This window comes from Salvia splendens, chromosome 10 (assembly GCF_004379255.2).
Source record: "Salvia splendens isolate huo1 chromosome 10, SspV2, whole genome shotgun sequence".
Taxonomy (NCBI): domain Eukaryota; kingdom Viridiplantae; phylum Streptophyta; class Magnoliopsida; order Lamiales; family Lamiaceae; genus Salvia; species Salvia splendens.
Window position 1 is genome coordinate 13,983,670 of NC_056041.1, and position 117,289 is coordinate 14,100,958.

The 117,289-nt window shown below is 38.1% G+C and overlaps 9 protein-coding genes and 1 pseudogene across 12 annotated transcripts; 8 read left to right on the forward strand and 2 right to left on the reverse strand.

The window, feature by feature from the left end:
• The first annotated feature begins 3,694 nt into the window (after positions 1–3,694).
• On the forward strand, positions 3,695–7,029 carry LOC121753364 (annotated as a pseudogene).
• Positions 7,030–8,071: 1,042 nt separating this feature from the next.
• On the forward strand, positions 8,072–11,049 carry LOC121752254. Of its 2 annotated transcripts, XM_042147229.1 has the most exons (3): positions 8,072–9,218; positions 9,499–9,547; positions 10,533–11,049. In XM_042147229.1, the coding sequence occupies exons 2-3, from the start codon at positions 9,514–9,516 to the stop codon at positions 10,907–10,909; spliced, it is 411 nt and encodes a 136-aa protein (XP_042003163.1). In that variant the 5' UTR covers positions 8,072–9,218; positions 9,499–9,513; the 3' UTR covers positions 10,910–11,049. The 2 variants fall into 2 exon arrangements, 1 of the variants encoding a protein (XP_042003163.1); XR_006040290.1 differs by lacking the exon at positions 9,499–9,547.
• A 3,897-nt stretch (positions 11,050–14,946) lies between these two features.
• LOC121753283 lies at positions 14,947–15,709 on the forward strand. Its single transcript, XM_042148528.1, has one exon. The coding sequence runs from the start codon at positions 15,119–15,121 to the stop codon at positions 15,521–15,523; it is 405 nt and encodes a 134-aa protein (XP_042004462.1). The 5' UTR covers positions 14,947–15,118; the 3' UTR covers positions 15,524–15,709.
• On the forward strand, positions 15,405–18,239 carry LOC121753282. Of its 3 annotated transcripts, none has more exons than XM_042148526.1 (4): positions 15,405–15,513; positions 16,780–16,833; positions 16,937–17,289; positions 17,374–18,239. In XM_042148526.1, the coding sequence occupies exons 2-4, from the start codon at positions 16,785–16,787 to the stop codon at positions 17,473–17,475; spliced, it is 504 nt and encodes a 167-aa protein (XP_042004460.1). In that variant the 5' UTR covers positions 15,405–15,513; positions 16,780–16,784; the 3' UTR covers positions 17,476–18,239. The 3 variants fall into 3 exon arrangements, with proteins under 3 accessions (XP_042004460.1, XP_042004459.1, XP_042004461.1); XM_042148525.1 differs by lacking the exon at positions 15,405–15,513 and adding an exon at positions 15,855–16,598; XM_042148527.1 differs by lacking the exon at positions 15,405–15,513 and adding an exon at positions 15,855–16,523.
• Positions 18,240–22,085: 3,846 nt separating this feature from the next.
• LOC121752410 (triosephosphate isomerase, chloroplastic) lies at positions 22,086–25,473 on the reverse strand. Its single transcript, XM_042147472.1, has 9 exons — positions 25,200–25,473; positions 24,650–24,676; positions 23,946–24,015; positions 23,718–23,841; positions 23,291–23,375; positions 23,039–23,171; positions 22,753–22,926; positions 22,441–22,523; positions 22,086–22,358 (listed from the first exon to the last, which is right to left on the reverse strand). The coding sequence occupies exons 1-9, from the start codon at positions 25,401–25,403 to the stop codon at positions 22,302–22,304; spliced, it is 957 nt and encodes a 318-aa protein (XP_042003406.1). The 5' UTR covers positions 25,404–25,473; the 3' UTR covers positions 22,086–22,301.
• A 7,431-nt stretch (positions 25,474–32,904) lies between these two features.
• On the forward strand, positions 32,905–37,671 carry LOC121750318 (protein XAP5 CIRCADIAN TIMEKEEPER-like). The gene is made up of 12 exons (XM_042144835.1): positions 32,905–33,231; positions 33,510–33,575; positions 34,654–34,718; positions 34,795–34,907; positions 35,025–35,100; positions 35,234–35,310; positions 35,404–35,465; positions 35,566–35,697; positions 35,898–35,951; positions 36,517–36,582; positions 36,859–36,933; positions 37,306–37,671. Exons 1-12 carry the CDS (start codon positions 33,061–33,063, stop codon positions 37,354–37,356), a joined length of 1,008 nt encoding a protein of 335 aa, XP_042000769.1. The 5' UTR covers positions 32,905–33,060; the 3' UTR covers positions 37,357–37,671.
• A 5,654-nt stretch (positions 37,672–43,325) lies between these two features.
• LOC121753016 (translocon-associated protein subunit alpha-like) lies at positions 43,326–46,416 on the forward strand. The gene is made up of 8 exons (XM_042148146.1): positions 43,326–43,450; positions 44,207–44,368; positions 44,518–44,568; positions 44,789–44,877; positions 45,473–45,550; positions 45,648–45,851; positions 45,948–46,019; positions 46,122–46,416. The coding sequence occupies exons 1-8, from the start codon at positions 43,390–43,392 to the stop codon at positions 46,161–46,163; spliced, it is 759 nt and encodes a 252-aa protein (XP_042004080.1). The 5' UTR covers positions 43,326–43,389; the 3' UTR covers positions 46,164–46,416.
• Positions 46,417–64,152: 17,736 nt separating this feature from the next.
• LOC121751063 (proline-rich protein 4-like) lies at positions 64,153–65,794 on the forward strand. The gene is made up of 2 exons (XM_042145777.1): positions 64,153–64,426; positions 64,725–65,794. Exons 1-2 carry the CDS (start codon positions 64,264–64,266, stop codon positions 65,549–65,551), a joined length of 990 nt encoding a protein of 329 aa, XP_042001711.1. The 5' UTR covers positions 64,153–64,263; the 3' UTR covers positions 65,552–65,794.
• A 1,337-nt stretch (positions 65,795–67,131) lies between these two features.
• LOC121751064 (V-type proton ATPase 16 kDa proteolipid subunit) lies at positions 67,132–69,334 on the forward strand. The gene is made up of 3 exons (XM_042145778.1): positions 67,132–67,333; positions 67,523–67,808; positions 68,945–69,334. The coding sequence occupies exons 1-3, from the start codon at positions 67,255–67,257 to the stop codon at positions 69,075–69,077; spliced, it is 498 nt and encodes a 165-aa protein (XP_042001712.1). The 5' UTR covers positions 67,132–67,254; the 3' UTR covers positions 69,078–69,334.
• A 102-nt stretch (positions 69,335–69,436) lies between these two features.
• On the reverse strand, positions 69,437–73,892 carry LOC121751062. Its single transcript, XM_042145776.1, has 11 exons — positions 73,625–73,892; positions 72,671–72,868; positions 72,488–72,572; positions 72,307–72,382; positions 71,626–71,802; positions 71,409–71,508; positions 71,135–71,244; positions 70,838–70,927; positions 70,657–70,737; positions 69,763–70,512; positions 69,437–69,641 (listed from the first exon to the last, which is right to left on the reverse strand). The coding sequence occupies exons 1-11, from the start codon at positions 73,851–73,853 to the stop codon at positions 69,549–69,551; spliced, it is 1,989 nt and encodes a 662-aa protein (XP_042001710.1). The 5' UTR covers positions 73,854–73,892; the 3' UTR covers positions 69,437–69,548.
• Between the last annotated feature and the right edge of the window lie 43,397 nt (positions 73,893–117,289).

A 117,289-nucleotide genomic window follows, 5' to 3' on the forward strand; every position in this document is an offset into this window, starting at 1 on the left:
CTTCCTTCTTCTCATCTTTCATCTTTTTCATCCATTTACATTCATCTCAAAATTCTAATCTACAGAAATTCAAATTCTCCATTCATTCAAAAAATATAAAATTGAAATTCATTTTCAAATACCTAACATAATCAAGAATCCAACAAAATCTAAGAATCCCAAAATTGAAAAACCCAACAAAAATGGGAGAACCTCAAATCTGTTAGCTAAACAAAATCAAGAACCCAACAAAATCGGACAAAATCGAACCCACCGACGGCCCCGAATACTTCCTTTCCGCCACCGCTATTTTCCCCTCATCACACCCTTCCTTCTCCCCCCACAGTGAGGTACGCCACCTCCCCTCCCATCCTCTTCCCTCAGTTTCAATTTAATCTCAATTTATCGATCGATAATTCCCACCAGAAAAATCTTATCCTTCCAATTTCCCCTTCAATTTCAAATACCCCTTCGCTCGGTTTCACAAAATTGAAAAAATTGGGGCTAGGGGTTTCGAAAAATGAATTCCCAAATAAAGAGTGGGTTTTTCTACAACTTGAAGCAGAAGGAAGAAGCAATTCAAGCAATTGAAGAGGATGGCAAAAATGAAAGAAATTTGTTTGACCTGTTGTCGCCGGAGTCGCGGCCGCCGGGGGCGAAGAAGCTGGAGTGGAACATGTTCGGGGGTGGTGACGATGGGTTTAGGATGTTTATAAAAATAATTGGGAATTAATTAAGGAGTACAAAATCAGAATGAAAAGTTTAATATTGTCAAAATCGGGATTAAACCAGTTGACCGTTAGTTTTTAACGAAAATGTTGATGGAGGACCAAAATGATCAAATTTCAATATGTGCAGGACCAACAAATCCAGACTTTATTAAATTATGTTTATTTTCCAAATTATTAGTCTAATAAAATTTAATATAGTTAAATTAAAAAATATCATTAAAAAAAGTAAACAAATTATTTTTTTTTTGGAGAGGGCCACATTTCGTGGCCCTTGTTTTTATGGGGTTTTACCATTACGAAGAGCCATAAGAGAGCCACATTTGGTGGCCGGGCCAACTTTTAGTGGCCTTCAAGGCCACAATTGTGGACAGTGTTACTACTACTAATTCCTCTGTTTTAAGTTTTAAGTTTTAACACTCACAATTCACAACAACATTCATTATCGATTGTATAAAGTCTTCCTTTTATATTGAAACTAGTATCACGCCCGTGCGATGCACGGGTCATTTTAATTTCTTCATATTTATTTCATTATGCGAAATAAAATTTGTGAAATGATAAACAAAAGAATATTCGACATCCTCTTACTTTGGATTATACTTTTTCAATCACGTTAACCCCATATGGCCACAAGAGTGCGTTTAAATGCTAACTTTTCTTTAAAATGTCAATACGATCACATTAAAATTTCAGCACATATTTGTGTTGACATTTTAATAAATTGTCTTGACATTTAAATATTAGACTTAAAATTAAAAAGCATTTTAATTCTGTGAAAATATGAATTAACCGTTGAGTTATAACTGCAGGAGCAAGTTTACGTTGCAATAATTTAAGATTGCACTGGTGAGACACTTCTTAGTCGATCTTCATTTCATTGCAATATAGAAACCCTATACACTAAAAACCCAAACCTTGAAACCTAAATCCTAAACCATTAACTTTAAAATATACTCATCATGACCAACAAATGAGTCAAATATCAATAAAATTCTCCATCCGCCCTAGTTTAGCGTCCATATTCATTGTTCTCCAACAACGCTTTATAGAATATTTAGAAATTTTGGTGCATAGCGGAGGTGGCTCGGAGAATGAAGAATGAGTATATACATGCCCGTTTATATATGATGAATGAATTTAATTAAAAGACTCTTTGTTTCAAATTCTCAACTCTTTATTTTCATATTTATTGTTATAATTGAAAACGGCTGAATTGAATAAATGATTTTAAATTAATAGAGAAGTGTAACTGCTCTCATTTTTTATTTCATATTTTTAGACTTTGAACATTTTATAATCTTGTACACTAAATTCTTCAATATTCATCCCATTCAATTAAAATTGTGAAATCGTCGATTGAAATGTATAAATAATCATATTGAACACTCAATTATTAAATATTCATCACATTCAATTAAAGATGTGAAACCGGCGGTTGAAATGTATAAATCCATAAACAAAATTCAGTTTTAATTTAATGATAGTAATTTTTAAGCTTAACGAATATTTAACTTGATTTATAAAACTAATTAACTACTCCATGTAACGATAATGTGATAATACACTAAATAAAACTTCATATAAAAATTATATAGTCATAACAGTAAATATAATAAAAATATTTGCAAATACATTTACTTAAATTCTAAATACTCTACAAATATAGTAAATCTATTGAATAAAACTAAAATACTATTTTACGAAAATTTCATATCATATTGCGACTTAAATCATATGGAAAAAACAACTCAATTTACTATGATACAAAGAACACATGATTAGGTAGAGAATAACTATAGACCTATCATCAACACATCAACCAAAAAATTAATTTCAGAAACACAAAATGAGTCACTACAAATTAACAAATTTATAGCAAATGAACCGACATTGTACACCTATATAATTTGTACCATAAATTATAAACCTACTAAAACATACCATAATTAAATCAATACATTTATTTAGTGTTAATACAAATACACTAAATAATCAACCATCCATCCTGCCCCAAAATAAACCCTAAAGAAGAATCCATCGCCTCCATCATACTTCACACCACCAACATCACTTCATTGACAGAAAATTCACCGACGACGAATAAGAAACAGAAATACAAAACTTCACACCACCAACATCACTTTTCTTCTCTTTTGATTTCTACGTATCATCATTGTACACAAATTCAACCAAAAATATTAAAAGGATTCTCTATTACCTGCTACCCTACAGCCTCGATGTCATAGTTTTGCAGAATCGACGGTATTCCTCGTCTATAAATTCTGCATATATGTATATACAACATTTACATAGAAATGGCAAGAATAATGTATCATGGATTAAAAAGTCACAGATTTGATAGCAGAAAAAATATTGATTTGAAATATATCATGGATACTTCCCCTTTTATAACCTTCAAACATCTTTTAGTAATGGATTTATACTAAATGCAAAATGAAGATGATTAAATAATTTCCTCACACCATATATTATGGTCTACAATCGGCCAACAACCGGCCAACAACCGGCAGACATGATTTTTTCAATCATGGATTTGAATTAGGTGCAAAACGGTTGTAATTTAATTATTTTTCAAGACCAAATATTAAGGTAATTTAATGGAGAACCGTTTCCATAATCATTAAGAAAAGAGACTATTGAGTGCACGACCTCCTCCATTTTTTTTGTTCTGTAGAGCGGTTACATCATTTAAAGATAATAAATTCAAGGAAAAAATGTTATGGAACCCAAAACTTATAAATATTAAAATACAGAATCTAAACAAATTAACGGCTGTTACTATGAATAAATATTTAAATTCATAACAACATCTATATAATAGTTTTTATTCTTAAATGTCTAGATTATAGTATTTAAATTATATATTTAAGCTTGAAGATAATTCCATAAATACCCCCAAAACTCCCCCTTTATATATGTATAGATGCGAAAGTAGTATATTAATTTGTCAAAATTAATGAACAAAAAGAGAAATAAACCCAAGGGCTTAAAAAAAGCTTGCATGAAATAATTGGGCTCGTGAAGACTGTGCGCCGAAGCTTCGATCATCCTCTCTAGTCTTCAAGATTTTCAGCACTCCTACAATCTCTTGTTGCCCTTTTCTTCTCTCCCTCCATTCCTGTTTCTACACATCACTACAATCTTACCTCAAGAACCCCAATTTCAAGCAAATTCGACGCAATGGGATGGTACAGAAGATCGACAAGATTCATTTCCGATGCTTTTCGTCGCCACAATTCCAATCCCTTCGCACCCAGAATCCCCCCTCCACGAATCCACTTCTCTCTCTTCCAGATCCGCGCCAAGAATTTTGAGTTTGAGGCACTCACTTGCACAGAACCAACGGAAAAGCCCTTTGCTTGATGGGGCAAAGAGGTTCTACCTTGTGGACCGAAACAAAGTCCACCATTTCAAACCCAGGGGATACAAACGGTGGAGTCAGAATCCGAGAATTCTATTCTCGATGGTTTTGGTAGGTTCTGGTGTTGTAATCACTGTCTATTTTGGGAATTAGGAGACCGTGCCCTACACGAAGAGAACCCATTTCGTGCTTCTCTGGAGTTCTCTTGAGAAACAATTAGGCGAGTCCAATTTCAAGACTATTAAATCAGAATACAAGGGGAAAATCGTGCCCCCTCTTCACCCCGAGAGTATTAGGCTTCAAAAGATAGCTCAGGACATAGTCGAGGCTGTGCAGAAGGGGCTGAGGAAGGAGCAGGTCTGGACTGACATTGCTACTCGTCTGAAAGCCTGGAGCCTCCTCAGAATGCTCGCAAACCGGAGGAGGCAGTGGGAGAATTTGAGGAGAAGTGGATTGCTGAGGATAAGTGGCGTAAGGAGAATGAGATTCTTGATGATGGATGGGTTCAGCAAAGTAGGAAAAAGGGTCAAGAAGTTGGGCCAAAGTCTCAAACATAACATTTGGAGGGATTCGAATGGGAGGTTATCCTTGTTAATGATCCTACTGTGGATGCTTTTTTGTTTGCCTGGTGGGAAGATTGTTGTCTTCACTGGTTTGCTCAATCATTTTCGAGCGGATGCTGAAATCGCAACTATCATTGGGCATGAGGTGGGGTGGGGCTTCGAATTTATGCATTCTGTGGCTTGGTTCTTTGTTTACTTGGTTTATTGAAGATGTTTGTTTACCCAAGGGGTTGGACTTTGTGCATTATGTTGCTTGGTTCTTTGTTTACTCGGTTTATTGAATATGGTTGTTTGTGTTGTTTGCTCAACAGGTTGCTCACGTTGTTGCGAGGCATGCTGCGGAGAATATCTCAAAAAACGTGTGGCTCACAATCCTGCAGTTGATTCTTTACCAGTTTTTCATGCCTGATGTTGTCAACACAATGTCGAATCTCTTCCTAAGGCTTCCTTTTTCCAGGAGGTATTGTGTGTTACTTAGTCATTGCAATGATCAATTTGTGTGTGTTTGATGCTCATGTTCTTGTTTACTCTATTGATTCATTAGCTATGTAGTCTATCTGCCAAATTGTGTTTTTATACAACATTGCCCATCTGTGTTGTGTGAGTTTTATATAAGAAGTATGCTCGATTCTGCAATCCGTTAGGCCTATAGCCGGCCTCATGTGTAGTAATAGGCTTCTTTACGTGTGGTGCCACCGTGCTAAATTGTTGTGGAGCTATTGGGTATTGGAATGGAGGAATCAGTTGCGCTGTTGGTTATAGAGCTCTCTTCAGCTCTTCATCAACCTATTTTTCATTGATTCGTTCTCAACTCAGTTTATTGATTAATGAATGTAGAAAATAAAATTGGGATCAAACCTCTTGCTCTGATTCTTTAGGTTGTGCTTTTTGCCACCTGCGATAATTACCAACAATCGTAGTAGAAGCTCTGTATAACTAGGACCACCATGTTCACTGGGTCGATTGGACAAATAATAATCACAGTTATAATAGTCACGGCCAAAATCACAATCCCTCACTGTTAGGTTGCTTATGTCAATTGACTTAGCAGCAGAAAAACAGAGCAGCTGAGCCTGATTACAGAACCTGTAGATGCTTCAACATAAACCTTGGAAGCTAGTTTAGCAAGCATTAGATAGAAAAATAGAGCAGCTGAGCCTGATTACAGAACCTGTAGCTGCTTCAACATAAACCTTGGAAGCTAGTTTAGCAAGCATTAGATCGAAAACAGAGTAGCTAAAGTGGTCGAGAACTCATAGCTGACAAGCTTTCTTTGGTGGCGCCATTTCTTCCTATCTACAGCAAAACTCTTTTCACCTAATGATCTTTCACTATACTACTATTGTACTCTCCCTGCATGAAACGCAGAAGATGGAAACTCACATATCATTAGAACTCTAAAAATTGATTCATTTGTGCATTTGCCATTAATGGAGCTGTTTGCAGACAAGAGATAGATTCATGTAGGAACATTTTGATTCCCTTTTCGACTTGGGTATAATGTCGGCTGCTTGAGATTTAAATTGTGCAGTGAAAAATGCATCATCGATGGTTCAGTAGTGATGTTGTAACATTAGTTTCATTCATTCTGCTAACATCTTTTACCTTTCAATTTCAAGTTTTGAGAACTAACCAAATATCTGTGTGTTACTGCTAGATTTATATGAAATTGTCCGAGAATGGATCACTTTGCTCGTTGCTAGAAATATCATGTTTGATTGATAATCTGTTTTCCTTGTACCTGCGCATGATTGCATTTTTCATTCTGCAAATCTTGTCATTGCTTAATTTTCCTTTGAAAATTTTTATGTATCTTGGAATATTTGGTTATGATCTGACAGGATGGAGTTGGAAGCAGATTACATCGGAGTGCTTCTGCAGGGTACGATCCTCGAGTAGCTCCCCAGGTGTACGACAAGTTGGAACAAGTGGGAGGTTCTTCAAAGCTGCAAGATTATCTTGCTACTCATCCTTCCGGGAAGAAGAGAGCTAAACTACTTTCCGAGGCCAAAGTCATGGAGTAAGCCCTTTCAATCTACAGAGAGGTGCAGGCTGGCCGGGGTGTCGAGGGTTTCCTCTAACTTCGATTCTACGTTTAACCATAGTTAGTTTTGAAAAGTTTTTCGAAAAATGTCCTCAGCTTCCATTCACTTCCAAATACCCTGGCTTTGGGATAATTTATCAACTAGCCAGAACTTGAAATTCATTTTAGTAGTATTATGTAGATAAAGCAGCAGCAGCATCTTTGGGACAATATAGGGGATTTTGAATCTTTTTCTTTAATTTATCCCTCCATAAGCTTTTAATTATGAATGAATAAGCTGTAAATTAAGTTGCCTCTCTCTATTTGAAGTACACAGCTTCTTTCAAAGCACCTACTTGTTATTAATTTTCTTTTTAGTTCATCGGTCAATATTTGTCACACATTTTTTGCTATTTTTGGTAATGAACTAAACACTACACTAACTTATTTCCTTCATATTTTATTACTTCATCCGTCCCAAGTTACTTGAGTCGTATTCCTTTTTGAATTGTCCCAAGTACTTAGTCATTTATCTTTTTAACTAAAAACAATACATCTAATCGCACATACTTTATTAATTCTTTTACTTTACTTTCTCTCATCTATCTTACTTTATTCTCTTTTAATATTTTATTTTTAACTCATTAAACAGAACTTTTTAAAATTTCATGCCGAAAAGAAATGTTGGGACAGAGGAGTATAAAAGTAGGATTCATATTTTTTTTCAATTCATTTTTTAACTCATTAAACAGAACTTTCTTTAATTTCTACTCCTTTTCTCGCATCTATGTATTCAATAAGCTGTCTTCTGTCTATATTACTTGGTCGGTTGATCCTGATTATAGATTTACAACTGACCTTGTAAAATGCTCCCATAGTCATATCGAGAGAAGAAGTTCCTCCCATAAGTTGCCCAATGCTCAGAAACAACATCCGACTTTCTAAAGCAATTATTGACAACCAAGCTAAAACACCCCTGTCAAAAAGCAATAGTAGTATTTTTTTATTGTTCTGTTTGTATTAAACTGTTTTAATCAACATCTTTTATGACTTTATTTTATAGGAGTATTTAGCTAATTGAGACATATTTTTAGTTATTAATTAAAATGTTATTATATATTTGTTTTAAAGTTTAGTAATGATATTGCTTTTAATTTTTTGTTAATTTTATTGCGAATTTGTATTAGTACGTGAAAATTGTGTGGTGATACTAGTTTAATAAATTTGAAAAATTAAATTTTGTTATTTTAATTTCTAGATACTACAAATTTTGAAAGATAAGGAAAATAAGAAATATAGATAGTATATAATATGAGTAATAATTCGGCCCAACACAAGAGGCCCAATTGTTATTAGGGTTAGCTTTATAAATAATGTCATCTGTCAACTTCACGACATCATTCATTCACAGATAAAATTTTTCTTGTATCTTTTTCCTCTGTACCGCTTAAATTTCCTCCATTCTCTCTCTTTTATCCTTTTCCTCTGTACCGCTTAAATTTCCTCCATCTCTCTATTCGTCTTCTGTTTCCTATATCGATTTTTCATCGATTATGAAACTCTAGATCGATTTTTCAGCGTTTGAACCAATTCTTTTTTTATGATGATTGGTTTCAGTTTCCTATATCGATTTTTCATCGATTATGAAACTCTAGATCGATTTTTCAGCGTTTGAACCAATTCTTTTTTTATGATGATTGGTTTCAGTTTCTATTTTCATCGATTATGAAACTCTAGATCATCGATTATGAAACTCTAGATCGATTTTTCAGCGTTTGAACCAATTCATTCTTTTTTGATGATGATTGATTTCAATTTCTATTTACCGAAAGAACAACCTTTTGATCTAATTGATTTGTATTTTCTTCCATTTTTTAAAAATTAGGTTAAAGATCTGTTTTTTAATCTAAAATTGATCTGGAGAACAAATTTTTAGTTAACGATATTTTGTATAGATCTAAATTGTAATTCATGTTGATTTGATTGATATATATCGATCGATCTAATTGATATCTTTTTTCATTTTTGTTTCTCTCCTTTTTAATGATGTTGATCTAATTTATTTAGATCAATTTTTGATCTAATTGATTTGTATTTTCTTACATTTTTTAAAGATTTGATTTTTTGATCTAATTGATCTGGTACAGAACAAATTTTTTTTTTTCAATTTCTTTAAATTTTGTTACAGATATGAATTTAAATTGTAATGGGTGTTCAGGCAGATGTTTTGTATTTAATTGATCTTTTTTTTTCATTTTTCTCTCTTTTTTTAATCATGTCTTTTTCAGAAACTCCCCCATCAGCTCAGAGGCGATCACGGCTCGGTCGTAGATCGCGACAGCGCCGTTGAGGCAGCGGGGGAACATTATGCGGTTGAGATTGGTGCGGCAGCGGTGGAGGTTTTGAGTTATCGAAGCTGCAATTCGTAGATCTGACCCGTAGATCTGTGCGGTTCGGCGGCGGTGGAGGTTTTGTTTCATCGAAGCATGAAACTCGCCCGTTGAGCCCGTAGATCTCGTAGTTAAGATCTGGAACCGTAGGTAATTTTATTGATTAGATTTATCGTTCCCATTTTATTTTGGTTTTAAGTTTGTCACATTTTATTTAGGGTTTTATTTAATTTTCAAATTTCTTTTAGTATTTTTTGCAAAATTAAACCAAGTCCAATTCAGGAACTCTTTTAATACTCTTTTAATTGTATATGAGATTTTGCAAGCCCATTGCTTCTTTTAATTAAATTTTGCAAGCCCAGCCAGCCCAGTCTTTGTTTTTTGTCTATAAATATGTGATATGTGACTGAGGGATTTTGATTGATTGCAGTTTTTTATCTTCAGAATGAAGTTTTTCGCAGCCTTTTTCAATCTGAAAGGTTTTTTTTATTTTCATTCCCATTCTGTATATATGATATGTTTAGATAGATTTTTTTGCTTATGCTATAGATTTTTGTGCCTCTGCTGCATGATCTGATCGCAATAGATGTATATGTTTAGAGATCTCAATTTGTGTTTTAGATAGATTTTTGTTATGTTTTTTCAGCTTATGTTACTTAGATATATAGTTGTATGTTTCAATATATGTTTAGAGATCTCAATTTATGTTTAGATAGATTTTTGTATGTTTTTTCTGTATCTGCTTAATTTACTTAGATATATGATTCCCATTTTTTGCCCATATATCTCTCAGAGACCATTTTGTGCCCATCTATCTCTCAGAGAGAAATCTGATGATGTGTTATCTCTGACCTGATCTTGCTAAATCTGATAATGTGTTCTCTCTGTTCTGATCTTGCTTAGATATATAGAAGTGTTCTCTCTGATCCGATCTTACTTTCTCTGATCTTATCTTGCTTTCTCAGATGTGTTCTCTCGGATCTGATCTGATCTGGTCTCTGATGTGTTCTGATCTTTGTGTTCTCTCTGATCTGATCTTGCTTAGATATATAGTTCCCATTTTGTGCCCATATATCTCTCAGAGACCATTTTGTGCCCATCTATCTCTCAGAGAGAAATCTGATGATGTGTTATCTCTGACCTGATCTTGCTAAATCTGATAATGTGTTCTCTCTGTTCTGATCTTGCTTAGATATATAGAAGTGTTCTCTCTGATCTGATCTTGCTTTCTCTGATCTGATCTTGCTTTCTCAGATGTGTTCTCTCGGATCTGATCTGATCTGGTCTCTGATGTGCTCTGATCTTTGTGTTCTCTCTGATCTGATCTTGCTTAGATATATAGTTCCCATTTTGTGCCCATATATCTCTCAGATATGTTCTCTTTGATCTGATCGCTGTCTGTGTGATGTGTTCTCTATGATCTGATCTTGTCTCGGATGTCTTCTCTCTGATCTGATCTTGTAGGTTTAGGGAATGCAGGATTGGCGGCTGGCTTTGGAAGTGGCTTGAGGCCTGGCACGTTTGCCAAACACAAGAACTCCAATGCAAAGCCGGAGAAGCAGAAATCCTTGTCGAGAAGAGGGTGCCGTTGCGTTTGCAACTGCCCCGAATGCAGAGAGATTACTCAATCTGTCAATGCCATGAGTGAACACTGGAAGACTGTTCACGGCTATAATGGCGACAGCTTTTGCTATGTTTGCGGTAATGCCAATGTCAATGGCCTTGCATGCCGGTCCTATGAGATCTGCCAGGCACCATATGTCAAAACCGCTGCTCAGCGCAAGGCTTTGTTTGCGAATAATGCACGCAAGATGAAACAAAAGTGGTGGAAGAAAGACTGAAGAGGATGGAGAGTGAAGAAGCCTTTTTGAGTTACTGTTCTAATCTTGTGAATACTAATCCTGTTTAGTTTCTATCAATGACTTTTGTATCACTTCAATGTGACAGTTACTATGCCAATCTTATGAATATTTTTGAGTTACTGTTCTGTTTTCTGACTTAGTTACCATTCTAATCTTATGAATTTTTTTGAGTTACTTTCAGTTATTCTTATCCTTTATATTTTTATTGAAAAAAATGTAAGAGTTTTTTTTATTAAATGTTGGTGGAGCTTTTAATAATTTTTCAATTTAGAAATCGATAGTCAATCAGTATCAGCCACACCAATATAATCTAAAATATTCCTTGGGATTTCACATGATTTTTTTTCACAAATCTTTGCTAAGTGCGATGAACTTCTTTCAATAAATCCAATCTAAAAAGATTATTTATTTTTCACCTACTTATGTTAAATGTTTGATATAAATATCTCAACCAGTGAGTGTCGAATTAGTGGACGCTTTCCTGCACGATATTAGTAGTTGTGTATATTATGCAGGTAATATTCAACTTTAATAAATGGACCATTTCCTAAGAACTATCTTTAAAAACATGCTACGTGAACGCGCCTACAAATAATAAATTTAAATAATTAATCGTTTTTAGTCATAATTTGAGAAGCTGTAAATTTAAATAAATAAAACCTAATATACGTAAATTTTGTCATTTTTATTTTTTAGGATTTTAATTGTGTTTTTTTTTCTTTTCATGTAATAGTTTAAGTTGTAATGTTGTTTTAATTTTAATGAATTGTGTTTTTAAATTGAATTGGGTTGGAAATAAAAATAAAAAATGAATAGTAATTTAAGGGACGGAATAAGGGACGAAGCGTTGCAAGTTTCATTCCTTAGTTAAGGGATGAAGATAAAAAGGACAATGAAACCCTCAAATAGTAGTTAAGGGATGATATAGAGACAACATAGAGTATGAATTTAGAGGGAATGAATTTACAGTGACAGGTGGAAGGGGTGCTCAGGGTGTCCACAATGGTGGCCCTTGAAGGCCATCAAATGTGGCCCGACCACCATTCGTGGCTCTCATGTGGCCCTCCGCAATGGTAAAGTAACAAAATTAACAATGGCTAATAATGGCTCAGGGTGTCCACAATGGTGGCCCTTGAAGGCCACCAAATGTGGCCCGGCCACCATTCGTGGCTCTCATGTGGCCCTTCACAATGGTAAAGTAACAAAATTAACAATGGTAAAGTAACAAAATTAACAAAATTAACAATGGCTCTCTATAAAAAAAAATTAATTTATTTTCTTTTTTTATTGTTATTTTTTATTTAAATATGTTAAATTTTAGTAGACTAATAATTTGGCAAATAAACATAATTTAATAAAGTTACGAATTAGAATCAAATTTTCGTCGTACTATTGATAGCGGAAAATTCTACAACGAAAATTTTTAAAAAACACAACATATAAAGATAAAAAAACGCCACCGCTTCCTACTCGGTGGCGTCATCGGAATCCGGCACATCTTCTTCCCCACCTTCTCGCCCGCTGCCACCCCCCCACTGCCGCTAGCTTCGCCTGTCTGCGACCCATCGGTCCACCCCAACTTCGATCTCAATCTAAGAATGAGGTCGTAGTACATCTTCTTGGTGATAGGGTCCGTCGACTTCTCGTACGAGGCCAAGTTATCCGCAAGTTGCTTCATCATCTGCACCCCCAGTGTTTGAGTCAACGCCGCGGTCGGTGTAGGGCGCGGTGCCGCCGACATTGTCGAGGGTGCCCTCGGCCCCGATTTTTGTCCGCTTCCCAGTGGGACCAGTCTCATCATCGCAGATCGCCTTGAATTGAGGGGAGTCTCGGAGAAGCATGTATTCATTCCAGTAGGTGAACTTGAGCCAACCTTTAGTATTGAACAACTGATGCGATAATGCTCGTACGTCGGCTTCGCTGCGGCCACTTTCGGCATTCTTGAGTTGGTTCTCGTAAATGCTCCTGAACCTCTTCACAGCTCTACTGATCCAGCCGAACTTCTTCCGGATCTAGCCTTCATCACGCTCGGCACTGCCTTCTGGTTTGAAGCCGTTGTACACCGTCAGGACGCGCCTCCAGAAGCAAATGTCGGTCTGATCCGTGCCGATGACCGGATTCGTCGTGACCGCCTCCCAGGCCCGCGCAACAGCAATGGATTCGTCGTCGTTGTACTGGATCCCCCCGCCGATCACCACCGCTCCGCCCGCCGCCTCGTCCTTGGCCGCCGCCGGTTTCCGGCTCTCCGCTTCCGCCTTGCCCCCCACGTTGGGCCCCTGCTCTCTTCCGCCTCGCCCCCCAACACTGCCAGTTCGGCCACCCCCGGTGGGGGCTTCCATCTCCACACTACCGGATGTCGGGGTTTCCGATGTACCCATCAACTGTTCCCATGTGAATCTATTAGATTCAGACAGAGGAGACTGAGAGTATTGGAATTGGGAGGATTGGAAGTACTGGGACGGGTTGTTGATCGCATCCATATTCGGTCGGTAGTCACCGAACCCCGATAGTTGGCGAACTATGTTCCTCTACTGGGATGACTGGCCCTGGAATTGGGGCGATTGCGGACTCCACATCTGATTGGGGAAGTTGCCGTATCCCGAGTCTCTGTACCCCGGGGAATTACCATCTCCACCTTGCATTTTTTGTAGGGATTGAAAGTGTAATGAAGGGATTGGAAGTATAGAAAGAATGAAAAAAATGGAAATGGAAGTTCATATTCATAAAAAAATTTCAAAATTAAAAAAAATAAAATTAAATTCCCGCCGCTAAGCCGTGATTTGCGGCTCGCTGCAGTGGAGGGCCGCGGCTCGCCCCCGGCTCTCGGCCCTGCGCTCCACCTCTCGGCTCTCTGCAATGGGGGGCCGCGCACCGAGCCACGGGCCGCGGCTTCCCCATTGTGATCACTCTCAAGCGCAGCAGATCAATTCTCAATATAGCAAATCATTATTTTTCAAAGCATATATATTTGTTCTTTAACTAAAGGAGCCTATGATAGCTTGATAAGTGGGAGGGATAGTGGGCATAAAAATGATTTCGAGCATGGTTAATGATATTAATTAATGGTGTACGATCCTGACCTGACCTGACCTGACCCCAACTTAGACTATAAATTTAGTTTGGAAAGACATTTGTCACGGGTTCATAAATTCTAAGTTATCCATATAACTTAAAATGGGCGTTGGATTAAAATAGTGTGTTGATGGTCTCGACGAATATTGATATTGTTGTCTTATATTCTGCCCCACCAGGCCCGTCCCTTGGCCCGTGCGGCCTGTGCGACCGCATAGGGCCCCCAATTTTCAGGGCCTCTGAAATATTTCAGCATATATACATGTATTCCTATTTTTTCAGCCCAACAAAACTATTTCTCTTGTATAGCAACGCCTAGGCCTTTTTCTAGCACCGTGACTCCAATTCTGATCGGTTTCTTTTCCCGATCGTAGACCTGGGAGCCGCCTGTTCGTGTTCGGTGTTCCTCATCGACAATGCATTGTCTTTTTTTCTATAGTGGTAGGCCTCATTTTAGATTTTTGCACAGGGCCTCTGATTTTGTCGGGACGGCGCTGTGCCCCACCACCCAATAATATTAATTCATTCCTGTTTACATATACACTCAAATCCGTATTCCAGAAAACTGCATTCTCAATTTTAGATGAGTTGAATTTCAAATATAAAATTATACGTATTTCAAACTTATCTCCAACTTTTCTGATGTAAACTTACCTCTAATTTTTCTGATGTTTATAATTTCAAGTACTATAAAATTCAATGTGAATTTAAAATAAGACTTAGTAAAGTTAATTATTCTATACTACCATTGTCAATTTTGAACAGAAACAAGTTTACGTTATATAGGACGTTATTCAGATTCAAATCCATTTTAATAAATTCCATATATGTTTTGACAAGCTCTAGATTTAAACCAAAAAATTAGATTCCAATAGAGAAATGAAACATACTGCTAACTAGTATTCTAAATTAAGAGAAAACCGCGAAACACGTTAAATTCAGTACTCCGCGCCACACCGAAGCAGAACCATTGGTTTCAATCAGTGTCTACAATAAATCAATTAGGCCATCATTCTCAACTGCCTCAGTCAATCACTCCAACAAACACCCAAAAATAAAAATAAAAATAAAAACCAAATCCTCACTCAAAAAAACCTAAAATCAGCGACTCAATTGATGGCGTATGGAAGATACCAATCGCCAAGTTCATCAATTCTGGATGCGTTCTCGCTGAATCCGGTGCCGTACCCGGTGCTGCTGATTCTGGCGGTGGTGTCGCTCTTCCTCGGCTTCCAATGGTACGTGTCCTACGAGGACGTGGTGGAGGCGACGGAGGAGAGCATGGGGTGGGTGCTGATGGCGGCGCCGCTGCTGCTGCTGCTCGCCGTGCGGTGGATGTCGGACCGGGAGTACCCCGGGGGTCTTATATTCGGATCCACGCCGTTTGATCGGCGGAGGAGGGAGTATTACCTGTCGGCGGCGGGGGAGGGGGCGTCGCCGTGGGGAGTGCTGGCGGTGATCGTGCTGGTGCTGGTGCTGGTGCAGTTTCAGTCTACTTTTCTCGACAGCTGGTTTGGATGAGATTATTTTTAAAACAAGTTTCTCCGATTGCTCTTTTTGTGTGTGTGTGTGTTTGTATATAGTGATTAGTGAATAGTGAGTGTGTTTTCATTTTCGTTGCTGTGTTTTTTGCTTTTAAGTTAATTAGTACTGTAGTTTTACCTATATTTACGAGGATACAATTTAGAGTAGTAGCTCCTTAAATAACTCTCGTTTCTATAGAAATTAAGACAAGTAAGAAAATACAAGTACTAGTATTTTTTTGAATTTATAAATGTCGTAATCAATTGATATAGAGAATGTTAGTATGTCTTGAATCTCTTTACTAATTGGGATATGATTATGTTTTCGAATTTAGGTTGGATCTCATGCGTGCCTATTTATATCGGAGTAGAGCACATAATCCTGTGATCTTAGATCCAATCTAAAATCTGTAGCCATAATCTGAAAACACTCTGAATAAAATTTGTTTTCCGTTCCTACCCATGGATGTAGCCAATTGGCGAACCACGTAAATTTGTGTCATCTTTACGTTCTTTTCGTTTGTCGATTACACAATTGTCCTATTTGTCACAACAGAGAAAACTAAAAGTACGAGAGCATACCTGAGAAACTAGAAACTTAGGAGGTGTTCAGTTTCACATAATTGGAGTGCTTCTGATTAGAAACTGGTCCAGAAATGGGGATAGGGTGGCCCACCACAAAAGAAATAAATATGGTGTTCGCTTATTTTGAATTGGACGAGTTTTGGTGTAGTCTAGAAGTGGTGTTTTAAGCGTATAGACAAAAATACCCCTCATCACTAAAATAAATTCTAGTTTAAACCCTTCTCCAAAATCATGGCGCCTCAAATGAAAAAAAGACGCGGTTTCATTCCTGTTGAAATATTTTTGGGATTCAAACACTTTCCATCTCCTATATAAATTAGGATCAGCCAAAGCCATACACTATGTACAAAGTGTGAGCTCTTCATTCAATCTGCAGGTAATCGTCCAACTCGGACGACTGAATCGGCAAAGCGGTTAGTTCGACAGTGCCCTAAGCATTCTGTACTCCCTTTACTGATCCGAGCAAGATTGGTCTGGTGGTGTTGTTGGTCTGTGACGCTTTAATGCCTGTGATTATCTTGATTTGTTAGGATTGCGTTAATGTGTTATGTAATTAATGGGCTTTTCTGTGTTATCTTATCCCTCATAAAAGGTCCTGCCTGATTTTTATACTCTGTCGAAAATGGTGCCTAATCCAAATCGTGATATATTTTTGTAATGTGGTTGTAGTTGTGATGTCGTCGAAACGTACTACAACTGATACGAATGGGGGTTCAACTGGGGGTAAGTCGTCATCCCCATATGCTTTTGTTTTAGTTAGTTGGTTAAGATACAAAACAAGGAGGTCTTCTAACTTTTTCTCCTTGTGTATGTTCGCAACTTGTAGGTGGAAATGGCCCTGTTCGAAACAAGTTCCGCAAAGGAGACCGTACCCGGCGCATGTGGGTAGTAAGAGAGGAAGAAATATTGGTTTCATCCTTGCTAGAGTTGGTGGCGCGTGGCTGGAAATCAGATAATGGCTTCCGTGCCGGGTACTTGCAGAAGATTGAGGATGACATTCGTAAAGAATTTCCGAATACCGACATTAAGGGAACCCCTCACATTGTTTCCAAAATTGGCGCATGGAAAAAGAACTACAACAGCCTTCGAGGCATACTAAGCCGCAGTGGCGTAGGTTTCAATCTCAACAACAACTATAAGATAGATATTGATGACGATCAATGGGCTCAAGTTGTGGCGGTAGTGTTTTACCCTCACGAAGTCTATCATACTTTATTATGTGTTTTGGAATCAATAAGAAACTGATTTTGTTTAATGTTGCAGGCCGGCAAAGATTATGCGAAACAAATCGTGGCCATTTTGGGAAGATTGGAAAATCATTTTCGGCAAAGACCGGGCTTGCGGTGGAGGTACGGAGAACATTGACGTTGCAGCTAAATTACAGAAAACACAAATGACAACTGACAGCCAAATTAACGAGAATTCTTACCACCCCACCTTTGAGGATTTCCTTGGTAATGAGTTGCCTTCAAATCTGTCTCCTTTGGCCGAAAAACAGAACAGCAGCGAAGCGCAGTCCACGCAGCAACATCATTTCTCAGAGGCAAAAACAAGCAGGCAGAAAAGAAAGCTCTCAACTTCTGATGACGCGCTCATGGAGTTCCTAGGAAATTTGCATGCTCAGACCAATGCGCGCTTGGACAAAATCTCTTCTAGGATCGGTTATGAGTTCGACGTTGCGCAGGCTCGCGAAGAGGTCTTTGAAAAATTGGGATGCGTTGACGGTCTCACTCTTGAGCAGCGTTATGATTTGTGTGACATTCTCAGTGACAAGCCTCAACGAATGGAGGTTTTCAAGGGAATGCCTGTGAATGCTAAGTTGGGATATGTGTTGCGCCTCCTAGCTAAAAATCGTGCTGCTGTCTGAGTTGGTGTCTGCTAAGTCAGGGTTCTCTATCTTTTGGTTGTACATAATCTAGAAGCATATAACTACTACTATGTTGCTGCTTTCCTACTGGTTTTTAGGTATATGTGGCTGTTAGGATTTGTTGTTGGTGTTGGAATCAAATTAATGATTCACACAAATCATACATGTTGAATACGATTGATAAACATAAAACGGAAGTGTACATGGATTCGGATTCATGATGTTGATTCTAAAGTATGGAAATTAGCCTTCCAAGTGACAACGCTCTCTCACAGATTCTCTGTAATCTGCAAGTCTTGATATGACGTCTGATTAACAGGAATGGGAATCTGTTAACCTATTTATAGGTTGCACTTGGGGACCATAACCATGTATTTAGAGAATAAGTCCCTAACTTTATTATAACTTTAGTTTCACCCATAACAAAATTAAAGTTATCCAAAGTAGTATCTGCACAATAGTCCTCATACTTTTATAGATAATCGTTTGACCCTATAAATTAAATAACCTTAGTAGATCACGTAATCGAGTCAATCATAAATAGTCATAAATATTATACAATCTTTAGACTATTATGTTGGACCATATTAAAATGTTCCAACAATCTCCCACTTGGGCCAACATAAAAGTCACCAAATGATTGTTCATTACTAAAGTTGCGCGCTTACTATTTATATTAATCATCTTTACCGATCCGGTCTACTAAACATGTTAATATGGAACCAAAGAAGTTTAAGTCACAACACGTATACATGACTAAACTCATCAGTGATCACAAATATCAACACATCTAGCAACACAAATCAAAATATGAGTGTGCAGCATGAAAATTACATGCTATGTGATCTTTTGCATGTCTATTTTCAACTGGTCCTATGAAACTATAGTGAGATCAGAAAATACCAAAGCATAATTCAAAGTAACTAAAACCAAAGTAACTGAAGTGTGCACTTAATATAATTTAAATTCAATATTATTACATATATGAACATAAACTCCCACTAAACCAAAGTATCACAAGGTCGAACACCCATGTGAAATACATGCTCATGAAAGACCGAAGGCGGTAAACCTTTAGTAAAAGGATCCGCAAGCACGGAAGTCGAACCTAAGTGTTCAATTTGCAATTGTCTACTCCGAATTCTATCCTTAACAGCAAGGAACTTGATGTCAATGTGTTTAGACTTCGACGAGCTCCTGTTGTTGTTGGAGTACATGATTGCGGACTTATTGTCACAATATAACTTGAGTGGTCTTTCAATACTATCCACAATTTGCAGTCCTTGAATAAAGTTTCGCAGCCATACTCCATGTTGTGATGCCTCAAACAAGCTATGAATTCTGCTTCCATTGTAGAGGTGGCTATCAATGTTTGTTTAACACTTTTCCAGGATATAGCCCCTCCGGCTAGCATGAAAACATAACCTGACGTGGATCTACGACTGTCTTGGCATCCCGCGAAATCCGAATCAGAATACCCAATGATCTCAAGCTGATCCGATTTCCTATAAGTGAGCATATAATCCTTTGTTCTTTGCAGATACCGCAAAACACGTTTGACTGCTTTCCAATGATCCATACCGGGATTACTCAAATATCTGCCTAGCATGCCTACTATGAACGCAATATCCGGACGCGTGCATACTTGTGCATACATAAGACTTCCCACAGCCGATGCATAGGGAAGTAATTCCATTTCCTTTCTTGCAAGCTCATTTTCGGGGCATTGATTTAAACTGAATTTATCACCTTTAGCCACAAGGGTATCTCCTGGTCTACAATCTTTCATGCCAAATCTTGCCAACACTTTATCGATGTAGCTCTTTTGTGATAATCCAAGTACACCTAGGGAACGATCCCGATGTATTTGGATTCCTAATACAAAAGAAGCATCACCAGGATCTTTCATTTCAAATTTTCTTGAAAGAAATTTCTTGGTGTCACGTAATAAATCTACATCGTTGCAAGCAAGTAGAATGTCGTCGACATATAGAACCAGGAAAATGAATTTGCTCCCACTGAACTTATAGTATATGCATTCATCAACAGGATTCGTCTCAAAACCAAATGAGATGACAACTTGATGAAATTTAACATACCATTGACGAGACGCTTGTTTTAGACCATAGATGGATTTCTTAAGTTTGCATACCATCTTCTTTGGGTCGCCCGACACAAAGTTTTCTGGTTGCACCATATAAATCGTTTCTGTAATGTCGCCATTAAGAAACGCTGTCTTTACATCCATCTGATGTAGCTCCAAATCTACACGAGCGGCCACAAAGGCACCCACCCAACAGTTGTACTCGAGACCGTTGCCGACTACCGGCTTTGGATTTGGAACGAGTACTTCGGGGTCCCTGGCTCGAACAACGACGTAAATGTGCTCCACCAGTCCGATCTCTTTACCGAAGTTTTGGATGGTAAAGCGTCGGCCATCAACTTCGTCGCCAACAACCGGCTGTATAAAATGGGGTACTATCTCGCCGACGGCATCTACCCGAAGTGGCCGACCTTCGTGAAGACGTGCAGCAGGCCTGCGAACCCAAAGCAGGCTCTTTTTGCGCAGAAGCAGGAGGCTGCGCGCAAGGATGTGGAGAGGGCGTTCGGGGTTCTCCAAGCGCGCTTCAACATCATCAAAGCCCCGGCTCGTTCGTGGTTCATGGAGAGCATGGTCGACATCATGTATACGTGCATAATCTTGCACAACATGATTGTCCAAGACGAAGGACCCGATGCGGGAAATTGGTTCGACCTCGAATCCCCCGGAAGCTCAACCGCAAGTAGTCCGCCGCGAAGTGGAGCGCATCCGTCTATACAAGAAGGGTTGGCTATTCGGGCAAGGACACGTGACTCTAGCGCCCACACCCAACTCCAAGAGGATCTAATTGAGCACATTTGGGAAAACTTTGGCGGAGAAGATTAAATTATGTCATTTTTATTTTTTTAGAATTTTAATTATGTCTTTTTTTTTAAAGTTTAAGTTGTAATGTTGTTTTAATTTTAATGAATTGTGTTTGTTTAAATTTAATTGGGTTGTAAAAAAAATTAAAAAATGAAATTGAATGAATAGTAATTAAGGGACGGAATAAGGGACGGAGCGTTGCAGGTTTTGTCCCTTAGTTAAGGGATGGAGGAAAAATGGACAGTGGGGCCCTCAAATAGTGGTCAAATAGTAGTTAAGGGACGGTTTAAGGGACGGTATAGAGACAGCGTAGTGGATGGTCTTACATAACAAGACAGATGGCCTTCCATAACGATTTGTGGTTTTATGTGACGTTAAATTTCACGATCATTTCGAAAAAATGGTTTTATGTGATTTTATATTTTGGGCTTATTTAAAAAAAAATCATGCATTACCAACTTTAAATTTCATGTTCATTTACCATCTCGCTCTCATAAAGATTTGTGGTTTTTATGCGACTTTATATATCAAATACTATTAAAAATGAACCACTCACCCCTTATAAGGAAAATACCTTATAAGGAAGAGTGTTATCTATACTTATATAGATGAACTAGGATCGCCACAAAGTCGACGTAGGATAAGAATTAAAAGTTTTAACATGAGCATTACCAAGTCTCTCTCTCTCAGAGTTGTTATAACTAATTCTAGCAAGTCTCTCTCTCTCTCAAAGTTGTTATAACTAATTCTATAATAACGAAGGTGGCCGACATCGCATTTCTTTGTTACTATTCACTTTTCAATTTCACAATGCTTTTATGGTCGTAAGCAAAACGCAATAAAAAAAATCAATATCAAATTTTATGATTTAATAATGTTTTCCACAAAAATTTAGTCTAGTCATGTTCGTAAAAAGAAAATTAAAAAAATTGCATATCCAATTAATAATTATTATATCCACCAAGCCATCGGTTTACAAGATAAAACGTATAGTGTGTGTAACTAGCATTCAATAATCTATCCTACATAACAAGAGAGTTGGGCTTCCATACTAGAAATATTGGGCCAAATTAGCATGCACAAGCTGCATGACGCCCATCTGAATATTGGGCTTTCCATACTATAAATATTGGGCCAAATATATTCCATTCTCATCCGAATATACATAATTATATTAATGCATAATGAAATTTCTAAAAGAACTTATCCCAAAATTTGAGGAATAACGCCCCCCCTTTTATTTCAGATATATAATTAAAGTTATGAGGTAATGTTACAAACCAAACATGGCAAAATGATGATCCTAGTACGGAAGACAATAGTTTATCAAAGTTTCGGGAGGACAAGGGAAGATATCTACCGCGCAAGATACTTGTGTTACAGTTGATTCTCTCACTCATTTTTCCTTTTGATGCGAAACTAGGCAGCTACCTTCTTGGCAGTGACAGAGTTGATGATAGTAGCAAACTCAGGACCCTACAACACAATGACAAATGTGAAACATAAATTAATGCTCTTAGTTTCGCCTACAAGGGAGGGAAGGAGGGAGGCTGGTTACCTTTAGAGATGCACCACCAACGAGGAATCCATCAATGTCTTCTTTCTTGGCAAGATCGGCTGAGTTGCCTCCGTTGACAGAACCTGTGGAAGATTTACGATTCTTAGGGAATTCGAGCAATTAGGCAAAGGGTAGTGATTTGACCTAGCATGCTAAATTTATGCACTTATACTTCAATCTAGTAGCTGGTTTCAAGAAATACAAGTGATCATGACTTGTGTGTAAGATAAATCACATATTTGAACTTATATGAAAATAATAATTGGGTATCAAATTTCCAAAGTGACAAACTTTGAACTAATAGGAACATACCACCGTAGATAATGCGTGTTTTAGTAGCAACTTCTGCTGATACATTCTTACTTAGCCAATCCCTAACAGCAGCATGCACTTCCTGGGCCTGCTCGGGTGAGGCCACTTTACCAGTTCCAATTGCCCATACAGGCTCATAGGCAATGACGATATTGTCCCAACTTGAGACAGCATCTGCACACATGGTGAGTTGATAATCAGTATGTTCCATAATTGAGTTCAAACAACTTTCTTCCTTTTTTTTTGTGTGTGGCGTGTAGTGGTGGGGGAGGGAGCCTAAACTTGCCAGCATAAGCCTTTAATTGCTGAAAGCAAACATCAAATGTTTTTCCAGCTTCCCTTTCTTCCAACAACTCCCCAATGCAAGCTATTACTCCTACACCTTGGCTCAAGGCATAAGCAGCCTTCTTTCCTATGAACTACAGAAACATAGTCCTTTATCAGGCTTTCAAACATTTAAGTAAACAGGGTAAGAGTTACAGCAGCACATTACAGCCTTCTTGTCTAAACAATCTTAGCTATGTTCAATTGCTCTTACTTGATCATCTTCTCCTATTACATGCCTCCGCTCAGAATGCCCAAGAACGACCCACTTGCATCCGATGTCTTTCAGTTGCTCCACACTGCAATGATAGAAAAAGCTCACTTGTTATGACATGTTACAATAGTACTACCACATTATTACTGTACAAGAACCAACCAATATATACTGTTAAAGTGTTTCAGTAAGAGCATCAGACAATATACAACCAAGAGAATTGTTGCATTTCTGAATGTAAAAGATAGCTATGTATAAATCAAATGAAAAATAAATCCATGACAGACGAACATTTTAAATATCGCAGAGTTCAAAGAGGGTAATCAATCTGAGGACCACATGAGCAAACATCCAATTATTTTTCATGTCACGAGCACAAAAATTCCTGGTTATTTCAGAGTAGCATTTGCAAGTTGCAACCACACACCTGATTTCTCCAGTGAAAGCACCACCTTTACCAATCCAACAATTCTGGGCTGCTATATCAATCCGATCAGTCAACAAATTCTTGACTTGATCAATGTAGATGAAAGGAGGCGATACAACAACATCTGCATATTATTCAATGTAAAAAATATATAAGGAAGGCTTACAATACAAGAGTACTTATTCAAATGAAAGGAAATCAGGTACTCATACTTTTAGAATAACTTACCAACATCAGATTCAAGGGTTGCACTGTTCAAGTCTGACACGAGCTTGCTGATGGACTCTTTAGTCCCATTCTGAGTATATTGTTTGAGATGCAAGGTAAAATCAGAAAACAAGATGCTACAAAGAATTGGGAAGAAAGCCATATGATTACTTGAGATTAAGATGGATTACTTGTATGGAACACAGCCCAGTGAAACTTACTACAATTCAGTTCTTAAACTCAGGACAAGGCTAACGAAAAATATGGCTTATATAAGATGAGGAAAAACCTATTACTCCTACTAAAAAAATAAAACAACATTGTGCCAACAATGAGCATATGCATATCATCATCATACTATTCCCAATTCAAGATTTTTAATAAAATCGCTACTCTGAGACCTTCCAGTGTGATCACCATCTTCCATAAAGATCTAGTCCCAATTGATTTCAGCATATGGCTAAGATTTATACTCAATTCACTAGTATATTTTACTAGTAAATAAGAAAAATCCAATGCATGGACTTTATCAAGGATTTAAATTTCACATGAGTTGTTTTCAAGAGCAAATTTTAGTTCAAACTGGCATAACTTACATTGTCAAGAAAAGAATTATGTAGACGTCATCTCACAAGAAAGAGAATATATGTGAGCTGTTTCTATTTCTAACAGCCAACAGTTAAGGAATAGCACAAAAGAAGAAATTGGGCGAAAAGAATACTTACACATTTCCAATTCCCACCAACGAAGAACTGCAAGGAAAATGTAAAAACAATCACTCTCTGAACAAAGAAAGCTCATTGAACCTTTACCTAAACATAAATGACATTTCGGAGATGACAACAACATCTAACGACATATTAGCAATAATCAGATAGCACATAATACACAGATGGCCAAAACTTTTATACATAAGAAAATTAAAAACAATCAAAACTTTTTTTTTAATCTAAAAGTACAATAACTTAAATTTTATTTTAACATTTAAATTTCTCCAAAATTAAAGCCTATTATCCAAAATCACAGTTACTGAAATTCATTCTGGAGACCAATTTGCCATATCAAACTAGCTATTCAACAAAGCTCAAGTTCTCAATCCACAATAATCGCATAGACACTCACAAATATAGAAACGCATACAAATAGCTAGTAACAGAGACTCAAAACTCTTTAAAATGTAACTCTCCTCCAAAAACCTCTAACAAAATGCAATTGATTGAGTACTTTCCAGATCTGCAATAACCGCATCGAGAAAAAAACAAAAATGCAAGTCACCTTTCCGGATCCTGCCATCGCAACGACGCCGCGGCAAGCTTTGCCGGAGGAGGCGAGGCGGATGTGCGAGTCGACATTCTGGAAAAACGATTGATTGGAGCTGGCGGTGGAGGCGTCGAGCTTGAGGAAGGATTTTCGGAGGCCGGAGAATTGAGTGAGCTGGCTGGTGACGGCGCCGGCAAGAGAGGTGGAGACAACCGCCATTTTTTGGGTGCTTGTACGTGGACTGTGGCTGTGTGAACTCGAGATTATCTCTCTCTATCTCTATATATCTGGATACCGTAATTTGCCAACATGTGGCGTCGCGTTATGTGGTAAATCGCCTTCACCTACCACGGCATCCCACGCGATGAGGTGGAGCGTGGCATACACATGCCCTAATGTTTGGTGAATGCCCTAGCTAAGGCCCATTGGGCCCATAGATATATATTAGTACTTGTAGATATCATTAGCATCAAATTCGGTGTGCTATATCGATTTTTTTTTTCGATTTTATGATGTTGAAATTCAGGATTTTAAGATAAATGAAAATGTTAATATTATGTTGAAATCCAGGCCTTAGCTTGAATTATGAGCAAAGATGTTTAAATAATTGGAACTTTGTATGAAGTTTTTTCTACTTCCACATCACAAGAGACGACGCCGTCCCAAATAAAAACTTGATTTTTTTAAAACTCTATGGGTGAGTTTGGATTAATGGTTTGCCCTGCCTAGGTTAGGACCGAAATTCTAGATTTTTTTGAGTCAAAATCTTTAGTTATCCGCCACTTCAATAAATTCTAGAACTGAAATTAAACCGGTAAAATTAGTATATCAGTTCTGGTTCAGCCTATGAAAAACGATTACAATTCCAAAATCGATGATCCAGAACTTTTGATTTGGGGGTGTGATAAATTTTTACATGAAATAATACCGTTACTCATAAATCATCTTTTATATTATTTTGGGAAAGTATTATTGAAAATATTTCCAATGGTTACGGTTCTAGACACCAATTTGTTCTAGACTGTGATAATCAAATGAGAAAATAGACACTTGGTTTGTCAAAATTGTTTTTACAGCTATGGAGTATGGACCTTCATGTCAATTTATTTTGCAAATTTGAAGTTTATATATGTGGGTGCAGGTTTATAAACTTCAAATTGCTTCCAATTCTTTGCAGGGCTTGATTATCAACTTTGAGCACCAGCATTGTGGTAAACATGCGTTTGTCATGGACAAGCGACAAAAATGTGTCACGATCCAAATACAATGAGAGGTTTGATGCATCATGGCGATTGCGGAAGGAGAGTATGAGATGAGCATTTGTTGTAGAACTACAAAAATCATTTCAAATCAAACATTACATGCACTTTTATTGAAAAAAAACAAAAACAAAAACAAAAACAAAAGAAGACAAGACAAACATCTCTCCATCCATCTTCACCACCATCTTGACATTAAGCTTCAACAAGTAACACCACAATTCTTTTTTTTACAACCAATTACATTACCCTTTCTAGTTTCTTGTCACAAACAAAGTAGTACAACATTGCGCATGATTCACGCATCGTACCAACTACTCCCTCCGTCCCTGAAAATTTGTCACCTATTTCCTTTTTCGTCCGTCCCTAAAAATTTGTCACCTTTCACTTTTACCATTTTTGGTAGTGGACCTTACATTCCACTAACTCATTCACCCTCACATTTTATTATAAAACTAATATATAAAAATAGAACCCACATGCCACCAACTTTTTCAACTCACTTTCTATTACATTTATTAAAACCCGTGCCAGGTCAAATGGTGACGAATTTTGAGGGACTGAGGGAGTACTATTTTCGGACACGTCATTCCATGACACTATCATTTTTCGTATTTATATCCGACCCACCTTCAACCATTTCCTCTTTAACGTGGGCAGTTAATTGATGTGGTCGACATATCAAACTCCCACCTTCAAGCATAGAATAGGGGAGAAGAACAATATTTAGGGAAAATTGTTAAAGTATCCGTAGAATCGATATATTATTTCTGAATGAATTTACATTATACACATAGCGTCAATATATAGGGCTAAGGACTTATCTATATGGTAAACCTAATTAACATAATTACATTGATTCCAAATCTCCTATACTTGGTAAAGATTGATTCTCGTATATCTTTTCCCTGATTTGGTGCAATCTTCTCCAACACTCCCCCTCAAGTTAAGCGACAGGGTTACCGATGCTCAACTTGCACAATACTTCCCGAAATAGTTTCGAGTTCACTGCCTTTGTAAGGATGTCCGCCAACTGATCTTCGGACTTGACAAATGGCATCTCCACTATCTTTGCTTCAATGTTCTCCTTTATGAAGTGTCTGTCAACTTCAACATGTTTGGTTCGATCATGCTGAACCGGGTTCTCAGAAATGCTGATGGCTGCCTTGTTATCGCAAAACAATTTGCAGGTCTTCGATGAGTCTAGGCCCAATTCTTTCATAATCCTCCTTAGCCATAGTAGTTCGGTTAATCCACTTTTGATTCCGCGAAACTCTGCCTCCGCGCTAGAGAGTGCTACCACCTTCTGTTTCTTACTTCTCCATGTCACAAGATTACCTCCAATAAAGGTGAAGTATCCTGCGGTTGACTTCCTATCATTCGGATTTCCTGCCCAATCCGCATCAGTAAATCCATGTATCTCCAAGTTCCCGTGTTTTTCAAACAGAAGTCCATGATCTGCCGTCCCCTTTAAGTATCGGACGATTCTTAATGCTGCATCCCAGTGCTCTTCTTGTGGTGCGTGCATAAACTGACTTACAACTCCCACAGCATAAGCAATATCTGGCCTAGTGTGTGATAGATAAATCAATTTTCCAACCAACCTCTGATATCTCCCCCTGTCGGCAAGTCTTGCGTTTTCCTTCATTTGTAACCCATGATTTTGGACCATTGGAGTGTCCGCGGGTTTACAGTCCACCATTCCCACTTCTGCCAATAGGTCGAGGACGTACTTTCTCTGATTTATGAAGATCCCCTTCTTCGATCTTAGCACTTCTATCCCCAGGAAGTATTTAAGGAGTCCTAGATCCTTCATCTCGAATTCATTGAACAAGTTCTTCCTTAGCTCGATCATTTCTTCTGTATCATCTCCAGTGATAATCATGTCATCTACATATATGATTAGACACGTAATTTTACCTCCTTTCTTCTTAATGAACAATGTGTGATCGGAATTACTCTGCTTATATCCATACTTCTTCATCACCTCCGTGAATCTCCCGAACCATGCCCTTGGAGACTGTTTGAGCCCGTATAATGTCTTTTTCAGTTGGCTCACCTCTCCATCTTGGAACTCACTAGCAAAGCCTGGTGGGGGTTCCATGAAGACTGGTTTTGGTAGCTCCCCGTGCAAGAAGGCATTAGTCACATCGAACTGGTGAAGTGGCCAATCCTTGTTGGCGGCGATTGAGAACAAGACCCTCACAGTATTAATTTTCGCCACAGGTGAAAATGTTTCATCATAATCGATTCCATAGGTTTGAGTGTACCCTTTAGCCACAAGTCTGGCCTTGTACCTTTCCACCTTGCCATCTGGTCTATGTTTTATAGTGAACACCCATCTGTACCCGACTGTCCTTACTCCTTCAGGCAACTTGCCTTTCACCCATGTATTGTTCCTTATTAGTGCCCTCATTTCAGTAAGCATAGCATCCCTCCAATGTTTATGTTTCATTGCTTCCTCTGCCGATTGTGGAATTTCCTCTTCCTCATACAGTGCGGTTTCGAAAGCCCGTGCCATTTTAGCCAAATTCCCTTGCACAAAATTTGCTACTCCATAACGGCTCTTCTTCCCAATCTTCTCAGGGGAGTATCTCTTTGGTGGTATTCCTCTTGTAGTCCGATGAGGGAGAACGTACCCTCCAGTATCACTGTCAATCGTATTATCTTCTTCGGGGAAATCTGGACTCAAGGGGTTAGGAGAAACTGTATTCTCACTAGGATCGGGTTCAGGAATTACCTCGGATATCATCGAAGGAGGATCCGGGGACGGCGGATGAGATGACTCTTGTGGTGAGACTTGCTCGGCGGCAATAACGACTGGTTCTGTTGGATCCTCAATCGAAGAGTTTGGAAGTGGCACAACCCAACTTAGATAGTCTGGTGAACTACCTGGATCACTCTCCCCCTGACTACTAAGGTGGGAGGGTCAAAACATCGGTATCCCTTCTGGTTTATCCCATACCCGACAAAGGCACATTTTGTTGCACAAGGTGATAGTTTGGTTCTCTCGTGTTTCGGGATATGGACATAAACGGTGCACCCAAAGACTTTAGGTGAAAGGTTCAGGTGTTGGGGAATTTTGGTCATTTTGGAGAGGGTATCGAGCGGGGTTTTTTTGTTGAGGATTTTGGTAGGGAGACGGTTCATGAGATAGACAGAGGTGGCTATAGCTTCAGGCCAGAAATATTTGAGTACCTTGGATTCGATCATGAGAGCCGGGGTGATTTCAAGGATAACTCTGTTCTTTCTCTCGGCTACCCCATTTTGTTCGGGTGTGTAGGCACAGGATGTTTGATGGATCATTCCCTTATCCTTACAAAATTGGGCCATAGAATTGTTAACAAACTCCCTCCCATTATCGGACCTAAGGGTTTTGATAGTGGTGTGAAACTGGGTTTGGATCATTTTATAGAATAAGACAAATTTTTCCACAACTTCAGATTTATGTTTCAAAAAGTATATCCAAGTCATTCTAGTGCAATCATCCACGAATAGCACAAAATATCGAAAACTGCCCCCACCAACAATTGGTGCAGGGCCCCACACATCAACATGTATTAAGGAAAAAATAGAATTCATACGGGTGTTGGTAAGCTTAAAAGACTGTCTATGACTCTTGGCCAAAACACATGTTTCACATGAAAAATCGGTAGGAATAGAAATGTTTGGAAAAAGAAGTTTAAAGTAACCAGGAGAGGGGTGCCCTAGTCTTCGGTGCCACAGCCAAATTTCTTGTTTCGTGGTTCCGTGAGCCAGCATCGCATTGCCATGTTGAGCTATCTCATCCACGTAGTAAAGTCCTTGTTTCTCAGTGCCACGCCCAAGAATCCTCCTTGTCTGAATATCCTGTAATATACAGAAAGTGGGGTGCATCAGAAGTGTACAATTCAAGTCTCTAGTCACATGACTTATGGACATCAATCTCTGAGATAGCGTAGGAACATGTAGACAATTTGACAAACATAGAGTAGGAGATATATTGATAGTTCCCGACCCAACAACAGTAATCAACTCCCCATTTGCAGTTCTAATAAATGTATCAGCAATTTCACCATAGCTACTAAAATCATTTCTATCCGGGGTCATAGTATCTGTGGCTCCACAGTCAAAAATCCAACCCTTATTGCTCGATCTATCATTATTATAAACATGAAATGCAGCGGAAATAGTTTCTAACGGTGCAAAGGGGTTGTTTGACATAAAACTGCAAATATTTGGGCTTTTTCGAGAATTTTCCATATTCTGGGGCCGTGTTTGATAACCCATAGGATCTGGGGGTCTAAATGAAATATCATGGGGTCCAATTTGTAATAAACATTTCTTCTTGGGGTCAAAAGTAGAGTAGGGAAAAATACAAGGGTTTGGTTTTAAACCAAACCCTTTACCTTCATAGACGGCGCCGCTCGTCTTCCTCAGCTCCTCCGCCCTCTCGGCGCAATTGCCGACTCTACGAGCGCCGTCGCCGCCGGTCGAAGCTCCTGCCGACGATTTCCCTTGGCCAGTCGCCGTTTCCCTATTTCCGGCACCAATTCGAGCGGGATGCCCCTTCTCATCTACGCTGACCGCGAGCTTTGCTTGAGCTCTCTCATTCTGTTTCTCCTCCCACCACTTCGGATATCCGATTAGAAGGAAGCATTCCCCCCGGGAGTGTCTCGGTTTCCCGCAATGAGAACAGATTAGCCGGGATTTGTCTGGCCTGCTTCCCGGTCGGTGAGTGGTCGTGGTGGGTCGTGGTGGTTCGCGCGAGTTGGGGCGTTGGCTCTGGGCAGCGAGGCCGTGCCCAATTCCTCCTCCTGTCGACGAATCGGATGCTCTGCCGTCGTCGTCTCCGGTGGGTGGGGGGCTGTGTTGATACTCCTCCGGGCAGCCTCCCTCTTTACCCAACCGTAGGCCTCTCGGCCTCCTATCTTGACTTTCGTCAATCTGGACCAGATCGGGTAGTCCTTTCCGTTCAGTTTGAACGTGACAGTAACGTTCTTGTTGTTCCTTAACTTTGTTGGTGTTTCCAGATCCGTTTTTGTATCCTTCTCGGTGTCTGACATCGTTTCTGATGTAGGGTTCGATTTCTGTGGTTGATTTGGTTATGAGGTCGAGAATTTGGTATATTGTGGCTATGATGATATTGTTCTGAGCCAAGATCATTCCTGCTCTGAGGCCATGTTAAAGTATCCGTAGAATCGATATATTATTTCTGAATGAATTTACATTATACACATAGCGTCAATATATAGGGCTAAGGACTTATCTATATGGTAAACCTAATTAACATAATTACATTGATTCCAAATCTCCTATACTTGGTAAAGATTGATTCTCGTATATCTTTTCCCTGATTTGGTGCAATCTTCTCCAACAAAAATGAATAAAAAAATATGATCTGTTAATGTCAAAGTAGAAAGATAGTAATTGAAGTATATAATAAAGAACCTCATGTACTTAGGGCATCCACAATAGGGGCGGCGCGCCGGCCACCCCGGAAACACCGCAGCCGCGGCGACCTATAGTGGGAAAAGTGTCCGCCCCGGAATGGAGGCTTGGGAGGGGGCGGAAGGGCCATCGCCGAGCATTCACCTAGGACGCGCCAGTGGGGGAGTGGCGCGGCGGTCTACTGCGCAGCGGTCCGCCGGTTTTTTTTATTCTATAAACTATGGAGGTTTAATTTTGTGGAGGTTTAATTTTGTGCAGGTTATGGAAACAAAATTTGGAGAAGATGAAGAGAACAGAGAGACAGAAATTTGAAGAAGATGAAGTGAAGAGAGAGAAATGAAAATTTGGAGAAGATGAAGTGAAGAGAGAGATGGAAATTTGGGAAAGATGAATGGAAAGAGAGACTGTGTATTAATTTATGTGTTTTAAATTATGTGTTTTAATTTTTTTTAAACACAAAATTGTGTGGAAATAAATTATGTGTTTTAATTTTTTAAAATTAAATTATGTGTATTTTTCTAATTATTATAGCCCGGTTTTTTTTTGTGGAGAAGCGGTGGAGAAGAGGCGGCGGATTCCGACTCCGCCACCGAGTAGACGGTGGCAGTGTCTTTATTTGTTTTTTTAAAAAATATAATTTTCGTTATATAATTTTCACGTATCCAATACTTTTTTTTAATTTTATTATCTCATTCTCAAATTATTTACAGTCTAATAATTTTAATTATAATTAAATTTAAATAAAAAAAAATAAAGTGAAATATGGAAAAAAAAAAGTGTCCACTTGAATTTTTTTTTTCTGCCGCAGACAAATCAGAAGCTTGTCCAGGTGTCCTCCCTATCGTGGATATCCTTACGTATAGCCGACCTATACGTGAAAACGTGTGTCAGTATCGATCATAATAAGTACTCCTACTCTAGTTGAAACTTGAATGGCACTAAAAACAAAAATAGCTGAAAGTTTATGGTTCTCCTGTGATATTTATTAAGTTCAGGGATGTCTCTTGAAAAAAAGTGAAGTCACTCCAGAAATAAACTCGCGCTTTTGGCTACAGAACGATTTAGCGATTGGAGCCCTAATCATCCCCAATTCTAACAAAAATCCCTCTTTCTACAATACAACTCTGCTTCCGATCTCTGACAAATTTAAACCCTAGTTTACCGCTACATTCATTCTCTTATTCAGCATGGCGGGTATGGGCGATGGCTACGTCGGCACGGCGCAGGACGCCGTCAGGATCAGGCGGCTGGAGAAACAGAGAGAGGCGGAGCGCCGCAAAATCCAAGAGCTTAAGAACAAAACCGCCGCTTCCGAAGGCCAGCCTGGCCTCCTCCAATTCGGTTCCAGTACCTCCGAGGTGTGACGACGTGATTTCTCTACGACTCTAGAAAATTCTGCGTCATGATTGATTCGCTGATCTTTACGTATATAAATGATTCACTCGGAACTTTAGCGAATAAAGGTGTCCTAATGCTCAGGAAAGTATGATTTTAGCTAGATAGGGAGAGATTATTATGGTTAATTTTGTGAGCCACCAGTGAAGTATATTGTTGAGAAAATATGAACGGACATGAAATGTTGGCGCCTTCTGTTTTTAGATGGTTTATTGAATTTGCGCATTTGTTTATTGTTCAGATATTGGAGACTGCATTCAAGAAGGAAACTGTTGGTCTGGTCACCAGAGAGCAATATGTTGAGAAGGTATGATAATTTATTTATCTTTTGTGATTCTCCCACCCTTTCAGAAGAAAGGCTGTTATGTAAAGGGTTGCTTGTGGTTAGTTCTATGCTCCATGCACAAGTTGCTTCTTCTAGCTACTTTATGTAAATACACCAGCAATATGTATTCCCTCTCGAGGGAAATGACTTACCAATAGTTAAGAGGATGTAATCATCTAAGCAGTGGCGGATCCAGAAATATTATATTGGGGGTACGATAAATAGTTACACAAAAGATTTAACAACTAATCAATTTTTTTTATTCTATTATCCCAATCATTTTTTTCAATGAATCACTTCATTATATATAAAAATAAATTATTTTTTATTCTTATTACTTGAAAAATATTACTACTATTTAAAATGCAGGTTCTTATATATTTATTTAACACAAACGTTATTTTGGTTTAATTTTTTTTAATATTTTAACCAAAACAAAATACATAATATTTTTCTGTATAATCCCCAAATATGAGCATAATTAAAAGTCATAAATTATAAAAATTATATCCAATTATATATACTTTAGTTATTGGGTATGAAACAAATGAGAGAACAAATTATTTGGAGTATTATATTCAATCATATCCATACGTAACAGCTGTAAATTGATAACAAATTAAAATAGAAATATAGATATCAAATGCAAAATAGCAGAAAAATGCACAAATGAAAACAGAAATATAGATATCAAAAGCAAAATAGCAGAAAATTGCACTTGGGAGGACTCGAAACCTGGGTCTGCACTATAACATATCAGCATTATACCACTGGGCTATTTGCTATTTTGGGGGTACACTCGTACCCCCTTGTTTCTAAGGAGAAGCCTCTTGTTAAAGAATTTGGTTCTGAATTTATTATCAGATATTATGTCTTTGAATTTTAAAACCTCAAATTGTAGGAGGGAGAGGGATCTATTATGCTTGAAAACAAACAAAGTTGTGAGGTGTGGTTGGGAATTGGAAAAAAGGCTGAAGAACAACTAGGACATGAATAGCTCTATGAGAGGACACACCTTGCCTGTACATGCAGCATCAGCTAACCGTTTTTTGTGCTGCAGAGAGTAAATATTAAGAATAAGTTCGAAGAGGAAGAGAAAGAGAAGCTCCTAAAGTTGCAGCAAGAGTGAGTAAATGTTTTTCTGTATATTTGTGACTTATTTGCTCTGTCAGTTCTATTTTTGATCCATTTTCTTTGGTAGGGAGGAGGAGCTTCAGTTACAGAAATTGAAGAAACGGAAAATAAAGGCAGACCCAAGGCTGTCTTTTGCTGAAGAATTTGAGAATGACAATGAAGAGGAAGATGAGGAAAATCGTAAGCATCTATGAATGAAATGTCGTTGAGCTTTTTTCTTTGTTTCTTGGGTTTATTGGCACAAACACACTTTTAAATTGCAAATTTTGACATATTATACCTGGCTTACCTTTATAGAAAACGATGATATCTGCCAGAGATTTGGAAAATATGGAAAAGATCCTACAGTAGAAACCAGTTTTTTGCCTGATAGGTTGGAATTTCTCTCCTCTCATCTCTGTTGAACATGTCTATTCATGCTCTCTTGGTCTATTTGAATCCCCATGCCATGCTTTTCGATCTTTTACTTATAATTCGCCTTTGGAGGTTGAAGCCTACTCTTACAGTGAGAGAGAGGCGGAGGAACAAGCTGAGCGTGAACGGTTACGAAAACAGTGGCTTCTTGAGCAGGAGCAAATCAAAAGTTAGTAGTATAGTCTTACATGCTTCCATTTGTTCTAGATTTCATCATATACAGTATTCTTAGTTTAACACCTTTTTTTGGTTTCTTTTATAGATGAGCCTCTTCAAATCACTTACAGTTACTGGGATGGTACTGGCCATCGACGGGTGATCCAGGTTTGGGACTGCTTTGGGTCTTAATTTATTGATCCCTGGGTTCATTTTTGTTACCTAGATGATTGATGAACTTTATTCACCACTTGTTTGCATTTACCAGGTACGAAAAGGTGACGCCATTGGAGAATTTCTTCGCGTAGTTCAGCAGCAGCTTGCCCCTGAATTTCGAGAGGTTCGAACAACTTCAGTGGAGAATTTGCTCTATGTCAAAGAAGATCTCATTATTCCACATGTAAGATCTTGATGGGAAGAACCAACATTCTTCCCCTTCTCTGACTATAATAGCCCAAAAGATCCGAAATCAAAATTTGTTTTTCAGTTTATAGTAATTATCTTAATATGCTATATGGAAAAAGAAACTAAAAAATATATTGAAGGTTTCCTGGATGTGCTGTACTTATGCATGCCTTTTTTCTCTCTTTTCTGTTGCAGCAACACAGTTTCTATGAGCTGATTGTAAACAAGGCCAGAGGGAAAAGTGGACCGGTAATGCCCACTTTCTTAGTCACATTTCAACTTTGTCGTAAATTAGCAAATTCATAAGAAGTTGATAATGATTTTTAAAATCATCGTCATATATTTATATGATCTGTATTTAAGATGCACTTTAGGTTATAACCCTGATAGCTTACTCATACAGTGTCTTAGATTTACTTAACTTGATGTAAATGTCTAGTCAGTGTATTGAGTTCTTGTTGCAATACAATGGGAATCTACTAATTTTATGAACACTATGAATCTTCTGGCCCTAATAAGTTGAATATTTACAAAATTCTTTTGTACCTTTCTTCTATTGCTCACGTATGCTACCATGCGCTTTCAATATGTAAGGATTTGTTTGCTCTAGAACTCTCAAAAGTCTGTCTTAACTCTCTTATCCATAATACAAGCAACATAACACTCTATTTTCTTACCAACATTTGCACTTCCAGTATATTAGTTGGAAACATTTGTACTTGAGAAAACATTTATACGAAAGATTTAAAGTTGCGCATGGACTCACAAAACACAATAAAACAACACTAATATCTATTTTTGGTTTTACTCGCAGCTGTTCCACTTTGATGTGCATGAGGACGTTCGAACGACTGCTGATGCAACAATTGAGAAAGATGAGGTAATCACTTGACCTTTAGATTGGTTGCTGGAGCTGTAAATGGGCCTAAAGTTTAATAAACTAGGCGTTTTCAGTCCCACTTTCTATCTGCCTGTGAATTCTGTTGTTTACTTGTTCTATTATATATGTGCATAGTTACATGTACATTATTCAGGCTTCCTTTGCACAGTTATCGGGTGATGATATATTGATATGTGTATGGTGTAATTCCTCCTTGTCACAGAATCATACTTTATCTGATTTATTAACTGAAATAATTGGATTTTTTTTCAACAGTCACATGCTGGTAAAGTTGTGGAGAGGCATTGGTATGAGAAGAATAAACACATATTTCCAGCTTCAAGATGGGAGGTTCTCTCTCTCTCTCTCTCTATATATATATATATATATATATATGAATCTCTTCGGCATGTGCATGTGTATCTGCTACCTATTGATGAATCTGTTGCTTGCCGTTGGCAAGCAGACTGTAAATATTCTTAAGAACTTTATTTTCTGCTTTAATAATAAAGCACAAGTAAGTCTTGGACTGATGTTACCTGATTACTTAATCTAAGTTTATAACTCACCACTTATGGCAGCGGATGTCTCTTCTTGTATGTGATTGTTCTTATAGATACGACACACTCTTAGGAAGTTGTGCTACTATTACATGATTACATTGAAATCGAACAATGAGTATTCTTAGCTCACCTGAACTACATATTCTGTTTTCTTATGTAGATATACGACCCAACAAAGAAATGGGAGCGATACACGATCCATGGCCACTGATTCAGACAAAATGGAAGAAGACCTTACTGAGTTTCCAGGGTATGAACTAGTGAAAGATGTTACACTCGTGCTGACGGCTTTTAGGCTTAAATTGTGGAGAAACTCAACTGGAATTAGTGCTGAAATTGTGATTTGTTTTGCCTCGACCGAGGGGATTTCTGACTATTCCTTTCTCTTCTATTCTGATGTTGGATTGTATCATACTCTTATTTTTTAAGGTGACAATATAAGTACTTTATATGGTATTGTAAGAATTTATGCTGTAAAATATGCTTTTTATACTAGAGACTCATTATTTGACATCGTCTACAAAAAAACAGTCTTCTGCAATTCATAGAGGGATAACCTGCCTTAAAAGTCATGAACTTTGCCAGAATTCCGGTTTTTCCCACGAGCCAATTTTTTGGCGTATAAAGTCACGAACTTTACTTTTTGTCTGGTATTTCCCAACCCGACCATTTTCCATTCTTGGATTCAAGTCGCAATTCATCCACCCCCATTGGAAGCGAAAATCCCGTAACAATGTAAGACCATTGCTTCATTTTAGGGTTCAATTCGCGATTCATCCTACCGATTTTTCGTTAAAGATGCGATTGATTTCGTTGGGTTTAGGGGTCGATTTAGGTTTCCAATTTAGGTTTGCGATTTAGGGTTTAATTTCGAGTATGAGATTTTGTGGTGCCCGAATTGTGCAGTTGGCAACCTGCAATTTAGCGATTTCCCGTGTGCAATTGGCAATGGGTATTTAGGGTTCATGACTGTTAATATGAGTTTTGATTGTTCAAATGCAGGATGTCGAGTTCTTCCCAGCATTCGAGCAGAACGTGGCCGAGGTTTGAGGCAGTGGTCTGTGATCACGGTCTTGAAGCTGATGTGGTGACATCCAATACGGATGCCAATCCCGGACGATGCTTCTATCGTTGCCAAGTCTGGAAGGAGGACGACTGTAAATTCTTTCGTTGGATTGATCCATCATTGTCACCAAATCAAGAGTATTTTTTCAAAAAACTGAAGCTTGATAGGGACAACGTGCAAAGAGCATTGAGAGATAGGGTTGCTAAGCAGGATGCACTCGACGAGAGCGTCCGTTCGAAAACCGTTGAAGTTGAAGCACTCCAAGGTGTTGTCGCACAGTTGTAGCGTCAAAACCGGAACTTAAAGGTTGTCATTTGCATGTTATGTATCGTCTTGTGGATCTTGTTGTAGCTTAGCTAACATAACTTCGGATCTTGTTGTAGCTTAGCTAACATAACTTCTATGTAATGATCTATGCATGTTGAACTCCAATGTAATACACTCCTATGTAGTGAATTTTCCTCTATGAATGCATTGAGTTTTGAGTTCAAAAGCAGCATAGTGTGAGTTATAGTACTCTGCCTCATAGTATGTTTTTGGTGCAACACCACACATGGTTCAGACATATAGGTTTGGTTGAACACAACACACGGTTTAACACATACAATAACATCCAATTCCAAAGTCTCATGCTCCCATACAAATTGATACAGTCATTGTTTGGTGTTCACAAAACACATTGCAAAATCATAGTTAAAACAAATTTGTCTTCCAAATGCAGTCACTTGACACTTTCAAATACACAAAACATTGTCTTCAAACATTGTTGTTATTGCTTTGCTGCGTTGGGATTGAGCCACGTCCTCCAGTGCGCCCTCCACCACGGCCTCCCCTTCTTCCACCTCTCCCCGTAATTGCGGTGGTGCCACTTCCTTCAAGGGATGGTGTCTTGCGAGGCCTCCCCATCTTCGCCTATAAGTATAGCAGTTGCAATGTTAGTAGATAGTAGTAACATATGTTAGCAAAAATGTTGAAGTATAAACTGGAGTTGATTAACCTTTGGCTTCGGTTGCACTACAACTGGCTCATTCTTGCAAGTTCTGGAGTTGTGGCCTTCTTGTAAACACTTCTGGCATGTCATCACACAGATCTTCTTCATTCTGTTGGGTCTGGCAGGATCCTTCTCGAACAGATCTCTCCTTCTAACCTTCTTCGGTCTGCCGGGCATCTTCTTCATAGGAGGAGGCACAACCGGGTACCCCTCAGCCTGAGGCCAGAGCTTCTCTCCATTCAATGCTGGTAACCCATATCCATATGCCTTCATGTACTTCCTCATGGAGTAGTATTCATGCACATAATCATCAACATTTTGCTTGAGAAAATGAATAGCAGCGCATGCATGAATACATGGGATGCCAGTCAAATCCCATTTCCTACACCCACACATCTTTAAGGAAGGAGTCACTACAAACCTATCTTCAAAATGTCCAACTTCAAATTTCCCCCCAACCGCAGGAATTGTGGTACAGTTTCTACTTTCATATACCATAGCTTCTATTTTCTTCCTGACCTTTTTGCACACATTTGAATCACTTCCCATAGTCTCCACTTCTATCCCCTTTCTATAAAGCCTCTCCATTAGTTTGGTTCTCATATCATCTAGCATATCTAACACATGCTTACTCCTTGCTTCGAGTATATAGAAATTGAAACATTCACAAACATTGTTTAGAATGGCATCGGAGCAGTTGCCAGGGGTTAGAAATGCCTTACAGAATCTGCTTGGATTCTTATCCATCAAATCTGCATATGCTTGGCCATCTTCCTTCTCAAGCTCTCTGCAAGCAATCTCATACTCCTCCAGGTAAGTACTCCTAACTATCTTCCAAAAATGCTGCTTCAACAGAGGACCTTTGTGTGTTTTCTTCCAGTTTGCATAGATGTGTCTTGACAGTTTCTATGCTCAGCTAATGGAAGTACACTTTGTACTGCATTCTCCAGTCCCTATCCAGCAACAATGCTAGTGTCAGTAGACAACATATAACAAGGTAGATCACAGTATGAAAAAGAGAATAAACCTTCTGTTGATCACTGATAATGGTAACTCCTACCCCTCCACCCAATTCCAACTCTTCAGCAACAATTTTGATGAACCAAGTCCAGTAAACTTCATTTTCAGCCTCAACCACTGCCCATGCAATGGGGTACATTTGGTTGTTTCCATCAGTCCCAACCGCGGTTAGCAATATACCACCAAGATAAGTCTTAAGGAAAGCCCCATCTAGACCAATCACAGGTATGCACCCCTCCTTGAAACCCTTTCTTAGACCACTGAACCCAATGTACAATGCCTTGAAAACAGAACCTACATCTACATGTAGTTCAAACCTCCCTTCTCTGTCAGACTTGCTCAACTCCAGAATATAGCTCCTTATTTTAGCATAATGAGCTTCCACGGTTCCCCTCAGCATCTCAATTGCCCTTCTCTTAGAGTGGTATAGCCTCCATTTGGTTGCATCAAATGCAAACCGTTGCATCAAGTCCCTACCCAACTCTTTGCAACTGAACCCTGGCCTAATTCTAAACACATGCAAGTATTTTCTGGCTATCCAATTGGAGGTCACAATCTTATTCCTCATAGCCCTAGGACATGTGTGTTCAGGTTCAAGGTTCTTTATCACTACAGATCCATTCATCTTCACTAAACTCCCGGAACAGAACCATTTGCAAGGACTCTTACAACCTGCCTCAAATTGCTTCCTACTTGCTCTCTTAAAATGAATCTCCCAACCATTTTCCACAGCAATGTCTGTCAAAGCATCCCTTGCTTGAAAACCATCAATAAAACCTATACCCAGACACAATTTCAAACTCTTATGATCACACCGTGGATCATACATCACCTTTGCATGCCTTTCTAACCTTTTCCTCCCTTCATCCTGAGAATCAGTTGAGCTAGAGTATATGTCCCCTTCTTCAGAATTCTCATCCTCAGAAACATATTCACTTTTCTTCCCTCCACTCACTGTGCCATAAAATATGTCATCTGTAACAACAAACTCTTTCTCCTTGTTCTCTTTTACTTTCTTCCTTCCCTGAGTGTATTCCTCATCCTCGGATACCAACTCCTCAGCCTCCATGTCATCATCAGTTTCCTCATCTTCAGAAGATGGCATATAACTCCCATCATCCTCACTGTCATCTCCCAGACCCACTCCCAGACTGTAATCAGTCTTATCCCCCACACTCTCCTCAGTTCTATCTCTCATCCCCACAGATTCACTTATAGTTCCCACATTATAACCCAAATCCTCAGCATCATTATCCTCACCTCCCACACCTTCACCCACACTCTTTCCCACCTCCTTAGCTGCTGCCTTCCTATTCCCCACTGAATCACCCATATTTTCAACCACTGACTTCTTGGAAGACTGGAACAAACTTTTCTTAACACTACTTTCAACATTCTTCTCCACAACATCTTCGGTAGAAATAGACTTTAACTTGCCAGCCCTTGTAGTTGTTTCTTTTCTACTCCTTCTGGTAGACATGCTCTTATTCACAGTCTCAACCTTACTCATTTTCACTGACTCAAACACTTCCACTCTATTCATGGCAGCTTCCTCACCCACATTGTCTCCCCCACCCATTGATTTATCTTAATCAATGTTCTCAAGCCCACCCTTCCCACCTACAACATACACATCACAAATTTGTTGCCTAACTGTTGTCAGAAACTTCAACATTAACATCACATCTGCATCACCCTTTATGTTAAGAAACTCCATTCCCCATTTTCTCTTGAAGCATAGTCTATCCCAGCTATGAAACTCTAGTTTATTCAGTTCATCCACTAGGTCAAAGTACCCAAACCTATCTTGATCAAACCCACTGCCTTCCCACATTTCCCCACCTACGTATTTCTCGCAAAGCCTCCCATCAGGTATAAATTTACCCCATGATAAATCCGCAGCAGAAAGGGTTCACTGAAAGAATCAACACAACCAAACTTGAGGATACTCCAAACAATTTTGAAAAAATCAACACAACCAAACAATTTTATAGTTTTATCCGGCCACATACTCCAAACAATGGTAAACACAAACTTACGGGTTCGGATTCGGCTTGTCTGGGAAGAAACCCGGCCACATACTCCATGGCGTCGCCTCAACGTTCCTGGTCGATTGGTTCATCGTCGTCGCAGCAAACTCAATGTAGGTTACTTAGGTTTGAAAGCGGCGAAGAAAGGTGAGTTGGGGTGGGGGGATATTAGGTTTAGATTTAAAATTATTAATTTTAAATTGTTTTTTGTGTTTTTATTTTTTAATTTTATTACCATATCAGCTTCCATGTTAGCTGCCACGATCCGCCAGGTCAATTAAACGCGACACGTCATCTCACTCGTTTGCCGGAAAACACACCATGGGAATCGACGACAAAAAGTAAAGTTCGTGACTTTATACGCCAAAAAAATGGCTCGTGGGAAAAACCGGAATTCGGGCAAAGTTCATGACTTTTAAGGCAGTTATCCCATTCATAGATAATGTCTAGGCTGCCTTATTCAAATTTTCCTTAGAAATCTATCATTATCCTATGAAATACTCGGATCGGTTGGTGGAATTACTTCTTGTTTTGTTGAATTTCTTTTATCCGAAAATGAAGATTTAATTTGAATTGGAGCTATGGATTCAAAGTTTATAGAGTTTGATATAATATGTTATCTATTTATGGAGTAATTATTATTTCGTTGAAATCGCATCTTGCACTTGATTATCTCAAATTTGTTGAAATTTCGTTTGTTTATAATGGGTATTACTTATTACTGGAGTAATAGAGCTTCGATTTATTTGTTAAAAAATATTCTATATAAATTATAACATTTGTTCTTATCAAATTACGGACTAAATTGACATAAGAAAAAATCATAACGCTTCATCTATACAACAAAGGAATATAATCCACTGTAAAATTTCAAAATCTTGCTAAGTGATTATGATTAATTACTTTTAATAGCAAATTATTGTTCAAAATATTGCAAGTCTTTCTAATATAGCTGCATTAATTCCTCTTTTACTCCGACGCAGGCAATATGAATTGAAACTGTGGCACGTAAGCCGAATTTACGGTTTTGTCCTTCGGTCCACGCGATAAAAAGTCGTTTCTTCCTGCTGGTGCTTCACGCTCACAATTACTCCTCTCTCACATTTGGGGCAAAACCATTAATAAAGGGAATCAAAAATGACAATTAGGGCTTTTCTGATCCTCGCGCTGCTCGTTTTCTCATCGTCACTTCTACAAGGTAAGATTCTCATATCCAAATTCATTTCATTCTCGATTACATCGTGTAATTGCCATCCTCGATCCTGTTCGACTAAATTTTGTTTTTTTACTGGTAAAGTGTTGGTCAAAGCCCTTATGCATGCACATGCACAGGAATTTTGAGCTGTAGCTTGAATTTTGCAGCTGATTTATGGGTTTTTATATTGCATTAACATTTTCTCGTTGCGCGATTTAACTAGATCGAGACAGCATTTTCATGTTTTTGACGTAGATTTTGATCGCTAAGCTATTTGATCTATTTATTTAATTTGTGTGCAGTTGTCTGGTGAATTTTGGTTGTGTGCGGTTTCATAGATTTGAGTAAGCGTCAGTGGTTGTGTTGATGCTGTAGTGATGATTGAGATTTGAAATGTGCTGATTTTTTTTCCGTCGTAGTTCTCCTTCAGCATTTTAATTTCGATGTTTTCCAAAGACAAACATGGGTTTTTTGCTATTTGGTAATTCCTCCTTCAAACCAGTTACATAGGAGATGTCATTTTCTGATTTTGCTATTGTTCTCCATTCATTGCTTGCAGTTGCTCATTTTAGTAGAGAGTTCCCTTGGTCCATATTTGTACTTATTTCCAAATTATGGATATCTTTTTAGTGGTTTTACCTTTGTGTCTATTCTGATCTGTGAGTTAGTTCTTGTGGTTTCTTGTTTGATGCTCCGCTGCAATACGTGCCATACTTCAAGCCCAGTTTTTTAATGTGTATATGTTGTTATGCTTTGTAGTTGCAAGATGTGAGCCAAACATTGATAACGATGTTGAATCGGCGGAGGAAGGTGGGGATCTCGGGATTGTTAATGAGGATGTCCAAGATTTTGGTACTGGGAGTTTTAGTCCAGCTCCAGAGGTGGAAACTGTTTGTGTTTTCCCTAAGAATCCCTCAAAAGGTTGGTTACCTCTGTTGGGATTTTGTCTTGGCCTTTTATGACTTCGATGTCCAAAGTCAGCAGATGTAATATTTTTTTTGAAGAGCAGCTGATGTACTTCTATCTATTGTTTGTTACTTGCTTTCTGAATATTTTATTTCTTTTTGCAGCTGTTGTAGGTGGGGAAGAAAGTGAACTTCTTGCTGGAATTAAAAATGATGGTAATGCTTTGTCTATGCATGACTGTTTAAAGTGGTTTTGTGATGTGTGGTGTGTGTGTATATTGCCTAGCTTTCTGAAATTTGAATGTAGCTGCTTAGTTTATCGATTCGTTCTCATCGAGTGCTATCCCACCATCCTGCCCTACATTTTCCACTTACTCTATGGTGGTTATTGCAGCATATATTTGATTCTAAACTTGATGTATTTGATATAATGCAGGGGAATCAACTATTAATGTCATTGCCATTCAGGCTAGTGTTCATCTCCCTTACCAGCATCAGTACTTGCTCCAGAATCTTTCCACGCAGGTATATATTTTGTGCCTTATAAACTTTTGATGTTGTAAATTTTGTCTGTGGATAGTCTGTCTGGTATATGGAAGCATATACTGAATTATTGTATCACGATTATATGGATAACCTGTCAGAAACCCATCTTACAAACTTCTTTTGTCATTTTATGGTCATGGCTTATAGGCATGCCACTGGAACTTTTGACCATCCAATTTTTAGATTTTATTCTAGTTTGAGTTATGACCTCTTTATAAAAGTGGAGCAGATTACATATGGAAAATGCTTGCAACTTTGTATAAATCTCATGTAGAATCAGATGTTAATACAAATGTGTGATTTGATACTTACTATTTACTGTAATATTCTTGGTGCCGCATTGAATGGTAATTGGTAAGAGCAAAGATATGCTCAGTCCGATACATGAAAGCTAGGTAGTGATATCTTTAGTAATCGTGGATACTGTTGTTGGTGGTATCCTGTAGATTGATATCGAATATAATGTTACATTTAGCTTTTTTGAGCTGTCCCCCATGATTTTACCAGCTATGCATCAGGAACCGTGTTTTCTCCCAGGACTTATGTTGATGATTTAAATATTTTGATTTGTTAGACTTTTAACAATGCATCAGTTCCACCATCAGTTCAAGCAACTTACCCCTATATGTTCGCCGTAAGCAAGTTCTTGCAAGTAAGTCTGCTGAATACTTAAGGGTACCTTTGGGTCTACGATTGCATTTTGAGGTTGGATTTAATTTTCATGGCTTTGTTTTTCCTTAATTCTGCAGTCTGGTGAGTATGATCTTGTGGCAACTATTGTTTATGAGATCAACCAGCAGCTTTACCAGAGTACATTCTACAATGGGACAATTGAAGTGAGTGAGCCAGGTGGCATATTCAGTGTTGAATCAGTGTTCTTGTTTAGCCTTGGAGTTGCACTCCTTGGATTTCTTGGGTTTTGGATACGTGGCCAAATTCAAAATCTCTCCAAGGTGACTACTGGATTTCCCCCCCTAAAGCTGGTATCTGTATTACTCCAACTATATATTTGTGAAAACATCTATTAATTCTTCACCAACTCTTCTCAGAAAACTAAGAGGGCGCCAAAGGTTGAAGTTGGAACCGGAACAACTGATGCCTCGAGGGATGAGTGGTTGGAGGTTTGTGTCACAGCGCTCGTATTCTTTCAGTTTGCTATTAAATCCTATTGTTCTTTCCTTTGAAAAAAGATGGAGGTTCCTAATATGTATTCATGTGTCCAGGGAACTGCTTATGCTCAATCTAAGTCGAACAAGAAGAAGTAGATGTGCACACTTCCAACGAGTCGAGTATAGGTGGCATCTTTTACACCAGAGGGAGGTGTGCAGCAGCGCTTTGGAGAGACGGGCTCAAGTTTACAAGGAAGGCGAGGGACAGTGTGTGTTTTTCTCTTTGTTAGAATTTGAGCTATCGTTAAATGCCAAACCAACTGAGTTTACTTTGCGAAGCTGGATTATTTTTTGTAAAATTATGAGATTTTGTTGGACTATGGTTATTCTGTTTGTTGTTTTGTTGAAATTTTAAGTCTGCTAAATCAATTTAGTGTTCACACACACACACGACTCTCTCTGGTTTACTTTACAATTTACATAGAGGGTTAGGTTAAAAATTTAAAATCACATCATCCGATTAATCTGCAACCTAAATAGAATTGACTCAAAATCCAATGAGTTGTTTCGATGGGTTGGACCTATGTGAACTATATATTGTCCATTGGACCTATGTGAACCATATATTGTCCATTCTTGACAACTGAACACTTATGATGATTTTTATAATATGAATAATAAATAAATAAATATCCCTATTTTATACTCCATTTAATAGTATATGTTAATAGGGATGTATTCATTTCCTTTTCCTATATTTTCTCTTTTTTCCTTCTTAATATCAGCCATTAGATTAGAGAAATGGACGGTCAAGATCAACATTGGGTAATTAATCCCGTGTTGCATTATTTGTCCTATTTTGTGCATTATGAGGGTACAATAGTAATCTAATAATGGCTGGAAACCGCTACGAATAATGCACCACATGATCACGAGTAATGCATATAATTGCCTAGATAATGCACAATATGTGAACGGCAATGCATACGAACAAGATGTGTTGTGTTATGATGTTTGACACACGTTTCTTGTTTCCCCTAAGGGTTTAATAAGCTTAGGGGCTCGGGTATAGTACGTAGACATGTATGTAATCTTCACATGGTAACGAGTAATGGATATATTTGACTATATAATGCACAATTTGTGAACTGCAATGCATACGAACAAGATGTGCTGTGTTATGATGTTTGACACACGTTTCTTGTTTCCACTAAGGGTTTAATAAGCTTAGGGGCTAGGGTATAGTACGTACGCATTAATAACAAATTATAAAATGATACGAATAATTCACCAAATTGTCACGAGTAATGGATGTTATTAACTATATAATGCACAATATGTGAACTGCAATGCATACGAATAAGATGTACCATGTTATGATGTTTGACACACGTTTCTTGTTTCCCCTAAGGGTTTAATAAGCTTAGGGGCTAGGGTATAGTACGTAGACATTACTAAATGCACGTATGTAATCTTCAATCCGTTGATTAACCCATATACACAATACCTCTAATAATGCATAATATACTGAGATAATGACAATTAACAGCTACATAATGCACTACCTAAACCAAATAATGCACATACGTATATTCCAATAACAACAATTTGTTAGTAATGTCTACGTACTATACCCTAGCCCCTAAGCTTATTAAACCCTTAGGGGAAACAAGAAACGTGTGTCAAACATCATAACATGGTACATCTTATTCGTATGCATTGCAGTTCACATATTGTGCATTATATAGTTAATAACATCCATTACTCGTGACAATTTGGTGAATTATTCGTATCGTTTTATAATTTGTTATTAATGTGTACGTACTATACCCTAGCCCCTAAGCTTATTAAACCCTTAGGGGAAACAAGAAACGTGTGTCAAACATCATAACACAGCACATCTTGTTCGTATGCATTGCAGTTCACAAATTGTGCATTATATAGTCAATTATATCCATTACTCGTTACCATGTGAAGATTACATACGTGTCTACGTACTATACCCTAGCCCCTAAGCTTATTAAACCCTTAGGGGAAACAAGAAACGTGTGTCCAAACATCATAACATGGTACATCTTATTCGTATGCATTGCAGTTCACATATTGTGCATTATATAGTCAATTATATGCATTACTCGTGACCATGTGGTGCATTATTCGCAGATACCAAAATGTGGCAGTTACTTTTCCGTCAAATGTCAATAATAACCCTGTAATGCATACAACCACCTTCTATAATGCAACACGGAACCAGTTTTATAGAATCAATCTGATCCGTTGATGCCTTAGATCTAACTCGTAATATTAAGAAGAAAAAAGGATCTAAGATGTGAAAAGGAGAATAACGCTCCCCTATGTTAATATTATGCAAAATTCAATGTACATATATATTAAAGTTTTATTAGTATAACAATAGAAAAATGAATTAGAAATTAAATACTAGGAGTATAAGAAACATTTTGAATTTTTAGAACATACTTTGAATTTTTTTAAAAATATTTTTATTTAGATTTAATTTTAGTTTTAAAATTAGATATTCAATGTCATAATTCATCATAACTTATTTTTATGTAAAATTATTCAATAATTCAAGATTTATCGACCGTCATTATTATCTTATGTCATATTTTTACATTATTAATCAATACTACAATATTTAGTTATATTTGAGTTTAAGCATACATACTATTTTTCATAATTAATGTTTTACGCTCTATAAATACAAAAATAGTTTTTATCATTATGCACTAGACTGATTACATGTTATTTTATTATTAACAGCCCGGTTATACAATTGGGCTAGTCCAAATCCGGATAGGCTGACCAGGTCTACATTCCTTATAATAGTACTTTTCTTATAATAAATTTGACGTCCGTCGTTGGATTTGCATTATTTTCTCGATTTATTTCTTCATTCAAATGGATGGTTTGATGGAATATGTCAATATGAAATAAATTGATTTTTGAAATACCATTTGCGGCGATTAATCGACTATAAATCACGTAAACAAATAATAATATTATAAAAAAGAAATATGAGTACAATTTAATGCTCAACTACCTCACCAAATCACAATGAAAAGAAAGGTTTGCATCTTTCAACTCAGAAATTTAATAGATATTTTTAGCTTTGATGGGTAGACAAACCTCATCCACATTTTATATTTTCTTCTTTTTGTATTATTGAACTATGACCTAGTTTCTCCTCAAATTATAAACAAATAAATAAAATAGATATTTTCTAGATAAATAATATCGTGATAATGATACAGAAATGGGCGACAATTACGCGCCTTCATTTCAGTTAAGTGGCAAATTTAAGGTGATGAATGTGAATCGTGAATTAATGACTGTGAAGCCGACAATTATATTAAACTTGACATTTGTAAATCATGAAAAAGTGTTGAATATAATGTCATCTTTATGATTTGATTATGAATTAGACGAATTAAGAAAACGAATTACCTATATTAACGTGATATTAGTAAAAGGAAAGTACTGTGAATAATCAAAGAAGATTTCTATTTTCTTGTTTTCAAACACAATCTATGATGAATACATGTGTGAAAGATAACTTTACAAACAAAAGTAACAATAATATAAAAGAAAAAATTTCCAGAAAAGCCATAAATTCTTGTCAAATTTAACACGATTCTCAAATTTCCCATGACTTGTAATGCTGTAGAGCGCACACACACATGCTTCACATTAATGAGGTGATTTAGTTATTTGCTAAGTTATTGTTTTTTATGTAGCAAAATGGTTGATTCAATCAATTTGAATCGAAAATAATAGTTTCACCGATGGTCTCAACCTTGTAAAATTTTAGATGTCACAATAGATAAAATTTTACCCAAATTATATCTCTATCATTAAGAAAAATGTTAAAATTTGTGACTTTTCTTTTGTACGATTAATTTTAAAGTTGTGGAATGAACAAAAATTAGACCAAGATGCATAATTTGTAAATGAAAGTACATAAATTTTGACATGGATTTTCCAATGGTCAAGTCCATTTCATGGAGTATCACAATAATAACTTTTCGCATATCAAATTCCATGTTGCAATCGACTTGAAAATTGAGGTATTTTGTCAATCATCAGTATGCGACCCCATTAATACCTCACTAATTAACGTTTAATTAATCGACATGCCTAGACAAAATTTGGGGGAAAAGGGATATAATATATTATGTGATAGAGATTTGAGACACATCTCAATCGATAATTTCCAGTCTTTAGTCAAATAGCAACTAATTTTTTGCATTAATTGGATTTGGAGGTATTAAGTCCATAATTTGTTGCTAACCACTTCCGACAAGATTGTTAAAATATTTCTTTCATAACGAAATGTACCTAAGACATATTTACACATATTTATTGATAATACTTTTTTATTTCTCGTCCTTGGAAAAGGCTATATAGTGTAATGCTTTAAGGCCACCATAATTCTTATTCTTGACATACATTATTTATTGCATCAAAAGTGTTAGTGTATTGAGCTGATCAAGATCAAGACTCATGCGTACGGTGAAGCTGCAGACTACGGTGAAGCTGCAGACTACGGTGAAGTTGCAGCTTGATCAAGGAGAAAAAGGGAAGACACCTTGATCAAGGAGAAAAAGGGAAGACAACTTGATCAAGGAGAAAGGACCGTTGGATTGACGGTTATAACTGAATTTGGGAAGAGGCTAGCGGTTGAGCTGAATTGATCGAGCTTAACTTCATTTAAGTAGCGAAGATTCTTCCATTCATTCAAGAACAACAGAATTAAAGAGAGATCGAGTGAAGAAGAGAGATTTTCAGCTGTGCATTTGTGCTCTCGGAGCAGGCTGACTTCGAGCGAGTTGAGAGTGTTTTCACTTGTAAATCTCTGAGGGAATAGAGCGTTCTTGTAAATCTTTCATTGAGTGATCAATAAATACATACACTAGTTTTATGCCCGTGGACGTAGGCCTAGAGCCGAACCACGTAATCGTTGTGTTTTCTTCTCTTGCTGATTATCATTTAATCGTGCAATTGGTGTTCCACAACTACTCGGTTCATATTCACAACGTGGCGCCGTCTGTGGGAACACATTGAGCAGTTGTGGAAGCATAAGGGTTTTCTCTGGAGTTCTTTCTTGGTATTCATTCTCTGTCATTCAAGAAAGGCACCCCATCTGTTTGAGGAATGGCTACAACAAGGTTTGATGTTGAAAAGTTCACTGGCCGAAATGATTTTGGCTTGTGGAGGCTTAAAATGAAAGCAATCCTGATGCAGCAGGGCTTATGGGAAATCTTGAATGGTGGAGGCAGCAGTGAGGAGAAGAAGCCCGAGCGATGAGAAGGAAAAGGCAAGGGCTCAAGATATGGAATACAAGGCATATAGCACCTTGATCCTTAACCTCACTGATAGAGTTCTGAGAGAAGTTTCAAAGGAAGATACATCGACTGGAGTTTGGTCCAAATTGGAGTCATTGTATATGGCTAAGTAATTGGTCAACCGGCTACATTTGAAGTAGAAACTACTGACATTCAAGATTGCTGATGGGAAAGGTGTGTTAGAGCAGCTTGAAGATTTTGGAAAATGTGTTGATGATCTTGAGAACATTGATGAGGAGATCAAGGATGAGGATAAGGCTCTGATGTTGTTGAACTCTTTGCCACCGAGTTATGAACACTTTAAGGATGCTATGCTTCTTGGTAGAGAATCCAAGATCAAGTATGAAGAAGTCTATTCTGCCTTAAAGCTGAAAGAGATCCAGAAATCCAACTCTAAGTTTGTAGATATAATGTCTAAAAGTCTGAATGTTGCTGATTTCAAAAGGAATGGAAAGAAGAAGACACAAAAGAAGCCTTGGAAGAGTAGAGCAACTGATGGAAATGAGACTAGATCATGCCACTATTGCAAGAAACATGGCCACTTAAAGAAGAATTGCTGATCTTGGAAGAAGAAGCAGGCTGAGGATGAGGCTGGGAAGAATACTGCTGATCTTGCAGAGGAGTTGGAAATCCCAAAGGCTCTGTGTGTATCTGAGGATATGGAGGAACTTCCTTGGATCATGTACTCCGATTGTAGCTTTCACATGTGCCTAACCAGAAGCTATTTTGATGAAATAAGAGATGCAACTGGATCGGTTCTATTGGGAAATAATCAGATATGCAGGATCAGAGGAATAGGGGATATCAGACTCAGGCTGCATAATGGATCTATAATGTTACTCACTGGTGTGAGATTCATTCCAGAAATTAAGAGAAACCTGATTTCCATTGGAGTCTTGGATGCTACAGGGTATTCTTGCATATTATCTGGTGGAATCATGAACATTGTCAAGAATGGCAAGGTTGTCATGATGGCTGAGAGAAGAAAGAGCTTTTACTATTTAAAGGCAAGTGTAATATCTGGATCAGTGAACCTAGTACAGACATTGAATCTGAGAACCTGGCATCTTAGGCTTGGACATCTAGGGGAGACAAGAATTAAAGAATTGGCTAAGAAGGGCCTGATCAAGCTGGAAGATCCCAGTGAACAGCTGGGATTGTGTGAGCAGTGTGTGCTTGGGAAAAGTAAGAAATTACCCTTTAGAAGGGGCATTCACAGTTCAACAACTCCACTGGACTATGCCCACAGTGACTTGTGGGGGCCAGCTACACTAACCACATTAGGTGGAGGAAAATATTTCATGTCCATCATTGATGATTTCTCTAGAAAGTTATGGGTATTCATCTTGAAAGAGAAGTCAGAGACTTTTGCAAGATTTAATGAATGGTGCAGAGAAGTTGAAGTTGAAAAGGGTTGTTCACTGAAGTGCTTGAGAACTGATAATGGGTTAGAATTCCTAAGCAATGAGTTTGATTCCTTCTGTAAGGAGAAAGGGATGAGAAGGCATATGACAGCTCCATGCAATCCCCAACAAGATGGGGTTGTTGAGCGCATGAACAGAACCATCCTAGAGAGGGTGGGGTGTATGTTGTTTAGCTCTGGAATGTCTAAGAGATTCTGGGGTGAGGCTGTGAGTATGGCTGCAGTCCTCATTAATAGACGTCCATCTTCAGCAATAGCTTTTGATACTCCTGATCAGAGGTGGTATGGAAGAGCTGTTGACTACTCAAATATGAGAATTTTTGGTTGTATGTCTTATGCTCACATCAGGCAAAGCAAGTTAGAGCCAAGGGCTTTGAGATATGTGATGATTGGATACCAGAAGGGAGTAAAGGGCTACAGGCTGTGGTGCATAGAACCAGGAAATCAGAAAATTATTATATCTAGAGATGTGCAATTTGAAAAGAGTAGAATGCCAATTTTGGAAAAGGCTCAGGACAGTGAGAGGCCAGCTCACCCAAGAAAGGAGCCAGAGCATGAAAAAATAATGGAGATGGAGATTTTAGAACCTGAGGAATCGGATCAGGTGGAGGCTTCTAGAGCTGATAGAGATGCTGAGGCTGAACAGCAGTCAGAGGCTCATAATGAGCGAGAGGAGCCAAGCACTGCTGCTATGGATCCTGAGGAGTCTCAACAAGTTCCAAGTGACTATGTCTTAGCTAGAGACAGGGTCAGAAGAGTCCCTAAGCCATCAACCTGATACAGTGAGGCAGAATACTTGCTCTATGCACTTTGTATTGCAGAGAATATTGAGTATGCAGAACCTGCAAACTTCAAAGAGGCTATGAAATCAAATGAGAGCAAGCAATGGATGGAAGCTATGATAGAAGAGATACAGTCTTTACTCAAGAACAAGACCCGGGTGCTTGTGAATAGATCATCCATACAGAGGCCAGTGAGCTGTAAATGGATATACAAGAAAAATGTGGAGGCTGGGAACAAGATCATATTTAAAGCAAGACTTGTGGCTACAGGCTTCACAAAGGAGGATGGAATAGACTATAATGAGGTGTTTTCTCCTGTGGTGAAGCATGCCTCAATTAGAATTTTACTAGCCACAGTTACACAAAGAAACTGGCTTTTGGATCAACTTGATGTGAAGACAGCCTTTCTTCATGGAAATCTTGAAGAGACTATATATATGGATCAACCAGAGGGATTGTGATACATGGCAGTGAGGATAAAGTATGTATACTGAAAAAGAGCCTCGACGGTTTGAAACAAGCAAGCAGATAATGGCATATCAAATTTGATGAGCATATGCAGAAAATGGGATTTGTAAATTCCAAGTATGATAGTTGTGTTTACTTTAAATCTGATTCTGAGGGGCCAGCAGTGTATCTACTGTTGTATGTAGATGACATATTACTTACTGGTCCAGATAGGCAAGAGTTGGATAGAGTGAAACGATTGCTAAAGGAGGGCTTTGAGATCAAGGACCTGAGGAATGCTAGGAAGATACTGGGCATGGACATATTTAGAGATAGAGACAAGGGAGCTTTGTGGTTGTCTCAGGAAGATTATATCAAGAAGGTTATACAAAAGTACCAGATTGAAAGAAGCAAGGCAATAACAGTCCCAATATCTCATCAGATAAAGTTGTCAAAGGAGCAGTGCCCCAGAAATCAGCAAGAAGAAAAGGAGATGAGCCGAATACCTTACTCCAACATAGTGGGCAGTGTGATGTACATGATGATATGCACGAGGCCTAATATTTCTCATGCAGTGAGTGTAGTCAGCAGATACATATCCTTTCCAGGAAAAGAGCATTGGCTAGCTTTGAAGGGAATTCTCAAGTATCTCAAGGGAAGCACTGATCTGGGAATTATGTTCAAGGTAGAGAATGAAGATGATGGAGATGCTCTTATTGGTTTTTGCGACTCAGATTATGCAGCTAATCTCAACAATAGACGCTCACAATCTGGATACATTTTTACCTTATTTGGCTCTGCAGTGAGCTGGAAGTCCAATCTTCAATCTGTAGTAGCTTTGTCAACAACGGAGGCCGAGTATATAGCATTGACTGAGGCCGTGAATGAGAGTTTCTGGCTCAAAGGAATGATTGGTGATTTTGGAATGAATCAAGAAAGTGTTGCTATCAAATGCGACAGTAATAGTGCAATTTGTCTTGCGAAGCATCAGACTTTTCATGAGCGCAATAAACACATCGATGTAAGGTTACATTTCATTCGAGATGAGATTGACAAAGGTGAGGTCAGAGCTGAGAAGGTGAGCACCGAGCACCGAGCACAATGCAGCTGATGTTCTTACAAAAGCCTTGCCAAAGTCTAAGTTTCGATATTGATTAGATTTGGTTGGGGTGGTTCAGAATTTGTAAGTGTAAGAAGAAAGGTGGAGTTAAATGTATGGGATTCTTGGATCGCTCAAGGTGGAGGATTTGTTAGTGTATTGAGCTTATCAAGATCAAGACTCATGCGTACGGTGAAGCTGCAGACTACAGTGGAGCTGCAGCTTGATCAATGAGACAAAAGGAAGACATCTTGATCAAGGAGAAAGGACTGTTGGATTGGCGGTTATAATAGAATTTGGGAAGAGGCTAGCGGTTGAGCTGAATTGATCGAGCTTAACTTCATTTAAGTAGCGATGATTCTTCCATTCATTCAAGAACAACAGAATTCAAGATAGATCGAGTAAAGAAGAGTGATTTTCAGTTGTGCATTTGTGCTCTCGGAGCAGACTGACTTCGAGCGAGTTGGGAGTGTTTTCACTTGTAAATCTCCGAGGGAATAGAGCGTTCTTGTAAATCTTTCATTGAGTGATCAATAAATTGTTGGGTTTCTAGGGATTACAAGATATAAACAGGGCGTAATACAACCCAAAAGGAAGGAATACAGATGGAGAAACTGAAGCTGAAATTACAACGAAAAGAAACAATAAACCGTTAACAAAGTTTAGCCGAGTCGGGGAGGCCTCTTCCCGCAAGACGAGATACGCCCCGGTAGTGCTCTCGGGTTGGCGTGTCGTCCCCAAAGGTAAAACGGCTACGTCTCTGGTGAAGCAGCACCGCTATCAGCAGAGCTCCGGCGAACTGGATGGAGGAGAGGGCAGAGCTTCGATAGAAAGACAATGCAGAGATAGGGAGAGAGCTTATGAATGCAGAGAATGCTTGTTTTTTTAGCTAATGCAGTGGTATGGCTAGCCTATTTATAGGCCAAGCCACCATGCAGGGTCAACCAAGCCATTGAAGGCTCATCATGGCAAATTCGTAACCGTCGTCGGTTACAGGCGTGTGCCTTTCGCGTGTGGAGCATGTGAATTTCTTATGTGGCAGCCGTGACTGTGCCTCGCTTGACGATGTGTCAAGCCACTTGGATTGCTGACTCGGCGGTGGTCTAAAAAGATTAGTTTGGGCCAAGCACCAAGCCCAAAGACCATCCAAAGACCAATTGCCAAGTCCAAGTCCAAGTCCAAGATCAAGATCAAGATCAAGATCGGGATCGGGCACTGGCCCGAGGCCCGCGGCCCGCGACCGCGACCACGACCACGTGCACGGGCACGGGCTCGGGTGGGCGGGCGGCGGCGGCGCGCGCGTGTGCGCGCGTGTGGGCTCTTTCACCCATCTTGGTCCACTATAATTATTAAGTAACATAAAGTCACTTAATTTAAACATATTAAAATATGTGTTACTTCTCCTATGTGGAATAATTAACACTAGTTAATTACTCCCTAAGCTCAAACTTCAAGCTTTAATTAAAAGTTAATTATGCCCAACTTTAATCCACTATTTCTCACTCACCGGAAACCGGATTTGAGAAAGTGAATATACTACATTTATCTACGTAAAATGTAGATCGACGCTATATCATTTAATTTCACAAAATTAAATGTCTCGTCATATTTATTATTTGGTCAAAAACCATTGACCGAGCATATTTAATCCATGATTTTTACAATCCCCCACATGAGTGGAAATAGCCGAATGCATATGCATGCAGACACAAGCTCAACCCTCGAGAGGTATATAAGCATAAGGATAGGTAGTTGTTGGCTTTGAACCCTCCATAGTCGACACCATCGGATACACAGGCGGCTTAGTAGCGCGATGCTTTGAACTAATCCCCCACGGCGTGCACAGAGATAATGGTGTTAAAGCTTAAACACCTCAACCTCATCCGTTCTCACGTTTTGTGTCCATTGCGGTCTTGGACACCACTTTGGATTCATAAGTGTGTTTTATGAAGCGACCACACTTCGCACTTACATAGGTGATTCTTAGTCAAGTTCCTTGCCATACTTGGTCTCTTTGAGAACTCCATCTCTTTGAGATCCTTAAGAACCATTAAAAGTCATAGACTTAGCCTTTACCACTAGGCAAGTTCTCCAACACTCTATTGCTCTCTAGGGAATAGATATAGTTGAGTGTTTCTCATGAACTCTCATAGCTTAGTTGTCTCTTTGAACCAAGTTCTTGGGATCTCCAGTCATCATGGTTGGGTTACCACTATGATAATTCTTTAGTTTGTGGATTTCAAACCCATTCCCTCTATCAACTTGTTCATTTGATCACGGTTTAACCCTTTGGTTAGCGGATCCGCTAGATTATCTATTGACTTCATATACTCAATTGTAATCACCCCTGTTGTGATCAAATGTCTCACGGTGTTATGTCGTCGACGTATATGTCGAGACTTACCATTATAGAAGCCATTGTTTGCCTTCCAATAGCCGCTTGGCTATCGCAGTGGATCAACACTGGTGGCACTGGCTTAGACCAACATGGAATATCTTCAAGGAAGTTCTTAAGCCACTCGGCTTCCTCACCCGCTTTATCTAAGGCAATGAACTCCGATTCCATTGTTGATCGGGCTATACATGTCTGTTTTGTGGATTTCCACGATACAGCACCACCCCCAATAGTAAAGACGTATCCACTTGTTGAAAGTGAGTCTCTATTATCGGATATCCAGTTCGCATCACAGTACCCTTCAAGTACCGGAGGGTATCTCGAGAAGTGTAGCCCAAGATTTTGAGTATGTTTTAAATATCTCAAAACCCTCACAAGAGCTCTCCAATGCTCTTTGCTTGGATTGCTCGTGTAACGACTCAACTTGTTCACGGCACAAGCAATGTCAGGTCGAGTGCAATTAGTCAAGTACATAATGCACCCGATGACCCGTGCATACTCTTCTTGTGCAACAGGCTCGCCTTTGTTTTTGCTCAAGTGAACGTTGAGTGCAATTGGAGTCTTAACCGGCGTGCCATCATAGGCCTTGAATTTATTCAATATCTTCTCAACATAATGTGATTGTGTTAAGATGATTCCATCAGTCGTTCTTAGAATCTTCATTCCAAGAATTACATCGGCTAGACCCATGTCTTTCATGTCAAAGTTTCTCTTTAACATGGCCTTTGTATCGTTAATTACTTGAGTGTTGCTACACAAGATTAACATATCGTCAACGTATAGACACACTATAACATGGCCGTTATTAGTGCTCTTGATGTAGACACATTTGTCGCACTCGTTGATTTTAAACCCATTTGATAACATCACATTATCAAACTTCAAGTGCCATTGCAATGGTGCTTGTTTTAATCCATATAGAGACTTTACGAGCTTGCATACCTTTTTCTCTTGTCCAGGTACTACAAACCCTTCGGGTTGCTCCATATATATTTCATCTTCTAATTCACCATTTAGAAACGCGGTCTTTATATCCATTTGATGAATCTCAAGATTGTGCAATGCAGCAATAGCGAGAAGCACTCGGATAGATGTAATCCTTGTTACAGGTGAATATGTATCGAAGAAGTCATGTCCTTCCTTTTGTTTAAAACCCTTTACTACTAATCGGGCTTTATACTTATCAACTGTTCCATCGGCCTTAAACTTTCTTTTAAGGACCCATTTGCATCCTAAAGGTTTAGCACCTTCGGGCAAATCAACCAACACCCACGTGTGGTTTAGCAAAATTGAATCAATTTCGCTTTGAACAGCTTATCTCCAATGCAGCCCGTCTGGGCCAGCAAAGGCTACTTTTATCGATGTTGGTTCTTCATCCAACATGAAAGCAATATAGTCAGGACCAAAACTTTTTGGTGTTCTGACTCTATTACCACGTCTTAGTACTGTATCTTTTGGATCGGGCCTTGCACGCTTGCGCGATTCAGGTTCCTCATCCGCTGATTTAGAACTAGTGGTTTCTTCTTCCACTAGTTTAGAACAAGTGGCTTCTTCAATTCTTGTCTCAGAATTGGTTGAGATTTTTTTCTTGTCTTTGCAAGGAAATGTATTTTTGAGAAATACAACATTCCTCGACTCAATTGTTGTTCCTACTGTGATAGTCGATATTTCAGACTTGTGAACAACAAATCGATATGCACTACTGTTAAGTGCATATCCAATGAAGATGCATTCAACCGTTTTAGGTCCGATTGTAACTTCTTTGGGCGGAGGAACCATCACCTTTGCCAAACACCCCCACACTTTGAGGTGTTTGTAGGATGACTTCCTTCCCTTCCACAGCTCATAAGGAGTAACATATTTTCCTTTGAGAGGAATCTTATTCAAGATATAGTTGGCTGTCAAAACAGCTTCCCCCCACATGTTATGTGGTAATCCTGAAGTCAGAAGCAGTGCATTCATCATCTCTTTTAGAGTTCGATTTTTGCGTTCTGCAACACCGTTAGATTGTTGTGAATATGGAGCAGTTGTTTGATGAATTATACCACTTGCGTTGCATAACTCCTCAAACGGGGCTACATATTCGCCTCCTCTATCGTTTCGAATCGTTTTTATTTTACAACTAAGTTGATTCTCAACTTCGTTCTTATAATTTTTGAACGCTTCTATTGCTTCATCTTTACTTCTTAAAAGATAAATGTAGCAATACCTTGTGCAATCATCTATGAAAGTGATAAAGTACTTTTTACCACCTCTAGTTTGCACCATCTTTAAATCACATACATCCGTGTGAATTAATTCAAGGGGTTTTGTGCTTCGTTCAACTGAGTGAAACGGCAACTTAGTCATTTTTGCTTCAAGACAAATTTCACATTTATCTTGGGTATCCACTTCATTAGCCTTTAGTAAATCTAAATTCACTAATCTTTTAATGGCTTTTGAATTTACATGTCCCAATCTACAATGCCATAAATTTGAAGACTCAGTCAAATAAGAGGAAGTAGATGCTTTATTATTATTCGCCAATGGCTTTGCAACACTGCGAGTTGCCACACTAAGCTTGAAAAGCCCATCGGTTACATAACATTTTCCGGGGGATTTTCCAAACTTATACAAAGCAAACGTATCAGACTCAAATACAAGTTTAAACCCCTTATTAACTAGTATTGATCCTGACACTAGGTTCTTGCGGATGTCCGGGACATGCAGCACATCCTTCAAAGTGATTGTGACGCCAGACGTCATCATGAGGATCACATTTCCGATGCCAAGGACTTCGGAGGATGCTTGATTCCCCATGTTGATCTTCCTTCCTTCAACCGCGGTGTAGGAGGCAAACTTGCTCCTATCTGAGCAGACATGAGCAGTAGCGCCGGTGTCGATGTACCAGCCACCCTTGTTATCAACAAGGTTAACCTCTTCAGTGACCACATCAATGAGGTCGTTTTCATCCCAGTCCTTGAACTCCTTCTCAACGACGTGGGCAGCCGGCTTCTTCTTCTTGCTGCGGCAGTCTTTTGCAAAGTGGCCCGGTTTGCCACATTTGTAGCAATCGCCTTCAAACTTCTTTGTAGGCTGCTTTCACTTCCCTTTGTCACTTGGACGATTTGGGCGATGGCGTTTGTTGGAGGGACCGCCCCGCTCCAACAGATTGGCTTTGGCTTCAAGTGGGGTGAAGCCCTTAGCCTTTTGGTCGCTTTTGCGCACATCAACCTCAATGCGCAACTTCACGATCAAGTCTTCAAGGGTCATCTGCTTTCGCTTGTGCTTAAGATAGCTCTTGAAGTCCTTCCAACTGGGAGGAAGCTTGTCAATGATCGTGCACCTTAGGAATTTATCGGGCAAGGTCATCCCTTCAGCCACTAGTGCGTGGATGATCATTTGGAGCTCTTGGACTTGCTCCATGACAGGTCGAGAATCGACCATCTTGTAGTCCATAAATTTGGAAGCTACAACTTGTTCAGTCCCTGCAGCATTATATATGCTATACTTCTTTTCTAGGTTTTCCCACATTTGTTTAGATGTGGTTATATTGGAGTATACATTGTAGAGGCTATCATCTAATGCACTTAAAATAAAATTTTACATAGATAATCCCCCTTTCTCCAAGCTTCATAGTCCGCCATAACTTCGAGCCTAGTCTCTTGGTCGCTTGGCGCGGGTGGCTCGTTTTCCGTGAGGAAGTTGGCGACGCCCAATGTTGTCAAGTAGAACAACATCTTCTGGTACCACCGCTTGAAGTTAGATCCTCCAAACTTCGGTGGCTTCTCGGCAGGTGGCATCATTCTTGGTGCCAAAGGTGCCTCACTTGGTCCATGGAAGGAACCAATTCCGTTGCCCCCGAAGGAGCCAACAACGTGGTTGGGCATAGAGCCCCCACCATTCATGTTGGGCATAGAGCCCGTCATGGTCATGTTGGGCATAGAGCCCGTCATATTCATATTGGTCCCGGAGGAGCCAATACCCTTGTTGGTCCCGAAGGAACCAGCACCCGTGTGAGACCCGAAGGCCCCAACACCTGTGTGAGACCCGAAGGCCCCAGCACTCGATCCATCAAAGGATCCGAAGGAACCACTAAAAGTGGAACCAACTGTTCCACTCGAGGTGGATCCGCCAGTGAGCCCATGGGTGTTAACATACACCCAAGGGGTTGTTGATGAAGATGGATAGAACCCAGGGGTTGGCATCATCGACGGAATCGATGAAGTGTTGATAGGTCCAGTGGTCGCCATGGTGGAGGAAATGGCGGCGGTGGTGGCAGCAGCAGCGGTGTTGGATTCAGTCGACATCTCCAGCAAAGGTGTTAAATGTTTCGAAAGTTTTTAGGTTCAGTTTAGAGTCAAAATTCCTTCAAAAGCAAGTTATATCTCGTCTTGTGATTTTTGGGTTTCTGGGGATTATAAGATATAAACAGGGCGTAATACAACCCAAAAGGAAGGAATACAAATGGAGAAACTGAAGCTGAAATTACAACGAAAAGAAACAATAAACCGTGAACAAAGTTTAGCCGAGTCGAGGAGGCCTCTTCCCGCAAGACGAGATACGCCCCGGTAGTGCTCTCGGGTTGGCGTGTCGTCCCCAAAGGTAAAACGGCTGCGTCTCTGCTGAAGCAGCACCGCTATCAGCAGAGCTCCGGCGAACTGGATGGAGGAGATGACAGAGCTTCGACAGAAAGACAATGCAGAGAGAGGGAGAGAGCTTATGAATGCAGAGAATGCTTGTTTTTTTAGCTAATGCAGTGGTATGGCTAGATCAATTGCCAAAGACCAATTGCCAAGTCCAAGTCCAAGTCCAAGATCAAGATCGGGATCAGGATCGGGCCCGCGCCCGCGCCCGCGACCACGAGCTTGGGCTCGGGCGAGCGGCGGTGGCGGCGCGGGCGTGCGCGCGCGTGTGGGCTCTTTCACCCATCTTGGTCCACTATAATTATTAAGTAACATAAAGTCACTTAATTTAAACACATTAAAATATGTGTTACTTCTCCTATGTGGGATAATTAACACTAGTTAATTACTCCCTAAGCTCAAACTCCAAGCTTTAATTAAAAACTAATTATGTCCAACTTTAATCCACTGTTTCTCACTCACCGGAAACCGGATTTGAGAAAGTGAATATACTACATTTATCTACGTAAAATGTAGATCGACGCTATATTATTTAATTTCACAAAATTAAATGTCTCGCCATATTTATTATTTGGTCAAAATCCATTGACCGGGCATATTTAATCCATGATTTTTACATAAATACATACACTAGTTTTCTGCCCGTGGACGTAGGCCTAGAGCCGAACCACGTAATCATTGTGTTTTCTTCTCTTGCTGATTATCATTTAATCGTGCAATTGGTGTCCACAACTACTCGGTTCATATTCACATGTACATTCAATAAATTATTATCTAGAAGTACAACTCAAAGAATAATTTGATGTGAATTCTCGCGTAATTTGAAAGGATAGAATAAAATAATTTAATTACAGCTTCTACACAAATTTGTTGGTCAGATTAATTAATTGGTGATTGGTGGAAGTAATATATAGCTAGCCCAAATTAATGTTTAAGATGAAAGTGGAGCAACATATAATGTGGGACTTGTAACAAGCATTTAAGCTTAGCAAACTTAATTAGTTGAAATATCTTTTTCTCCAACCCCCACTTTTAGTGCAAATAAAATAATCGAATTGACCTATTGAGTAGGAAGGTTTTGGATCTCAATCCATTAATTAGCAATTATGTTTATAAATTAAACCAATTAATACTGTACTATCCGATATTTACTAAATGTACATCATTACATTGATCAATTAACAAAAGCATCATTACATTGTAGCTACCATCATTTGTACAAATATGCACACGATACAATTAAAAGTTGAGAATGTCATCATAGTATTTATTGTACATTATGATCCAAACTATTAACAAAATTTGGTGGGAAAATGTAAACATTTAAGTTGATTCATGTGAATTGCTGATAGAAAGAAAAAGAAAAAAGCAATATATAGAAATGCGTTTTTTTTTCTTTTCTGCTTCCCAACTGTGTCGATTCCAAATTTATGTATAAAAAATGGAGAAAATTGCTGTCAAATCATCAATGCCACACCCCACTGCCAATGCACCTTCTACAAGAATAAAAAAAGAACAAAAAAAGGTTTTTAGGTGAGAAAATGGGGTAATTAAATTGGTTAAGAAATATACAGAAAACAGTTGAGTCCTCATTAAATAGTGTGATAATGGCCTCTGCATGTGGCCACATTCTCATGCCAAATAGCTGGTATTTTTTCTTACTTAGACTTAAAATTAAATTTACCCAAGAGCCAAATAAACTCAAATTAAGTTCTTTACAATAACATACATGCCACTTAAAAATAAAATTTACCTGAGTGCAATAATCTCAAAATCTAAACTTCTGTATGCTGAAAGAGTGATTGATTATAAAACACTAACTAACATCAGATGATATTCAAATTAATGAATTTTATTTTAAGGTTATTCTATGCTTTTATTTGGAGTCATGATCAATGGGACCTGATCTCATGTGATGTCATTAAAGATTATTGTCGGTTTGATTAACTTAACCAAAACCACTTGGCAAGAAGAAATCACACTACTACAAATATGTGTATATATACATTGTCATTTGTGCTTCATTTTCATTCAAGAACCAAAACCCATTTCCCATCACATGTTTCAAATATTTGTGGGTTATTTCTAATATATTGATTTGAATAGAGAGAGGTCCCAAAAAATGGGGGTTCATTCCCTATGTCAGAGCTTCTTGTTCTTGTCTTTAATATTGTTTGGTTCAGTGAATTTGTGCAGTGCAGATGACAAGACTTTTGAGGTTGTCGGAACCACTGAGTGTGCTGATTGTAGCCAGAATAACTTCAAGTCTTCTCAGGCATTTTCAGGTTCCAATCTCTCTCTCATGAAATGTGTGTTTTTCTTTCTTTATAAACTTGCCATGCAATGTATAGTTCTTGATTCATGCATGGACTTAGGTTGGTGGAATGTAAAAATTCCGATGATGTTTTGTTTGACTGAAATCTTTGACTAGTTTATTTACCAGAGAAAAAACGTCTTACCAACTGAGAATAGAGTAAATTAATCAACTTGAGTCAACATGATGCATATCTTTGCAAAAAGTCTTACCAACTGAGAATAGAGTAATTTAATCACGTGTATTTGACTTGAGTCAACATGATGCAGGTCTTCGCGTGACCATCGACTGCAAGCTCGAAAGCGGCGACGTCAAGCGGTTCGGATCCGGGGAGGTCGACGAGCAAGGCAAGTTCAAGGTCTCGCTCTCCCAAAAGCTCAACAACAAATGCTACGCGCAGCTCCACAGCGCGGCCGCCCTCCCATGCCCCGCCCACAACGACATCGAGGCCTCCAAGATCGTCCTCAAGTCCCAGACCAACGGCAAGACGACATTCGCCCCGGCTAAAACCCTCCAATTCTCAGCCACATTGTGCTCCTCCAAGACCTTCCTGCCCTACTGGAAGCACCCTCCCCACCCATGGTTCAAACCTCTCCCCAAGCCCACCCTACCCCCTTACACCCACCCCTGGTTCCACAAGCCCACCCCATCACCCGTCCCCGTCTACACTCCCACACCAAAACCACCCGTTGTTGAGCCTCTCCCACCACCCGCCCCCGTCTACACGCCTACACCAAAACCACCCGTATACAAGCCCAAGCCCAAGCCACCGGTCTACAAGCCCAAGCCCAAACCACCAGTGTACAAGCCCAAGCCCAAGCCCAAACCACCGGTGTACAAGCCTAAGCCAGAGCCACCAGTAGTGAAGAAGCCATGCCCGCCAACGGTGGTGAAGCCACTCCCGCCACCAGTGCCAGTGTACAAGCCACCGGTGAAGAAGCCGTGCCCGCCAGTCGTGGTGAAGCCACTCCCGCCGCCAGTGCCCATCACGAAGAAGCCATGCCCGCCTCTCCCGAAGATCCCGCCAAAGTACTTCCACCACCCGAAATTCGGGCACTTCCCGCCGCTGCCTCCGAGCATCCCTCACCACCCTTGATCATTTTCAACAATTCAACCCAAACTGTAATTAGTAATGCATATCTCAGCTAGCAAGGTGTTATGTCTAAGCTGCCAAATAAAAATATGTGTTTTCTTTAATGAAGGAATTATGTGTTTGAGATGAAAGGAAGTTTGAGTGATAGATCATAGGAAGCACATCATTGATCATATTTTATTGGGTTTGATCACCCTTTGTATTTGTTTGATTAGGTTTGATATCAGATGTTTGTGTCTTTTCCAATTTGCACTTTCCATTTTGCTATAAGAATTTCTTTTAATGTTTTAAATAGAATGTATATATCTACATCTGCATCACAGAATTTAGTAGGAGTATTAATCTTCACATAATCCAAAAATTAAATACAAAACTTATGAAGCATAACAAAGAATAATTTAGAATTGAAGTCCCAAGCTAAACATATATACGTCTCAATGCTCAATATGCGCACAAACATCTTAATTCCGGCTCTAAAATGGTCTATTTCAGTATATCAGAATCAATCCAATAATGGATGCTATTTCCTTCATGATATCAATTCCTTCTTTGATCTCCAAAAAAATATGAATCCATTAGTTTCATTTAGAAAAGAAGTCCATAAATTGAGGTAACAAATGGTCCCACTCTGCACACATTTAGTAGTAGGCTAGTAGGAATAGATTATGCAGTCTGCAGATATGCTGTTACATTTTTTTTCACTCATCTCAGCTTAATTATATGTTCATTGCACATGAGGATTAGGCATATATGTTACTCCTATATAGGATCTAATAAATTGTGATCCATGCATGTGGGCAATAAATAAGGGGAGTGGGGGAGACCCATCCTATAAAAAAGAATGATAAATTAGGAAATAATACTCTCTGTCCATAAAAAAATTATGCAATACTATAAATGGCATGAGTTGGTTAGTAAGAAAATTGTTACATCAAATTAAATCGTAAGAAGTAATGTTCGAAAAACGAAAGTTGCAAGTTTTTATGAATGTCTAGTGAGGTTGTTGCATATTTTTGGTAGACGAAAGAAGTATTACTACATATTCCATGATGAATGATAAGATGGTTGTAATACTTGGGAAAAAGTAAAAATCTATTGTATCTCTTTGGTGGTAAGCTAAATAGTAGGGTGATTATATAATTATACTTTTAGAAGTTTTGTTTTGTTCTTGAATCTTGTTTTATTACTAAACGAAGCTACCACAAATCTGAAAATTTTCAATAAATGGCACTAGATTATTTCTCAAATTGGGCCTGGCCAACAAACTGAAATGGGCCTGTTTAATAATATATTAAGGCTCAAATACAGCCCCTACCTTTTTTTCAGGAAGTAAAATTGCAACGGTTTACTTTCGGTCACTTAATTTTGGTAAATCAAAATAATATTTAAACCTCTCCTAACCATTTACTGAAACTATTATATTCAAATTTTATATATATTTCACCCGTCTTTAATTTAAATTTAAAGTCATAAGATTATTTCTCAAATTTATAAAATCCTAAAAATATTATGTGTATATGTCAGTTATTCCTGGATGAATAGATCCACGATATTTTTTTAATTTAATAATTGATCGACGAATTATATTTCGCGATAAAATAGAACTCATTATTCTCTCGCTCTGTTGCTTTGTCTCTTTCTCTGTGATCCAAACACAAGCAGAAATTGCTCGTGATTTTTCACTCTAAATTCGATCTGAAACGAAGATGTCGTCTACCTTCAGCGGCGATGAAACTGCTCCCTTCTTCGGCTTTCTCGGCGCCGCTGCCGCGCTCGTCTTCTCCTGTAAGCACCAACCGCAATTCATTGATTTGTTTGTTGAATTATCCCCACTCCCTTTCAATTTCGATGTGATTCATTGATTGGGACTGTTTTTCCACGGATCTCTCCCTATCTATACGCTCAATTGTGTTTCAGTGTTCATAATTTTATTTTTCCGTGAATTTGTGATCTACTTTTTTTTTTCGATTGAAGGTATGGGTGCGGCTTACGGAACAGCGAAGAGTGGAGTTGGCGTGGCGTCGATGGGGGTGATGCGGCCGGAGCTGGTGATGAAATCCATTGTGCCGGTTGTTATGGCTGGTGTTTTGGGTATATATGGATTGATTATTGCTGTGATTATCAGCACTGGTATTAACCCTAAGGCTAAGTCGTACTATCTCTTCGACGGTTATGCTCATCTCTCTTCGGGATTGGCTTGTGGCCTTGCTGGACTTGCTGCTGGGATGGCTATTGGCATTGTGGGAGATGCTGGTGTTAGGTATGCTTTGTTTCATGTTTGGTATGAATTTAATTTTAGTTTTTTGTCTGCTATTTTTTTTGTTTGATTTTGGTGGATATCAAGTTTAAGATTTGGTTTACGTGGAGGTGAATTTTTGGGATAGTTGATCAGTGTGGAAGGTTTCTTTAGTTTAATTAATCTCGGCATTGTTCCACGTCTACTTTCAGTGATGTATTATAGGATAAAAAGTATCTCTTTCCATACTATAAGGAGGTGATTGCTCTAAGTTATAGGAAGATTGAACAAACATGGAATTGAGTGCTTGAAGTATAAGATGGTCAAACAAGTTCAAAATTAACCAATCCATCAAAGTCAACAGTAGATTAGTTTCAATTTTTTTTAATCTATACATCTTATAACTAAAGTGAATTCCCCCCGGAGTGTAAGGAACAAAGACAGAACTTCCATTGGTCAAAATATAGGAGAGGGGACTTGCAATATAATAATTGTGTTTATCCCAAAGTAGACTTGAAATATAAGATGGTCCCTTTTGCCTTTTTTTTTCTACTAGTGATGATTTTCAACTTGATAATATTCTTTTTGAATTCTTGGAGTGTATTTAAACTAATAAACTTGGTTCAGACTTATTGAGTCCTGCATTCATCAAACTTGGTGAAGGGATCATCATTTGCACAGCCTGTGATTTTTGCCTGCTCTTTTTTCTTCATCAACTAATTGTTATTCTTGCTTGCCATAGTAACCAGACACCAATTGTACCCCTGCAATCTTCCTCTTTACAAGATTGTTCTTGATTTCATTGTGCACTCATTAATATTGCATGTTGCTGAATGGATGTAAAAGCGTCTTGTTGAATACTTATATAAGTAGTGTAACTCATATTCTAGTATTTGATTTAGATTTATCTTTTGAACATTGGTCGTGCATCTAGATGTTCATGGAGAATCAATATCTAGTATGGTACTATGTATAATGTAACATTTATTCCGCTAAATATGTTGTAGCCTGTAGTTATGCAGCTTTGATGGTTCAACATTCTTGCAGTTAAACTCCTCATAAGCAATTCCTGGGAGAAACAATGCTTACTTTATGGAAATTCATTAGTTGTTTTTTGGTTTCTTTTTCATTTTGAATAATCAATCATTAATTTTTTGCAGGGCTAACGCGCAGCAGCCTAAGCTTTTTGTTGGAATGATCCTTATTCTCATTTTTGCTGAAGCTCTGGCACTCTATGGTCTTATTGTTGGAATCATCTTATCTTCACGAGCTGGCCAGTCCCGAGCTGACTAGGGCAGAAGCTAGCAATTTAAGTTCATTGTTTTGGTGAAATTTATGGTATTTTGGCAAAGTTTGATCCTTGAATTACTACTAATTACCTCCTGTATTTTCATCCACAAAGTAGCTTGTGGGTGGTTGTTTTCATAGAGTGGTGTTTATTTGTAGTAGTATTAGATGAGGATTTGTTTTTGTTGAATAAGAGCCTGAAGGGGTTATCCATTAAATTACTCGATCTATATTATGTTTGGAAGACCGAATTATTCTGATAATCACTCACTTCTTGCCTTTCTATTCTTCATTTTGTAAATTTTGCACTTTTAAATTCTTCCAATAATATCGATTTATTCACTGGAATTAACCAACAGAACAGGTAAAAATCGAATCATGGCGAAGGCACATATATGTATATACATAAGTAAAAATCTTGGATCTGTATCTGAAGCCAAAACTTCAACCTACTCAATGAGTATTGTATCCTCGATGCTACAAAAACGAGCTATGCCCTCCACCTAGCGGCAATCTAGGACTAAAAACAGCAGAGACCTTCAAATGGGGGCATTGCGAGAAGCCGAGGCTCTGCAAGAACAACATATTACATGCTTTTTAGCACGGTATGATGGAATAAGATAGGAATCAAACAACAAAAACATGAGCATATCTTTGAATACGGTAAAGCAAGGAAAAGGGAGTTGCCTACCGGAATGCTTAATAAAACTCCCTCAGCATTCACAAGAACAGGCAATGCTCGCCGCGCAGCAACTGGAATCGACTTCAAAGTTGCCAGTGCTCTACCAGCTAATAAGTTAGCATAAATCATTCTCACCATGCCATTTTCTGATGAGGAATCTCCCATTTTCGTCATTCTGGAAAGATCACGAAGATACATCCAATCCGCATCGACCATGCAGCGGACTTCAGCCACCATCTCATCACCGAATATGCAAGAACTGCAAAAGCAACAGCCTTCTGCTCCCAGCTTCTCGACAGAGACATCCGGCACATTCCAGTCAAGTTGAAATCTGTTCATGAAATACCCTACTTGCCCAGGATGAATTAATCTGCTTGAAGATGATATGCTATGTCCCGACGTAGGGTCAGAGGTAGCTTCAGTCACTGCCTTGAAATTTTCACTTTCTTGCTTCTGCAGAGAAACAATACTGTCGTAGGAGGAGTTGCTAAGAATGCCGTGTATTTTAGCTTCATTCAGGACAGCCTCGGAGGATGTTGCATCCAAGAATGGAACACTAGAAAGGTCTGGCATTGATTTTTCTGCAATTTCTTCGATTTTCAGTGCAATCTGCTCTAACTCGCTCGACTCCAAGCAGTTCTGGCTACATAACTTCAAAATCGTATGTGAAGACGAATCAGAAGAGCAGCATACCAGAACGCGTGTTCCTTTGGACCCTGGAGCTGGACAGAGGTAACAACCAGCTACAGTCAGAGCAGCCTGTGGGAATGCAGTAACAATCTATTAGTAATTACACCTTCCCGCACAAACATCTGAACCTTGCTAGAGCAAAGAGAGGAGAAACCTCAACAAATGGAGATATACAGTGATATGCTTAAAAATGAAAGGCAGATTTACATTAACCTTGCACGGGGTAGTATGAAGGTAGTTCAGAAGCAACTTCAATCCATTCCCTCGAACTGGCCTATGCCTCTGTGATATGAACTAATGGGCACAAAAGTGAAGGCATTAGGAGTTAAGCCAAACATTAGAGGATCACACCTTCGTCAAATTATGAAACGAGGAAATGTTATTTAGCAAATACCTGCACTACTAGAGTAACAAATTTTGCAATGTATATGTCCTTGGCTTCTATCAAATGGAGAACTCCTAGATCAATGACCGCATATCCATGCTGCATTGGTGTTGAAAAAGGGGTGGGAGAACAAGGTCGTCAGGAAAAGCAAGGTTTCCCCGTATTACATACTACTATATGTTTTCATTAAGTTCTTGGTGAATTTATCTTTAGCAGAATATACCAAAGTACAAACATTTTAAATTAAATTAGCTTCATGGTATCTCTATAAAAAAAGAAAGCATCTTCAATAAAGAAGAAGCATACAGGTGTGATTGTTACAGCCTTATTCAGAGAGAGGCGACAGATTCTCTCAACATGCGATCGTGTTATTCGACATGCTGATATAGTAGCTTGCAACTCTGCCTTGAATAAAGCTGCACAAGATAGAGCACATTAAGAAACTCGCTGGAATTCAAACCACTGAAAATTGGTGTTTGCAACACAGCACTTGAACCAACAGAATCGGACTTGTTCCACAACAACACTTGTGTCATCATTATTAATTTTGATAAAAGATTAGCCCATGTAAAAGACTTACACGACATGTTACTCAATGACTCCCGGATCCTGTTACGTGCATATAAGTGACTCCTATTCGTCGGATCTTCAACCCATTGTTGATTTCCACCTCGACATATCTGCAGCACTAAAAAAATCATTCTATGGCTATTTCGGAAAGTAATCAAGACAACAACTAAAATAACTAGACAAGTTTGATTATTTCGATAACGCCAACAAAGAAGATGAAGACTTACATTATACATATCTTCTTTTGAAAACTCTAGAAGTGGTCGCACCATCAACATGCTATGAGCTTTTGATTCTTTTCCATTAAAGTCAGGAAACTCTGAAAACCTTTGCAAAGTAAAAGCCATGCCTGCAAGCCCGAGTACACCACTGTTTCTAGATAGTCGGAGAATGAAAAGCTCTGCCTGCATCATGCATGTACCTCAGATCGTAATAACATTTTGTGTTATAATAGATAATAGATTAGCTCAAGTTGTTGTGCCTGATCACATAGCTAGGAAATCGATGCCTTAAAACAAGGTTATTAATCGGCACATTGTATTCAACGAATAGTTATTGGACTAATTTTAGAGCTTAGTTTCTTATTTTCATTACTGTTATCTTGTACTTCTATAATAAAACTTTGATAGTCAAATATGCCAACTTAGTCCAACAAAAATCGATTAGATTTCTCATCAGAAACAAAAGATGCCTGATATAGAACAATCGAGATTGTCAAAAACATGTAATCTCGACCATAAAGATCAATCAGTCACATTTTTTATATAACAATGTTCACAATTTACATTTTATTAATGGCACATATGAGTCAATTAATAATGACTATATGCCTGATATTTGAGAGCTGAAGGCCGTGTTAAAGAAACAATTAATAAAGTAAACTAAGAACAAAAGAGATGCTGAAAAACCTGGTCATCTGCATGATGTGCAATCAATAGTACTCCAATCCGCTGCTCCATACATATATTCTGTAAAATTTCATACCTGAATAGTTAAGACCATAGATTAGAGTAAACTCTATCACTAGGGGGTTGGTGCTACATGTCCAGGAAAGGAATAAACAAGGAAACTTAGCTAATAAGAAGACACCTTTTATCTCGAGCAGCTTCTTGCAAGTGACCGAGCTTGGGTTTCCCGTCCAACCATTTACAGGAAGCAACTTCACATTTGATTCCTAAAGACAGCCTACATTATATATCCATCATCCAATAACATCAACTAGAGCTTCATTCTCTAATTCCATAACATCCAAATACGAAGTGATAGAATTACCCATATCTAAAACTCGGCCGCGAACAAGATCTGCTTCCTCTGCACTCTCTGTTCGCAACCCATGATCAACAACAATTGCTAAGAGACCATCAATGGTCCTGCTTCTTCCTTTGTTAGCAGCATTAGAGTTGCCAGATTTCCAATCAAGGGTTAATACACATAGAGCAATGCTATCAGGACCGCCAGACACAGCAATTGCTGGATAAAACAATAGAAATACCTTATGAGCAATAGCCCCATGATACGGAAAAAATAAAACCACATAAATTTCAGTGAACCATAATGAATAAGGCGAACAGTATTCCTCAATCAAGATACATAGCACCGATCATCTAACCCTTTAGCTTTGTCACATGATAACTTTGGTGTTCGAACTTCAAATAACTTTGTCAAATGACCTCCATAAAACATGGCAAGAATACTCCTTTCGTATTCACTATCAGTTCAGTCATCCTGTTTTCACTGGATGCATTTTTAGCCATTTACTGTATAGTTCATCGGAACCACTGCAATAGGCCTGAAACTAATCCTTTTTCCATCTAATTGCCAAATGTCAAACTTTTATATCCATAAGCAGTAAGAAACATATATTGCCAATATCAGAGGAACCTAGCCTTATGATGCATAAAACTACATACATAAAACATAACGACTGGTTATATGTTCATGTCACCGAACCAAACTAAGCTCCAATTTTGTAGAAATGAAAACCTCAGAATCTGAATAGATATAATTGATCAATAACACTGCTTTTGTGCACAAAATAATGCTCTAATATTTCATGAGACTAACTCAACTACGATTATTTTGAAAAAAAAAAGTGAGAGAAAACTCGGACAACTGTAAGCTCGTCGGAAGTTCATGTTAAATTAAATACAGAAACGACCAAATTTATATGCATTGATTGAAGAAGTAGATAAAAATAAGCAAATTGCAAGCGGAATAGCTATTTACCGATGCGGTGATTTGGATTGAGGCCGGCCATCGCCATTTTTTGGGCGAATTGAAGTCTGTAGTTGGAGATGTCGGTTTCCGGAGGCCGGCTGTGGCTGCAAAAGAAAAGAGCATGGCGGCGGCGTCGGAGGGAGGTTTTCCGTAGCCACGAAGTGCAGGTAGGTACGGGAGCCGCCGCCGTGAATTTGTAATGAAAGTGGAACGGCGCTAGGAGGCCTCTCGCCGCCATGGATATATCCAAATATCACTATTGCCGATTTGCTGATACATATAAACTGTGACAAATATAAAAATGTTTGGAATTAATAAATTTCAGTAAAATCTATATAATCTCAATAAGTACAAAACTAAATAAATTATAACTTTCGTCTCAATTATTACTCATTTCACTATTACAAATATAATTATTGTGTATTGACGAAATACTAGTATGATCATATTCAAATTCAAGTGTTTTGTTATTATTATAAATTAATAAGGGCATCTGCAGTGGCAATAGCCCAGCAATAGCCCACCCACAAACTCCTCCTGCCACATCATCAGCATTAAAATTCCTCCTGTCACATCATCAGGACAAGCATATAGCTCAGCAATAGCCTAGCCACATCACCCCTAATTATATAAAACAAATAATTGACAATCTCACAAAATACGGAATTAAATTTACGACACAGATACGGGAAAATCCAATTATTTTATTTACATTTTAAAAAAAGTACATATAAAAAAATTACATAATTAAAAAAACTAACGCCGTGCAATCCTCTGTGCCCACAACTCTTCAATTAAATCCTTTTGGAGTCGAATATGAGCATCCGTTTGGCGCATGTCGGCATGTGCTTCGAGGAGACCGGCTTCATCGTGCGGGACCCCATTTCGTACGTTGGGGGCGGCTATGATGTGGCTTGGACCGGCTTCATTATCCTCGTTGGCCCAACTAGTCAGTCGTACACCTTCATCTTCGACAATCATGTTGTGCATGATAATACAGGCGTACATTATATCAGCAATGCAGTCGATATGCCACAAACGCGTTGGACCCCTAATTGCCGCCCATCGAGACTGGAGCACACCAAATGCACGCTCCACGTCCTTGCGCGCCGACTCCTGGCGTTCCGCAAAGTAGGCATTCCTCTCATCCGATACGCATTTGATCGTCATCACAAAGACGGGCCACCTAGGGTATATCCCATCCGCCAAGTAGTAGCCCATATCATGTTGGGTCCCGTTGGCGACAAAACTGATGGCCGGACCGACGCCCTGGCACTGCTCGTTGAAAAGGGGCGACGAGTTGAGGACGTTGAAGTCGTTGTTCGACCCGGCTATCCCAAAATACACATGTCAAATCCATAGCCGGTAGTCAGCAACGGCCTCCAAGATCATCGTGGGATTCTTTCCCTTGTAGCCGGTCGTGCAGAACCCCCCCTTCCAGGCAGCGGGACAGTTCTTCCACTCCCAATGCATACAATCTATGTTGCCTAACATACCCGGGAACCCATGCTTCTCCCCGTGCATCTGCATCAGATACTGGCAGTCTTTGCGAGTAGGGCTTCGAAGGTACTGATCACGGAAAATTTCAATCACGCCCTGACAGAAATACTTCATACATTCAAGGGCAGTCGACTCACCGATGTGGAGGTACTCGTCCCACATGTCTCCCGCGCCTCCGTAGGCTAACTGTCTGATTGCCGCAGTGCACTTTTGAATAGGTGTGTGGCCGGGTATGCCAGCCGCATCGTGCCTGAAGCGGAAATACAGATATCGCTGCTCCAAGGCGTTAACAATACGCATAAACAGGGCTCTGCTCATCCTAAAACGACGCCTGAAATGAATGTCGTTGAACCGCGGCTCATGTGTGAAGTAGTCTGCGTATAGGCGCTGATGTGCAGCTACGTGATCACGTTCAATCACTGTTCGGTGGTGGACAACTGGTCGTGGTCGAGGTACTGCCGGCTGCAAGGCCCTCTGCAGCAGCCGATCAATCTCACGGTTCGTATAGGCCTCTAACGCTTCGTTCATTCGACGATCATACTCCTCTTCATCCTCACCACTACCATCACTACTACCACCAACGTTGCTCATTTCTCGTTGTTGATCTTGTAGATAAATTAAGATAGAGAGTGTACTCGTTAAAACAAGTGGTGTGAATGAAAATGACGTGCAAATCGCGTATATATAGTGTTTCGAAAATTTAAAAAAAATCATTAAATTCGCTCGCCGATTGCTCGCCGGTCCTGAGCCTGCAATGGCGGCGAGCAGACCGGCGAGCGCTCGCGAATCGGCCAGAGCTCACCGATTTTTTCGCCGAAATGGTGCTCGCCTGTTCCAATGGTTCGGCGAGCGGACCGGCGAGCGCCGGAAATCGGCTAGCCGGCCCGCTCGCCGCCATTGGAGATGCTCTAAGTATTGTGGTTAGGAGCATCAGTTCGTGTATTGATGATTTCTTAGATTCAAGTATTTTGGTTCGTTTTAAAGTAACATGTTATTTTGGTTTTCTCAAACTGCCATGGATTCATCCAAATACTAAAATAATACTTAGTAATGAAATGTTGAATCATTATGAGAAATGAAAAAATTGTTGGAATTAATAAAATTTAATCAGGAATTAATAAGCATCAGTTAAAACTTTGAAATCAATGTACCCGTATTCTAATTTATTCATATTACTGTAAATCTTTAATGGGTTAGGCTTTAGCAAGCGGCCCACTCTAATAATAGCCCGAAATATTTGATATTAGAACTCAATAATAAGATATACCCACACGGCCACACAATATCTAAAGAATTAAACAAAGGAATATTAATCATAATTTCTAGAACATAGAGATTATGATTGGAGGGTAATTCATTTTATATTTTTATGGCATGGATTAAACATTTATAACGTTAATTAGTGAAGTTAAATCTTTGTATTTAGTTATATCAAAAAATTATCTGCAAAAAAGTTTACATTATTAATGATACACACAATGATTACATATTAAATATGAACAATATAAAAATGAAAAATGTACTTATGGTTCATGTTGTCGATGAATCTAAAGTACTACAATTGATCACATTTCAAGTGCAAACATATGGATTTTGTAGACAGATTCGATTTCTAGTGTGGACATTCACTTATTAGGAACTAAGAGCATCTCCAGTGGGCGGACATCCCACTAGGACATCCCAAAAACACCTCTTGCCACTTCACTAGGACTTCTCATCCCACTGCCACGTCACTAGGACATCCCCTCCTATGTCCGCCCTTCCCACTAGGACATCCCGCAATAAAAAAATCACAATAATTTAATTACGTAAAAACGGAAATATAAATTTGACACGGAATACGGGAAAGCAAAATACGGGTAAAAATACATATTCATAAAACATAAAAAAAACATAGTTAGAAAAAAAGCAAAATGCATAGTCATTCAAAAAAAAGAAAAATACATAATCCAACATCCCCGGCTCACTCCGCGCTGTCCTCGTCGCCCGTGCCGCCCCCGTCGCCCGTGCCGTCACCGTCGCCCGTGCCGCCCCCGTCGTCCCCTCCGCTAATCTCGGCGCCATCATCTCCAATGGGGGGCATCCCCAAATCGCGCCGACATCCATCGATGACATCCTTCAGCATCCTCTTGTACAGCGGATCGGTCGTGCTATGCCACCTATGCATGATCCGGACCAAGCTTGTCTTTAACTGCGCGCGGGCGAGGCGGTCGATATCTTCTTGGGGAGCAGGGGCCTCCGATTCGACCTCGAACGACCCGCTACCGCCGCTGGTTCCCCTAGCCCTCCGCTGCGCAGCCTTTTGCCCAACCGGGCGACGACGACGGCGAGAGTCTGATTGCGGTAGCGGGGACAATTCGTCGGCTTCCGGGAGCTCGTGCGAACCAGCACTGCTGCTGTATTCACCGGAAGCATTGATCTTCGTCCGCTTCGCCCAGCCCGATTCGACTCCCCCACAAAACTTTGGGGAATCCTTCACCACGAGAAAGGCCTCCCACTGGTCGAATTGTTTGAATTTCAAGGCTCTGTCAGGGTACTGAGCAAAGGCACGGTTCCGGACATCCTCCTCGGACATACCGATGCTTGCCTGGCGGAGGTTGTTTTGGTAGAGGCCAGCAAATCGACTAAGCTTAGGCCTCAACCGCTCCCACTGTTTCCGGCACTGTTCGGGAAGGCGACGCTTCGCCCCAGCCGGTTTGTGTGTGTGGTAGGCTTCAGCGATCCGATGCCACAGTCTGTCAATATGCTGGTTGGCACCGACATAGAGATCCTCGACAATTGCAATCCAAGCCTGTTATGTGAGTTTGTAGTAAAAGAAGAGAGAAACTTGTTAACAACAAGTGGTGCAAATGAAATGAAGTTCAACGAGCCGTATATATAGGGTTTAAAAAAAATAAAAAAATTTCAGACGTCCGAGCTGGACGTCCGACCCTTGCCACAGTGGCGGACGTCCGCCCGCCCGTCGCAGGGACGTCCGAGGACACCCGACGTCCTCACGGGACGTCCGTATCCGACCCTAAACGCCACAATGGCGGACGTCCGGGTCGCCCGTCGCGACGTCCGACCGGATGTCCGACCGGACGTCCGCCATTGGAGATGCTCTAAGAACCATAGTTCTTTATTTAGAGAACTAACTTTTACTCTCTCAGCTACCATTAATTGTCTCATTTTTTCTTTTTCTACCATCCATCAATAAATATCTCATACTCTTACTTTTACTATATTTGGCAAATGAACCCATGTTCCACTAACTAATATCAATCACATTACAATATAAAATTAATATAAAAATATGATTCACATTCCATTAACTTTTTCTCCCAATTTCTTATATACATCGAACAATTTCTTAAAACTCGTAACAACAAAAATTGGACATTTGTTGGCAGATGGAGAAAGCGTGATGTGAATCTGGCTAACACGCATCATATGGAGAACTCGTTCAAGGAGACGAGAGTTATAACCTAAAGGATGCAAGATGCCTTGGCCACTTTCATTAGGAGCTTAAGCATGGAAGAAACAACTTTTGTTTGGAATCCTGATGGCCGAGAGTTGTGCTCAAAATCAAGTGGGAGCCAGCTGACCAGCCGACGGACTACGGCGAATCACGCAGTAGGGAGAAGCACCGTTTCAGCATGTCGCTTGGTACACAACCAGCGACCAGCTGAAACTACACCGGAGGACACAACCTTCCCAGCGAGTCGTTGGGTGTACACTCAAGCGACCCGCAGGCTTTGACAGAAGCATGATTTTACTCTCTTTTTGCAAATTTTGAACTCCTTTTTTTTCTTTAGTAAAAATACTCGGATTAGGATTTGTGAGAGCAACTTTGAACATTTTATGAACATTCAAAAGAGCACCATTCTTTTTCATTGAAGATTTATTAAAGTTCCTAGTGGTTGCATACAATCTTTCATTAAGCTAAAATTAAATGTTCAGGTATACTTTACTAGTTCTAGTGTTGTGTTGTTGGACATTTGTTGGTATAGTAGAGCCATTAGGTTTTGTCTTCTTCTTATTGGAGTATTATCCAAGATCCCACGTGACACCATAATTTCCTTCTTCAATTTTCATTATTCACTTTCATATTGATTGATTGTTTGATTTATTGAACTATTTATAAGAATAAGTGTTCGAACATCACAAGATTCACCATATTATTCCAATATCTCTTAAAATGGTGTATCCTAGGATTCATTAGAGTGAATTGAAATTATTTAAAATGGTGTATTCACGATGGGATTCACTCTAATGAATCCAATAAAAAGGTTTGATTGCATAAAAGTAGTGATGTATATCGATGTCTCGTAGATCGAATTTTGTATACCTATAGCCCCAAAGAAAAGTTTATATTAGCCTTTTAAGGGACGGAAAGACAAACTAATTAACAAAATGTGCATATATTATTTGTGATTGAATCGAAGAGTCGGAAACTTGAAATTGAACTTTGCATTCAATTCGTGGACCTAAAGAATTGAATTCGGAATGGAACAAATTAAATACTGTATAATGAAAAAGAAGGTCTAATACAGAAATTAATTGCAATCAATTCTTTATTATATTGTTTGAAATTTAGTTGAAACAAACGGCTTACATATGTTGACTAAGAATGGATCCAAATAAATTAAAGGGAATATAGCTGACGCATGATTTAATAAATAAATACAGAACGTGAGCCGGTTTGCGTAACAGTATTTCTCTGTATCTAGTACTCTAGTAGTATTTAAGTTTAACCCTACAAAGCTCTTTATTAAGTAGACATTTGTTCATAAAAAATTATTTTTTATTTTTATTTTAAATTATCTATTAAAATTAGTTTCTACATCAAATTCTAGCAAGTTATTCTCTCTATTAAGACGGTCCAATTTCCACTACTATCACCCCAAATATTTTTTTTTATTTCGCTATTATTTTTTGTATTAAAATTCGTTCATCTACAATCGAAGTAGTATTTTTTAGCGAAGGAAGTAAGGGAGTATATATTATGGCCAATTGTATCGTGGCCAAATATTTTTTCTAATATATTTAAGGATGAATATTTGGTTAATTAATTACTGTTTAATTGCTAATAAAATGAAAGCAAATAAGGCTAGTTTTTTTTTATAACCGAAATGATCGATTTTGGTTCTATTTCAATTCGTATTTAAGAAAAACTTTAGTCGATTGGCTATACCGGAGACTAAAAAATCTGATCTAAATGGATAACTATACTCCATGGTTGCTATTTGTACAAAAATCTTATATAGCTTATCGACTTGAAGTGTTTTGTATGAGAAAGTTCATCTTAATTGGGAGATTCGTGAACTCGTGTTTGAAATGTTGAGCGTGCATACGGTAATCTACTTGGCTCATAGCTTTGTGCCACGGTAATCTACTAGTAGTATATGATAAAAAATTATAATATGCTAATTAATTACTCTATTTACGCAATACTCTTGACTTACAAAGCAAGAAACTTCAATATGGATGACTATTATTGGAATTTGGAAATATGTTGTGGAAAAATTCCACCGTAAATATTACTACTACGATAAGTCAATTTTTTGAAACTCAAAATGAAATTTGATTCCTTATTATGCTATAGTCAAAGTCATAGTCAATAATGGGTCGTTAACATTCAATTGGACTTTAGTATTTGGGCAACTGTTAAACTCTAGTATTAGTATTTTAGTGACTCACAAACAAAGTCACAATCTCTCTATCTATATTTCAATAATAAAAAAGTAAATGTATGGTACACTATATTTATTTTCAATCGATTGGTTGGCATTTTTAATTGTAGGATTTTGTTCATAATTTGAGTGGTAGAGACTCATGAATTGTTAAATTAAGATTAGGCGATCTTTCTAGTGAATTTTATAATAAACTTCACATTAACCAATTAGATGAAATTGTTTCAATTCAGAGAGGTGGTCCAGTAAATTGCTAATTACGAAGATGCAGTCTATAGCCACATAAAGTTTTCAGTAAAGCTAGCCTCTCATTTCTTTAGAGAAATCAAGTGAAGAAGCCTCTTGAAAAAATAATCTAGTACTCCTTGTTTGTTGAAAAATTACACTTTTCAGCGAAACTAAGCGATTTTGTTTTAGTCGATCCTTTGTTGTAATAGATTCTTGTATATTTTATTCATTAATTAAATTCTCATTTGACGGATGTCATAAGTTTTGGACTTTGTTCAAATCAAATTATTTAGGTGATCTACAACATTAATCGATGAAAGGGACTCAACACAATTTTACTGCTGCAAATGTTTAAAATGAAATTGCTTGTAAAGGTGAAAAAATGTTTTGTAAAACGATTAATTTCGTAAAATGTCTCTCAAAGTAATTCCTTAAAATTGAGTCACATTGTATCATCCAACTTTTGTGTGCACGCCTATCATTTAATTTACATCAATTACTATTTTCTCTCTAATAGTACTATTTTTTATTACAAGGAATCAAAATATGGTTATCTAGAATCCGAGACCTTTAGCCGATCATGCGTTACCACTTTACCATTAGAACACATGTTATGTCATCTTTGTCTGCATGTGTTTCCATGTTTTTGTTTTTTGTCATCTAAGGTGTCAATTTTTTGGTGTAACTATTGCCAACTTGGGCTGAATTAGGGTAATGTATTCATGAGTGGCTAATTGAATTTGATGAGGCTAAGCAGTTAGGTCAAGTCATAAAAACCAGAAAAAAATTAGGTAAAGCTATAATGGACCCATTTCCTAAAAAGTGTTTATACACATCGCATGTGCTAGGAATGGATTTGTGTGCAAATCATTTTAGTTTATATTCAGAGTATTGAGCTAAGCTTTCATTTGCACCCTTTAGTATATTATCTACTTGTCATCCTATCCAGATTATGCATTTCATTTGCCCATACCTTTTCTCACCACTTAAATGCACCATCTCTATCTCACACAAAACCAAGTATCACTACCCATGTTCCTATCTCTCTTATCTATATATTCATACATTCATGTATGAATTGTTCTAAGTCTAATAATTATGAATAAATATCTAAATTAATGATCACTGATATTATTCACATGGAATAACATTTTTTATATTTTATGTGCATAATAATGATGTTTATACTTCTTCTTTCTCACAATAGTGCATAATTTGTTATTTTGAGACGCCCATTGTACAATTTTTGAACTTTTTTTTTAATTTTTGGACATAATTTCCTTACACTTATAATACTCATTTTTTACACTTATTCACAAAATAAAAGGAACTGACATAACAAAACCAATAATGTGGGGCTTTCTTCACACACATAACATACTAGCTATCCATTTTTTTTATTGACTCGTGTAGTATTTGGGTGTGTATTAGTATTTTTTTGCGACATATGATGGGTAATATTTATTTGTCATAGTAATTTATATTTATATAATTATAGATCATAAGAATATCAATTATCAGTATTAATCTTTAATTTGCACCTTTAAGTTATTATGTTTTTACTTTTTACGATGGTGTGATATTGTTTTATAAACATCAATTGAGGGTAGCAAATAATTTATGGTAAAAAACTTTATATAATAACTAGATAGAATATTTGTATTGAATTATTATTAGAGGAAAAAAGAGAACAAGGGTATAATAGTCGAAAAACACACTTTTCCCATTTAAAGTGTAAAAAAGAAACGTCAAAGACTAGAATTCTTTTGTTATAAATAAATGTCCACATAATAGTATACTATAACTTTAGAATGCAGTTGCGGAATTCAACATCATTCGAGTCATGAGATCACTACTTATAAACGGTACTAAAACTAATCCAAGAAAAAATATGCAAAATTTATACTCTTAACATCATAAGTGAATATTGTTTGCAATCCAAATCTTCAAGATAAAAATAATAGTAATAAAGAATATATACAACTATGAGATTAGCATTGATTAAAATGACATCTATAAAAATTAAAACCCACTTGTCAGTGTCACACACTCAACTACTTAATAAGTAATCTTTTTCTAGTGGGTGGCAATGCCCCAATGTCATAACTAAATGTGCAGTAGTCTTTAAATGATTGGTTGAATTCTTTAAGTTTGTTGATTCTTTTGCTTTCTTTTTTTCTCTTTTTCTCCTTTTTCTCTTTTCGGTAAAATTCAATAAAAAAATGTTGCCTGCATATATTATTTTTAAAAGTTCTCTTTAGGGTTTCAATTTGCAATTAGATTCCACTTTACTAGGCTACTGTATTTTTGCCTGCACTTTTAGTTTAATTTATTCTCACATTAGTCTCTCTAAGTACCATTTATGACCATCATGACCTAATGAACGAACGTTTGCCTGCCTTTTGCCAAATAATATGTATATTTTTATCATCCTAAAATAAAACTATACAACAAATGTTTGAAATTAAGTTATACTACGAACTCAAAGTTAGAAGAGAGTAATCCACCATCAAGAGTTTCTTTTATGTGTCTGTTTCCAAAGCATCACAATCTCTCATACAAAACACTAACAAATTTCCACCAAACATCTCCAATAACTCTACATAGGATTGATCCATACATTAATGAAATTTTTCCTATCAATTTCAAAACCAAAATTATCTACGGTTTGGTTTGATGCCATGTGCCCCATAGCCATATAGTACTCATTTTGTAGTAAGAGATAAGGTCCCAACCACATTTTGTCTTGCCACACTTAAAATTTCATAGCATCTTTAATCTGATAGTAGGACATGAAGAGGAAAGCAATTAGGTTTGCCATGGAAGATTGGCATAGATAAAAGTTGCCACATGACATGCAAAATTCATGATGTAGTTTATCCTTTTGGAAAGACTCAACATAAAGGACATATTTTTTGGATTTGGGTTCTTCGATATTTAAGCAATTTATGTGTCTTTTGCAAGGAGGAATAAGAGATTGCTGATTATGTCATTTTCGGTTTAAGTGTTCCAATAGGTTGTGGTATTTCAGTGTAGTCATCGAAAGTTATCCTTTTTGTTTGCATAATGACCTGGTCTCGTGCTTTCTTAGCTAGATGGGCGTACCTTTCTCCTAGTCTGATAAAAAAATATGGAGATCCCCTCTTCTACAAGACAACATGGTCCATCTGGTGGCTCAAAAAATTAATATTTGAAAAGATGGATCCAAAATGAGTGGTCGAGAAGAGGATATTATTGTTGATGCTAGGTTCGTGAATCAAATGGTGGTATCCATAGTTTCTTTCCTAAGGGGAAAAATGTATAAGGAATTGAAATCAAAGCCACTAAAAAGATGACATTTTCTTGTCTTCAGTTTGTAGTTATTGCTCTTATCCACATCGCGTCTAGCTTGCTTTGTGATTTCGATGCATGTTTTCCATGTGCTTCGTGTGCCCTCTTTATCTGATTGTGGTAAATGTGTAAGCATTATATAGTTATTTACTTGGTTTGTGTTAGGTTGCAAACTTCTTTTATGTCATCTTGTTAATTAGATTCTTGATCACCGTTCTTCTGACTTAAGCTTTTTTTTATCCAAATCGATAACATATAATAGCTGGTTTTAACACGTTTCCTATAATTAAATATACTAGTGCAATAGAAATTGCAAAGTGTGTATGTACGATTTATTGGGGTATGTACCTATGCATACACATTTTGCTAGAGTGAGTTAGTGAGTAGTGACGAATTTGGAGTATAAGATAACTTAATCTCGTATATAGGAGAGTTTTTTTTATTATCGCATCTGAGACTCGTCAAATGTGATCATTGCTTTTTTTTTTTATTGTCCAATTTTTGTGGATCTAATTTTATTGTTCTAAGTTCTAACAATGTCCATAGTAGTACTAAATATTCACGATCTTTCCTAATATAGTGCTACTTGATAAGATTTAATTATGTATTTTGTACCCATATTTTAAATGCCATTTCGTGAATCAATGAGCCACCACTGCCGAAGTAGAACTACAAGCTAATATCGCATAGGGTGAAATAATTAAATATTTAATTTTATCCAATTCGTTATATTCACGAGATGTTTACAACATTGCAATTGCAATTTTATTTATTTATTTTAAAAACACAATATTTTTCCAGAAAATGACATTATTTTCTCAATATAACAGCATAATTTGTGACTCTTAGAAGAAAATTTCTTTATGTGTTTAATTAAAAGTTAAAACATAAATAGCAAAATCAACGGAAAGCAATCATGGAACACCAATCAAGCCTACTAGCATATTCTCCACTTTATAAGAATTCTAACCTATGCTCTACGTAAAATATAATAAATCGATATGATATGATTATTTTAATCGGTAGACGACATGCTACCACAAAAAATATTTAGTAATAAAATATTAATTTGAAGTGATAAATTTATTAAAAAATAATAGGATGACATCCCAAAATTTGGTCAAGAATCTAGAGGCAGGCCCACCATCTTCTCTAGTATCGGAAAGCATATCCCAATGCAACGGATCCAACAAAAAAAATTAACTACATTTAATTCCGGAATAATCGCCGCTGAGAATTATTGATTAGATTCTAACTGTCCCAGTCATATCATGCCACCTAACAATCCCACATTTTTTTTTCATAGTTGTAGTACTATAATTGGTGTGCCACCGTTAATTACAATAGCATATCTATAAATTTATACGCAATAAATAATTTAAATGAGAATCTTTATATAATACGAGAACAAATCAAATGTGCATGCATATTTTTCGAAAGCAATGTAGTACCAGAATAGAATCTCACGGATGACCAATTTTTTATATTGTGTGTGAATGACTCTATAAGTATTGACAGTGAGAAATTTATATTGTTGGGAGAAGTTCCAATTAATCGTAAGTGTAATAGAAAATAAACACAAATATATAATAATAATAGCATACTATTGTGCAAATTATGTACTCCATTATTGAAACAAAATTTAACATTTAGTTATTTTTGTCTAAAAAAAAGTGGTGACATTAGAGCGTATACATCTATGCTCTTTGACAAGAGCATGGATGTGGGCCCGAACCCACTTTTATTAATCTTCTACTCCCTTCTCTTCCTCAAGAGCAAAACACCAACATTCATGCTCTTCCGCAAGAACATGCTCAAAGCTTCCATCATTCCATTATTTAATTTAAATACTTCAATTACTAAAAATACATTAAAATATAAAATTTACATAATTAAATCCTAAAAAATAAAAATTACAAACTTAAAATCCTAAAAATAAAAATTATATAATTAAAATCCTAAAAAATAAAAAATACATAATTAAAATCATAAAAAATATAAAATACATAATTAAAATCCTACAAATTAAAAATTACATAATTAAAGGCTAAAAAATACCCCAGTGGAAGACTAGTCCTCTGGCCCTATCCCCAATATTTTTCGGAGACCCCGTATCATTGCCAAATGTGAATCAAGTTGCTCGGGAGTCATCCGAGACCTGTCGGCCAAATTGAGTTGAGCCAAAAGGGTCCACAACGAGTTGGTGGGGGGTTGAGGTGGCACAAAGGGAGTGGGAGCAGGGGCGGATGGAGTCGCGGCGCGACAGCGATTGGCTGTCGCACTCTTCCTTCCTTGCGGCCGGCGTTGGGAACTGCTCGGGCCGGCGTCGGGGCTACCCAAGTTAGCTCCGGCAAGCTGGTTAGCCACCTCATCCTCGCCGGCGTCGGATAGGGATACCGACCTCGACCGTTTACTGGAGGAGCTGGAGAAGGATGATACGTCTCCCTTATACTTCGGATGATGGCGTACCTTCTGCCAAGCAATGAGGTACTTGAACGGTTTGTAATGTTGGGATTCGTAGGTCGCCAACGCGGCACTGATGATGTCGAGCTCGCTCCTGCCGCTCCCCGCCGACCGCTCTTCCTGGAGGTAATACCCCTGTAACTTTTGTATTTCTTCGTTGGCTCTGAAGATGGCATTGCGCACCATACTCTCATTGCGCTCGATGGTTCCATCCGGGCGGTTTTCATTGTACCGGCGAGAGACGCGCCACCAAAGCATATCCCCGCTTTGGTTCGTGCCAACATCCGGATCTTCGGAGATAATCAAATAGGCTTTGAATAACTAATCCATCTCCGCCGGAGTGTACGGGGTGCGGACACCGCTAGGAGTAGGAGTAGGAGTAGGAGGAATTTGAGAGCCGTCGCTCCCTCCCCATCCGGGTTCGGGTGCCCACCCGTATCGCCCATCGGGAGCATCTTGGTCGTCCACCGGGTAAGGCCGGTAGCCACCCGAAACTTGAGAACCTTGGGTTTGAGGAGGGGCCGAGCATTGCGTTTCCGGACTAGGAAATGGTTGTGAGCCGAACCATTCGTGGTTCCAACAGTGGGAGTCGGATGGGTGATCGCCGGAGCCGGACATTTTTTTTGTAAGAGTGAAATATTGAGAATTGATAAGAGAATTTACATGAGAAAATTTAGATGATAATTGTGCAGTGTGGTGGGAAATTTTTTGTGTGGAAGTGAGGGTATTTATAGATGAAAATGTGAATTTTGGGGAAAAAAATTAAAAAATAAATTAAGAGTGGGGAGAAAACGGATATAATTTATTGGGAAGTGGGAAAATATTTTTTTATTTAAAAAAGATTTTTTAAATTAAATTCAATTTTTTTTAAAAAAATTAAAAATGCCAACAGCTTTGTCGTTGGCCAATCCCGTCGCGCCACGTCAGCCTGCTCAGCGGCACGGACGTGCTCAATGTATCGAGCAGAGCCGTGCCAGCGGCGGACAGGGGAGTGTCGTGCCAGCGACACGGACGCCGTCCTCCGCATCGAGCACCGATGCGGATGCTCTTTGTTCTCCATTTATATTTAGAGTTGTGAGAACTCGACTTGAAGAGAAGCTTCTATCATTAGACCACAACAATCTGATATATTTTCATGTTTAATAAAACAAAATTAAACACTACGATGGACAAAGGTACTCTAAAAATTAGCAAAATAGTTTGAAAGTGTAGTAAAACACTTTATGTTTTTACTAATTATGATTATCATATATACTTCACGGCTCTACTTGGCTCTATCCGTGATCAATTTTATATACTCCAGCCTGCTACCAAAGACACAATTTGGTATATATAACTGAATTTAATTAAAGTGAACTATAAAAATGGTAATGATGTTTGCCTTTTTTTTTAGTACCTAATGTCCAAATAGTCCAAATACTCATATTTAGGTAGGGCTGGCAAATCGTGCGGATTGGTTCGTTATCGGGTCAACCTGATAATGACCCAACCCAATAAGGCCTAACCTGAACCCGACCTGTTAAGAAAACTGTAAATCCGAACACGAACCCGACCTGTTACCTTCAAATCCGAACACGACCCGCACCCGACACGAACCCATTATCGACACGATATAATATGGGTTGACACGACACGATAACAACCCGAACCTGATATTACACGATTAAAACCTAATATTACACGATTAAACCTTAATTTTTTACTTAATTTACACAATTAAAATTCATTTTATACTATTTAAACCTAATTTATAAGAAATTAAAAAATTAAAGTAATATATATTTTTTTAAATAATAATAAAAATAATAATATTATTTCTTAATGGGTTACCCGTATCCGACCCGAACCCAACCCGAAATTATCGGGTTCTTAATGGGTCAACCCGATAAGGACACGGATCCAATAAGACTTGACCCAAACCCAATAATTTCGTGCGGATTCGTGTCGGATTATCGTGTCGTGTCGAAAATTGCCAGCCATATATTTAGGGTCCGAAATGACAGATAATCATTCTTTAGGTGCCACTTTACCGTTTCGTCCCAGAGGCCATTAAAGACATATCAGTCTTTTACCTGGTCGGTTAAAACATCTCAATTGTAATTTTTTTCTGTTCATGTACTTAAAATGTGATTTTTCCTATTTTAGGTACTAAAAAGTTGCAAACCTCATTTTCTATTTACCAATTTATAATTTAAATAACAATAATTTAATCAGTTGTATAGTTAATTGAGTCGAATTTTAGATTTATAGTTAAATATTCAAACGGGCTACTAAAAATATTTTAAAATAAATATTGGCCAAATAATATTTTATAACCGAAAGGCAAATTATGAGATTTTTTTTTGTCTAACCTTGAAAGGTACATTAGTCAATTATGAATGTGTAAAGCGATGACGTTTTTTTATTCATGCCGACTTGACTTCGTCAAACAAAAAGTTATTTATTATTGTATTTAGTATTTCTCAGGTACAACGTATGATTTAATTATTTCATAAACTAGTTGTAAAATTAATTGGTTGTGATTTTGTTGAAGCCTGTTTTGAATGTGAAAATTAGTTAATGTGTTTAAAATAAACAACGAAAAAGTGGGTTACAATATTTGTTTAAATAAAATTTTAGTGTTGTTAGTTAATAAGTAAAAGTGGGTTATAATAATTTAAGTAAAATGACTAGACCGATATATCATTAAGGGCATGAATAACCCCGTCCTCATTTCCGGCCCCAGGTCCCCTCCACATCATCATTCCTCTACAGTTGCGGCCCAGGCCCCAACTCCTCTAACCATGCATGCCGCAACTCGGGCCGCAACTAATAAATGACACTATTCACAACTCCAACATATTTAACTCGAAAACGCAATTCGTTGAACAATTGAAACCGGGAAAATGTTCATTCGAAAAAAAGAAATTACAAATCCTATAAAAAAAATACAAATGCAAAAAAACTAAAAATTATAACTTATGAAATGCAAAAAAAAAATTAAATGGATCCGCCGCCCCTCTTCTTCATCTTCCTCCACCCCTCCAAAATGCAAAAAAAAATAAAAATGCATTCGAAAATGCAAAAATACAAATGGATCGGCCGCCCCTCTTCTTCATCTTCCTCCATCTTCTTCCTCTTCATCTCCCTCTTCTTCCTCCCTCTTCTTCTCTTCCAATTTTTGGCAAAAATTGCAGCCCTTCCGTCACTGCCCCGAAGCTGCAACGCCGTCCTAGGCCGGGCCGCGGGACGGGCACCAGGCCAGGATCCCGGCACGGGGACCGGCCCAGGCCGTGCCGCCTCCTCCTCCAACGCACGGGACGGGCTGGGACTCGCGATTTGCGGCCCGGCCCTCCGCGTTATTCATGCTCTAAATAACGCGGAGGGCCGGGCCGCAAATCGCAAGTCCCGGCCCGTCCCGCGTGTTGGAGGAGGAGGCGGCACGGCCTGGGCCGGTCCCCGTGCCGCGATCGCATCCGCAATTCCCGGCCCAGTGTTACACGCTTCTCGGGCCGGGCCGCAACCGATTTTTATTTTTTAAATTCAAATTTTTTTTTATAAATACTACTCCATTTTCATACACATTCAACTTCAAATCTCTTCTTATAATTCCAAAAAATGCCTCATCGTCAAAGAATATTCGAAGATCAATTGACCCGGGTGTTAGGCGAGGCATGCCGACAATCCAAGAAGAAATGAACAACGAAGTTGAACGCTTCCAAGCTTGGAACGAAGAACAAACCCGGGTACCACGCTCCCAGATGTATATTCACCGGGACCGTGAAGCAGCTGCGTTGCCGCTTTTCACGGATTATTTCTCAAGAGATCCGCGATGGAGTGATCAGATGTTCCGTCGCCGGTTCCGGATGCGGAGGCCTTTGTTTCTACGCATTGTCAACGCAGTTGTATCTCGTGACATGTATTTTGGCCAAACTACCGATGCTGTGGGCCGGCAAAGTATATCGACGTTGCAGAAATGCACGTCTGCCATTCGTCAACTCGCTTACGGAACTACATCAAATATGTTCGATGAGTATCTCCATGTAAGCGAGCCTACTGGACGGGAGTGTCTCGCGAGATTCTGTCGGGCAGTCATCGAAGAATTCAAGGATACGTACTTGAGAAAGCCAACGACCGACGACGTTAGGAAGTTGGTCGACATGCACGAGCGGGTCCACGGCTTCCCGGGGATGCTTGGAAGCATCGACTATATGCACTGGCAGTGGAAGAATTGTCCAACGGCTTGGAGAGGACAATACACTAGCGGGCATAAGGACACACATCCGACGATTGTCTTGGAGGCCATTGTAGACCAACAATTGTGGATCTGGCATGCCTACTTTGGTGTCGCGGGGTCCAACAACGACCTCAATGTGTTGAACGAGTCTCCATTGTTCAACGACTTGTGTGCCGGGCGAGCACCGAACATAGAGTTCACGGCCAACCAACGTCGGTAGAGTATGGGGTACTATCTGGCAGACGGGATCTACCCTCGATGGCCCGTGTTCGTGAAGACTATCACAGCTCCGACAACCGATCGGAGGGCAATGTTTACCCGAAGGCAAGAGACGGCTACGAAAGATGTCAAGCGTGCATTCGGAGTCCTCCAAGCGCGGTGGGCTATCGTGAAGGGAGTGGCCCGTGGTTGGCAGCGGTCACACATCGCCGACATCATGTATGCATGTATCATAATGCATAACATGATAATTGAGGACGAGCAAGATAACGTCACATCGTGGAGCGACGATCCGCTCGCCAGCACCGGGAGTGACTACGTTGTCACCGAGCCGCCCGTACTGGGCCTTCCTCCCGACATCCGCAATGTCATGGCCCGTTCAGCTGCGATGCACCAAGAGGAACAACGCACTCGCCTCCAAGCCGATCTAATCGAAGAAATTTGGACTCGCACCAACGTTTTCCAGCATTGACGTTATGTTTTTATGTATTTTATTTTCAGTTTTAAAATTTATATGTTGTAATTTTGCAGTATTCGGCGAAATTAAATTTTCCGTGTTATAAATTTCCGGCGTTTTTTTATTTTATGTTTAAAATAGGTTGGAGTTGTGAATAGTGTCATTTATTAGTTGCGGCCCGAGTTGCGGCCTGCAGGGTTAGAGGCTTCTCAGGCCGGGCCGCAACTGTAGAGGAATGATGACGTGGAGGGGACTTGGGGCCGGAACTTGGGACGAGGTTATTTATGCTCTAATAGCCTAAGGAGCAAAATGTAAAGAGTAGCACCTAAAATGTAATTATCCGTCAATTTTAGACACTAAACAACAGCAAATGCCCGCTCAATTCTTACTATAACCTGAAAACTGAACACGTCCTAAATGTAATTGTTTGGATATTGGCCTATTGGGTACCAAAAATGTGCGAAGCCTATTTTCTGGGCAACATTTTTATAGTTCACTTAAGTTATTGTGTTCTAAAAAGGTGCATACAAATGTTTTCCATATCAAATTATAAAGTATTAACTTGATATAGCTCGCATGAGTATCTCAGTTGAACTTTAAGGAAATAACTAAATACTATAATTATGTTTTTTTACGTCCCATAGAAATAAACTACTGTACTAAATAAGAAAGGTATGAAAAATGATAAGTAAAATAGGAGAAAAAAATAGTTAAATGATATAGCGAATGGTTGGATCCATAAATAATAAAGTGAAAAAAGAAGGAAGGTTTCATCAATAAATATAAACTATTTATATGAAATATACGAAAAATTCAACCTATTGCTATACAACAAATGGAGCATAAGATAATAGCTTCAAATCTGGAGGGTCAAAAATAGACCCACACTATATTCCGGGGGTTCATGACCCCCATAGGAATTGCCGGAGTACTATTCCCATCACCGGCGCTTCTTTTCCATTTCATTTTACTCCATGTTTCATCTCCTCTATATTTTCTATTTTAGTTTTATATTTAGTTTAGTTACATGGAGTAAATGTTTTCTAACACTTATTTAGTTATTTAACTGATTTACTTTTATTTTTTCATTTTGTTACAATTACATTTTTATATTATGTTTAACTTCTAATTTTATTTTACTAATTTTCTTCCACCTTTATTCTATTTACATAAACTTTTTTTACTCTTATTTTTTAGTTACTTCCTCTTTTATTTTTATTAACATACATGATTTTGTTTTCACATATTTGTCTATTTTACTTTCATTTTAATTTTTTATTCCCAATTTTATTTTCTGTTTATTTACACATGGTTTTCACCCCGTTTATTATTTTTCGTTTTAAACAAGCTTATATACACTTTAAAACACACGATTAGAACGATAACCACTAATTATATTTCTAATTTCTACTCCCTCTGTCCCTGAAATATTGTCACATTTTCCATTTCCGTTCGTCCCACAAAATTTATCATATTTTACTTTTTATTATTTTTTTGTAATGGACCTCACATTCCACTAACTTATCTTCACTCACATTTTATTATAAAACTAGTATTTTAAAAGTATGACCTACATCCTACCAACTTTTTCAACCCACTTTCCATTATATTTTTTAAAACTCATACCCAGTCAAACTATGACAAAATATGGGGGACGGATGGAGTATTATTTATGCCTATCTCTCGTAGCCAACAACAACTTTTGGCGATGCCAGTGTTAGAAAATACTCCACAACTTTAGTAATGACTTGACCCAACGGTGAAATCCGGGCTCTATCATTGCCAACGGAGATTTATCCATTTTGATGGCTTCTTAGAGCATCTACATCCATGCTCTTGTCAACGAGCACGGATGTGGGCCCGGACCCACTTTTACTCCCTCCTCTTAGGCAAGAGCACAACACCCACATCCGTGCTCTTCCGCAAGGACAAGCTCAAGGGTCTTACCATTCTATTATTCAATTTAAATAAAAACATTTCCACAATATTAAAATTCATTAAAAATAACCGAAATAATATTACAAATTACGAAAAAATTAAAAATTACATAATTAGAATCCTAAAAAATAAAAATTACATAATTAAAATCCTAAAATTTAAAAAGTACATAATTAAAATCCTAAAAATTAAAAATTACATAATTAAATTCATAAAATTAAAAAACCCACTACTCGTGGCCGAATTTTGCCCAAATGTGTTTGATTAGCTCTTCTTGTAGCTCAACGTGGGTTCGGGTATCGCGCATTGTGTGTCTTGTTTCGATCCTCTCACCCACCGTCGTATGCACACCTCGGCGTGGGGGAGACCTCGCGGTTGAGCTTCCGGCTTCATCCTCGTCGTAAAAGCTAGCCGCCCTCGGTCCTTCGTCGGCTATAATCATGTTGTGCAAGATAATACACGTGTACATGATGTCGGTGATATTTTTCACGTACCACAACCGAGACGGGGCCTTCACAATGTTGAATCGGGCTTGAAGGACCCCAAAAGCTCTTTCGACGTCTTTCCGAGCGGACTCTTGACGCTGCGCAAAAAGAACCCGTCTAAGGTCTTGCAGGTTGCTAAGCGTCTTCACGAAAGTCGACCACCTTGGGTAGATACCATCGGCGAGATAGTAACCCATGTGGTATGCATTTCCGTTGACGGTGAAGTCGACCGCCGGTGCTACACCATTCAACACATCATTGAAGAGTGATGAAGAATAGAGCACGTTCAAGTCGTTGTTAGATCCGGAAACACCGAAATATGCATGCCAAATCCATAGGCGGTAGTCGGCGACCGCTTCAAGGATAAGTGTTGGGCCGCCGCCTTTGTGGCCGCTTAAGTGTTGCCCCCTCCAAGCAGTCGGACAATTTTTCCACCTCCAATGCATGCAGTCAATGCTGCCAAGCATACCGGGAAACCATGGACTGTTTCGTGAAGACGAAGCAACCGTTGGCAATCATCGGTGGTGGGTGCCCGAAGGAATTCATCCCCGAAAGCTTAACGAACGCCCTCGCAAAAAATTTTAAGGCAAAGGATTCCAGTGGACTCACCGACATGCAAATACTCGTCGAAGAGGTCAGTCGTTTGCCTAGTAGCAAGTTGTTGGATGGCACACGTACACTTCCGCAACGCCGAGAGACTTTGCCGACCGGCTGCGTCTGTACTTGTTTGAAAGTATTCAACACGAGCGGACAATGTGTTGACAACACGCATAAACAAGCGTTTTGACATGCGAAAACGACGCCAAAAGTAATCTTCCGGAAACCGCGGCTGGTCGGAAAAATAATCGACAACGAGCCTTTCGTTGGCTCCCTCCCGGTCACGAAGGATGTAGCAGCGAGTTGATCTAGTTGGTTGAGGAGGAGGGGTGGGGGTATTCGCTGCGAACATAGGCTTCATAGGCGGCACGATGTTGTTCATAGTATTCTTGTTCTTCGCACTCCGCTTCCGCAATGAGATGAGTGAAATCCATTTGAGGATTTGAGTGAGAGATGAAGGTGTAGATAAGTTGTATGAAAAAATATGAATGAGAGATGAATGCGAGATGATTTGATGTGAAAAATGGATGATGAATGTGTGAATTTATAGATGATTTTGGGGATAAAAAAATAATAAATAAATAAAAATATATAGAAAAAGGTAAAAAAACGGCCATTTTTTTGGGATTGTGAAAATATATTTTTTTTATTTTTTGGTATTATTTTCGATTTTTTTTAAAAAAATTGAATTTCTAATGGAAATGTCGTTGGCCAATCAGAACGCGCCACGTCGGCTGCTCGTTGGCACGGACGTGCTCGATGCATCGAGCAGCGCCGCGCCAGCGGCAAGAGCGCAGCGGCGGACAGCGGTGTCGTGCCGCTGACATGAACGGACGGACAACATTGTGCTCTCCGCTGTGGATGCTCTTACGCTCACCAAATACATGACCATATTCGTAAAAGAATCGCATGTTTTTTTAGTAGTATAAAATAACTACTCCATAAATATAGTTGTGGTCCTCTGGACCGACGGTATTAAATTAAAAGGTCACGTTTTTATTTGTTGTGCAAATTAAATATGTCCATATGTTCATATTAAAGAGAGGGGATCCTGGTTATGTCAGAAAATATTCAGCCAAAAAATGGACATGTTTAATTCGATTAACAGTCGAATTTATGTAATTTGGTATAAATGCCGTGGTTCTTTCTTGAATTAAAATGTTGTAAGTTAATTGTATCCGTGGTATACACACGTCATTATATCAATTAGTTGAATGTGTGTATTTCGTTAAATGCAGCATGTAATTATGCCAAGTTTTTAAGCACATAATGAAACTAGTGTTTTGAACTTTTAATTATAAATTGCAAAAAAAAATTAAAATTAATACGTAGATGGTGTGGGCAAAGGGATAGACAGCTCAATAAATAAATTCGAAGAACATGCATGCATCTAAATTAAATTGCCTCTTACTAACGAAAAAAGTGGGTTTCATCGAGTACTATGCATCTGTATAATATACTACTAATATAATTTGGTCTTTATCAATTTAAAATATCATTTTATAATATATATTATAGAAATATTTAATTAAAGATTAAATTCTACGACTAAATCTTAAATAATAATTATATATTAATGAGTTATAAGCACCTATTATCTAACTAAAATAATCTTATAACTTAATTATAAATAAATATTCATATTTTTTAACACCAAATGTAATGTAATTCAAACAAATCCGTAACGATTACATTGCGAATAAAGTTAAATTAGAATGCAATTAAACCAATACTTGTTATCAGCTATAAAATTCGATGTCCGAGTAAGCGTGTGGGCAACCTGATTCCCTGATCGCCTTACAAACCTCATAGAGGATCAAGAGATCTCTTTCAAAAGCTGACGAGTACTACTGTCTGAACATCCATCTCGAACTCTATCTCCTTCCACCGCTTTTTTTCACCTAACTCAACACATCTCTCAAACTAAAGAGCACGGTCATAGATGGATCAACCACCCTTCCCACCTGTCCACCACACATGTACATTGCCGCTACCACCGTCCCTTCAAAATCTCGATCAATTGAAAGACACTTGTAACGAAAAATAGTAATATTAAATGTTTAAGATATGTTGTTAAGGATGAAGTTCCTTAACTCGAAGATTTTGCGTCGAACGTCGCGGGAGCTTTTGCCCGTCGATCAATCCGGCGTCAAAATTATGATTTTGTGCGTTTTGCACGTTTGTAAGGAAAGAGAGTAAGCGAAAATAAAATAGAAGGATAATTGATATTTCTTGAATTATCAAAATGACTAACAATGTCCACTATTTATAATAGTGGATACTAACTTAATGAGCAAGACAAAAGATATGAAAAAGATATGCAAATCCATAATTAACTACCTAAATAATAATAATAATAATAATTGTATCAACTCCCCCACGGTTGAAATCCACCTCGTCCTCAAGGTGGGCACCATGAAGCAACGATGAGTGTCGAGAAATCCTCCTGGGTCAAACATACACCGAATAGTTGAGCGTCTCCGTGCATCAATGTGTCCATGAATGCTCAAGCATAGAGTGTCATTTTGCAGAGGAATCAACCGGGCATCGGCGTCGAGGAAAGTTGATCGATGATTAATACTTGTAACATCACCAACATGCCAAACCACATATACACAGGCAATTACCTTCTTCATATCCTCAATGGAACCATCTTCGTCCTCTTTCAACAAAAAAGAATCAATCTTGTTGCTCAACATTGTAAGATCCAACCTGTTATGCTCTACCACATGTATAGGTTCTCGGCAAGTAAAAACAACATTACATGGATCATCTACGCCATCTTTACTACCATAAATCGGTCCACTAACATCAACACTAGAATGAATAACATCGTTTTCCTCTTCATCATTATCAACGACAATTAATTCAATCGAGTCATACCCGAAATTGGAGTCGCACGACAAAGATATTGTTGCTGATGGAGGCGGGATAGCACCGACAACAGGCAGCGATCTTCTAGATGGATCGTGATGGAGATCAGCTGGGGCGGAGGCTGTCATCTGTGGTAGGGGACACGATACCGGCTCCGTGTACATGACACTGGCTATAGGGTCTGGTGGAGGTTGTGTCGCGGCGTGTGGATCGCCCAGGCAGCGTTTGTTTGCATCCATCCGAGACGTCAATTGCTTGACAGTTGCAGTCAAGTTCTCAAGCTGTGAAACCAAGGCAGCCAACTGTAGGTTCGGTTCCAAATTCGGCGTCACCGGATCATGTGCCATGCCGAGAGGCTCCAAACCCGGATATGGCGGTGGTTCCGGCAAATCGAAGCCCGTATAGGGCGGCTGCGCAGGCAGCGGGTCAACAGTCCGTTGCTGGTACGCTCCTAGTTGGTAGTAAGGATTCACGGTCTGCTCGTCAATATTAGGATTCGAATGCTGAGGCGGTTGATAAGGCTGAGAGTATCCTTGCTGCGCGCACAACCTTGGCGGGTCCCAACAAGAGGGCGGTGGTGGCGAGTACAAATCTGGCTCGTAGGAAGATGGTTGCTGATACGCAGTTTCCTGGCGCAGCCATGGCGGGTCCTAGGAAGTGGGTTGACGGGCTTGGTAGGGATGGTGCTGTGGGTGGAGTCTCCCATCCTGTGGATATGAATATGATGGTTGTTGATCTAACGCTCTATTCGGATGGAGCAAGGGTTGAGATACGGGCTGCCATGGGTGGTAATCCATCTGCCGGAGTTGATATCCGGTGTAGCTGTACGACATGTAGACAACGATTCGGAGGAAGAGATCACGATGAAAGCACCAATTGTTAAGGATGAAGTTCTTTAACTCGTAGATTTTGCGTCGAACGTCGCGGGAGCTTTTGCCCCTCGATCAATCCAGCGTCAAAATTATGATTTTGTGCGTTTTGCACGTTTGAAAGGAAAGAGAGTAAGCGAAAATAAAATAGAAGGATAATTGATATTTCTTGAATGATTGAACTAAAGAACAATGTCCACTATTTATAATAGTGGATACTAATTGATACAAACCAAACAGGAGAACTCATCCCAAAAGACTAGCCTGTTAGGAGAGGGAGCTCATTTAGTCTATATACCCCACATCAGATGTTCTCACAACCGATGTGGGAATTGAGTCCATAACATTCGACCCTCCTTTAAGGGCCAACGTCCTCGTTGGTCACGGCCACGTTGGTCACGGCTGGTTCTTTGCCAGGCCACCACTCCGAGTTCTCGTTGGTCACGGCCACGTTGGTCACGGCCACGTTGGTCACGGCGGATTCTTTGCCCGGCCACCACTCCGTGGGTCACCACTCCGTGGGTCACCACTCCGAGCGGCCCCAAACGCACTCGTTGGTCACGGCGAGTTCGTTGCCCGACCACCACTCCGAGCCGTTTGGGCTCTCAATGAAAGCACCAATTGTTAAGGAAGAAGTTCCTTAACTCGTACATTTTGCATCGAACATCGTAGGAGCTTTTGCCCGTCGATCAATCCGGCGTCAAAATTATGATTTTGTGCGTTTTGCACGTTTGAAAGGAAAGAGAGTAAGCGAAAATAAAATAGAAGGATAATTGATATTTCTTGAATTATCAAAATGACTAACACTGTCCACTATTTATAATAGTGGATACTAACTTAATGAGCAAGACAAAAGATATGAAAAAGAAATGCAAATCCATAATTAACTAAATAATAATAATAATAATAATAATAATAATAATAATAATAATAATAATAATAATAATCGTATCATATGCTTTGGCGCCCTTCAATAAATGAATTTCATACACGAGATTTCGCGTCCTTACCAGATTTCATGGGTCTACCATATTTATATCCAATATATAATTGAAAAAAAAACGTGTCTTAAAATAACTACTTCATCTACCCCAACTACCATCATTAATATTCGAATATTCACACCATTTTTTAATAAACTTCAATTCTATGATCTACTAGAATTCATGATATTCATCTAATTATTGGAGGTCTTATATATGACTCTTATCATGGGTTAAAAATCGTCGTACTAGTAAAATCCCAAGTAGGCTGATAGGTTTGAATCATTGAACTCGTTTTTTACAGTCAAATAAATGGTAATTATAATAACAATCAATTTTTAAGCATAAAATTTGGTCTTTTTATAGTCGAATAAATGGTAGTAATATAATAACAACAAATTTTTATACATAAAATTTGGTAGTCGAGCTGGCATTTACCATATTAGTTAATTAATAAAATAAATTATTAATTTTATAAGAATAAGTTGAATTCTATATTTGATATATTAGTTTGTATTTAAATTATAAAAAGAATTTTAGTAAATCTCAATAAATAGGATGGATAATAAATTTGAGGGCTATAAGGTAACTAAGAATAGATTAACTAACCCACCTATTTGGTGGTTTATTTAGCATATCAAAACCTGAGATTTACACAAGGCATGAGATAATTTAACTCACCTACCAAATAACCCGATAAAACTAGAATAAATACCATTATCTTAACGAAACATAGCTATGAAACGGATCATAATCTAACCTAGAATCATGTTCATACAAAATAATACTCCATTTGACCTTTTCTATTACTGCATACCAATTTCCTTAACTCTTTTTTACTTTTACATATTATTCCTTTTTCTAACTCATCGTTGGCATCCAATTTCCTTAATTCTTTCCCTGATTTCAGCCCTTTGTGATGATATCAGAAATTTAAATAAGTCGACAATACTGAAATTTAAAATAATAATAATAATAATAATTAGAATATTAAAATATGTAAAAAAGACAAAATATAGAGATAAATAAATAAAGCCTATATCCTGAGTAGAAGTCAAAATTGGAGCGATGACTTGAGGTCATCATCACCTTCCTCACCGACAATCTATTTAGGGTTCCAAATTCAACGATGGCAATTGGCTAAACATGAGGGTTGCGCTTGTTGCAGAACTTAAGTACCCAACACCTTACAGTACGAGCCAATGACAGTCATGCACCAAGTTTATCTGCATTTTCCGAAGACACCCTATGGCCTATCCTTTAAGAGTCATTTGAGTAAATAGATAAAAAGAAAAAGAGGTTAATTAATTAAATTAAAGAATAAAATTCTCTTTCTCATGGAGGGGGCGACACCTCACCTAGGTAAAATTCGTATGAACACCTCGCACGCTTAGAGACACATGGCCCACATCCATACTATAATATCTATTGAGAAACACGTAATTGTATCCAGTGGCGGATCCAGGATCCGGAAACGGAGGGGGCGGAATATATAGTATTAGCTTGATTTAGTGCGGACATGGCTATTTCTTTTGTTGTTCGGGGCGACGCCGGAGGCAAATGGAGGGGGCGAACATGGTAATTTTACATCCCGATAAGGGAAAAATAGTCGGACGGAGGGGGCGACCGCCCCCTCCTGCCCCCCTTAGATCCGCCAGTGATTGTATCAACAATGTGCATGTGACATACCCCCAAACAATAGTTAGACTCCTAAATCAAATTAAGTCAAGGCTTTAATTTCTATGTTGCGGGTAAAAGATGAACTTTGTGCACCAAAATATGGTTAACTCGCACATGTCTTAACTTCATAATTAGATATTGATTATGACATTTTTCGGATAATTAACGTGGTGGGATTGAATATATCTGGTAGATGAGTTGAAAGATTTCCAATTAAGTTGATCAATCAAATCATTTCATTGAATTTATTGGTATATTGGAGTACTATTTTTTGAAATAAAAGTTTAGTAAAATTTGCGGTCGATTTAGTTGCACATCCACAATTCCAAACAATCATGTTTTTAATTAATAAGATTTCTACTAATTTGGCTAAGGAATTGATAACAAAACTCTTGTTGAAGATGGCTATGTTGCATGCATGAGCGAGATGTTGAAGTACATAGATGAAAAGTTGATGTGCATGGATATGGAGATGAGATGCGGCAAAATATCTTCACTATACCGTTGGCCATCTGGATCCTCGTCAGCACTAAGTCAGCATGGAGGAGTTAGTTAGGTTTAGTTAAAGTTGTTAGCTTAGTTCAGCTCTCGGTTGCTATATATAGCCACCTCTCACACTTGTAAAGACATGTTTTTGTGTGTGATCAATAAAAAGATCATTTCTCTCTCATTTTCATTCAATGTGTTTCGGTTTATTGTTTTCTACATGGTATCAGTGACAATCATCTCATTTCCGATGCTCTACTTCTAATTTCTACCGATTCAATGGCTCCTCGTGGCGGCGGCAATCAGATCCAGCCGGCGGATGACATTTCCAGTCCATTTTATCTTCATCCGAGCGACAATACCGGCCTCCAACTGGTATCTCAACCTCTCACTACATCAATTGGAGTAGATCTATGTATACGGCTCTCTTAGCTAAGAATAAACTGCTATTTGTCAATCGAGTTTTGTTGAAACCAACCGATGATGATCTTCAATATCATGCTTGGATTTGATGCAATAGTATGGTAGTTTCCTGGATTAGGAACTCTTTATCACCTCAGATTTGTTCTAGCATCATGTATCTAGATGATGCAAAGGAAATCTGGTCAGATCTGCGAGATCGATTCTCACAATGTGATTCTGCTCGCATATATCAGCTCAAACAAAAAATTATGTCTCTGACTCAAGAAGATGAAGATGTCAATAACTACTTCACTAATTTTCAAATAGTTTGGGATGAGTACAAGCATACTCAACCGATCTCCTGGTGCATTTGTACAAATTGTAGATGTCAAAGTGCAACAAAATGGTATAAACATCAGGAAGAAGAGTGTGTTATGCAGTTTCTAATTGGCTTGAATGCATCTTATTCTCAAATTCGTTCTCACATTCTGTCAATGGTGCCTTTGCCTACATTATCCAAGGCTTTCTCTTTGGTTTTACAAGAGGAAAGGTAGCGTACTATTGGAGGATATAGTGAATCTCCAAAATAGTCTCCTATGCCACCAACTATGAGTGAACATCCATACTCAGCTAATGCTGCTTCATCTTATTTCAACAGAGGCAGAGTGTGTTCTCATTGTGGAAAAACAAATCTCACGGTTGATAAATGCTTCACTCTTCATGGTTTTCCCCCTAGCTATGGCAAAGGAAAATTCAAACCGAATTAGAGTTCGAAGGATTATAACCCTTCTAAGTCTATCAATTTTGTTGATGACAACATTCCAGAGTCAGCTGATAAGTCTATCACTCCATCAGATATACCTACTTTTGATCATGCCAACAATTGATAACTTTGTTGCAAAGCCAACTTGTTGTTGGTTCCCCTTCACTTACCACTTCAGCCGCACAAAATACTTCCTCACCTACACAATCTCCACCTTTCACAGGTACTACTCTATGTCATTCTCTCATTGCAAATGTTTCTATGCCATCACCTATTTGGCTCCTAGATACAGGAGCAACTCACCATGTATATTGCAGTTTATCTCTTTTCAGCTCTTCATCTCCTGTCCAAAATGCATCTGTCAAATTGCCAAATGGCACCACAGCTTCTATAACTCATATTGGAACTATCTCTCTCACACCATCTATTACTCTTCATTCAGTTTTATATGTTCCTTCTTTTTCCTTCAATCTTATTTCTGTGAGTTCATTAACCAGCTCCATGTCTTGTAATGTGATTTTACTCATGATTCGATTAAAATCTAGGAAGCTTCCCAGGAAATTGTGATTGGGAAGGGTAGAAGATTGGGAAACCTATACACCCTGGATGTGAATTCTGAGCAAGAAGTTACTCAAGGTCATTCTGCTCATTATACTTCTGTCCCTACTTCCATGTTTCTCACCCTTTGAATGTCAATTCTGTCATTAATATTGATGTTTGTCATAAGAGATTCGGACATTTATCTTACAACAAACTAAAACCTATGTCAGAAACTCTTTCTTTCATCAATAAAAGCCATTCTTTGTGTGATATTTGTCCACTTGCAAAACAACACTTACCATTCCAATCTTCTGTCGGTGTTGCTAAAAATCCTTTTGATCTCATTCATTGTGATGTTTGGGGTCCTTTCTCATCAAGCACACATCAAGGATATAAATACTTTCTCACAATTGTTGATGATTGCTCTAGATTTGTCTGGGCATTTCTGATGCAGACAAAATCTGATGTGAATACCATCCTGACTCAGTTCTTCAATACTATCCTCACCCAATTTTTGAGAAAAATCAAAGCCATTAGATTTGACAATGCTCCAGAATTCAATATCCCTTCTCTTTACACAACTTTTGGAACTGTTGTTCAACATTCTTGTGTTGAAACTCCTCAACAAAATGCTCGTGTTGAGAGAAAACATAAACATCTTCTCACTGTGGCTAGAAGTTTGCTTTTTCAGTCACATTTGCCCATTCATTTTTGGGGGGATTGCATTCTAAATGTTTCATATCTCATAAATAGAACCCCTTCATCTGGCTTACCTGATAACCAAACACCCTTTCATATACTATTTCAGAAATCTCCCTCATACACTCACTTGAGAGTTATAGGTTGTCTCTGCTATGCTTCTACTTTGCATAGAGGCAGAGATAAGTTCTCACCCCGGGCAACTAAGTGTGTATTTCTGGGGTATCCTACTAGATACAAGGGTTTTAAACTCCTAGATTTAGACACCATGAAAGAAATCATTACAAGACATGTTGTTTTCCATGAGGACATCTTTCCTCTAGTTCATCTTCCATCCTCCTGTTTTCCTTCATCATCTGAACAACACCCCCATCACACCCAGCCACCACTATTGACACCTCCTCATACACATCAACACCTAATTTATCCACCTCATCTCCTGAACCCACCATCACAAGAAGTGGCAGACACACCAAAGCACCAGCTCACTTAACTGACTTTGTCTGCAATTCTGTTGCATCTTCTTCTCTTTGTCCCATATAAGCTCACTTCAGCTTATCCAAACTCACCCCTGAATATCTAAAATACATCATCCTCTTGTCAGCCATATATGAACCACATACCTACAAACAAGCCTCTGAAATAAAAGAGTGGCAGTTGGCTATACAAGAAGAGTTATCAGCTTTTATCAGAACTGACACATGTTCATCACTGTACTGCCACCAGGAAAGATCCCAATTGATTGTAAATGGATTTACAAAGTGAAGTATCATGCTTATGCTACAGTTGAGAGATACAAAGCTAGACTTGTAGCTAAGGGGTTCACACATCTTGAAGGAGTTGATTTCTTAGACACCTTTTCACCTGTTGCTAAACTTACAACTGTGAAAATGATGTTAGCTCTAGCAGCCATTAATGGCTGGTCTCTCACTCATTTAGATATCAACAATGCCTTTCTCTATGGAGATCTAGAATAAGACATTTGTATGACTATGCCACCGGGTCTGGAAGTAGACAGACTCACTGTTGAAGGGGCCACTCCTGAGTCAACACTGGTCTGCAAATTAAAAAAATCACTCTATGGCTTAAAGCAGACTTCTAGACAGTGGTATCTAAAATTATCAGAAGTTCTGAAAGGCCTGTTGAAGCGGTATCATCTGAATCAGTACCATCCGAATCCCTGGTCTCTGAGGTTGAAGAAGTACCAGTAGCAGCACCAAACGTTGAATCTATAGCAGAAGTTGGAGGAGGATATGTTGGAGAAGTAGGAGAAGTTGGAGGTGGAGACTCCCATGCACACGTACCAGAGGTAATGAGTTGTGATTTACATAATTGTTTTAGAACCTCATCTGTGATTTTGTGTACAATTTGTGTATCTCATTTGTGTACATTTTGTGTACCTCATTTGTGATTTTGTGTATTGTAGGATGTAGCTGGACCTTCATCTGTGGACCATTCCGAGCTGATTGGTCCAAGTGTCCATGTTGATGAACCTGCAACTAAATCTGAATTTGTAGTTCACCAACCAAATTCGGCCAGGGCAGGAGCAGTTGTAGATGAAGACGTGTACATACCGGTCATGGACGGTGGTTGCCAACCACAGCCGGGCATACGGGTAGACAATGATTTCTTTCCAATCGTTGAGGACATTACCCATGAATTGTTCATGTCCGAAGCTGACACCTATGTGCAAGAGTCAGCTCCAACTGAAGCAGCGTCTGAAGAACCCGTACCAGTGGTAGGAGAAGTACCCCATCAGGTGGAGGAAGATGATGTTTATTGTCCTTCATTCGATTATGTTCCCGACGGATGTCATCTTCATAATGAGGGAAGTAATGAAGATGATAATACTGATGAGGTCGGCCATTTTATCTCGTTGGCCAACATGTGTCGTGATGAACAGATGTTTACCACATACTACGAGTCTTTATATCGGCAACAACAACCGGAACAGGAGGCGGGACAACATAGGAGTGCGGAGCCGGAGACCGAACCACAAGGGTCTGGACAGCAGTCTGGTGAAGGCAGCAGAGGGTCCAAGAAAAGGTGAAAGTTTTCCCCTGTTGTGGAGAAAAGGAACGCATCGGATACAAACCCTCTATACGAGCAAGAAACGATTGATGAGCTACAAGATTTATAAGATCTAGAGGATTTGGAAGGGTTGCGCAGAAAGGGTATCAAGTATACCCCATTCAAGCTGACAAATGAGGTTCCAGCTTGGAAGCCTGGTGATTTTTTTAAGGATCGAGATTTCTTCTATCAGGTCATTCGCCAGTACGCGATAATGACTAGAAGACGTGTACATGTATCCAAAAATGATGGCAAGAAACTGCGTGCCATTTGTAAGGGCAAGGCATGTGAATGGTATGTGTATGCAAGGAAGATCAAAACCCACAACAATGCCGATTTTGTGGTACTGAATATGCAAAGAGATCATTCTCACACGTGCTCGCAAGTGTTGGATCAGAGATGGCTCACGTACAAGTGGCTAGCTGAGCGTTACATGGAGAAAATTAAAGCGAATCCCCACATTCCATTGGCGGCTATACGGCAGTGTGTGGATAAGGAGTTCGGGCTGAAAGTTGGTAGGATGAAGGCGTATCGCGCAAGAGACAGTGCATTATAAGGTATTTTTAGCAAGGCGGGACTCCAATACCGGAGACTGTTCGACTACAAAGCTGAATTGGAACGGACACACGTTGATTCTAGTGTGCATATACACTACGAGAACTTCAGGGATCCTGAAGCTGTGGGCCCGACTTATGACGGCCATGGGAATTGATCCAAACAACAGTTGGTGGCCTATTGCGTGGGCGGTGACTGAGGCTGAGAGCTATGATCAATGGAAATGATTCCCCGGCTACCTGGCTGAGGACCTCCACATACAGGAGAATGCCCCAAGATTTGTCTTCATGTCTGATCAGCAAAAGGTACGAGTAATGTGATTTCAGTAAAAAGTGTATACTTTAATTGTGATTTTTTAAATAATAATACTTTAGTTGTGATTTGGCCTATAGAGTAGTAGTTCGAGTGTGATTATAGATTTTGTGTTTGTGTTGTGGCTTATACATGTGCTAATGGGTGTTGTGTTACATGCATTTGGTAGGGTCTGGCAAAAGCCATCTTTGAGGATTTCCCACAGAGCGAGCATCGCTTCTGTGTTCAGCACATATACAACAACTTCAAGAAGAAATTCATCGGGGAGAATTTTAAGGATATACTGTGGGAGCTTGCGTCGAGTACAACCCACAAACAGTATGTGGAGCGGATGGATGCACTGCGGATTATATATCCCCAAGCACATTAATACCTACTTGGTGTTGCTCCTAAAGAAAAATGGGTGAAGGCATATTTCTCTTCACATGTTTGTTGTGATGTTATCCTCAACAATATATGCGAGACCTATAATTCGAAGATAGCAATTGCTCGCGAGTTGGCCATTATCACCATGTTGGAGGAGATCCGGACAAGTCAAATGGAGAGGATACAGATTAGAGGTCAGTGGATCAAGACATTTGATCACACACTGCCACCCGTTATCAAAGAGATTGTGGATAAGTTGTTCGTGAGGGCTTCTTCCTGGAGATCAACATGGAATGGAGAGGATTCGTACCAAGTGTCGGGACCGTCGGGCCAGTATGTAGTGAACATGCGTGAATTTACTTGCTCTTGTAGATTATGGCAGCTGACTGGGATCCTATGCACCCATGCCATCGCTACAATCAACAAGATTGAGAAGGATGTAGCAGACTATGTCTCCCGCTATTATTTACAGTCCACAATGACGCTTTTGTACGAGAATGTCATGTACCTAATCAATGGGATGGATAATTGGCCCAAGAATTCTGAAGTTAGATTTGAATTGGCACCCCCGTGGACAAAGCGACAACGTGGACGGCCAAAGAAACTGGGGCGTGAAGAGCCCTAGGTTCGTCATCACGCGAATGGATCTAAGTCACTACGACGAACCTTTGTACTCAGATGTCGTCGGTGCGGACAAGATGATCATAACAAGAGAACATGCACCAATGATCCCCGTGTAGATGCTCGAACCGCGGTTGGACATAGTTCACAGCCCAGTGAGCCCCCCACAACGGACGGTGGTGACAGGACTGAGTCGTCTAACGTGTTTTAAAATGAAGAGGTATTATTCAGTACGATTATATGAATTCCCTACCTGTTGGCCTATATTTTAATGGTTTGTTTGTTATAGACCAATCTACCTCAGCGGGAACGACCTAGCACACGTCGGTCTACGTGGTCAAACCAGGAGGTAGTATTCAATATCAATGTTTGACTTTTCATTTCCTAAACATTGCCAGACAATTTGACCGGTTTGTTATCTATTGTAGACCAATCCAACTGGTCCACGGCCTGGCACACGTTGGTCTACGCGGTCAAACCCGGAGGTAGTATTCAAGTTCAATCTTTCATTTTTCATTTCCTAAGCATTGCCAGTCAATTTGACCGGTTTGTTGTTTGTTGTAGACCAATCCCACTTGTCCAAGGGCTAGCACACGTCGGACCAGGACTCAGCCGCAACGTTGTGGCCGTCGCGGGGATCAGGATTGAATACTCGCGGTGATCAAGTTTGGGAACCTTAAACAATGGTGTTGGTTTTTGTTAGTGTCTTGAAGCCTTTTTTGTCAAACATTATTCAGATATTAAATACTATGCTTGGTGGGATCATCATGGGAAGACCCTTGTATTCAGATATTAAATACTATGCATGTTAGGGATCAAGCATTATGACTATGTTTTTGTCTATGCTGTATGAGAAGGCTCTTGTATGTAGTTGCAGTGTATGCTTTATGTGTTGATATCTACCTATACGTATAGTAATTGAGTACTGCATATTTTAACTTTGTACGTAGAGTGTTATTTCACAAAAAGTTTTGTACGTAGGGTGGTATTTCACCAGAAGAAGCGTACTCCATTCGTGATTATAAAACTTCAAAGTGTTAGTTTAATGTACCTATTCGGGAACTTCATTCGTCATTGGAAGACTTCATTCGTGTACAATAATTACAGTGTCACTTATTTACCCCTTATACTTACAGTGGAACTTCAAAGGTTTAGTATCAACAAATCCCGTCTTACTGATTGAAGAAGAAAGTGTTACCATTACATTAGGAAAATAATTACAACGCATGACAACAATATTACAGTATTCATATTTCGGGTCATTTTTTTGGTTTTAACAATTTCTAAACTCATCCGTCCACACTCCTCAGTCTTCATGCTCAATTTTAACTTCAGATCTTCTCATTCGTCACTTTTCATGCATAATTTATCTTCAAGAAGACCTTCCACAATATTCTTGCATTGAAGTTGTTCTTCAAACCTGTCTCATTCGAACTTGATTCTTTGAAAGTAAGTGTCTTGGCTTGGCGATAGACTCGCATCAAACCAATGGAAGAATCTGCAATCATCTTCCTTCCATATTAGACAACGATAGTAACGTCGACGATGATTAGCAGCCGTCCTAGATGTCACGAGCTCAGCCTCAAGATCGTGATTACAGTTCACAATCTGTGGACGAGACCAATCCCAATTGAAACTTGACCCGAATGATTGAGAACTTGAAGAAGACATTGCAAGAACGACCTGAATTGGAAATTAAAACCCAAAACATATTAAAAACTTATACATCATTATTTATGAAATGAAATCCCCAAAAAATTGCACTACAAAGCCTAACACACATAAACCCTAAATTGAATACAACCAGATTCAGCTGCAAAATCCACCCAAATTCAGCTACCAAATCGACCCAAATCGGTCAGATTGCAAGTTACCTAAATTGTTCTCTTAATCAAGCTCAGCTATAGCGAAAGAATTGAAAAATGAGTATACGACGACAGGGATCACACGAATTGAAAATGGGAGGATGAATTGAAGTGAGAGGAGAGAAATTAATTTCATATCCTTCAAATGTAGAGGGAAGTACACATATTAATTCTAAGATCAACTTTGATTTGAAATGAAATCCCAAAAAAATAGCACGACCCAACCTAACCCACATAAACCCTACATTGAATACAACCAAATTCAGCTGCAAATTCCACCCAAAAAATCAGCCCAAATCGATAGGGATCACACGACGACAGACAATGGAAGGATGAATTACAGTGCGAGAAGAGAAATTACCTAAATTGCAATCTGACAACAGTGTATACGACGGTAGAGGTCAAACGACGAAATACAATGGACGGTTAAATTACAGTGAGAGAAGGAAGAAGATAAAGTAATTTCACACACTTAAAATATAGATGGACAGTACACAGCCTTGAGAAACATCAACTTTGAGTTGACAAAAGTGCAAAGCTAATGTCTGCAAAAGTGCAGCCGTGTGCAGAGTAGGCAGGGTAATATGACTGAAATGCCTTGCAAGGCATAAGGGTCTTTTCGTCCGAAAAATGGCTACAAAAACATGATATGTGATTATCCCAAAGGCCAGAGTCTTGTGGCGATATTTTTTTTTGTCAGGGGTCTGCAGTGTAACAAATGGAAACTTCAGGGATATTTTATGTAGTTCACTCTATATATTATGAAAAATAGTCAATCTGGTGTAAATTTCAATTCAATATCCAAACTTTGTACTCCCTCCGTCCCAACTAAGTTGAGACAAAACTTTTAGGCACGGAGATTAAGAAATTGTGTTAAAAAGTAGGAGAATCGAATAAAGTATGAAAGACAAATAAAGAGTAATTGAAGTAGATGGTGGAATAAAGTAAAAGTGATTCGATGTTTTGTTTTTTTTTTTGTTAAAAAATGAAATGATTCAACTTAGTAAGGACATCCCAAAAAAGAATACGACTCAACTTAGTTGGGACGGAGGGATTACAAATTAGACCATATCAAAATAATATGAAAATACACTTTACTCGTATGTGGTGCTTGAATCAAAATTATTTAGACTTCATCAATTGTGTTCGTCTAGTTATAGTGTGGTTTATCACTTTAGAGTTAGACTTCATCGATTGTGTTCGTCTAGTTATAGTGTGGTTTCTTTTTTCGATAACTGGAAATGCTCAAGCTGCAAGAATGACGACCCGAGAATACATCAGAAAATGTCCAACTAAAAAGGCAAGCTAAGAAAGACTAGCAAAACGGAAGCACAACACAAAAATAAAAGACAATAGCTACCAACATCAAGAGTCTTATGCTTCTTGAACGTACACAACAACACCCAAGAGAGAACAAAGAGCATCAGACAGTAAATGAGAGAATAAGAACTATTCGAGCAGGAACACACCACCGACACATAATCCTTAAAACTATTTTCTAATTCACTAAAAAAAAGCAAAGATCTAGTAGTAGTAGCGTTTTGTCCTCAACTTGTGCACATATCATCTTGTAAGTAAACCGTAAATATTTATTCCAACAAACAAAAAAAATTGGGCCTAAAATTAGTGCAGGACCATTGTGGGATTTTAGTTGGAAGGCATTTTCGATATGTCACAGCCTCATACGCAAGGCATAACGTATGCCACCTTGTGGACGTGAATGGGATCTTATAATATAGTTAATAATAAGAATTGGGTAATAATTATTTTCAATAATATCACGTTTTTTATTTTATTTTTATATTGGGGGCCATCATGTGCCCACATACATATACGGATTATTTTAACGGTGTGTTTGACAGCGTTGCATCATTCGTAACTTAACTAGACGGTTAGTTTAATTGTTGGGGATTTTATTAGTTAATTCGAATATGTAATTTAATCGTTCCTGCTGTCAGTATTGCTATTCTTTTAGGTATAAAATGGCTTCATTCAATATATGCAAACCGATGTTTTAATTTATTTCTTTAATTTTCATTGACTGTTAATCAAATAAAGTACTTAATTTGATTTAAATTATCTCATGTACTTGATATACTACTATAATTTAACAAACTTATAGTCAAACTAAGATTACTAATTAAAAGGGTGGAGTGCATAATATAAAAATCATAAAAATAAAAAACAAAAGCCAAATAGTATATAAATAAAAACAGAAGACATATAGTAAAAGTACGATAACTAAATAGTAGGAGTAATTATGGTATCTTTAAGTGTATTTTAAATTAAATTTGAATATTATCATTTGTATGTTTTATGTATTTTAATTTTCAATAAGTGTAATTTTTTATTCAATAAATAATATAATTAATGTATTAATAAGTAAATCTTATTATTATTTTAAATTTTAAGCATATATTATTGATAAAGTGTAGTGGGATTTATGCGTAATTTACTACTCCTATATAGATATAATTGAAAAGGTATAAATAGTAATTGAATAGAAAATATTTTTAATTTTGAGTTATATATAAATGGTTGTAGTCAAATCACTATCTAATAATATATTTAATACATAAATATATAAATAAAGTGTTGTGGGTTAATATGTAATTATAAATAAAAATATGTAGATATAATTGAAAATGTATAAAATGTGAGTGAATAGAGAGTTTTTTTTTTAATTTGACATAGATGATTATAGTAAAATCATTATTTGATGTGAAATAGATTTGAGTTTAGTGCTATATAAGGTTAGTAATGTTCAAATACACAAACCGCAAAATATATTTAAGTACATCACTAATTCACTAGTACTTCTATACAAGGGCGGACACATGTGGAGAGAGGGTAGGGCTTTAGCCCCTAATGAATTTATATTTTTAATTTTTTCTTTTATAAAGTTTTATAATTTTTTTCATAATTTATACATAGAATTATACTAAAGCTCTTCTTAGTAATTTAAATCATATAGAAAATTGTTTTCAAATAATATTTTAAAAATATAGCCCTTATTAATGCTCATTTCTGCATCCGCCCCTGCTTTTATAGAGATTTGATTTAAATGAAAAGAGCCGAAGGAATCTTATACAGTTGAAAATCCTCCGATTTTCATATTTCACTTTCGCGTCTCAAACATAAAAAGGAATTACTAATATTATCTTATGGCTATATTTGTATAGTAGAAGAAGTATACATGTATTTTAGATAGTTATCATTTTTAATCTTAAATTCGATTCGCTTCATAAAAAATATCATAAATTTTAAATGTTAACTAAATCCTAAATTATCTTCTTAGTATAAAAAATGTCATGTCTTCATTTTTCGGCCCCATGATCTTAATATAATCCCCCATAAATGAAGTTATTCATCAAGTATTAAGATATATAACAGGGCTTCGTTTGTAAATGTTTACTCCCTTTGGTCTCCATTAAAATATTTAAAATGCAAAAGGTGGACGCACAACACATTTTATACTGTGGTTGTAGTTTTGAGTCTCAATAAAAAAAAAGATTAAAATTCAAAACATTTTTTAAAAATCATGAATAAAATTTAACGTTTAAGTAATATTAATTCTATATTTCATTCCAATAATCTATAATCAATAGTACTGTAGTATTAGAGTACATTTTTTATTGTCCATAAAAATCAATTAGTACTTTCTATTTTTTTCCGTATCTCTCTAATATGCTCATTCTCTATTTGCAATTGTCAAATTACATTTTTCATCAAATTATGTCCTACTCAATAAATTTATCCATTAAAGTTCATGTCTTTCACCGTGAAGAGTATTTTTTAGTGATGGAGTATTTATGTTTTGCTTAAAAGTTAGTAGTTGGTTTTGGATGAGACAATTTTTATCAGAATTTGACAATTCAATTTTGATTTACTACTATACGTGTTATGTCCGCGTTTATGATAAAAGGGACTTTATTTCCTTGTTTCAGTTTGAAAATGAAAATTTTGAGAGAGATTCTTCTGGGATAAGGTTAGCTGAGGAAGGTCCAACCCTCACTCTCTCTCTCTCATCCCAACACATTTTTTTTGTTGAGCTCTTTTGGATCCACTCCAACTCCCCATCCCTACATTCATTATTTAAGATACCTCGCCCCTGCGCAGTTGGCAACGGAGAGACAGATCTTACTGCAATTATTATTTAAGATACCTCTAAATTAATTGCTCAATAAAGTTTAAGAGATATGTGTGACATGTGTTTATAAAATCATTAATGCAATTTCCCACCGTATAAAATACTAATAAATGCAATTTTCCAATTTAAACTAAATGGTAATTAAGATAATAATAATTTTGAAGGAGCCACCTTCGAAATCATGATCTCATCCCTCTCCAAATCAAAAGAAATTTCCTTCCCTTTTCCTTTTTGTAAGCTTGTGCAATGTAATTAGACCGTAATCCGTATTTTACCATTTAATCTTGATTTTTACCAACTAACGATTTTATCTTGGAAAATGTTATTAAATGCAATTGTTAGGTCACTCACGAAAGGTATTTGCCACGTTAAAAGCTACTCATAAATCGATTTTCATCTCTTCCTAACTCACAAATTGGAACCATTCGACTTTACCGAAATAAAGATGTGTGGGGGTAGAATTACCTTTTTTCTTTTTCTGTATTTTAATTTTAAAATTACATTGCATCTATTTTCTTGTATAGAGAAGTCCAGAGTTAGGTGTAGATGAATTGTTCAATATCTCGTCTGAGGAAATGGGGGCACGTGTGTATTTTATATCATCAATTTTTCGATTTCTTTGACATAGTAATCATATGCTAATCAAGTGGCTAATTTTATTTTTTTATTGGCAAAATAATCCTTAAATCCTTTTAATTTTATTGTTTACTACAATTAGCTCTTATACAATTTTTTTCGTTTTAGTAAGTCCTACTTGTACTTTTATATTCGATATATACAATCCCTATTTGACGGAACTGTTAACTTTCCGTTATAAAATAAAACATCATATGTTAATTATTTAAATATATTCCACCTACTATCCTAGTTGGAAAATATGAACATATCATAAATATAAAAAAAAAAGATAAAAATAAAAAAAATTAAAGAATTCCAAATCATTAAAAAATTTGTTGTTTGATTATTTGAAGTTCAAATATAAATTAATATTCGAACTTCAAATAATCAAACAATAAAATTCTTTTAACGATTTGGAATTCTTTAGTTTTTTGTTTTTGTTTTTATCTTTTTTTATATATTTATATTATGTTCATATTTTTCAACTAGGATATTTGGTTGAATATATTCAAATAATTAATATATGATGTGTTATTTTATAACGGAAAAGTTAACGGTTCCATCAAATAAGGATTGGAATATATCGAATATAAAAGTACAAGGACTTATTAAAACGAAAAAATTGTATAAGGACCTATTGAAATAAACAATCAAAGTATAAAGACTTAAAGATATGTTTTGACTTTTTTATTTTTTATGGATTGCATTGAAACAAATATAGAATGTAAATTTGATATATAAATTTTAGTAGCACAATTACAAAATACGATACTTTTTGGAGGATAAAAGTCTAAAACATGGAGTATTATTTTCAATTAACACAATTAATTTTGGGTAGGATAAATAGACCACCACCCGCAATTTTATGTGTTATCTATTGAAGTCATGTCACGCTAAAACACAGCAACGATAAACACAAAACTCACACTTCACACGAAATATTTGTTTTCATGGAATTCTTACTAAACTTTAATGTTTGATTTGTTTCCGATTCAATTTTTATTTTAAGTTTAGTTAGTATCAAATCTATAGAGGGTGCATTGATCATTAACATAATAACATGAGACTGAGTTCCGATTGATGAATGGTTTGGTACGTGGGTAGTTCCATAGTTGTGAAGAGATTAGTGTAAAACTTGAAATGGGAGAAACAAACATGTCTTATCGTCATTTTTCTCAGAAGTATAGTGATAAATTTATATATAATTAGGATAATTTTGTCATTTCATATTTTTTTTGAAAATAATACTAGAATCTATCATATTTTAATGAATTTTTAACTTACTTAATCACTCTCTATATTAATTTACTTAATAGTATAAAATGTTCATCCCCAAAAAGTAAATTAAAAAACACTCAATAATGTTTGTAGAAATTTATTGAAAAAGGAAACAAGCTAGGGAAAAATAACCCGAAAAATAATTAAAAAAGATAATACAAAAGAAAATTATCTAATTATTAAAAATATATTTTAACTATATAAATCCAATTTGAGCAAAAAAATGTTTAGTTTTTATATTTTATTGGAAAAATGATTTCCTTGTCATTGCAATGATGATTTGTTTTACAAAGTTCAACGAAAAAGAGAGGAAATAAGCTATGGAAGAATATCACAAAGAAAAATAAAAATTGAAATTAAACTACGAGATGAAAGAATAAAAATTTATTTGAATATAGTAATTTCATTATGTAATGTTAATTAGTACTATCATAGTATTTCATGCAAAATCTAAGTCAATGATTTCTTTTTAAAAGAATAGTGTTAAAAAATATCCAAAATTATATATTAAAATAAATTAGTCTTGATATTAGTATATCACTAAAACAAAACCAAATCAAGGGGTGTTAGGAAATTTATCTTTTCTTAAAAAGGGAATGAAATAAAACATACACTTAACCATCGTTTTAATTTTAGTGAAACATACCCAAAAAAACGAAAATATTCGTTATCATAAACGACTATTTTTGACATTGTGTTTGCTCCGAATATACATATAGCCAAAAATACAATTAAAAAAGAACCCCAATCCAATATTTAAAAGAACATTATATCCTGAAATAACATCATCATTATAGATAATTATAAGCACTACGGTTTAAATTATTATAGCATTCTTAATCCTAATATACAATTATTATATTAATAGCAAATTATCATATAGTACCATACAACTCAAATAACCATTCTTAGCCGCTTTTACTCAAAATTGTAAATATCGTCCATATTTGGCGATCGATATTCCTGAGATTCTGGAATTCAATTATAGAAAATTAATTTAATAAAACTTGATATTTAAAAAAATCATAATTTTATATCAATCTCAAATGTAAAAAAGTGAAAAAAAAAAAACTAAACATAACAAAAAAAAAAAACAACGGCCAAATGTAAGAGTGTAAATGTGTAATACACTGAATCTATAAAATTAAGTACTATATTTGAACGCAGATTCTGTTTTATCTAGCAAGGACATTTTTTCACTGTTATTAAATTTGAACGCATATCTAAACTAAAATTAAAGTTCATCTTATATAATAAAATTCCTAAAATACCCCAAAAAAACTCATTTTGAAATTCAACTAAATCACACCGAGGCGACCTAGTTAGGTAGGAAGCTGCATTCCTCTCTGTTTGAAGGCAGGTCCCACAAAATTGACGCCACGCGGCATCTCGAAGCTGATTTAGCCACCATAAAAGAATCGCCCCCACACAAAATTTA

Bases quoted from the DNA above. Each gene is read 5' to 3' on its own strand.
- LOC121752254 (XM_042147229.1), top strand. From the start codon at position 9,514: ATGAAGTTTTTCGCAGCCTTTTTCAATCTGAAAG. The intron at 9,548-10,532 runs GTTTTTTTTATT...CTGATCTTGTAG, and splicing joins AGCCTTTTTCAATCTGAAAG to GTTTAGGGAATGCAGGATTG.
- LOC121753283 (XM_042148528.1), top strand. From the start codon at position 15,119: ATGGCGTATGGAAGATACCAATCGCCAAGTTCATCAATTCTGGATGCG.
- LOC121753282 (XM_042148526.1), top strand. From the start codon at position 16,785: ATGTCGTCGAAACGTACTACAACTGATACGAATGGGGGTTCAACTGGG. The intron at 16,834-16,936 runs GTAAGTCGTCAT...CGCAACTTGTAG, and splicing joins GAATGGGGGTTCAACTGGGG to GTGGAAATGGCCCTGTTCGA. The intron at 17,290-17,373 runs GTAGTGTTTTAC...TTAATGTTGCAG, and splicing joins AATGGGCTCAAGTTGTGGCG to GCCGGCAAAGATTATGCGAA.
- LOC121752410 (XM_042147472.1), bottom strand. From the start codon at position 25,403: ATGGCGGTTGTCTCCACCTCTCTTGCCGGCGCCGTCACCAGCCAGCTC. The intron at 24,677-25,199 runs GTGACTTGCATT...TTTTCCTTGCAG, and splicing joins CGATGGCAGGATCCGGAAAG to TTCTTCGTTGGTGGGAATTG. The intron at 22,524-22,752 runs GTATGTTCCTAT...AATCTTCCACAG, and splicing joins AACACGCATTATCTACGGTG to GTTCTGTCAACGGAGGCAAC.
- LOC121750318 (XM_042144835.1), top strand. From the start codon at position 33,061: ATGGCGGGTATGGGCGATGGCTACGTCGGCACGGCGCAGGACGCCGTC. The intron at 35,698-35,897 runs GTAAGATCTTGA...TTTCTGTTGCAG, and splicing joins AAGATCTCATTATTCCACAT to CAACACAGTTTCTATGAGCT. The intron at 35,952-36,516 runs GTAATGCCCACT...TTTTACTCGCAG, and splicing joins CCAGAGGGAAAAGTGGACCG to CTGTTCCACTTTGATGTGCA.
- LOC121753016 (XM_042148146.1), top strand. From the start codon at position 43,390: ATGACAATTAGGGCTTTTCTGATCCTCGCGCTGCTCGTTTTCTCATCG. The intron at 45,852-45,947 runs GTGACTACTGGA...AACTCTTCTCAG, and splicing joins AAATTCAAAATCTCTCCAAG to AAAACTAAGAGGGCGCCAAA. The intron at 46,020-46,121 runs GTTTGTGTCACA...TCATGTGTCCAG, and splicing joins CGAGGGATGAGTGGTTGGAG to GGAACTGCTTATGCTCAATC.
- LOC121751063 (XM_042145777.1), top strand. From the start codon at position 64,264: ATGGGGGTTCATTCCCTATGTCAGAGCTTCTTGTTCTTGTCTTTAATA. The intron at 64,427-64,724 runs GTTCCAATCTCT...AACATGATGCAG, and splicing joins GTCTTCTCAGGCATTTTCAG to GTCTTCGCGTGACCATCGAC.
- LOC121751064 (XM_042145778.1), top strand. From the start codon at position 67,255: ATGTCGTCTACCTTCAGCGGCGATGAAACTGCTCCCTTCTTCGGCTTT. The intron at 67,334-67,522 runs GTAAGCACCAAC...TTTCGATTGAAG, and splicing joins TGCCGCGCTCGTCTTCTCCT to GTATGGGTGCGGCTTACGGA. The intron at 67,809-68,944 runs GTATGCTTTGTT...AATTTTTTGCAG, and splicing joins GTGGGAGATGCTGGTGTTAG to GGCTAACGCGCAGCAGCCTA.
- LOC121751062 (XM_042145776.1), bottom strand. From the start codon at position 73,853: ATGGCGGCGAGAGGCCTCCTAGCGCCGTTCCACTTTCATTACAAATTC. The intron at 70,738-70,837 runs GTATTTGCTAAA...TGTGCCCATTAG, and splicing joins TTGTTACTCTAGTAGTGCAG to TTCATATCACAGAGGCATAG. The intron at 69,642-69,762 runs GTAGGCAACTCC...TTGTTCTTGCAG, and splicing joins GAGTTTTATTAAGCATTCCG to AGCCTCGGCTTCTCGCAATG.